Source organism: Elgaria multicarinata, chromosome 5 (genome assembly GCF_023053635.1).
Source record: "Elgaria multicarinata webbii isolate HBS135686 ecotype San Diego chromosome 5, rElgMul1.1.pri, whole genome shotgun sequence".
NCBI lineage: Eukaryota > Metazoa > Chordata > Lepidosauria > Squamata > Anguidae > Elgaria > Elgaria multicarinata.
In genome coordinates, this window is record NC_086175.1 from 44,827,381 (window position 1) to 44,949,079 (window position 121,699).

Consider the following 121,699-nt stretch of genomic DNA (forward strand, 5'->3'; position numbering starts at 1 on the left):
ACTGTAATTAACCCACGATCTGCTGTGCACAAACAGGAGAGGGGGGGTAAAGGCAAGAGGGGGGGAAAGTGGGGGCTAAGAGAGAAAGAGGGGGTGAAGAGGGGCCATGAAAAGAAATATACAGCAAAGGCAGCTGAGAACAGGGACAAGAATTGGATGGGCATTGATCTGTACACTGAGCCATTTTAAACCACTTTCAGAACCATGGCTGCATAAATATTCCACTGAACTGATGGACATCTTATTAGTGTATTTTATGCCATCTTCAGAGTGTGGCTAACTGCATTGCCTCAACATTGTCTGTTATTAATCCTAGACATTTGCACTAAAGAAAACATGATTTTTGATCATAGGTATCTAATAATGACATGGAAGCAACTTTCTTGCAAGATTTAATACTTTTAACATTACCGGGGGTGGGTGGGTTACTATTGAGTTTAATATCATAAATATTCAGGCACTGAGAATCTTTGGTTGTACTCATTCTTTGGAACAACTTCATCAAATACCTTTCAATCTTCCTCAGACAACTGAAACATTATTTCCTTTATCTCTATGTAGATCACTCTTGTTAATGAAACAGCAGAGGTTTCAGCAGTCACAATCTGGTTCAGTGGCATTCCCTTAAAATATCATTAGCCCGCTGGTTAAAACCAAAGCAGATCAACCAGTCAGACCTCTTGAGGAGGTTGCCTGGTAGAAGTGTTTCAATTCTGTACAGCAATGTGAGGTCCGGGGGCCAAGGTTGTATTCAGTATCCATGGTTACTAGAATAGTCCTTACAACTTCTAGAGATGCCTTTCAATCTTAATAAGGTCTTGCTCCAGTCTGCTTGGCCATGTATGTGTAAGCTTTTACACCAATACATTAGATTGCCTGTGAGGGGTGCATTAACATCTGCCATTTTAAAAGTCACCGAAACATCTGCTAGCGATATCAATAAAACATATGGGAGGGAACTGGAAAAGTCAAGGGGGGAAAGAGTGCATATTTTGCCAATTGTGAAACGTGAAAAGACTGCGGAAGAGATCATCGTGGTAAGGCTGCGGGATTTTTGCTAAATGTGGAGAAGCCCCACATGAGAAAGCTTGTAAATAATCTGGAATCAAGCAAGAACATTTCAAATGTGTACACGGACTACAAACAATATTGGAGTTTGTGAAATAATTTCATCATGTCGTAACACTGACCTCTTTTGAAATATGTATCTAGAACATTGAGCTGAATAAATGGTTAGGCTATAACTCATTTTATTATTTTAATTTCCATTATGGATTGAGCAGGAATGAAGGAGGAGAAACTTTACTTTCTTCCCAAAATGGCATCATAGACACTTCTTTTCTTTACTTGAATCTCCTTGAAGCCAGCTGCATTGAAGAGGACATTATACTCTGAGGCGGTCCGTTCTTTTCCTTCTGTATGAAGCATCATCATCATGGAGTACAGGTGAGCCTCTAAAGGCCCGGTTCTGTCTTCATCAAGAACTATTTCCACCACTAAAACTCCACCACCTGTTTGAAAAGGCATTTCTTTAGGGAAGATATAGCTACTTATTTCATCAATATTTTCCTAACAACCAGGAATCAGAAGCACAGAGTAAAGAGCAATGTGGTTTGTGAATGCCCTGACACATCATGAGAAGGGTGTATGGTGCAAGCTGCAGATCTGCATCTCAAGTTCCTAGCTTTCAGACATAGCCCAATAAGTACCCTTTACCAGAGTCTTGGCCCCCATCTATACGATGGGATTGCTCCTCATTAAATATAAACCCGAATTTTTGTTGATTCGAAGCTAGCTAAAGAGCATCACACTGCAGCAGCAACAGCGATTTATTTCCTGAATTTTTTTTATAGTGCAGTTATAAATGCGCACATGTGCATAAACGCATATATGAGGGGCGATGCTATAGAGGAGAGTTGATGGAAGCTATACATTTTATATGCAGAGCCCCAGAGATTCATATACAAACTGGGAGCAGGGGAAGGAATGAGGAAGCAGAATCAGAGAATTCAAGTAAACAAACGAGGCAGCCGATAGGTGGGAAATCAACCAATCACGTTGTCCTACCCTCAAAGCTCTGCCCACATGTCAAAATGTGATTTAACTCCCCCAAAGATACATAACCATAACATGGTGTAAACTTGGACGTGATCTAAAAGTCACAGTAAATCACAAATGCGAATATGCGCATTAACGTGTTAAAAACCCGGCACTACGGCAAATGGACAGCTGCGTCATGTGTCCTGGAATGCAAATATGCACATTTAGGTCAGGGTAAACAAGCCGTATAGACAAGCCCTTGAAGACTGCAAGGCCATTTCCAAATGAGGAAAGAAAAACAGCCTAAAATGTGGGCCTATTTGAGGATATTTGCAAACCTATTTCCCTCTTTTTATTCTAGTATGTGAGTTGTCCAGACCTTGTAAGAACTACACAACTAGTGAGAAAAAACAAAGATCAGGCGAAAGGAGTCTTCCTATGGGACATGATCTCCGCTTCAGAATAGCATGTTTCTTTAACCCCCTACTTGCTCACTAGTCCAACACAGTTTGCAATTGCAGCTTTAGCTATTTCTGCTTTATAAGTACACCTACCAGGTTTGCAGGCCTTGTGCAGTTTGGTTAGGAGCTGCACACACGTCTCATCGTCCCAGTTATGCAGGACCCGAGCCAAAATATATAGGTCAGCTTCAGGAACTGGGTCTTTAAAATAATCCCCTGTAATAAAATAGGTCGAGATCAGTTTAACTAAGCATGTTGTGTAAGGAATAATTAGCTGAACTCTGCTGCGATATCTTCTGCTGGTACTATTAGTGCATGCCAGCCTTGCTTTTTAGGGAAGAGCTTAGGGGCATGTAGGTGAAACAAACACAGAGATGAATGAGGGAGCATTGGGGTGTAGCAACGTAAGGAGGAAACAGCAATTACATATAGAAGGACCATGATGGGCAGAGGATAACAAGTGAGAGACGGCATCTAAGGAAGAATCGAAGTAGAATACAGGGGCTTTCTTTTCAGAGAAATACCCCTTAGCCTAATTTCAAAACACCTCTGCATGTCATCAGTTCAGACCTGTGGCAAGAGCGATCTGTCCCTTCCCTTGCAGCTCACCACATGAGAATGAAGAGGCAGAAAAAGAAAGTGGTGGGACCTACCCACTTTTGGCTCTGGCTTGGCCCCACCCACTGCAAACATGTGGTTTCCCCTGCCGCCGCCCCCCACCCACCCAAGAGAATATGGGCCTCGACCATATTCCTGTTGTAACTTAATGACGGTGACTGCATTGCTAAGTAGTGTGAGGATCTAAAGCCACTCCTCATATTTGGTTGGTTGTGAACTGGTTACATTCTTTCATTTTTGGCAGCAATTTAAAATAAGGTTGCATATCCTAAGCAGATCTTGGCGATACATTGCACTATACTGAATAGGAGTTATTGTACCTACAAATAAACTTAGTGGGTTTGGCCAATTTAATCCTGCATTTTGTCTTCTTGCTGTAAACAACCTTTACTAGTTAGAAGAATTAGATGTTTGGTAGTGTCTGCAAGGAGGAAGTGCTACAGTTTAAAGTAATGTAACGTACAAGAAGTAGATCACGTGCATAATCTTGAAATGCAAAGGGCTAGCATAATTATATAGCAGAAAACACATGCTAGGAAAACATAATCATTGTTAGATATTTTGTGTCCAGCCACTACTTCTTGTTATTCACTTTCTTTCTGGAATTATATGCCGCATATTAGCACTGCAGAACAAACTACATTAAAAACATGGGAAGAACCATGCGGAATCTGACCACGCCCCATCTAATCCAGCATTCTGTTCACACAGTGTCCAACCAGCTGTTTGTGGAAAGCCCACAAACAGGACACGAATGCAATTCTCCCCCCCCCCTTCACATGTTCCCTTGTAACTGGTATAAAGGAGCATACTGCCCCCAATTCTGGAGTTAATGTATAGCCTTTCCTAGTAGCCATTGATTGCCTTTTCTTCCATTACTGTTTAATCCACAGTGCAAAAACTATGTAATATGCTACCAGAAGTTATAGTAATGACCACCAATTTGGATGGCTTTAAAATATTAGACAAATTCCTGGAGAATAAGCTATCAATGGCCACTAATCATGATGGCTATATTCTATCTCCAGCATCTGAGGCACTGCATCTATTATTATTATTATTATTATTATTTCCCACCTTTTGTCCAAAGCTGGGCCTCAAGGCGGCATTACAAAATTTAAAACATATACATTTAAAACCTATAAATAGTAATATACAAAGTTAAAAATATATTAAATATATTCCAATATTAAAACATTTAAACATTCAAAATAACAATTTTAAAAGTCCTTGGCACACACATAGGTCCGATTATTCACCAAAGGCCTGCCAGAAGAAAAAAGTCTTTGCCTGCCTTCTAAAGCATATCAAGGAGGGAGCCAGTCTAGCTTCCCTGGGAAGAGAGTTCCAGAGCACTGGAGCAGCCACCAAGAAGTCCCTCTTCCACATTCCCACCAGGTATGCCTGTGATGGTGGTGGGACTGAGAGAAGGGCTTCCTCTGAAGATCTTTAAAGCACAGGCAGGCTTGTAAGTATGGCAGCTGTTAGGAAACATGAGCGGTACGTCTCTAGTAGTACAACCTTGTACATTTACCTTCATGGAAAGTAATCTGGTGGTCTTCTGAAGATACAAAATGCTTCTTTGCTATGTCCACTACTTTAGGTAGGTCTGAAATTATCACATTAGAATTAGGATACAGAGAAATGCATGTCTTAGCCAAGGCACCACCAGCTCCTTAAAGGGAAAGCAAAAAAAGAAGAAAAATTAAAAGGTAAGTTTCTGTGCCTTTCAAAGCTTTTTCAAAAACACTCCTAACAAAATGACTTCAACTTACCAGTAGAGGAGAAAAACTGAGAATTCTTTTAGTACTTACCCCCCAGATCACAGATAACTGAGAAATTAGAAAGATCAAATGCAGCAATCACATCTGTACCACATAGGTGCCATGTGGAATCCATGAAGTTTAAGAACTTCTTCATGTCCTCCTCCGATCTAGCAATTCGAAATAAAATTGGCAGATAAGAAGGTCTCTGCAGGTAGTCTGATCTGTAAATTAGGCCTGTGTCTTCTTGTGTTGTTGCTGTGACCCATTGAGATTAACAGGATTGTTCCCCTCTGTACCCTCCATCCTCTCAGTGATATGCAAGAAAACAGCCAATTACTTCCCCAACGTGGTGCACTCAGGGGGGAAATGGATGAGGAGCAAATTAAATTAAAAATTAAACTGGGGCAATCATCCTGGGGCAATCAAGTACCACAGGGCATTATGTATACCATTCCATTAGTAACTTTTAATCTGATCAGAAATAACCATGTTTCCTCACAACCAAATAATGAACACACACAAAATGTTACTCTTACCTATAAAGAGCCTCATAGAAATTTTTGGCTGGTTTGCCAAATGCTTTCTCAATTTGGTTTTTTCCTTCCCTGAAACAGAATATTTCTTTTTAATGTTGTAAAAATAAGGCAGGGTAACTAGCAAATGAAATTTCAGAGTCTTTCCCCACCTCCTTACACAGAATGTATTACTCATTTAATTAAATACATGTTTTTTTAAAGTGAATTGTAAATGTCCACAGGCTCTAATTACCCTAGAAGAGTCAAGACAGTCCAATTGAGTGGTATTATAACTTGTATTGGTGGGGAGAGGCATTAAATCTGTAAACTGCCTCCTCCCCTCTCCTGATTTTTCCCTGCATGAGTTTTGATGGATTTGCAGGGAGAAAATCTGGGGTGGGGGATAAACGTTCCATTAAATGGAGGGTGATGCTCTGTGTGTGTGTGTGTGTGTGAGAGAGAGAGAGAGAGAGAGAGGGAGAGGGAGAGGGAGAGGAAGAGAGAGAGAGAGAATAATAGAGAACAAAACCATTAAGTTTTGCCTTCAGTAAGGAATAAGTATCTTTTTTAATGACTCTCTCTGGGGATTGGCTGCGGGAAACTGGATTTGGTTATGAGGGATACACTTTCCACTTCCACCTATGCTCTGCTTGTATATATGTAAATAAGCCAAGATATTACAAAAATGCCATCAGCCTCTAGTGATCTCTTCAGCAAAACAAAATCAAATGTAGGGCATGTCTACACAAAGGGTTAGCCCCGGGCTGGATTCACAGTACTGGCAGGTCATCTACATGATGCAGCCGCCATTGCGAATCCATCCAAGGGCAAAACCTGGAAACTCTGCTCCAAAAAAGTCGGGCACTTACCCTGACTTTTTTGGCAGTGGAGGCTTGTCACAGCCCATGGCGCCCCCTGATTGGATGCCATGGGCTGGGCTGGAAAGCCCACCCCATACCTCTGTAAAAATAAAAAAATAAAAAATGGGGGGAGGAAAGGAATGGGCTGTTCCTCCCCCACTTTTCTTTTTTAAAAAATTATCTGTATCTGCGCAGCAGGGCAGATACAAATAATATTTTTTAAAAGGGGGGAGGAATGGGCAGCCAGAGGGAGGAGAGGCCCAGCATCCCTCTCCTCACGTCCTCCTCTGGCTGCCTTGTTCCTTCCCCCCCTTTTTTAAAAAATATTATCTGTATACGCACAGCTGCACATATACAGTTAATAAAATAAAAATTAGGAGGAACAGCCCCCGTCCTCTCTTTCCAAGCCATTTTTCTTTTTTATTTGTAGAGAGCTGGGAAAGTTCGCATTTGCGTTCCTTCCCAGGAAGGAACAGAAGTGCAGGAGCCAGGCACCTCGCGTTGCCAAAGCACCTCCGTCAAGACGGGGGCCTAGTTTAGTGCAGCTGATGGAACATCTCAACACGTGGAGAAGTAAAAGATGCAATCCAATATATACTGTTGGTCTGAAATAATTTCTTGGCTAATGGTATTGCAAATAAGCACAGCAGCAAATATCAAATAAAAATGAAAGACTGTTCTATGGAGCTGCAGTAAATTTGCTCACAAAAAGATTTAAGCTGCAGATAATCACAACTACAATAAATATAACTTTATAATTTCACGATAGATAATAATTTCCTGCATTATTACATAGACCTCCCTCTTCTTACCTCACAGCTTCCTTCAAGTAACACAAATTCGGAACGGAGATATCAGAGAAGTACATCATGTAACTGTACTGAGACTTTGGACTCGATTCTGCAAGGTAGAGACTGGAAATATCTGTGTTTCCATAAAGAGCTTCTGGAAGGGGGGGAAACACCAGTGTTATTGCAACTCTGTACAAGTTACCCTAAAGGTAACTACATGAACAAAATGTTTGCTGCAACAATAGCAGAATATCAATGACTTGGAATGCAGCGACCTGCAATTCCTTGGGGTTATCTGACAAACAATGGGATCCCCTATACACACACACACACACACACACACACACACACTATCCCCATTCAAATCCACATCCACTCCTCTCCCACTCAATTAAATATTCACACATTTATTCACTCATAACTTTAGCACATCCCTTCTCTCCACCATCACCAAAAAGGGTGTTGGAGGGAAGGTGTAGGATAGGTCTCTGTGATTCCTGCCATGGAAGCCTTGTTCCAAGAGCATCTCTGGAATGTACCATGAAGCAAGAAGGAACCTTCGAGCAAAGCTTCCAAGGCTGATCTAGGAATGAAGTTTCTATGGTAGCAACTAAGGAGCCCATTCCTAAAGTGTTTTCTTTGCCCCCTTTTTTCAATGGCAACAGATGCTGGGCTCTTGTCATTTGCAGACAGGGCTTGGAGGGCTTTACATGGCCTGCAGGCCACACTTTATGCACCCCTGTCATACCTCTGTCATCCTTCCTCTCCATTCTTAGGAGCTTTAACCCCACACAGGCCTCCAACAGCCTCTCCATTCCATTGGGGCTGGTGCCCAGACGTTCCGCAATAGTTGCTGACGTCAAGAGTCCTTCTGACTTCAGCAGCAGGTCAAATACTCCCAATTCACAGGCTGTAAATACAATCTGGAACAAAGGAAGAAAAGCACCAAAAGAAGAATGATCTTACAAATATATACGTATGAGGTTTTATCAACACAGGCAGAATATTTAAGGAAAATGCTTTGGAGACACAAAATACATCTCTTGCTAGTTTTCATCGTACTTCATTATTTTAAATATATGATTCCTGTGGTCTTCAGACTATTGAATGACAGCTTTGCAACTTGAAAGCCATTCTGCACAAACTTTTCAAGGACAAAGGCAATGGGGAAATAGGTGCGTTCCTGCCATTTCCTCTTCAGAGTGGTGCAAGAAGCTTGGTTGGAGGCTGGTACCTGCCATAGCTGTGGGCTGCAATGCGTCCCCTGCTCTGTCTCCACAACCCCAATGTGACTCAATTTGCAAAAGGAACCACCTGATGAATCCAGTATTGCTTCCAGAGTTCCCATGCACAAAACCATGCAGAAACGCTGCTTTGGCCAGCTAGTATTATGCGCCTTACGCAATAATCACACAAAAGGATCTTTGGACTGCTTCAGTGTTTTATATCGGAAGAAGAGTATTAAGACAGATGAAATGCACAGATGCACCAGGTTTCCCAGATATGCACGAGGACTAGCATCTACCAAGATAATCAGTGAAAGTGCAGTGCAACTTGTATTGTATACACTTAAACAGAGCATCGAAAGGAAAAGCAGCATTTCCCAACAAATCCTCAGTGGAGCAGCAACACAGGAAGCCATCTACTAAACTTCAGTGAAGAAAGTTTTTTTTTTCTTTTAGAAAAGACACAGATTTTGATCACAACACACAACAATTAACAAATTAAAAGTCCTTACACATACCTTGGAGATAAGACATCCATGCCGGTACTGAGATAAGAGATTAAAGTTTTCAAGGTCTTCTGCAGAATGCATTGTTCTTATAGGTTCTTGTCAGAGACAGAAACACACACGCTGAAGCAGAGTTCCCTGAAACGCCAGAGGGGGAACTGCCTGTTGCCCTGAGGTTCATTACTTATATAGGCTTCTTATATGTAATAGTGTTCTACCTTATTGCAGGGGACTCCCACTGAATCACAAGGTTCTCTATTGTTCTGGTGTGCCAAATAAGTTTGGTACACACTAGTCTTAGCCTTTGAATATACACATAGCCTGCAGGACTGGTTATGTGACGAGGTAACTTAGCATATACATTCATTCCACAGCATAGATCATATTCTTTAGCTGAGGAAACTAAATTCCCATAACATTTCCCTGCCCCTTTGGATCTATTTAATCAGTTCCACTTATAAACTCTACTCTTCCAGCGCCTGCATCTCTATTTGCATCAACTCTATCACTTCTTCTTTAAAGCTCCGTCACACTGGGAGTTAACACGCTCCCTACCTTTGCTTCTTCGCCCATGTTTTCATTCCTCCATTACTTCCTCTTTCAAAAGAGGAAGTACAGAATGCGTATGAGGCCCATGGCGCTGCTTCTCCTGCACCCAGCAGGAAAGAGCAGCAATTCCAATAAACATCGGACTTAATGAGGGGGGAGGTTGTTGCGGAAGGAAGGCCAGAAGGGGTGGAAGGCGTGCGGGAGGCAGATGACATCATGTGAGGGACCTGAGCAAACTCCGTGAGTGCCCACTAATGAGCGTGCAATAAAACGCTCGTGGGATGGAGCTTTCAGTTGCCTGCTCATCTTTTAACTGTTGGATAACCGTTCGAGTCATTACAGGGGTGTTAAAAGTCTTTACGCAACAGGAAATGCAACACACTATCATCTGAGAAACAACAACCCACCCACCCCAATAGAAGGATTAACCCCATTAATATGTATTTCAAAGCTGCTTACAGCCATCCTCCTACATCAGGCAGACACCACCAGAAATCAGGCTGGGTAACTGTGGCCATGTAAGCTGCTCCTGCTTTGGCAAGCCTAGCAAGTTACACAATGTTTTTAGTACTTGGGCAGGTACCATTAAAATATGTAAAATTAAAATTTTGTGAAACGCCCAGAGAGCTCCGGCTATTGGGTGGTATAGAAATGTAATAAATAAATAAATAAATAAATACAACATTGATCTCCTATAATTGCACAGGCCCCACCTTGATTAGGAAGAATGTAATCTAGTGCTAGTTGGTTCTGTTAATTGACCTTCTGCAGGTGGGAGAGGGCTTTAGTTACCTCTAGGAAAGCAACTCAAGAATCATTTGCCAGGTATTTCCACTACAGCTTGGAGGAGGATCACTGCAGAACCCACTCATGTAACTCCCCACCAAGGGAAAAATCCCGCTCCTATGTGCTGACTTTCAGTGAGTACAACAGATGCTTCTTTCGGTTTCTTACCATACCTGAGGGAGAGTCGTGTAGGTGCGTACTGCAGGTATGACCCAGCCAATGTAGCAATACTCATACCAATTGGTGGGGAGCTGCTTGTGTGCTTTGTCTCCACAAATCCAGTAATGCCCTGCTGGGGCAACCCAATTTATTATTCCCATTAGAGATGCATTTCCTATAACCAGACAGTAATAATAATTTCTTCTGCAGCTGATTTTTACCCTTCTGGGTGGACCAGAATATTGAGTACGCTTTGTGCCATTGGGATAGCACTATCCTATTGATTGGTTCACAAACTGGCATTTCCATATATGATAATCAATCTGTTGACAGGTGAAATTTGGTGAGCTACCATGGGAGAGATTGTACCTGGTATAAACAAAGTGGAACCCACTGCAGAATTGCAAAGAAGTCTGATTATATTGGACTTGCATGCCTGCTTGCAGATGAGTGTATTTACATTGGCTCTCCCCTGTGGGGGTTTGTAAGGTGTTACTTTTATTTCATTTTATACACCATCCATCTGCTGGGAGGGGAACTTCATCCAACCTGGTACTGCATCTATATGACCGCTAAGTGTTGCTACATAGTTTGCATTTTTGTAACTTGCTTCAGGATTACTAGATGCCAATAAAAAGTCTGTATTTTGTGTCAAACTACAGCCCTAAGTTTTTTTGTTTTGTTTTTAAGATGCTGTGATCCTTCAGTTGCACTTTGCTATCCTTGTGTGTCCTTTAAATTATTTAGGCTGCAATCCTATGCCCAGTTACCTGGAAGTAAACTCAATACAGTAAACTCAATTGTGCTTACTTCTGAGTAGGATTATGCTACACAGTCTAGTCACAATTACAAAGTTAACCAGAATTAAGCTGAACTTCACATTGACTATCCATTTAAGATTGCTAGCAATCCAGTATTGCTTCCAGAGTTCCCATACACAAAAGAGAGCTAGTGTGGTGTATTGGCTAGAGTGTCAGACTGAGAGTCAGGAAATCTGGGTTCTAGTCCCCACTCTGCCACAGAGGCTCACTGGGTGACTTTGGGCCAGTCACAGACTCTCAGCCCAGCCTACCTCACAGGGTAGGATAAAATGAGGATAAAACGGAGAGGAGATGGAGGATTATGTATACCACCTTGAGTTCCTTGGAGGAAAAAAGCTGGGATATAAATGTAATAAATAATAAAAAAATGTAAACTCTTGTAGTCAGATGTTTTGATACTGGTATAGTAACAGGGTTTGGTAGAAACTCACTACTGAGGCCCTATGGTGGGTGCTTATCACTAGTTCTCCTAATAGTGTATAGCTAAAAATCTACAAAAGGCTATGCCTGGAGCAAGACCTTTAATAGAAATTGACTTGTGAAGGTCGAGTATAGATTACATCTCAAATGTTACAATATTTTAAATAGGGTGACCATATTTTGGAAACCAAAATGGTCGCCATGTTTAAATTATTTTTAAAAAATAATTTTAAAACCTCAAACTTTAAAAAAAAAACCTCAAACTCAATGGATGGACAGATCTGTTTCAAACTTGGCATAGCTAAAGTCCTTGTTAAGAGCAATCATGGTGTCAACTTTCATCTCTTTATCTTTAAAAATGACAATTTTAAAAATAATAATTTTAAAACCTCAATTTTTAAAAAATTCCTAAAAAATCAATGGATGAACGGATCTGTTTCAAATTTGGTATGACTAAAGCCCTTCCTAAGAGCTACCATTGTGCCAAGTTTCATATCTTTATCTTAAAAAATGATGGAGTTATAAGCATTTTTGTTAATTCCCATTAGAGTTGCTCTTTGGAAAAATCTGGATTTCCCCTTCCCCACCCGGATTTGTCATCAAAAACCCAGACAAATCCGGGCAAATCTGGTCATATGGTCACCCTATTTTAAAGAGAGCTGCTCTTTCTTGCTTAATATTAAATCACACAGAATAGGCCTGAGAAAAGATTGCTACAGTGACTCAATCATTCTTTCTCTCTTCTTTTTCCACTCTTTCAACTCCCTGAATTCTACGCACGATGAAATGTCACATATTTCACACGAGGGTTGCAATCCTATACACAATTCCCTGGGAATAAGTCCTATTACACTCAGTGAGGCTTGCTTCTAGACGTGCATGGGATTTCACTGCATGAGGCTGCACTGGAAAAGAAAAAAATGAATCTGAGTGCTAAAAGTTGAAAGTGTAAGCCAAATTCATTGATAATATTTAGATGTTTTCCCAGTCCTTGTGCTTAGGATTTGCATATAAATCGGTTTAGGGCACAATCCTGTGCATGCTGACTGTGGAATGCTGGGAGCAGTAAGACTTTTTTCTGTCTAAACAGGCATAGGATTGCACCTTTAGCCTCCCTTTCTCATCTTTCTTTACCTAATCATTCTTTACTGCATATTTACCATTTAGTCTAGCACTGGTGTACCCCCTCCTAACCACAGTGTTCTTTAGCTATTTTTTTTTCTAATACGGGACCTGTTTTATTTATAAAAATGGAAAATAATAGTTTTTCTTTTCTATTCATTTTGTATGAGGATAACAAGAAAAACTAGCACAAAGAAATCTATACAGCAACTACAATACATGTTAATTTCAGATATATTGTATTTCTCACTCGTTCTTTATTTCAGTGATTTTAACACAACATATTATGTAGAACAGGTATGTTTTAAACGTGAGCTGAAGAATCAGATATATGACCAAGGCCACACACCCTTGGGGGCTGGTCATGTCAGGATGGCATGCCCTCTTGGGGGTAGGCATGTTGGGGTGGGCACACCTCCTTGAAGGTCGGCCATGTTGTCTTCCTTTTTGGTTTCCAAAATATGGTCACCCTAGTTGCAGAGTTGCCAGAAAATAAACATAAAATGCTTTTGGAGGTTTTCAGTCAATATGTGATGCCCATTACCGCCATGTGACAGTGGCACTGCAAATTTCTCGGCTGGATAGCCTTCGCTCATTCCTGCCATGTAACGCTGCGGGTTTGGGGGGAAATCAGTAGGCAAAGCAGTGCCCTACAGACATCCACCTGGTGAGCAGATTAACACATATACTGTGATTTCTAAAAAAAAATCTTTGTCCTTGTTCAAACCACAGGAAATATAGTTGATAAATTACATTTCAATAATTTCACATCGATATCTGTCTTTGAAGCTCCTTAGTTCAAAGCTCATTGACAAATCATCCTGACAGGTTGTGCTGTTTCCCCACTGGTATTCGAACACTGTCATTTCTGATGTCAGATGTGTGTCCTTTCATTATTTTCGGTACAGACTGACCTGTATGTCCTATGTAGAATGCTGTTGGTTATTGCTGGCTAGTAGAGTTTGAATTCAATTCAACAAGTCGTTCGGCCTGCTGGTTGAACAGTTGTTTTAATTTTTCTTTTAATGGGCAATTGTGTAGTTTTTATATTAGTTACTTTGTTTGTTTTAATGGTGTATACATTATCCTGGAATCCCTTGTGAATGAAGGAGAGTTTATAAAAGTTAGAAATATAAAAAATAAATAATTAAATTGAAGTGAAGGGGCCAACATCAGATTCCATATCCAAAGTTGCTAGAACAGCCCATACTTCTAGAGATGCCTTTCAATCTAACAGGTCTTTCCCCCAGTCTGCTTGGCCATATATGTATCTGCTTTCAGAGTAATAGATATGATAGCCTGAGTGGAATTCGTAATGTGGCTGTTTCATTGGGTACCACTGTTTTCTCTTGAACTAAATAGTCATTTAGAGTAGCTACCAAGTGGTACTTGCAAGAAACTGCTGTGTCTGGAGTGCTCCCTGCTCAGGATCCTAACCATTCCACCTCACCTCCCACATTTTCCTGCTCATCTCTCCGTCCCTGCCAAAAAGACAATTAGTATTCCATGGTCTCTGAGTATGCTCAGTCCACATTGGGCTATCTGGGGTTCCCCCGCCTTAGGTTTTTTCCCCCTAAAGTGTTGTGTTGCTGTTGTTGTTCTTGTTGTTGTTGGTGGTGGTGGTAAATAAGCATTGGAACTCACAACATGAACATTGAAAATGGAGGGAATAATCTGAATCTTTCTGTCCACAGAATAGTCTAGGGGCTTTTCTACATGAGGCTTTTGCTTCCAGTGGAATTAAGATTGGCTCCTTTACACATGTTTCCCCCCCTGGGTTTTTCTTTCTCTACCTTTCTATATATTCCATTATAGAACCACTAGGTGGCAACATGACATAGCTGAATTGTGCAAATGCACCAGGATTTCATGCCGCCAGGCAGGAAAATACCACCCTTTCCTTGTTAGAACACATACACACACCCTATAATGATTACAAAGAACAGGAGAGACTCTGGAGGATAGTAACATCATGTAAAGCACCCACAAACTACTGTAAATTAAGAATCACAAACCCGTAATGAATGCCTTGTGCAGAAAGGCTCAAAATTACAAGACTTATGAAGAATCTGGAATCAAGAAATAACATTTCAAAATAGTAACCAGCAGAGGAGTGAACTGACTACTATTTCTCTCAGACCCCAATTCAGTGTTTTGGAAAATGGCTGAATTTAGCTTGGCTGATTGTTAAGCCATCTGCTACAAATCAGGCATTAAATCCAACTCTAGATTCAGAAATCTAAGGCCGTTGCTAGATGAGCACTTAGCCCGGTGCGAAGCCAGGGCTCCCTGCTGTGCGTGCAGACGACGCACAGGGGATCTTGGGGTCAGGCTGGGCTAAATCCTCCCTTGACCCGGGATAACCAGATCTGCTTGTGGCCTGGCCCGGCTCAGCCCGGAGCTGCGGAAGGTCTAGCTACTTCCATGGCTTTTTCTGGCTGCTCACTTACTCGCGAGTAGCCAGGAGAAGCCGCGCACTGGGCACAGCACTCCATAGGATCGCAGAGTGCTGAGAGTAGGCTCAAAATGACCCCCAGCCACAACTCTCTAAGCACACGAAGTTTCAGAAAGATAGCTTTAAAAACAAAAAAGTTATCTGCTAATCTTTTCTGCAATGCAATCCTATGGGCGAAAAAATCCAAAATGATGGGCGGATTGCTCCGCGAAAAGAGGAGCGCTCCTCTTATGGTCACTTCTCTTCACCATGCTCCTCCAGGCCCCTGACTCGCTTCTCCTCCGCCTCTGGGCAAGGCAGATCAGGCCAATTCGCTGTTGCTTCTCCGGTCCGAGGAGAAGCGGATCACACCCCTAATGAATAGGTGCAGAGGTATCTCAATACACTTTTAGGGTATTCAGAACAGAATGTGTTTATCCTTTATGTTATTTGGGAAGCATTGTTCTGAAAATGACAGACTGCCTAGAGGTGTCCCAAGTGAAAATAAGCAACATTTCCAAAGGATAGGTGCTGTTTATGTTGAAGGGGTGTATTTACATCAGAGCTTAGGGAAGCAAAAGTATACTGTACTAATTTGGGGATAAAGAATGGCTGTGTCTCCAAAGCTCTGGTCATTTTGGAGAGAAGTACCAGAAATGGTTCAAGAGTTGAATTGGATGCACACCCCTAGTTCCTAGGCTGACAAACAATGCCAGAGTTTGTAAAATAATGTCATGCCACATTTTTCTCTTTTGAAACAAATTGGTGTCTAGAACAGTAAGCTGAATAAATTGTTAGGATGGAAGACATTTTATTATTCTAGTTTCCATTAGCAGGAATTGAAGCAAGAGCAATGTTACTTTCTTCCTAAAATTGCACTGTAGACCCTCCCTTTCTTTAGCTGAATTTCTTTGAAACCAGCTGCATTGAGGAGCACGTTATATTCTGATGCAGTTCGTTCTTTTCCTTCGGTATGAAGCAGCATCAGTATGGAGTTTAGGTGGGATACTAAAGGCCCACTTCGGTCCTCATTGAGAACTGTTTCCGCTACTAACACTCCACCACCTGTTTGATTTAGGAAAGATAAGACATAATTTATTTCAGAAGTATTTTGAAGAGTATGGCTTCGAAGAGTATGGATCAGAAGCTTAGGGTAAAGAGCAATGCAATTTAACCTGAGTGGTACTGTCACATAAGGAGGGCAGTCCAAAATGACTTTGAATGATAATTAATAGACCATTTCTTCTTTCCTTTTAATCCAGTGGTCTATCCAGTGGAGAAGTATAACTTGTAAGCCATGAACATGCACAATGCAACAGCAAAAATCCCACAACTTAGATTGTAGACATTTTTGAAGATAAGTGCCTCCACTTCCTAGCTTCCCGACATGGCCCAAGACATGGATGAAGTTGGGGTGGATGAAAAAGGTACATTTTACCAGGGAAGCTGCAAGCCCATTACTAAATAAGGAAAGAAAACAGCCTAAATTGCAGATCCTACTTGAGGATGCTTTTGCAAACTGCTAAAAGATTTTATTATATTCAGCGGTATATACTGTACATGTCACAAATAAATAGAATAAGAACATAAGCTTCTTCCTTTCTTTTTTAGAATACGGGCTGTTCAGATCTTGTACAAATTATAAAAACCAATGAGAAAAAACCAAGACCAGGAGAAGGGAGCCTTCCGATGGGACTTGGGCTAGATCTACACTAGTGCTTTATAGCAGTACTGAAGTGCACTGATAAATGTTAGAGCACAATCTACATTCCATAAAACACTTTCATAGTGTTATTTCTTGCTTTTTATTCCACATTCGTAATGATTTCACACAAGGTGTAGATCTGGCCCATTGCCAGATCTCTAAAGAACTAGACATCTGAGACTTTCTCAGTTTTTCTGTTATTTTATGTGACCAGTGGGGAAACACCACTGAATTGGAGTAGCAGACTGGCAGGAGGAGAGAGGGACAAGCACCAGAATAATCAGGTACTTTTCTCTCCATCAAGGACATTCAAAGCACCTCCCAAAAATAAAATACTACTAAAACCACAACAGTACCCTTATTTTTAACCCCTGCTGCTCACTTACCCCTCTCAGGTTAGGGAAAGCAGTTCTGGCCACTTCTGCTACATAAGTACACCTACCAGGTCTGCAGGCCTTGTGCAGTTTGGTTAGCAGCTGCACACACTTCTCATCATCCCAGTCATGCAGGATCCGAGCCAAAAGATATAGGTCAGCTTCAGGAATTGGATCTTTAAAAAAATCCCCTGAAATAAATTAGGTCAAGATCAGGTTAATTAAGCATATTATGTAAGGAAGTGCTCCCCTTCATAAATCACTGGTTAAAAGACAGATCCTGTCAACTGCTAGTACTATAGTGCAAACTAGCCTTGCTTTTTAAGGCAAAGGCTTAAATACATGTAGGCGAATGAGGGAACATCAGGGTGCAGCAATGTAAAGAGGAAAGAGAAATCATTTTTAAATTTGTAATTTTTGCATTGCTGCTGTTTTTATCTGGTTGAGCTTTTATATTGTATTTTATATTATGGTTTTATACTGTTGTTTTATACTTTGAATGGTTTTAATTTTTGTGAACCGCCCAGAGAGCTCCAGCTATTGGGCGGTATAGAAATGTAATAAATAAATAAATAAATATAGAAGGAATGTGATAAGCAAAGCATAACATAAGAGAGGAAGAATGGAAGTGAAGTCAGTTTGGACAGACTTATGGTGAGAAATACATCCCTCTAATTTAATCTAAATCACTGAAAGCAGTATATGTTATGAAAAGAGACAGAGAGAGAAAAGGTGTGACAGAAAAAGAAAAGGGCGGACCCACCCACTTTTGGCTCTGGCTTTACCCATTGACAGCTTTGGCCCACCTACTGCAAATATGTGATACGCACAGAGGGAATGTGGCCCTCAAGAGCATAAATGTTAATTCAATTCCAATAACTGCAAGCTGTTCCTTGTTGGTTTCTTGGTTGGTTGTGATTTAGTTACAGAAAAACAGGTGTCCCAGACCAAGATATTGCCCTCCTCCTGTGGGAAGCCAAGTCCCCTCTGAGGAGGAGGTGTATTACTGGTTGATGCAGGAGTGTGTTGATGGTCTAAGGCCCTTTCTGCGCCTAAGGGTGTAGAGGGACGCAGGGGAGATGTCTGTGGAGGGATTGTCTGTGCATGCTGCCAGAATCACTTGTGCATCATTTGGACGCACAGGGATGATTCAGCGATGATCCCAGGGGAAAAGGCAGGTGAAGAAAGGCCCCAAGAGAGCAGAGTTAAGGAGTAGTTTGAGATGCTCTCCTAGAACAGGCACCCACCAGTGCCAATGCAGGAGGGACCCATAGCGAGGAACTTAAGCAGCCTTTAGCAGTTTTTCCATTACTGTCTATTGTCAATTTGGTGGCAAAGTCTTGCTAAAGTCTTCCCTAAAGGAGAGGTCAAGGGCAGTCTTTGAGTTTCATTGAGTGGGTATTGTGAAAAAGCTTACTGTTGGGATAATAAAGGCTTATTAGCATGGTGATTGAGTCTCTGTTTTGTTGATTGTGTAGAGGGAAGGGCTCTCCTGACAGCTACAATGTGTAATAATTGCAGTAATGAAATTTCAAATGTGAAGGTTATGTCAGAGTTATTCCATCTGTTCTATGGATCAGAAGAAGCTATGATGTCTAGAAGATGGCAAGGTCCATTATAGATTAAATTTCAAGAAAAATGCAGGAATAGTAGGGAAATGTCAGAAGTTTTGTCAAAGCATTGCATGCCTCTAATAATATATTTGGAAATAAAACCTCAAAGCTGAATCAAGTCAACTTAAATGAAAAAGTGACTTATTTATACATAACAACATCAAAATAAATGTTGGCATTAAGGGTATTATTCCAGACATCACAGCAATTTAAAATAAGGTTGCAAATACTAAGTAGGCTTGTTTGGCAATGGATCCCACTGTGAGGAACAAGAGTTGCTTACATATAAATTCATTTAGGATTGTTTAGGATTAAGCTATTATACCATCTAGTAGGTGAACAGTAGGGTAGTAGATATTTTATGTCTGACCGCTAGTTCTTATTACTAATTTTCTTTCTGATAAGTTATACCATGAATAGTACCTCAGAACAAACTACATTTACCTTCATGGAAAGTAATCCGGTGTTCTTCTGAAGATACAAAATGCTTCTTGACTATTTCCACTACTTTAGGTAAGTCTAAAATTGTCACAGTAGAACTAGGATACAATGAAACACATTTCTTAGCCAAGGCACCACCACCTCCTTAAAGGGAAAACAAAGACAAACTTAAAAAATAAATTTCTGTGCCTCTCAATGTATTTTCCAACCACTCCTATGCAAAATAATTTCAATATACCAGTAAAGGAAAACTACTGAGAATTGTTACTTACCCCCTATATCACAAATCAGTGGGAAATGCGAAAGATCATGTGCAGCAATCACATCTGTATCGTGCAGGCACCAAGCAGAATTCATGGTATTTAGGAACTTTTTCATGCCCTCCTCTGATCTATCAATTCAAGACGACATTGGCAGATAAGCAGAGGGGATACCCACAAATACTGTCTGATTCATAAACTTGACCTTGGTTTAGAATCATGTTGCACTCCGTAGCTATAATTGGGCTTTGGAAAGCCCTGTTGCTCTTTGTCTGTTTGTGTTGCTGCTGTGGTTGGAGGGAGCAATTTCCACAGTCCCTGGAGTGAAGCTTATGGGGCTACATTAAAAAGAGGTATCTTCAAACCCTTTCTAAAATCCAAGAGAGAGAACGCAATTCCTAATTCTTGGGAGAGCACATTCCATTGGGAGCGACATAGGTGAAAGCCCTTTCCCCACATGCCTGACAAATGGATGTCTGCAGGAAATGGAGGAAATGGAGTCCTCAAAGGGGCTGAAGAAACACTCTTCTCCACACTGCATAGTTTCTGGATCACAAGTATGGCTGCTGAGATTCCAAGAGGACTTTCTGTTCAGCAGCCCACACTGCTGCATGGTACAGCACTGGAAGACCAAGGCAAAGCATGGTTGTGAATTGGGCCCATAATGACTATATCTGTGGAAATCTGTATCCTGCACAAAAAATCCTTTGTGCCCCTCTGTTATTTTCTAGATCAACTTTCCCTAGGATGGCTTAAGCATCTTGTTGCAGGGGGGCTGAATTTTCATTTCCTGTAGTGCACCATGCATATGGATGACAAATAATAATAATAATAATAATAATAATAATAATAATAATAATAATAATAATAATAATAATCCACATGCTTCCACTATCCACATGCTTCCACAATTTCCCCCCAACTATTTTTGGCTTAAGATACTCCAACTCTAAAACCCTTTATCAGCATAGGGATTCTAATGCAGGCATCGGCAGAGAGAGACAGCTAGATCTACTAGTACATCTCTCAATGATTTGAAGTATATTGGCAAGGATTTCTGTATTCCAATTGTTTAACAATAGTAGCAAGAACATTACTATATTCCCATCCTAAATTATCTTGCTGAAATTAAGGAAGCTTGGGGTAACCAGGAGTGGGGTTTTGTTGTGAGATAATTTATTCATTGAGTTCTTTATCGCCCCAGGGATTTGAATACAGATGTGGGCACAAGGTAGATTTTAATCTACTGCTAGATCTCTGGATGATTAGGGTGGAAGGACTGTGAGCTTAATTCAGTCCTGGTTCTCAAAACAAATCCTTGGCCTAGAATTCTTTAACCCAAAGCGTTTGTCTTTTGTATGGACTCCAGACCAGTTGGTGGGTCCCCAGGATCTAGTAACAGGGACGGCCAAAGACATATTGGTGCCTGAGGCGAAGGACAAGATGGTGTCCTCTCCCATAGACAAAAGAGGCAGGAAAAGCCCAGAGAGAATGCATATACAATTCATGCATTTTGTACTGTTGTGTTATAAAGCTTTAATTTGATGAAGATGAAATACCCCCTCTCCCCAATGCTACTTTTACCTATAAAGAGCTTCAAAGATATCTTTGGATGGATTGTCCAGTGATTTCTCCAACTGGTTTTTCCCTTCCCTGAAACAAAATATTTGTTTTAGCTTTTTGGCAATTAGGCAGCATAACAACCAAATTAAATTTGGGGGGTCTTTCCCCCACCCCATATACACAATACACTTTCATGCATTGTTTTAAAGTTAACTCTAAAAATCACAGGCTCTAATTATCACAAAAGTGTCAAGCCAAACTTGAGTTCTAATCAATTCACTTGTCAATACTTCCAGTTCAACTGGTTTATGGACTCATAGACTCAGAACATTTAAAATTTAAATGTGTGATACTGTGGGTTTTCACCAGGAAGGAGTGACAAAGCGGCACTGTGAAGACATCCCCAAGATGAACTGCCCCCTACTTTTAGGGCACCCCTCCCTCAAAATTTCAGGCTGTCTAATGGCTTGATCCAAATCAAAGAGAAATTGTGACATAGTTAAAGCAGTGTACAACTATGGATCTGGGTTTAAGTCTCAGCTTAACCATGTGCTTTAGGTTTGTCATGGGGAAGCTGCCTTCTTTCAGGGGCTGTTACAATATTATTTTCCCAGTCACAGCAAATAAGTTGAAACAGCGATGCCTGGAGCTGCAATAAAATAGGATTATGTTTACTATCTGATTACTGTGAATAGAACTATCTCTGTGAGTTTACCTTAAAGCAATACTCAGGGCCAGATTAAGACATGCTGAGGCCCTAAAACATATCATGATTCAGGCCCCATACCATAAAACCAAAGAGAAAAAGGTGTATTAGATTAAAATAGGAAGGGTAATGAAAAGGTATCACCCAGCATTAAGGAGTGCTTGTAGTTAAACAGTGTTAGATAGCCTTCTCTGAAGATGGGGTACTCCCCACATGACATGCCAATAATCAACCATGGTGTGGATTCAGATGAGTGTTGAGTTAACTATTAGTCCACACTGAGTTGACTCATCTCCTGCCCTCCCTCCCTCCCACTAGTATCCCATTAGCCATTGCTGCCAAAGAACTATCCTGCTGGCTGGACTAGAGCTGTCGCTTTGACCACTCTTGCCTTGCAACTCTGTGGGCAATGAAATAACCAACAGTGGACACCACATAATATAAATAAATAAATAAATAAATAAATAAATAAATAAATAAATAAATAATATGATTTATTTATTTATTTATTTTTATTTATTACATTTCTATACCGCCCAATAGCCGGAGCTCTCTGGGCGGTTCACAAAACCAACATGATAACCAACAGTGGATCAAATAGCCAACTCTGCACAGTTTTTTATTTTTTTGCGTAGGTTATTTTGGCCAAATAACCTACCGGTGTGAGAAGAGAGACTGGCTTTGCTGCTGTGCAGGATAATGAATCTTTAATGGTATTGTCAAAGATAAGATTTTTATTTAAAAAGCTCAAAAAGCTCAACGTTTCGGATGCCAAGATCCTTCGTCAGGAGCAAATGTTAACACTTTTTCTGCGGAGCGTCCTCGTCAAAAGCTGTGTTTTCTACCTAGAAAGCTGCTTGTATCTTAAACTACTTGTTAGAGGAATGTGTATTGATACAGAGACCATTCAGGAGTGTTCTGAACAGGAGAAAACAATGAGAGACTGGGGGGAGGTGGCATACCTTCTCCAACCCGTAGGTAACAATGATGCAATTGGTGTGTGGGTGGGTGTGGGTGTTTGTAAAGGAAGAGAAGAGAAACTGTAGTTTGGAGTCTGAGAAAGATGCAGACCAGTGATTTCTCTTTTTGGAAACCTCTCTCTGGGGATCTGTTGTGGGCCATAGATTTCCTGTTGATACAAATGATATGTGGTCTGCCTCTACCTAAGCTGTTTTTATAAATAAGCCCAAATATTACAAAAACACAACAACCTCTTCATCCAAATAAAATCAAACCCATGTAAGTGCTGCCCCTGGAACTTACCACTCCAAGAAATAAATAGTGTGTATTTCCATGGCCAGCAGTATTACGTGTAGTCAAAGCAGCAAACACCAAATAAGCTGCAGTAAAGTTGTTCCCCCAAGGTTTGAGCTGCAGATGATTACAACCACTATAACTGTAGCTTTTTAACTCCATCATTACAATATGTTCAATACATCATCACCGCAGTATTTTAAACTACCAGTGGCCATCTTAATTTTCCTGAAGGCGACGTCCTTCCATAGGCAGTACAACGTTTCACTAGATTATTAATCATATCGCCTTCAGGAAAGTTAAGATGTTGACTTGCCATTTGATGATTTCCGCCTTACTAAATAGACCCCTTTCTTCTCACCTCACAGCATCTGTCAAGTGGTTCAAATTCAAAAGGGTGACGCCAGACCAGTGCATCATGTAATGATACTGAGACTTTGGACTCGATTCAGCAAGGTAGAGATTGGAAATATCTGTGTTTCCATAGTGAGCTTATGGAACGGGAAAAGAGATCAATGTTATTACACCTTTTTTTCTCCTTAATTTTAAATGCATAAACAAAATGTCTGATGCAACAACAGAGGACAGAGCTCGGAGTTTTAAGCCATATTAGGTGAACATGAGGGTACAATCATTTTGACTGCTCCTTCTATCGCAAACAATGAGCCTCGTGTGGCGCAGAGCGGTAAAGCAGCAGTTTCTGCAGCTGAAACTCTCCCCACGGCCTGAGTTCAATCCCAGCGGAAGCTGGTTTCAGGCAGCCGGCTTGGGTCAACTCAGCCTTCCATCCTCCCGAGGTCGGTAAAATGAGTACCCAGTTAGCTGGGGGAAAGGTAATCACGGCCGGGGAAAGCAACAGCAAACCACCCAGCTATAAGGCCTGCCAAGAAAACGTCAGCGAAAGCTGGCGTCCCTCCAAGAGTCAGTAATGACTCAGTGCTTGCACGAGAGGTTCCTTTCCTTCCTTCTATCGCAAACAGTGGCAGATCAAAGTAGTGCAGTAAATTGTGCAAATAACTTCTGACCTAGATCTACTCTTTGTAGACAAGATGGCCAAAGACTTTTATCTCCCACCACCAGTACTTAAATTAACATTTTTGAAAGCACTAATATTGTTTTCTCCGTCTAATAAAGCAGGGATGTACAACGTTTTGGGCCTCAAGGGCTGCATCAGGTATCTGCTGGAGTGATGAGGGCCACGTATTTGCATGCATGCACATATACACATTCACATTCCACTCACACACACAACACTCACTCCGTCACACTGTGCTTATCTTGTACATTCTAATATTTTAATGCCTTCTGTTTAATATAGTGGTGGGCAACTTGTGCTGTATTCCCTTGGGGTTATCTGCCAAGGGATGGGATCCCTCTATGTGCTCTCCCACATAGAGAGAAACTATCCCCACTCATATCTACATCCACATCCATTCACTTCTCCCCCACGTAAATAAACACACACCCACACTCACCCACAGCTTTAACACATCTCTTCCCTCCACCACTATCAAGAAAATGGAGAAAATGGGCTAGGAATGGGCTTCTGTAGTTCCTGCCATAGAGGCATTATTCCTAGAACATCTCTGCAACGTCCCAAGAAGCAGACAGGAACTTTTCAACACAGCCTTTTCATTTATTTATTATACAGCTATTTATTACATTTCTAATCCACCCAATAAGTAATGTTCCCAAGGACAATATGGGAATGAAACTTCTATTGCAGGTATCCCTTTCCTAGAGTGCTTTCTTCTCCCTCTCTCTTTTTTTCTGGGGTGATAGATGTTGAGGAGCTTTGGGGTTGACAGATAGGTTTTTGAGGAACTGGTTGTGGATTGGAGGCCACACTTTTTGCATCCTTGTAATATAGTTACCTATATTGTCTTTCCTTTCCATTCTTAGGAGCTTTAACCCCACACAGGCCTCCAGCACCCTCTCCAACTTGGAGGGACTGGTGCCCAGACACTCAGCAATAGTCGCTGAGGTCAGGGGTCCTGCTGACTTGAGCAGCAGATCAAATATTCCCAACTCACAGGCTGTAAACATAATCTGTAAACAAAGGCAGAAAGGAGGAGGAGGAGGAGGAGAAGAAGAAGAAACAAGGTCAGATAATTTACACTTATAAAGTTTATAAAGAGAGGCAGGATATACAGGGGAAATACTTTGGAGACACAAAGAGTGTCATCAGACGAGCATTTTATCACACGCTCGCTACTGTCCACTTCCAGATATTTGCATGTTGTTTAGATGACATTGTCCACCTCACACATACCTCCCATTCTTTCTGCTCGTTTTTCCATTGCAAAATAGACCCCTTTTGATCCATCTTTTTTTTTAAAAAAAACACAGAATATGCTGCCATTTCCTGCTGTGTGTAGGGAAAGTAGCACAATATAAATGAATGAACCACATGGTCGTTGCTGCTTCCTCTTTCTCTCCCCATGTAAAAAGACCGTCGCTATTGTGGGACAACAGCAGGAGGCCATAGCAATGGTATGGAAACACGAAAATCCACCCATCTGATGACGCTCAAAATATGTCTGTTGTTGTTTTTATCCCACTCCATTATTTCAAGCCACCTTTAACTGCAGAAGGAAAATGGGCAATAAGTGCATTAAATAAACTTTAAATAACTGAATGGCAGTGTGCCATTCAAATCCTGGAAGCTGAAAGGCTCTTCTAAAAATGTAGCGTATGAGGTCGCTGTGTCAGTTCATGGCTGAATGCACACCTGTGCTCTTCAGACCTACTGAATGAAAACCACTGCAAACTGAAGGCCGTTCTACAAAAAGTTTTCAAGGGGAAATAGTTGTATTCCTGGCATTTTCCCTTCAGACTGATGCAAAATGCTTGGATGGAGGACGGTACCTGCTATAGCCATGAGTTGCAATGTGTTCCTCCCCTGCCTTCACCCCATGTAGTAAAAGAAGCCTTACAGAGGATCCAGTATTCCTTCCCCACAGTCCCATGCACAAAATCATTGGGCTTCAATCTGTTGTGTGCGATTTGCCGCCATGGATATGACATGAGGACATACATATCTGTTAAATTCCAAATCAAGGTATTTGGAACTTTTATTGATTGGAAACATTAAACAATCCATAAATGGAGCAGCAAAACATATCTAGCTGAGACCCAAATTTTATGAACGCTTCCAAAAGAAATTACACTAAATGGTGCTATATTTAATGTGCCCGTCTGGAAACAGCATGCCACTCAATCCAAACACTTATTTTAAAGGTAGCAATCTTTTTCTGGCTAAAGATTAAGTTCCACCTGGCTTCACCACTGGTGCTGTCTACTCATGATGATATGGGGAAAGATTCATGCGCAGAAAAGATTAGCCTCTCTGTCTCCAAGCTGGGTTATTCACAAGCACACCTCTTTATGAGGGGGTTTGATGGGGCTAAAGACGAGATCTCCAGGAGATTATTTGACTGCGATCTGCAGTCATCACTGGCTGTTGTTGAAGTGAGCCACTCAAATACAATATATAAAAGTATAATTAGTACCCCGGGAAAGACCCCTTTATATTTAACCTCTCTTACTTCATATGAGCTAAGATGGTTATTCACCCGGTGCAGGTTAAATTCACTCCAGTTGATGGAGGTGAAGGCGCGTTATAGGACCCATCCTAGGGTGAAAGCAGACTGCCCAGCTGGCTGCCCCAAAATTGAGGATATGACACATTTTCTAGTTGAATGCCAATGTATGCAGAATTGAGGAAGCAATATCTTGGGCCTTTAATTCCTAGGTTTAACTATATGCCGGCCAAAAAGGCAACTCAAATACTTCTGTTAGGCTCTGATCATTATATATCCTTTAGGACTGCAAAGTTTGTACATCGGGAGCTGGAGGTGAGGAAACTCCTGACTACCTTATAGGATCAAATTATATCCTGTTGATACCATATGTTGGTTAATATAGTTAACATAAATATGACAACCTGGCCGTCTGCAATGTTATTAATGTTATTAATGATTGTATTACTCTTTCGGCTGCGGTGAGTTGGCGGCTGGGTGTGCAATTATTCTGTTTGTATGCAAATGGCCTACCTGGCTAATATGCAATAAAGTATTTAATAATAATAATATTTAATGCATTGCTGCATCTATTACTGCCATCTCATGTCCTGCTTTTGAAAGAGAAATATTAAAACTAGACCAAATTCTAACAGGGAAAGTCACCAACTATAATCTAAGGCCTTTGCTAGACCTAGCGGAAAGTCCGCAACGGAGGAGGGGAGAGCCTGCAATACAAGTATTGTGGGGTGTTGCCCTAGTCTACACGTCAGGCGTGGTGAGCTCAATGAGAGACCTGTCATGCCCACCATTTCGTTTAGTCTCTTAAAGGGCCGGCTGCGCACGAGCACAGGACTGGAAAGGTAAGCGGGTTTTTGTTTTTTAAACAGATTTCCCCGCTCCCCGCACCCTAGCCCGATGGGTGCAGCTCCCGGCTCCTCACGAGTAATCACATGGAGCCGGGAAAAGCCGCGAAAACGGGCCACACCATGGGAAAAAGCGGGCTTGAAAGAATAGGCTATATCCTGGGGTCAGGGAGGGTTGATCACTCCCTGAGCCCAGGATCCCCTGTGCATCATCTGGATGCACAGGGACGATCCCGGGTATCACCCCAGGATATAGGCTGGTCTAGCAAAGGCCTAACAAAACAAGTTTATCAAGAAAAACCACACTTCTATTTTAACAAGTTAAAAGTCTTTATATATGTTATTATTCGTAGTGTACTACTTATGGATCATACCTTTGAAATGAGAGATCCATACTGATACTCAAATAAGAGATTAATGTTTTCAAGATCTTCTGTAGAATCCATTGTTCCTCCTGACTCTTGTCAGAGACCCTGCAGCCTTCCTCAGCAGTAGAAATAACCTGCTTTTGCTCACAACAAAACACATTAGAATATAAGAGCATAAGAAGAGCCATGTGAGGCCAAACCAAGGATCCATCTAGTCCAGCATTCGGGTCACACAGTGGACAACCAGCTGCCCAAGGAAAACCCATAAACAGGACATGAGTGCAACAACACCCTCCTGCCCATGTTCCTCAGCAACTGGTTTACAGAGGCATACTGCCTCTGATACTGGAGGTAGCACATAGCTATCAGGACTAGTAGCCATTGATAAACTTCTCCTCCAGGAATTTGTCTAACCCCTTTTAAGCTATCCAAATGGGTGGCCATCACTGCATACTGCACTGTGGTACCAAATCCCATAGTTTAACTGTGTGCTATGCGAGGAAGTACTTTTATCTGTCCTGAATCTCCCACCAATCAGCTTCAAGGAATGACCCCAGATCCTAGTATTATGAGGGAGGGAGAAAAATGTCTCCCTATCCACATTCTCCACACTACGCATAATGTTGTACACCTCTATCATGTCTCTCCTTACTCGGCTTTTCCCCCCAAGCTAAACAATACAAGCTGTTGTAATGTTCCTTCACTGGGAAGCTGCTCCAGCCCCTTGATCATTTTAGCTGCCATTTTCTGCATTTCAATCAGGGCCGGTGCCAGACTATATTGCGCCCTAGGCAGGCGCGTTCTGAAGCCGCCCCACCCCACCCCACCCGCTCGCTCGATCGCTCACTCACTCTCTCCCACTCCCAGCTTTGAAGCCAGGACGCTGGGGTTGGGCGGCCCGAGCGTGTCGCGGGCGAGAGCCGGGCCGGGGTGAGGCGAGGTGGCGGTGGCGACGCAGGGTGGGGCCGCCGCAGCCACAGGCCGGCCCACCAACCCCCTCACAGCCGCTGCAGCCACCTCCGGGATGTGAGGAGCCACCGCTGCTGTTGAGGGTCCGCCAAGGCCGCCCCCGCCCTGCTGCCCCTGCTGCCCCCCCCCCCTGTGGGCCGGTCAGCTCCAACCCCAGCATCCTGGCTTCGAAGGATCCAGGACGCTGGGGTTGGGCGGAGGCTGGGGCGGCGGCTTTGGAACAGCACACCTGGAAGCCGCTCTAGGAGAGCAGCTTCCGGGTACGCTGTTCGGCGCCCCCGTTTGGTTGGTGCTCTAGGCGGCCGCCTGAGTTGCCTCTATGGCAGCACCGGGCCTGATTTCAATACCATAAATATGGTTGTAATATTGCTGTATTGTATTCACTGAATGAGTCAATAGATATTTAAGTGAAATCAAAGCAGGCTTGATGGACATTGTAAAATGATAGCCCATCAGAACTGTTTAATAGATTCCTAGGCAGGTTTATTTCTTCCAATATCTATTTCATAGGCATCCATACATTTCTGCCACAGTTACTTCATGCTACATTTGGCTACACACAGAAACTCACAGCAAATAAGAAATGCCCTATTTATTTATTTTTTAAAAAGGGGGAACTTACAAATATGTGTAGATTTCTAGAAGTACATGGAAGATGAAAATCACCCCGTCTAACTGCACTAAAATAATAAAACTGTAATATTTTTGTAGTTACATATAGTAATATATGCTAGCAACCCTGGATAGTTCAGCTCATATATCCACTTTTCTGGACATGGAAGACATTAAGGACAAGAAAGTCTTCAGTAGTGGGTTGCTCTATGTGCTATTTCAATCTCCCTATTGTTTCAATAGAGAGTGATAATTTCAAATCACAGGAAAGATAAACAATTCTTTAAAATGTTTAGCAGCTCCATTAGGGAAAATTTAGAATATGTTCCTACAGAGTCCGACTTAAAAATGTATTCTGCCTGGCAAGTTCAGATCCACCATCTGTGCCAGGGATACAAAGCCATAAAATCCTGGTTGGAATTTGATTAATTTGGACTTCATTATTGTCCCTGCATTTTATCAGCACAATACTAAATGCATTTATGAAACACAGATATCAGTTCTAGTTTCCCCTCCCCTTTCATCATGTACACTGATCAACAACTCAGGCGCTGAGTTATGATGCTGATGTAGCCATAAGAGGGCTACTGAAAAACAACAGCAAGAACATCCACCTATGAGGAATGTTGTACTTGATCAGACATAGGGCTAAATGATCTTTGAGATCCCTTCAAATTCTATGAACTAACATACATAAAGCCTAGTCAGCAATAGGTAAAAAACTGTATATTGTATGCAGTATACATCCCTGCATTTTATCAGCACAATACTACATGCATTTATCCACACAAATATCAGTTCCAGCTTCCTCCTCCCCTTTCATCAAATATACTGATTGTAAACTCAGGTGCTGAATTATAATGCTCATACAGCCAAAACAGGAATAATGAGAAAGAAGAGGAAGGATGGGTACTATTCTGTGAACTCACCCCTATAAAGCCTTGTCAGCAAGAAGTAAAACCTGTCTATTGTACGCAGTATGCCAGCATGTTGCAACCCTTCCTCAGCCCCCTTTCTTATCTTCCCATTGTATCTTACATATCATTACTTTGTTGGTTTGTCCACCCTTCTCTTTACCTGTTCTTGGAGCTCCAAAAATAATGGAAAATGCTTCTTTCTTAGAGGACAAGGCTTTTATAGCATCCAAAGTCAGGGCAAAGTCCAGCTATATATGCAAACTCTGCATTTCACATGAGGCTCTGGTGCATATTTTACATTTTTTAGTGGCTGGGATTGTCCCTTGTTGCAAACCCTATATAAATCGTGTTGCAATACATTTTTTTTAAATGGATACTGTTGTTTTTATACTGTTTTTATGTTTTTTTTAATTTTTGTATACTTTTAATGTTTACTATTTTTAATTGTTGTAAACCACCCAGAGAGCTTCGGCTGTGGGGCGGTATATAAATGTAATTAATTAATTAAATAAATAAATAAAGGAATGGGAGGCAAATGGGGAAGGGGGAATCCTGTCAGTATTTCTATAGGGCATGTCTAGATGGGAGATATCCTGGGGATCGTCCCGGGATCATCCCTGTGCGCCCACATGACGCACAGGGGATCCCAGGAGCAGGGAGGGATGATCCTTCCCTTTCCCCAGGATATGGCCCTACACTTCTATCCAGGTTTGAGCACGAGGCAGAAGGTCAGTCGAGCAGAGGCAACTATACCAAGGCCTATAACAACAAAAAGAGAAGAGTAGTTGTTGTGGGAGACTCCCACCTACGTGGAATTGAAGCCCAAGCATGTCGCAAAGACCCATGGACCCACCAGGTATGCTGTCTCCCTGGAGGACAGATTAGAGGTGACTGAAAGGTTGACGAAATTCATAAAGCCCACTAATACATATCCTTTTCTTCTCATCCATGTGGGAACAAATGATACTGCCAAGCAGAGCTATGAAGAAATCACATCAGACTTTGAAGATTTGGGAAGGGAACTCAAGAACTTTGGGGCTCAGGTAGTTTTCTCATCCATCCTACCAGTTCTTGGAAGAGAAATAGAAAGGGAAAGACCGACTGGCTACGAAAGTGGTGCCGACGTGAAAGATTTGGATTCTGGGACCATGGGCTAATCTACGTGGAAGATGAACTGCTGGCTAGTGATGGACTGCTGGCTATTTAAAAGAATAATATACAATACGAAAAACAAACAAACAGCTGAGGGATGAATAAAACAGACGTAAAATCTTGAATTAGGTCTCTAAAAGGCTTGGCACTAGGTGATCCATTTTGGGGCGTTCATTCCTACTCTGGGGCACCACAACTGAGAAAGCACTTTATCTCACAGCCCCACATCTAGTTTCCTTCAGCAGAAGCACCTGGAGGAGGGCATCCAAAGGTGACCTAAGGATATTTCTTTGCCTAAACCAGTCCTACAACCTGTAGGTGAACCCCAATAGTGGGGATTAGTGGAATCCAATGGCGCTGTCAGGAAAGTCTGTGACCCAACTTCCTGTGTTGCCTCCCAGATTCATCGGCTTCCTTGATCCAACATCATACTTGAAGACAACACAGAGGCCAAACCCTCTGTCTGTATTCACAATATAATTTTATCATTGCCACAGTTTAAATGTTGCTGTCTTTATAATGTGCTTTCAGCATGAAACATTGAGGAAATCTAAATATATTTTTCTGCCATTGTCGTATAAGATGAATCCTGTCTGCTAACTAGAGGAGATCTTTTGCATTGAAATTCAGGGAAGGAATATTGGATTATCATTTATTTTCATCTTTCATATTGGATCACATGAGGGTTGTGAAAGTCAGACATCTGTGGCCTGCCTCCACCCAAACCTCTTGTATAACTCTGCATTTTTCCTTCAAGTGACTCATCTACTGTACAGAGTGGCCTTGAATTTGCACTGGTAGAGTTCATTAGACAGGAAGGTCTAAAGATCACTGGGGTCTATTCAGGCAAGAACTAATTCAGTAATTCATTATGCTGATCTTGCATGAAATTTTAACAAGAGCCCAATGTCAACTGTTAGACTTTCAGTGGGACCCACTAACACATGCGAGACACAACAATGAACTTTATATATCAAATTTATTTATATATTTCTATATTGCCCAATAGCCAAAAAACCCTCAAAGACATCTCCTTTAAACACGCTGTCTCCCTTTATATTGTATGTGTTCCCTTTTGTTCTAATAGTCCTTCCCCAAATTTTAGCCTGCAAAGGAAGAATTACAGGGGGGGGCACACAACAATGAGCAAGAGGCAAAAGCAATTATACCATGGCCAACAACAACAACAACAACAACAACAACAACAACAACCGTCATTGTGGGAGACTCCCTGCTGCAAGGGATTGAAACCCAAGGCCTTAGCTAGACCTAAGGTTTATCCCGGGATCATCCTGGGGTTGTCCCTGCCTGCTCCCGGGATCCCCTGTGTGTCATTTACATGAACAGGGATGACCCCGGGACGATCCCGGGATAAACCTTAGGTCTAGCTAAGGCCCAAGTATGTCGTAAAGACCCATGGATTCACCAGGTATACTGTCTACCTGAACATGTAACTGAAGGGTTACATGTAACTGAAGATGTAACTGAAGGGTTGCCAGTGCTCACAAAGCCCACTGATACGTATCCCATTCTTCTCATCCATGTGGGAACAAATGATACCACCAAGCGGAGCTATGAAGAAATCACATCAAACTTTGAAGCTTTGGAAAGGAAACTCAAGAACTTTGGGGGCCAGATAGTTTTCTCATTCATCCTTCTAGAACTTAGAAGAGGACTAGAAAGGGAAAGAAAAATACTGCAGGTGAATTACTAGCTACAAAGATGGTGCCGATGTGAGAGATTTGGATTCTGGGACCATGAAAGATGGGACTGCTGGCTAGTGACGGCTTGCACTTCACAAGGACTGGGAAGAATGTGTTTGGCCACAGCATGAAAAACTTCATCAAGAGGGATTTAAATTGAATCCTATGAGGGAAGTTAAACTTGGAGGCAACAATGGCCGAAGGCTTAGGTACCTTATCAAAGAGAACAGCTCTAATAGTGCCCCAAAATAGTCTTCACAAGGAAAGAAGCCAGACTATAAAGCAGGTCTTCGATGTCTATATATACTAATGCCCAGAATATAGGAAACAAACAGAATGAACTTGAACATGAAAACAAATATGACTTGATAGGTATAACTGAAACTTTATTCCTCATATCGAGGCAGTAGCTAAATCCTGTCGTTTCTTCCTGTATAATATTGCCAGGATTCGACCATTTTTGTCTGTCTCTTCTGCCAAGACTCTCGTTCACGCACTGGTTATCTCTCGGTTGGACTACTGCAACCTTCTTCTCTCTGGCCTTCCCTCGTCTCACATCAGTCTGCTGGTCTCTGTCCACCACTCTGCCGCTAAGATCATCTTCTTGGCCCGCCACTCTGACCATGTCACTCCACTTCTGAAATCTCTTCATTGGCTTACAATTCACTCCAGAATCCAATATAAACTTCTCCTGCTGACCTTCAAAGCTTTTCACGGTCTAGCTCCTGTCTATCTCTCCTCTCTCATCTCACACTATTGCCCCGCTCGTGCTCTTCGCTCCTCTGATGCCATGCTTCTCGCCTGCCCAAGGACCTCCACTTCCCTTACTCGGCTTCGTCCTTTTTCTTCTGCTGCCCCTTACGCCTGGAACGCTCTTCCAGAACACTTGAGAACTACCAACTCAATCACAGCTTTTAAAACTCAGCTAAAAACTTTTCTTTTCCCTATAGCTTTTAAATGTTGAGTTTGTTCTGACTCTATACTGTTAGCCTCACCCTACCCGGTGCCTGTTTACACTTCCCTGTGCCTGTTTGCATTCTCTTTCCCTCCTTATTGTTTACTACAACTTTATTAGATTGTAAGCCTATGCAGCAGGGTCTTGCTATTTACTGTGTAATCTGTACAGCACCATGTACATTGATGGTGCTATATAAATAAATAAATTAATAATAATAATAATAATAATAATAATAATAATAATAATAATAATGGGATGACTTCCATGACTGGAATATAGCAATTGAAGGGTATAACTTGTTGAAAAAATACAAAAGGAATAGAAAGGGAGTCGGAGTCACAGTATATGTTAAAAAATACTTATCCTTGAACAGAAATACAGGAGGATGAGCCTGGGAGCTCCATTGAGAGCATCTGGATTAAAATAAATGGGGCAAGGAATAAAAGGAATATGATAGTTGGAGTCTACTACCGACTACTCAATCAAGGATGAGGATGAAACTTTTGATAAGCAAATTGCCATTATTTCAAGGAAGTGTGATGTAGTAGTAATGGGGGATTTCAATTACTCCGATATCTGTTGGGAGACAAATTCTGCCAAAAGTCGCCCCTCCAAGAAATTCCTGACATGAGTAGCTGATAACTTTCTCCTACAGAAAGTGGAGGAAGGAAATAGATTCTTGAATTGATACTGACCAGTAGAGATGACTTAGTGGATAAAGTGGCAGTTATGGGAAATCTGAGGGAAAGTGACCACGTCATACTTGAGTTCTTGATTTGAAAATAAGCAAAAGTTCAATGTAGCTATTAGGGATGTGCTCCGCTTCTCCTTGGAGCGGAGAATCAGGAGCGAATTGGCCTGAACCGCCTTGCCCAGAGGCGGAGTAGAAGCAAACCGGGGTCCTGGAGAAGCATGGCGAAGAGAAGCAGCCATACGCAGAGCGCTTCTCTTTTCGCGGAGCAATCCGCCCACCATTTTGAATAATTTCACCCATAGGATTGCATTGTGAAAAAGATTAGGGGATAACTGTGTTGTTTTTAAAGCTATCTTTCTGAAATTTCGTGTGCTTAGAGAGTCGTGGCTGGGGGTCAGTTTGAGCCTACTCTCAGCACTCTGCGTGGTGCAGTTTGCTTGCTATAATTTTTGGAAAAATAGGGTAAAAAAGGGGGGAGAGGTACCTTTTTGAAGTGCTGAGAGGCAGATTCAACTCCAAGTCATGATCACCTGATGAAGCATCCTCCAATCCCAAAGTTGGAGGAGGGGATAGGCAAAACGGGATACTTAGTAACTTGGGATACTGGGAAACTTCTCTTTCTTAGTCTGAACGGACTTTTCCCAGTATTTTTTAAAACAGTAGCCCCACCAAATGCACAAACACAACCTGAAATCATATACTAAGCAAATAAATAACAGATAGGAAACACAGCACTGCTACCCACCCTAACCTTGGTGAACAACTGAATAGATGTGGTGCAAGGGGATAAGGTCCCCTAGGGCATGTGGACGTGCCCAATGCACTCCTTGGAGGATCATCAGAGCCCTCCAAAGAGTAACCAGTGGAGACTAACACCTGTCATGAGTTATTCAGAAACACTGCTGCTTTTAATTCCACCCCTCCTTTGTTTATTTATTTATTTATTTATTCCATTATATATCAAGCTCTCCTGGTTTTTCCTCTTCAGTGAAGTCAGGCAGGCTTTCATTGTGGTTCAACTCATTGTTGAACTCATTGTTGTTGTTGTTGTTGTTGTTGTTCTTATTAATATTAATTAGTACTGCTATTATAAACGTTACTGTTGTTGTTTAATAATGGCTGTGATCACAGTGCAGTTAATCAACTCTGAAGCAAGGATCACAGAGCTTTACTCTTATCCTCCTAGCCTCCTAGTTATGGGATGCAAAAGAAAAGGCATCTCTCTGTGCTGCTCCCACTTCACAGGGATGGTTTGCATTACTGGCTTTGAAACAATCCTTGGCTCACTTTCTTGTGCCCCCAGAAATGTCTGCTGCCTGCCTGCCTTCCCCCCCGGGGTGCTGCTGTGGTGGGGCATCTGCCGGGACTGACTCCCCCATAGATCTATGGCATATCTCTGCCTGCCTCTCTGCCCGCCTGGGAGATGGGCTTTGTGGTTCGTGCCCAGCAGCCTCCGGCATGCTTGCTCCCAGTTGTCCTCCTCTGTGCCCGCCTCAATGCGTTACTGCTGGCTTAGAAAGAAACAAGCCATCCTTGGCTCACTTCCTTGCGCCCACCTCGCAGGGTTGGTTTGCAATGCGTTACTGCTGGCTTAGAAAGAAACAAGCCATCCTTGCCGCACTTCCTTGTTATCTACTCCCCAATTCATGGCATGTTGGGATTTCCTTTGAAATGGCCTCATTGAACTGTCTGCAGCTTTAAATCCCTGAGATACTGGGGTGTCCGATTTTCAAAAATTCCCCAAAAATCAGGGGGGGGGGCTTGGATTGGCTTGAGTCTTGGCATGCATGTGTATACGTGCATGAAGTGTCATGGTGCCTAACTTGAGGTTTCTAATGTGAAAATTGACAGAGATATCGAAAGGGGTGTGAATTGGGGTTAGGGGTGCTGCGTTAGAGGTTAAAGCCCCTCCCAAAAAATCAGGGGATGATGGAATTTGCTTGAAACTTGCCATGAAGGTGGATGTGCCTGCTTCCAAGTTTTTATCTGTCAAAATGTCGAAGAAAAGTCCATGTCTGAAAATGGGGTGTCCGGTTTTCAAAAATTCCCCCCAAATCAGGGGAGGCTTGGATTGGCTTGAATCATGGTGCCGAATTTGAGGTTTCTAGCGTTAACAGAAAAAAAGTTGTAGGCTTTTTTGGATTTCAATGCAAGCCTATGGGGGGAAAAGCGGAGCTCCGATCCGGATCTGGAGCTTCACAGTGAACCGGAGCGGACTATAGGTGGATTGGAGTGGAGCGGACCCGATCCGAAAGTTGCGGATCTGGAAGAGAAGTGGATCGGGGGGTCCGTGCACACCCCTAGTAGCTATACACATACTCTGGATTTTAGGAAAGCTGATTTTAATAAACTCAAACCTATCATGAGTAAGGTCCCATGGCAAGTGACACTAATGAGAAAAGGAGTCCAAGATGTGTGGGAGATTTAAAAAAAGGAAATGTTAAAGGCACAATTACAAACAATTCCAACATGGAAAAAAGATAGAAAGTGCTCAATTCCTACTTTGGCAAAGTCTTCTCCCAAAAGCATGTCTATGACAAAAATTAAGTACAAGCTGAAAGGGCAGGATTGAAGCTTGAGGTGGATAAACAAATGGTCAAGGAACACCTAATTTCTTTGAATAGTTCCAAATGATTTCAAATTTCCAGGGTCAAATGAACTGCATCCTAGAGTAGTAAAGGAGCAGGCAGAAGAAAAAGCAAATGCTGTTTTGGGCTGCATTAATAGAAGTATAGCTTCCAAATTGCTTGAGGTACTGTTTTCCCTCTATTCGGTACTGGTTAGGCCTCATCTTGAGTACTGTGTCCAGTTCTGCACACCACACTTCAAGAAAGATGCAGACAAGCTGGAGGAGGTTCAGAGGAGTGTGATGAGGATGATCAGGGGTCTGGAAACAAAGCCCTATGAGGACAGACTGAAAGAACTAGGCATGTTTAACCTGGAGAAGAGAAGACTGAGGGGAGACATGCTAGCACTCTTCAAATACTTGAAAGGTTGTCACACAGAGGAGGGCCAGGATCTCTTCCTGATCATCCCAGAGTACAGGATACGAAATAATTTCCTCAAGTTCCAGGAAGCCAGATTCCGGCTGGAGATCAGGAAAAACTTCCTGACTGTTAGAGCAGTACAACAATGGAACTAATTACCTATGGAGGTCGTGGGCTCTCCCACACCAGAGGCATTCAAGAGGCAGCTGGACAGCCATCTTCAGGTATGCTCTAAGGTGGATTCCTGCATTGAGCAGGGGGTTGGACTCGATGGCCTTATAGCCCCCTTCCAATTCTACTATTCTATGATTCTATGACCTTTGAGGTCCCTTCCAATTCTATGAACTAACTCCCATAAAGCCTACAACAAGAAGTAAAACCTGTCTATTGTATGCAATATGCCAGCATGTTGCAACCTTTCCTCAGGCACCTTCCATATCTTCGTCTTGTATCTTACGTAGTATCACTTTGCTGGTTTGACCAACCCTTCTCTTTACCTGTTCTTGGGATTCCAAAGAAAAAATGCTTATTACTTGGAGGGCAATGCTTATATAGTCATAGAGCAAAGTTCAGCTTATATAGGTGAACTCTGCATTTTCACAGCAGGCCAGGGAGATTTATATTTGTGTGTGTGTGTGTGTGTGTGTAGCAGCAATAGACCATCCTTTGTTGGAATTTATGGTTTGGGTTGTGCTGTTAAAAAGAGAAAGTAACCAGGGGAGAATGATTGATTCTCCAATGCCCAGCAGCATCTGGTAGTATACCTGATAGTTTCCTCTCAGGTTAATATCCCTGAAAACTTACAGTTTCCCTGTACCACATCAAGGGGATTTATGTACCTTGGTGGCAAATCATAGAGCCGTGTGTGGCAGTTGCCCAAAGCCCACCTGGCAGATCTGATGCAGGCACTGGACTCTGTGACAATACATATCTAAAAAGCAGAACCTCTCAGTATTAGAGTGTCATCAGACAAGCGTTTTATAGCATGCTTGTTACTGGCCACTCACAGGTCCTTTTGATGACACTGTGTTCACCCTGAGGTCTCCCACAGTTCTCCCGCTTCTTCTGCCATTTTTTTCATGGTAAAATAATCCACAAAGAGTGTCATCAGATGGGAGGGAAATCACTTTTCCTTACTGTCATTCCCCCCCCACGTGCTTCTGTCCCATGATACTTATTATTATTATTATTTATTTATATAGCACCATCAATGTACATGGTGCTGTACAGAGTAAAACAGTAAATAGCAAGACCCTGCCGCATAGGCTTACATTCTAATAAAACCATGATAAAACAATAAGGAGGGGAAGAGAATGCAAACAGGCACAGGGTAGGGTAAACAGGCACTGGGTAGGGTAAAACTAACAGTATAAAGTCAGAACAAAATCAAGTTTTAAAAGCTTTAGGAAAAAGAAAAGTTTTTAGCTGAGCTTTAAAAGCTGCGATTGAACTTGTAATTCTCAAATGTTCTGGAAGAGCGTTCCAGGCATAAGGGGCAGCAGAAGAAAATGGACGAAGCCGGGCAAGGGAAGTAGAGACCCTTGGGCAGGCGAGAAACATGGCATCAGAGGAGCGAAGAGCACGAGCGGGGCAATAGTGTGAGATGAGAGAGGAGAGATAGTGAAAAGCTTTGTAGGTCAACAGGAGAAGTTTGTATTGGATTCTGAAGTGAATTGGAAGCCAATGAAGAGATTTCAGAAGTGGAGTTACATGGTCAGAGCGGCGAGCCAAGAAGATGATCTTAGCAGCAGAGTGGTGAACAGAAACCAACGGACTGATGTGAGAAGAAGGAAGGCCAGTGAGAAGAAGGTTGCAGTAGTCCATCTGAGAAATAACCAATGCATGAACAAGAGTCTTGGCAGAAGAGACAGACAAAAATGATCGAATCCTGGCAATATTATACAGGAAAAAATGACAGGATTTAGCTACTGCCTCAATATGAGGAATAAAGGAGAGCGAGGAATCAAATATAAAGCCAAGACTATGAGCTTCCTTGACTGGAGTAAGCGTAACATCATTGACAGTAAGAGAGAATGAGAGATGAGGAGAAGGTTTAGGAGGAAAAGCAAGCAATTCAGTCTTTGCTATATTAAGTTTCAAACGATGATGAAGCAACCAAGCTGAGATATCTGAAAGACATGCCGAGATACGATCGTGAACATCAGGAGAAAGATCCGGAGATGAAAGATATAATTGTGTATCATCGGCATACAGATGATATTGGAGGCCATGAGATTGAATAAGATTACCCAAGGGCAACATGTATAGAGAAAACAACAACGGACCAAGCACCGAGCCTTGCGGAACCCCTACTGAGAGGGGAAAAGAAGAAGACGAGCTGCTATTAGCCAACACGCTGAAAGAGCGACCCGCTAGATAGGAGGCAAACCAGTTATAGACAGAGCCACAAAATCCAAGGTCATGAAGGGAATCTAAAAGAAGATCATGATCAACCGTGTCAAAGGCTGCAGTTAGATCAAGGAGAATAAGAACGGAATAATGGCCTTTAGACTTGGCAGTAAGAAGATCGTTGGTAATCTTAGTAAGGGCTGTTTCAGTGGAATGCAAAGGACGGAATCCAGATTGAAAAGGATCCAGAGCAGAGTTACTAGAAAGAAAATCAAGACAACGAGAGTAGACCACACGCTCCAGGATCTTTGAAACAAACGGCAACAAAGAGACAGGTCGGTAGTTAGACAGAGATAGCCTAACAAGAGTAGGTTCCTCTTTCTTCACACAGGGGAAGAAAGAGGAAGTAAACAATGATCACGTGGCCCATTCAGTGGGCGTTTTTATTGTGCTGCTTACAATACTGAAAGATCAATACTTCCAAGGTCATTGCAGAGGGATTGTTCAGACAGTGGCCAATTGGTTTATAAGTCACCCACAGGCAAGCAACGCATAGGGTTCAATAGCTCCTGCTTTGCTGGGAATTCAGTTCCAAAGATTTTTGCAATATAGACATGAACACAACCCATAGTTGACAATTAATAGTATAATAAATAAATTATAATAAATATAATAATAATCCAATTATTATTTAAACGTAGAGCAAGTTAAAAGCTGCAATTCTATGTATAAGTCCCCTCTTTTGAGGGGACATGCATAGGATTGCACTGATAACCTTGTATCTATCTTGCATATCAGTTTTAAACATATTATACTGATTTAAAAAGTGAAGAATGTACTAATGGGCTATGTACTAATTTACTGATATGTTCTATATGTCCCAATGTGATTTATTGATTTATTTATTACATTTATATACTGCCCCATAGCTGAAGCTCTCTGGGTAGTTTACAAAGGTTATTTACTATGACTTCAATCCAAAGAATTGCGAGTGAAAGGAAAAATGCATTAGTCGGTGCTATTCTATAAATTCTTGTGCTAGTAGTGGAACACTTTTTGTAGTACAGAGCAGTGCCACAATGTATTATAGGTTGCAGTTTAAGAAACAGTGAATAAGGAAAATACAGGCGGTAGTGTATAAGAACATAAGAGGAACCATGCTGAATTAGACCAAACGCCTACCTAGACCAGTATTCCAACAAGATACTTGTGGGAAGCCATAAATTTTAGTAAAGCTGGTAATAAAAAAAAGATCTTGCAAACAGGCTTGTGCAAAGTCTTACACAAGAGGTTTTGTAATCAGAGGAACTCTTCTGGAATTTGAGAGCTACTCCCTGTGCAATGATCTTCCACTAATTCAAAGACAGGTCTTTAAAGATCAGCAGAGCTCCTTCCTATCCAGCCTTAAGTATTTTCATAAGAATTGTTTAAAGAAATGTTCAGTTTTTGTAATTTGAATGTAAAAGCCATGTTAAACTAAAAATACAAATTTTATTTAATGCAGCCTGTCTTCTATTTCTGTTATGCATCCTCCACCACATTCTCAAGTGACTCATTCCAGTATTGCCTGTGAAAATTTACATTTCTAGTCATAATGGTTGACAGTTGAAAACTACATTTCTTTCTCATTCACCATATAATAGTATATCTATAATTTGTTTTTCTTAAGTTGCCAAAACATTTTCAATCATAGGAAGTAAAATGGTTTTGTGTTTTGTTTTTGAAAAAGTTGGATTTGCATTTTGCCCACTCCTGAACAAATAAATTTTCAAATGTATGAGCACAGTGTAAGAGATGGCATAAATTTTCCCATCCAAAGTTCCCACACACTTTGGGCCGCCACTTCAATCAGGATCCACTGCTGTTCTAGCTGTAGTCCTCTCGTGAGCTTGGTATGCACTGAAACCCGCGGACGTCCTTGAACTTTTAAATTTGGATTCGTTTTGCTATTCTCTTCTCATAAGCTGGGTCCTTTCAAGATCACACTAACACCTCCTGTTTACTACTACTATATTATTCATGATAGGGATTAGCAGGCTGCCAATTACAACCTTTCCAAGCCTCATGGAAGTAGGCTCAGATCTAAGGCCATTTCTACACCAGCCCGATAGTCCTGGCTGGTCACAGCTGAATCCCTGTGTGTCCAAATGACACACAGGGCCTCCCAGGGGCAGGAAGGGACGGGCACGGGTTTGCCCAAAGATAAAGGAACTCCGGGAAAACCCAATGCTTCCTGCAGTCTCGAGATCGTCCCAAGACCACGGGAGGTGTGAGTACCTGTCCCACCTGATGCCACGCTTACTTGTGAGTAAGTGCAGCACTAGAAATGGGCACGGAGCAACACGGTGCAGCTCCGTGCCCATCAGGGGACGGGGTGGCAGCAATTTCACCACCCCTGGGATGGCAGGGAAGGGGTTGCAGGGGAGATTTCAGGTTTGTTTGTTTTTTAACTTACAGTTTTGGTGGAGTGGGGCCTTGTGCTGCTTTTAAAAAAATAAGAAAAAGGCACCCACGACGTCCCTGCTTCCTCCCGGAACATCATGTGCCTCATGTGCACGCTGGGGAAGGCTCTTGTGATCAGGATATCGCAAGAGCCTTGCCCTTCCCTCCCGGAATGCCAGGAGGTGTAGAAAGGGCCTAAGTTTAAAAAGCTGCAAAGAGCTTTACTGCAGGAGGCCTTGCCCCACGGGATGAAAACTGCCAAGGACCCTATGGTTCCATAGGTTCTTCTTTCTTGTTCAAATCACGAGCACCAGCCTTGGGAATAGATCCGAGATTTGCCTCCCATTGCCCAGTTTATGGGAATCCCCCCTGTAACACAACTCAACCCATTCAACAGGGTACCCTGGCTCATTGCCATGAGGGCTGCTATGAGGAGGAGGAGGGGGAGGGGGAGGGGGAGGGGAAGGGAAGTCTGTTTCTGCCAGCCCAGTTCCTCAAGCCTAAATTTGGATTCACCCTTCAAAAGTTGACTTCTTTGCAGATAGACATTGAGCTTCTCTACATTAAGGGAAAATCCCACTGCCTTACCAAGGCTTGCTGCTTTTGGATTCCTTGTGGGATTGCGATCAGCTCTATTACACAGGCAGAGACAGGCAACCATGTGGTTTGAATTAAAACCTTCATTTCAATCCCCTCCTATGTTTTCATTAGACAGCATCATCTAGTGGCTGAAATATTATGCCAATTACAAGCATACAATAAATCGCTAGTGTACAGAAGCTCATTAAATCCATGATTTATAAGTGTTACGAGTGTTCCATCTTCTCACAGCATTAACAGAAAAGTATGCTTTGATTCTGTTCAGAACAGTTTTCAAAACTTGAATTTGTAACGAATATGCTCCGAAGCCAAACTAAAAGTTACAGCACAGCCATGTGTAATGTTAGCCTGACAGCTGCTTTACCTTCCTATTGTGCCCTCATCAAGGGGACAACTGCAAAAGGTGCTTAAACCTTCCTACGATCACCCCCCCTCCTTTCAAAGGTCCAAACCCATGTCTCTTGTAATGGGTCTCCACTTTGGGACCTTCTTGTGGGAAGGAGCTCTCAAGGGCACCTTGCAAGGAAAGGACAGCTGCTAGCATGACATTTAGTCAGTGAGTAAGAAGAGGCAAGCTTACACAAGCTTGTGTAAGCCACAAGCAAGGTCCATTTAGCAATGCTTCCACTTACTGATTCAGCTATTGTTGAACAACTCAGAGGTCAGAGGGGATTCCCCCTTCACAAATGATTAAATTAACTCAAATAATTAATGACCTTTGTCCAGCAAACAAGAGCCTCGTGTGGCACAGACTGAGTGGTAAGCGGTAGTTACTGCAGCTGAAACTCTCCCCACGGCCTGAGTTCGATCCCAGCGGAAGCTGGTTCTCAGGCAGCCAGCTCAGGTCAACTCAGCCTTCCATCCTTCCAAGGTCAGTAAAATGAGTACCTAGCTAGCTGGGGGAAAGGTACCTGGGGAAGGCAATGGCAAACCACCCCACTATAAAGTCTGCCAAGAAAACATCAGCGAAAGCAGGCGTCCCTCTAGGAGTCAGTAATGACTCAAGTGCTTGCACGAGAGGTTCCTTTCCTTTCCTTCCAGCAAACAAAATAACTTTGCCAACTCTGGTTGTCAGGTATAACACCTTCCATTTTAAATAACGTTTTTATTATAAACAATTAAACAAGTACAATATGGTTCAGAACATAACCACATATAGGCAGGGAGAAAGTTGTTCTGAGATCAGTTCAAAAATGTCTTCAGAATTTACATTAGGAGGACTTCCCAGTGTCTTTTTTAAAGAGTTATAAGCTCTTTGAGCAGGATTCAATTTAGCAGATTTTATATTAATTGGAAAAACAACCACTGCCAAGTTCTGATTAGCTTCAAGTCAGATTTGTCACTTTGATCTTTGATATCACCAATCATTTATTTCATTTACCGCTGATTTTATTCCGGTGCCAAGTGAAAACATGGCTTTTTAACAAAGCTTTTAATGGTTAAATTCACTAAGATGGCACATTGTTTTAACTGTTTTAATTGTTTTACTGCTTTTAAATTATATATTGTTTTAACTTGGGCCATAGCTAGACCTAAGGTTTATCCCAGGATCAACCCGGGTTCATCCCTTCCTGAGTGCTGGATGCCCTGTGTGGCACTTAGATGAACAGGTTTGACCCCAGGACAATCCTGGGATAAACCTTAGGTCTAGCTAAGGCCTTGGTTTATGGTTTAATTTGTTTTTAGCTGTGTATATTTACTGTTTTATATATGCTTTTATCTGTATGCCGCCCTGAGAGCTTAATGATATAGGGCGGGATATAAATGCTTTAAATAAATAAATGTTGTTCAATGGCAATAATCCCTGCGTGGCTTACAGGGTTTTTCTGCACGAGCCGTTTATTGTGTGCTCGTCATTCCCTTATTCATGGTTGCTTCTGTGCTTAAAGAGCACTTTCACTGAGGTTTGTTTTTAGAGCAAGGAAGTGTGCTACTGAATTTCAAACTGAAAAAAATATACTTGTTTTACTTCTGTATATGACTTATTCCGCTATACCACAGTGCCACCAAGAGGTTGTATAGCAGAAAAGCAGGGAAGAAAAAGCTCTCGTGTAGTGCTTGGATTTCAAGCGGGCAGGACTTCTGCAGCTTAATTGTTGTGATGAAGAGGGAAGTTCACCAGGAGGGGATCTACACTAGTATATGAAATGTTGTTTTTACAGTCATTGAACGTTTTGTTTTTGAACGATTTAAAATGTAGCAGTTTTTAAAATGTTTACTTACTTTTCTCTTTCCGTGGGAATGCATTCCTTTTGGCCACACTAAGAAAAGAAATCCGTTTGTTCTTTTTCCCTGTCTGCCAATTTCCCCTCCCACTTCCTCTTCTCTCCAAGAATCCTCCACCAGCAAACAAACCAGCAAGCAGCCTCCCAAAAGTGAAACTAAAAAATGTCTGCAAAAAAGCGGCTTGAAAGAAAAAAACGGCTCCAACTTTGGGCACGGAAATTACATAAACATGCCCCCAGGAATGTGATTGGCTAATTAAGAACTACTGGAGACCCATTTAATACAATGAAACTGGCCACATCATACCAAATAGAATGACTTATTTCAGAGAAGTTCAAAATAAAAACCGGAGAACAGACAACAATAAAATTTCACAAACTGAACGTCATGTGGCGAAATACTACCAAACGCACACTTAAAAATGGTAATACACGTTCTAACTTGACTAGTATAGATTCCCTCCAGGTGTTGCGTGCATACAAATGACACCTGCTGAAATTCCCTTTTCTATACAACTGTTAAAGATACAGAAGCCCTGTCCTCCTTTCCATACAGTCACCCTAGGCTGCAATAGCTTTCTCTTTTCAATTCAAAATCACATGGATGCTGTTAGCCGCTGACTGAAGGAGCCCATGGTGAACATGAAAAAAGATACCTAGTATGGGTGCCGCCTTCTTCTTCTTCTTCTTCTTCTTCTTCTTCTTCTTCTTCTTCTTCTTCTTCTTCATTTAGAGATGCCCTTTAAGAGCAACATGTAGCATGAGCAAGCTTCTTTACCCCTTTTGCCCCCAAACCATTCTGGGACAGGGCTGGAGTGTCTTAGGCTTAAAACACCACATATACCCCCCTGAATCCAGTTCTACCCACCCAAGGTTGCAGGGAGCTGCCCCTTTGCTGTTGAAAGGATTACAAGGTGGAAATTGGGCTCCAACGACACATTTCCTCTGAGCTCTGCTCCCCTGTCCCTGCCCCTCAAATTTCCCTCATCCCCACTTGTAACCACTTCATCATTTTTGGTGCCACTTATTCCTTTTTCAGCATGCGTGTCTTCAGTGGTCCAGCTAGGGCTGGACCTCAGGGCTAAAGTCCACGGTCCCACAGCCCACGCAGCCCCCAAATGACCACCCAGAGAGTGCCACCTGGTTGGAGCAGTGGCAAACAGGCTCAGCATCAATGCGTGCTTTGGCATGGACATATGAGGGCCCACCAGGGCTGAAGCTTTTTTGCCACGCCAGCCTTCTTTCTTTCTCATTTAAAAATGTTTTATAGTCAGTGGGGCTGCTGGCTGGGCATGTACATGGTTACCAGCTCGATTTATTATTTTTATTTTTAAAATACCCTTTTCTACAAAAAAAATTGTTGCTATTCCCAAATAAATGTGTTTAGCATCAGGGAAGCCAAAGTAAACTCCATTTTACTCCTGTTTTCCTGATGGTACTGGATTTAATGCATTTTTCTGTAAACCCCTTAGAGTCCCTCAGACTTTTTGACATGTGTTGACCATGAAGCAACTTACACGACTTACTATCCTCCATGCTGAATGTAGCCCAACAGTCATGCATGGCAATCCCATAAACCTCCTATTTTTTACTACCTGCCCAGTACTTTAAAAACAAACAAACGACAACAAAAACAAGAGCACCAATGTGCCCACAGACACCTCTCTTGGTGCCCAGCAACTTTCCGGCCCTTCCTGTTTTTATTTCATTTCTTAAGATTTTTTTTTTAAAAAAAATTACAAGCAGCTGGGTATGCTCCCCTCCACTACCATCTTTACTGAGGTTCAAAAGTTACTCAAACCCCATCTCTGCCTTGTACTTCATTTCTTGGGCAAGTTGCTTTCCTTTTAGCCTCACCACTTTACCTTATTGGAAATGAGTATTTTGTGAATGGCCATGGCCACCATGGTAGCATTTTATGAATGGGCAATCCCCGCCCCCCAAGGAAGCCATGTTGTAAGAGTACCCACAAGAGGGCACTGTATGGTAACCTTAATATTGATGTCTCTGCATGGGACAAAATGCATCCCTCATCTAGGGAGCAGAAGCCTGAAGAATGACAGCTTGAGCATGCTAACAAGGCATTTTAATAGGGATTTACCTGCCTAGAAAATAAGGCCTGTCCATGATAAATAAAGACAGTTCAGATGAAACTAGATTTGATGTTATTTGTGTCATTAGCCCTTAAAATAAATAGCAGGCATAGAAGTGGGGGCTAGGTTGGGACAATGGCATGGGGAGGGAGTCTTTAATCTTTTGCCACTGCTATTACCACTGCTATATTTCCAATCTGGATCTGCTATTTATTTTTTAAAAAACCTACCACCATGCAAAGGCTAAATATGTGGATCACATGTCTCATTTGGTTCTCAGAGTCTTAAGACACTAACTTACACTAGACAACAAGCTAACCCACACTCAATGGTTGAGTTGGGTTGTTGTTGAACTGTGGGTTAGCATGTTGTCTGAACCCTCTGGGTGTCTTGTTAATCACCCTGAGCAACCTAACAATAAAGCATGGGTTCTCAAGGTGGCTTGTTAGAAAAATAAGCTATACTGCCTGGTTAATGAACCACCCTGTGGGAAATGTCCTGGGTTCAGATGACATGTTTACCCACGATTCAACAAATTCCATGGTTCAACAACAGCCACACTCAACCACTCTGTGTGGGTTAGTGTGTAGTGTGAACGGCCCCAATCACTGGGTTCTCATGAAATGCCAACCTATTGAGGGTAGTTGTGTGAAAGAACTCACATTGGGTTAGCGTGTCATCTGAACCCAGAGTTTCCCGCGGGAAGGGTTAATTTTTTTGAACAAACTGGCAACAACCATGGCTTGTTCTTGGGGTTGGTTCACCCAAGGTGGGTCCCTTCCAAACCCAGGACACACATTCTATCATGGCTTGAGGGAAGCAGAAAGCAAGTTGCTGGGCAAAAGCGGCAAAATCCCCTGCAACAATCACTCTTTGTAATTGTGGCCAAGCTGTCTCAAGGCTCCCTTAGCAATGATAGTCCCTCTAATGTAACCAAACAAAATTTTGGAGGGGCTTTCACTGGTTCCTCATATTTATTTTTATTTTTATAAAAAAAAATGTTCCAGCTATTTGCACAAATGGGATTTTTCAATTATAATTATTATTTTTGTTGGTCATTTGCAACTATGGAAGAGTGCTCTTTCGCCTGCCTGAGATGTATAGCCCTGTGTCAAAGTCTTAAGTTGCAGCTGTCAAGGAGAGTGGGGATTGATCGTGCGAATTGAGTGTATTCAATTCCCATTCCCCCATTTCCATTCCCAAATAATGGGAATGGGGGGGGCAATATCTCCCAGTTGGCAAGGTGATCCTCAAGTTGTGAACTGTTGCACTAACATGTTGGACTCCCCGCCTTCCATTGGACACTTCCCCAAATCTCTAGCAAGATGTTTTAAGACTTTTCTAGGGACCACCCCTTTTCCGCAGCTCCCATTCAGACTAATTACTGCTATGACCCCAGCAGTAACTGCTTCCTTCACCGATTGTCCTGTTTGTTTGTTTTTTAATTTCTTCATGCCACTCTAGCACAATTTCTCTAAAGCTGCTAAGAATGCCTGTTCCTTATCACTCACACACACCACACACTTTCTACTGCTCTGCCATGAGGTTTCCCGGCTTTTCTCAGTGCGGCCAGTATCCTTGTCAGTGTCATTCTGCGACTGGCATTCAGCTACCCCACCCCCAATGCTGGACGCCTCCCTCTTTCACATGGCACGGCTGTAAATGTGCAAGTCTGTCAAACTGGGAAAAGGAAATAGAAGCCTTCCAGATGATTTGATGCCATTTTGTTCCACTACAGCCAACATGCCAAGCAGGTGGGAACGTATTGGTGCAGAAACAAGGCTGAGAAACTACTCAATCTTGCCCACGAAAAAGTCCGGTGGGGAGGTTGATGGCTAACACCTCCCTTCCAAACCTTGAACATCCCTGCTGAACTCCCCTGTCAAATTCCAGTTTGCTCTCACTAGCTCTGTTCGCTCGCTCTCTGAGAGCTGGCTTCCTTATGTACCTTCTAGACCAGCTGGGGCAGCTTCCTCTTCTTTGCTCTGCTGAGCTAGGAGTCAGGAAACAGAATGAGACTCCCTGCCCACTCAGCTGCGGAGAGCAATCAGGACACTCAGTCACAGCTCTCAGGAGTACATGGCAAGCTCACGGTGACTTTGAGTAGGCAGCCTCCTGGATTTATTCAAGGCCTCCCTCCTCTTTCACTTGGTCTCCTCTTCCACTACACCTCCTCCTGACAAACTCCCTGTTCACTCGTTCTGATCACTCACTTTCTGAGAGCTCACTTTCTTATGTGCCTTCTAGATCTGCTGGAGCAGCTTCCTTTTCTCTGCTCTGCTTAACTCTTTCTTCTTCTTCTTCTTCTTCTTCTTCTTCTTCTTCTTCTTCTTCTTCTTCTTCTTCTTCTTCTTCTTCTTCTTTTGTAGAGTTGTAGTTTCCAGAATTTAGAGGGTTGAGCCAAGACTTATTCATTTCCATTAAAACCCTTTTTGTTCGTTAAGGCAGCAACTATAAAACAGATTGAATCACTTTTTCTTATGACATACTGAAGCAGACACATTCTTGATTCCAAGCATATTTCAAATAATGATATTGTTGTAATTTTCCCTGGAAAAATTTTCTACAAGCTCAGCCTACGTGATCTATATAAAGGCACTAATTAAACCCACAGAGGACAGGAAAACATGTTCTTGGGGGATGTATTGATTGTATCGGGGCGGGGGGGAATGGATGTATTCCCATCCATTTAGTGGTTTTACAGTTTCGGACATTTTTTCCCTGCAACTGTGGTGGCTCTTCACAAAGTATTAGATTATTTATTGCTCCATAACTCTGAAGGGTGTGATCTGTGTGTGCTGAATCTTTCTGCCAATGTTCCCATGCACAGTCAGCTCCTAGGAATCTGAAATATCTTTTCCTACCTCTGCTGACTAACTATTTTTGTGGCTGCAAAAATTTCTCCTGGAGTTAAATTGGAATATTTTCATGTTTACTGTAAAACACAGGTGTACAGAAGGTAAACTGTGATCTACTGGTAGATCTCTGTGTGATTGGCAGCAAACAAGCAAGGATTTCTGAGTGCCAATTGTTTAATAACAGCAAGAATGCTATTACTTTTCATCTATAAAATAGGCTGCTGAAATGAAGAAGGCATGGGGTAACCAAGCATAGGACTTCATGTGAAAGGACTGTGAGTTCAGTTTAGTTCTGGTGTTGAAAACAAATCCCTAGGTCCAGAGACTATTTCCAGAAGGAGCAATCCAAAGGCTTCATGCAGCTGTTCTATCTTGTCTTCCTTAATGGATTTTCAGCCATTAGGGAGGAAAAAAGATGGAAGAAGTGGTGGAAAAACATGGGAAGGTTACAAGATGACATTTGGACCACCTATAAAATTCCCCGAATAAGGCAGGGAAATTGAGTGATAAAATCTGGAAGCACCCAGAATGTGCACAGAAGCACCCTGTATTTTAGTTCCAAGTATGCGTCTTTTGTGCTTGGCTCTGGTTGATGGATCTTGGGGGCGGGGTGGGGGTGTTCTTAACAAATGGAAGGGAAACCAATTTATACATGGAGGCATTTTCACTTGGCAACAGGAAGTACATTACTGGCACCATAGTAACTGGTGCTGATCCTATCGGTGTGTTGCTGATCCTGTTGGTGTGTTTCAACTTTCAGTGGGCACAGAATTGGCACAGTCTTTCCCATTGGCTTGAGGGTGATTTGTTGTGCTGATACAACATGCCCAACACTGACAAACATCTCCATTTGGTATTGACTTGATACTGAAAGGACTTACCGGTGTTCAAGGTTCTCGTGAAAGTGCACTTCAGTTGGAAGTGCAACTCCACATGGCCCATATTTGATTCCAGCAATATAGATCTGATGAACCAGAAGTCTGCACACCCCTGCTATAAAGCAATGGCATTCTTTTCCTAACTGCAGTGCTCATCATGAAAAGCCATTCTGAACCTAGTAGAAATACATGTTCCAGCTCAACCTCATGCCTTGAAAACCCAGCTTCTGAGACCACTCGAACCTTGAGCTGGACGGGCTAAGTTTGCTGCATAGACCCTTTGGGCAGGAAGTAATTGAGGGATTCTAAGCATTTCCGTTACATGTAGTAAAGAAATTTGATAGGTTTTATTGGTGGGTTGTTGTTTTGGGGTGAGATTTCTATATGTGCAGACCTTAATGCTGATGTTTCAACTTCACTTGTCATCATAGTACTGAAAGAAGCAACCCAGAGATACACTGGCTGAGTCCCATAAAACAATCAGACTGTATCTTTGGACCAGTACAGCTGCTCAGTGCTTCCCTGCGTCCTGCAATTGATTTTCAGGAGAATGCTAGACTGGGATTGTGTGGAGGTGCCAGTTATATGTACTGGCACCTCCACATTGAAGTTATACCACAATTTATGTGATTGTAGCAGACCTTTTGTAATAACTGATAATCTGCAAAACACACACACACGAAAATTGCCAAGGGTTAGGCTAACTCCATTTATTTGCTGGCAGGGGTCTACACTTTTACAAACTGCAGAACAGACAGAAATTCAACAGCTATCCATGTACATGGAGCAACCAGCCCCATTTATTTCTGCTTTCTATGCAGCTGTTAACAGTACAAGAAAAAGGCTGAAACCTTCATAAGCTCATGGATGCTGCACATGGACGTTCTATCTGAAAGTTCTTGCACATGCATAAGAACCGCAAAAATAATGCCATGCCACTGTGTATAATATATGCTCTATGATTGGATGAAGCCATTCTTATTTATTTATTTTATTAAATGTATACCAGCTCTTCCTCAATGGAGTCAAAGTGGCTTACAACAAATAATGATAATGATAAAAAAAATTAAAAACAACAATTAAATAAATAAATAAACAGCAGTACTTATCCACTGTGCCACTGTCAGTGAGGGGATATAGAGCAAAACCTCCGATGTTAATTGCAGTGTACAGGATGGGAACATATGAAAGAAGGCAAGTCATGGCTTGGGTCCAGGTTACCTGCGGGGTTGCCTTCTCCCATATCCTCCGTCCCACACACTCAGGTCCTCTGGGGAGAACTTACTTCAGTCAGCCAAAACTAGGCTGACAACTGTTTACCAGAGGACCTTTTCTTCTGTTGCCCCCAGACTGTGGAATAGCCTGCCGGAGAAGATTCGTCAACTTAACTCTCTCTCTCTGAATTTAAGACAGCTTTAAAGACTAGCCTTTTCCGGCAGGCCTACCCAGATGAATGTTAAACCAAGAATTTTTACAGTGTGTTGATTGTGATTTTGATGTTGTATTGATTTTATATACTCTTTTAATTAATTTTATATATCTGATTTATACTGTATTGTTGTACTAATGTTGTTCCCTGCCTCGATCCAAAGGGCAGGGAACAACATTAGTACAACATTAGAACAACAACAAGGGCAGGTAAGAAATTATTGTTAGTAGTAGTAGTAGTAGTAGTAGTATCCTGTGACCAACAAAACGCTTCATTCACACTGTATTTGCTTTCCAAGGATACACAAGACATTATTTTAACAGTGACCGCATTCACATTCTATAGGGCATTTCAACTGTTTGAATTGCTTCTCATATATTATCTCACAAATTTTAAAATCTCCCTGTAAGAAAACCAGTGTCATTATCCCCACAGTATTGCACTATACTTGTGTGCGGTAGTGCGCTGAGTTGTTGTTCCTGGAGTGTGGAGACTCAGGTTCAGTTGCTATCACTACCTCACAGAGCTGTTGTTGTTGTTGTTGTTATTATTATTATGTATCCCGCCTTTTGCCCAATGCTGGGCCTCAAGGCAGCCTTACAAAGTTTAAAACATACATTGAAAAGAAAAAAAGAAAAAACACGTTTAAAATACACAACAAAATTATAAGTCAATTAACATAGATGGAGGGACAGATTATTCTCCAAAGGCCTGCTGGAACAAACAAGTTTTAGCCTGCTTCCAAAAGCCCATCAAGAAGGGCTTCCCCGGGAAGAGAGTTCCAAAGCACTGGAGCAGCCACTGAGAAGGCCCTCCCCCATGTTCCCACCAAGCATGCCCATGAAGATGGTGGGACTAGAAGAAGGGCTTCTCCAGAAGATCTCAAAGCACGGGCAGGCTCATAAGGGAGAATACGGTCTTTCAAATAACCTGGACCCGAGCCATATAGGGCTTTATAGGTCATAACCAGCACTTTGAATTGTGCCCAGAAACAGACTGGAAGCCAGTGGAGCTGTTTTAACAGGGGAGTTGTATGCAAATGGTTGTTGTGCGAATGGTGAGGGTAGAATCGTTCATGTCAACCTGAGCTTTTTGGAGGAAGGGCATGATATAAGTCCCACATAACAACAGTTATTTGCTGAGGGGTAGCCATGGTTGTCTGTTTCAGCAAACAAGTCTTGCAGTGCTTTAAAGACTAACACATTTATTCTGGCATAAACCAGAATTCGTGTATACAGGGGACAGTGTCCACGCTTATGCCAGAATTAACATGCTAGTCTTTAAGGCGACTCTCTGCTCATTGGCTAGGCTTTTCTTTCACGGGCTAGGTGCGGCTTTTCGCCACGGGAGGGCGCTGCGCTCGCAGCCAAGCCTCGGGCTTGTTTGTTTCTCTGCAAAGCTCCGCGTACGGCTCGCATCGGAGGCTTTGCTCCAAAATGCCCGCGTGCTGCTGCCGGCTCCAGCGGAGGGAAAGAGCCACGACCTGCCTCTCCTGGCTTTCCTGGGCCCTCTGGTGCAGCTTGATCGTGGCTCCGGCTTGGGGCTATGTGATCGTGAATTCGGTGTCCTGGTCGGTCACCAACGAGGTGGAAGAAGAGCTGGACAGCTCCTCCAACGAGGAGGTGCTCCCCGCGCTGCTTGAAGACACCACCAGCATCTGGAAGCAAAGCTACCCGGCCTCGGTGTACAAAGAAGAGGAGATGAGGTCCAGGCCGCCGGGGACGGGGCGATCGAAGCAAATCTCTTCTCCTTCCCGGATGTTTTCTTACCGGAGAGAGAGCGGCAAAGGCTCCGACAGCCTTGACCCTCAGGAGCAAGCAGCCAGGACGGCCCGCTTCCTGGCCCATTATAACAGCTGGGGCTTCTTGGCCACCAAATCCACCCAAGAAAAGGTACCCTAAGAGGGATGTATTTGGGGTTTTTTTTGGGGGGGGGGCTTATTAATGTACCCATTAAGAAGCAGCTTACATATTTTCCCCTCTCTTTTTGTAACAACAAACAACCACCTGCTGTTTGAGAACTGTTGCCATCCAGAACTATCTAGATCCAATAGCATTTTGGCGGCGTAAAGATTATTTTTACTCCGTGACAAATCAACCCATACTAGTTGCATAAATGGAGCTGCTGACAATTGATAGAACTCACTCACTCTGGAGAAAAGGGAATTTAGTAGCCCTTGCAAGGTGGCCCTTCTGCAAGTCTGTTTAACTAATGATATAAACCAGAGGAATTTTGGTTTTGTGGGGTGGAACTGGTTGTTTATTTATTTATTTAATGGGAAGAAGTGAAAACTGGGGGCCAAATTACTGAACATTGCACAGGGTTAGTTGACCACAGTGACACCTTGATTTGAAAGGTATTTCCCCTCCCCCCTCCATTAGCTGAAGGACACCAATTTTTCCAAACCGTTGGCTGTTTGTAGACAGCAGCAATGGCCATTTTCTGCACTATCAGTTTGGCTCCCATAAAAAGAAAAAGTTCTCTGTTGGCCATGTTGGGCTGATGCTCATCAACCAAATGTGAAGGTATTAAAGACTGGTCTCTGGTCACTGCTGTCCCAGTAATGCGTTATGTGACTTCCAACATAACATTCTTCCTGTACTTTAGGGGAAGGGGGGGAGTTTCCCCTGAATATGTAAGGACTCGCCATCCTATAAATGTTTTCTCAACGTTTGTTCAATGGTGCTCACTCCCAGCTCAGTTGGGTATAGGAATGCAGTTTAAGTCAAATGCCACCTAATGTCTATTTGTTGGGGCCCACCCTTTAAAAAGACTGGGCAAGTTGGGCCCAGCCTGAATTCCACCCCAGAAGAACAGGGCTTCTGAGGCTTATCTTAGAAACCAGGCAGGTGCATACAGGTTAAGGTCATCCTTCAGATAACCATGTCCCAAACCTTTCAGGGCTTTTAAGGTCATCATCAGTACTATGAACTGGGCTCAGAATTGTATCAGCAAACAGGTCAACACGTGACCACTTGGCCTCTGGTAACATCTGGCCAGCTACATTTTCCTTCAATTTAAGCTTCTGAACCACCTTCAATGGAAGCCCCACATATTTCACATTACAGTAATCTAGCCTGGAGATAAGCTGGACATAATTAACTGCAAGTAGCCTAACAATCCACAGAAAAGGTTCTATTGTTTGTGGGGTTTCTTTTATGACAGGGTCATTTGGTAGTAGCTTCTTGGTGACTCCCCCTTGCCCCCTGGTATGCTCTCAATATCAGCTCTGGAAGGTTCCATCCATGCTTTATGGGATATATTTTAAAATTCTTGCTTATGAATTACATAGGTTTGTATACATTCTTTCATAATTGCCCCTGAAAAATGATTTTTTATATAAAACACGCTGGACTGATTTCAATATACTATTTCCTATCATCTATTGAGGATCCTTTCTCTCTGGACGTTTCTACACTTGCCTTTTTCCCCAGGATCATCCCTGGATCATTCCTGTGCATCCAAATGCCACACAGGGGATCCCAGGAGCAGGCAGGGACGATCCCTCCATTTTCCTGGGATAACTCTTAGGTGTAGAAAGGGCCTCTGTTGTTGTTTTTTCTTTGCTTGGTGGTTCCCCCCTTCCTTTGTTTCTGTGTTCTCCCAGCTAAAATTAACCAGTTTATGTGCAATGGGCTAGCTGATAACAAAAGACATTAATAAAACATTCTCTGCTGTACAATCGAAGTCTGTAATTCCATCTCAGGTCCCCAATTACATTATTGAACTATTAAAGTCTCAGCTGTCATGTATTAGGAGTGGATTGCGATCTGTAGTTACAATGCATAGGTCAAGATCCAAAGAACAGCATAACTAGTTCCATGTGTTCAACTTGTACTTCTGAAAAATGCAGTTCTTGTTTCAGGGCAAGCCGTTTTTGAAATGGAGGACAAGTTCATTGGCAGTTTTTAATATGTAAGGGGGAGGGGGAGGAGATTACTATTCAAAGGGGAGGGAGAAGTCAACGTTTCTACTGGGCACACCTAAAGTAAATGTGTTTACACACTGCAAACTTATATTGATTTTATAGCATTTAGAAATGTTTTTAATTTTGAGGGAGCTGCTGGTGGAAAACTGGATATAAGTCTTCTCATAAATATAATTTAAAAATTGATTGCTGTTACTTTCCCAAGTGAATAATGGGAAATGTAGTTTGTTGAAGTCGTCCAGAATTTCTGGAAGAGATTCCTAGTGCTCCCTCACAGAATTACAATTTCAAAGCTAACACACATCTTTAGAATAGATACATTCAATTACAAAAAAAACACACCACAAGTTCTACAGATTCATGTATAACCATTACATTTATTCAAGAACTTTTTCATTTTTGGCAATACATTACACCTTTTAATTCATTTCTGTAAAGTGTGTGATGAATAAAAATGTCAAGATTGATCTAAAAAGGAGAGAAAGTGCAATATATTTTGAATTAGGAATTTGGGTCAATACATCTAATTTAGAAAGTACAAACTACATGTCACAACCAATGAAATGGACCTCAAGGTAAGTAGATTATATCTACATTTGTGTTTTTTAAATTTCTATAGAACATCTTTGCAGAAAAACATTGCATATTTTTAAATTGCTAATTATTTTGAATTTTTCAGATCCAAGGAACACCATTTGGGAATTGCTTATCTATCAGTGATGGCCCCACAGATAATAGTACTGGAATTCCTTTCTTTTATGTGACTCCAAAGGACAACACAGTAGCTGATCTGATGAAAAATTCCATAGCTTCATTGACATTGCTAGAGGCAGAAGGAGATTTCTGCAGGTACAATGACTACAGGAATATTTGTTTTCTGTATTTTATAGATGGAATAGTAGCCTTCTTCAGATATTCAGACTTTGAATCTGTGGAGGGCAGATAATGATGGGTGCGATCATCCACCCTCCTCCAACCTGACCTCTCTGTGTAGACATGGAAGGTCTGAAGAAGTTTAACTATGTTTAGCTGAATATGGTTGCAATCTCTGATGGTATATCTGAATATGGTTGCAGTCCCTCCCTCTGATACATTATGAGGGAATAGGTTATTTCACATGACGATGCATCTTGATAACATCACACACTAGTATAATATGCCAAGACTATATGTATATGTTTGTCAAGGTCCATGTTCATTCTGGAATCCCATCAACCTTTGAATTAGATCTGAAGTTTTGGAAGAATCCAGATCAGGAAATCTAGTTAGGCTGGATTTCTATAAGAAAAATGGATCAAGGCCTTCAGTTTAGCAGCTGGATTTTCCACAACAGAATCAAATACCTCCAGCAATTTTTTTAACAAACCCTGTTCTAACAATAATCTGTGACACAGAAGATCTCCAATCCACTCTCTTGTTGTCCAAGTTAATAGGCATTTGTGAAAGCTTGTATATTTGTTTGGAATCAGTTCTGTAGATACTTCTTTTGTCTCCAGGGAGAACTACATGTTTGGCCAGCACAAGCATATATGTGATTTTTTAAACACACACACACACACACACACAGCAAGAGAGAGAGAGAGCACTCTGTTTGGGTGCATTCGTCTGTGCAGGTTGGGTCCATGCACCTACCCCCAAACTGTCTGGGTTTGTGAACTGGAGACAAAGCGAACTCTGAGCAATTAGAGGAGTATGCAGACAAACTGGTGAACAACCAAGCACATTCTAAGAACATTTTGATCTTGGCAAATTGCTCCATCTGGGCTTTATAGAATGAGATGGAACCCAATTGGCCCATTGTGTCAGCTGACCACTGCGGCTCTGGTAGTTGCAAATATGACTTTAGACTGGCCCACAGCACAAGTGTCACCAGAGCACAGCAGGGACTAAGCCAACATCTCCCTGCTGGCATAGAGCCCGTATGTGTGAATGCACAGATGACCACAAAGAACTACGCTTACAGTTAAGCTACCTGCCTTTATTTGATTTATTATTGTTGCCTTTTTACTGCCAGGATAAACAAATTTACACTAGTGCATGATCTCAAGATGTACCATTTTGACTGTAGCAAAGCACCTGTGGGATTTCTGACTCAGGTGACGACTGTCCTTGGGTACTGTGCACCAGCAGAGGCTGGTGGTTCCAATTTTGGTGAGGCTGTGAATCTGTTCTGTGTTTCATGCTGCAGCCTTCATGGGGATAAGTTTTAGCATCCTGGATAGCTCTTTTAGGGTTCTGACTGAAACCCAGAAAAGATTTACAGCCCCACCGAAATCAGAGCCAACAGCCGCCATTGCTATGCAGCTTTAGTTGGGGTGGGGTGGGCAGGGTGGGCCAGTGGAAGCAGCATTTACTGCTCTGCCTCAGACAGGCAAAATGTCTTGTGCCTGCTCTGGGCCTAACTGCACCAATACATGAATATGTGTGGAATTAAGCCCCAAGGACTGCTTTGGGGAAAGAAAAGCAGCTCTAACAGCATGTGACCCTGAGTGGAAAAGTTATAGGCAGGCAGGGTGGGGGGTGGGGTGCTTAACCCTTTCTCCACAAGCACTTTTTGTACTGTGCAAGGATGAGTGACTTGCGGCCCTCCAAGTGCTTTGGCCCACATCTCCCATGATCCATCACCATTAGCTATGGTGGCTAGGGCTGATGGGAGTTGTATGTCAAAACATCTGGAGGGCTACATATTGTCCACCCCACCATGGCCCTCCAACTAGACACCTGTGGAAGCAGGGATGAAAAGCAGCTTGGTGTGTGATACTGAGTGATACGAGAGCTGGTGGGAAAATAATTAAGCATCTCTTTCTCCAACGCTTCTCTGTTCAAAATCAGCTCTTCCCAAAGCTGCATTCCTGGCCAGGTTACATATAGCTTCCCCACAAGGTGCCTGGATCTTCTTGCTACAGTGCTTAGCTTTAAAAAAATGACACTGGCTAGGGAATGCTGGGAATTGTAGTCCAACACATCTAGAGGGCACCAGATTGAGCAAGGCTGTGATATACAAGCAGATGGACACTCCAGTCATTCTTTGAAAGCCCTGACGGGGGCATGGAAAAAACTAAATCCAGACTCCCCTTCCTCCCCCAACAGGTGATCAGTGCTGTCAAACAGCACTCATCCAAACCTGGCATGTAGCAACGAGCAATCAATGCATTAGGAGCACAGTACTTCAGAAGAAGCTTAGCTCTTGAATATGAGCCATGAGTCAAGACTCGTACAATCTGTGAAAGAATCCCTTCTGCACAATGTGGGTAGATGCAAACTAAATCAGAAAGGGTGTTTCAATCAAATACAGGAATCATATTTCTAGAAGCTATTGATATTTCAACACAGTTTTGAAGTATGTGTGGGGTGGGGGAAGAAGACAGAGAAAGCTCTTTATGAGCTCCACCAGATGAGCATTTTATTGCACGCTCATTACTGCGCACTCACGGATTTTCGTGGGTCTCTCTCACAACGACGTCAGCCTCCCGCGTGCCTCCCACCCCTTCCAGCCTTTGTGCCACAAAAAAAAAACCCAGTAAGTCCAACTTATTTTTAAAGACAGAAGTTGCCGCTATCTCCTGCTGTGTGTAGGAGAAGCAGCAGGATCAAAATGGCCCATTGAATGGGCAACGTGCACGTTGCTTACTTCCTCTTTCAAAAGTGGAAGTAATGAGAAACAAAAGCACAGGCGGAGAAGTGTGGTAAGCAAACAACAAGGTGATTAACAATGCCCTAAAGCATCAAGCCAAAGATCAGGAGATTTGCAGCTTATGAATTTTGCTTTCAACAGAGATTTAGTTTGCCTGTTGTACCACAGAATAGTAATGCTAATACATGCTTACTGGTTCATTTCCCTTAGATGTGCATTATGGTTTATGAGCCACAAAGGAGGCGCATAAGACAAGTAAGATCATGCCTTTGAAAATGTAAGATCAAAACGATGTGGCTTCTGATAAATTAGCTGCAATTTTCATCAGCTGATATAACCTCGCTTTCTGTACTGTGGTGGTGGTGGTGAGATACAAAATTCTTAGGTGCATGGATTGAATCAGGTTGAATTACCTTTGAAGACCCAGAATAATACTCATCAATTTTCATTTGCACATGTTGAGCTCTTTCAACATAGTGATTGCTAAACACTGAGTCAGAACCAAGAAGACATTAAAGAGGAGGAAATAGAATGACAGACTGGTTGATAATCTGCTAGTTGTCGGTCCTAGGACCATAAATTTTGTTTTCGTGTTTCACAAAGCTCAACCAATGGCACTGTTCTCTGTGCCACCAGACCTACAGGTTGGAGAAGGGGAATGCAGGTAATTTGAACTGGGACAATTAGCTCACACCCTATTCTGCAATCCTGCTGGCTTGAGGAGTCAAATGACATCAATTTTACATCATGCTTTATAATTGTTTGATATCACACACCCAGGTCTGCCCGCTTCCCTCTGCCTGGGCAATTTATTATTGGCCATGTTCAGAAGACACCTTAAACCATGACTTTAACCACGGTGAATAAGGCTTTTTGCCTTAGTCAACGTGCTTAAAGCTGTGGTTTAAGGTGTCTTCTGAACACAGCCATTGAGAGAGGCCATCATGTTGTCCCTATCATACCAAGCAGGATATAATGCTTTGAAAACAGTTTGAAAATGGTGTATGTAGTGTGTCCTGGGCCCAAACAATTGTCACTACTCTTATAAACTGTTATAAAACAGTAGTGTAGATCCTGCCCAGGTCTTTGGCTTGCCTGAGGCCTGCCCATCTGTCTGCTCTTAGGCATTGAGATGCAAATATTGAAACTGAATAGTCACGGCTTTTGCCAAACAGCCCTGGGAATTGTAGCTTTAAGAGGTTACTGAGAATTCTTCATCAAAGATCCTTAGCCCCTTTGCAGAATTTGAGCTCCCATTGTGCCTTGACACAGAAACATAACAGTTAAGTTGAAACAGACTAAAATTTGTCCTTTGATTTAAGATTAGAGGAAGAGATTCCTGGACCACTTTTGTTGGTGTCGCCCCCACACATAAATCTGTACTACACCAACATAAGTAGTATTTATTTATTTATTTATTTATTTTTGCATCAATGGATGGTGAGATACAGGGCAGATAAAATGTTCAGTGAAATTCCAGTAGGCGCTTGGAGATCTTGTAGGCCATACTATTCCTGTGTAGACAGACTTTAATAATGAGGTTGCAACAAGATTTCTGAGTCATTCTGAAACAGAGAACTGATACGAATGAAAGAATAGGAAGGAGTAGGTGGGAAAGACAAATCTTTATCACTACATGCTCGGCCTGGAATTGCACAAGTGTGTTTGTGTGTGTGTGTGTGTGTGTGTGTGTGTGTGTGTGTGTGTGTTTTCATAATCTGAAATCCATTATGCAAAGTATTTGAGAGAATTGAATATGCACTGCTTAAAATAACAAAAACGATAGTGTTTCATAACACCTATCAGTCTAACAAATTTAGTTATTAAAATAAATTTTCATGGCCACTGGCCACTTCATCAGATGCATGAAAGTCAACCTCAAATGGGCCAATCTATATAAACATGTTTGGGGTGGTGTTGATATAAACAGTTGTCAGAGGGAACTGAAATGCAGAAAAGTACAGACAGTGATTATTACCTTCACAAAACATTCTTAAGTGATAACACAGAAATCATTAACATATATAGCAAGGTTTTTTTAAAAACAACAACAACACCTGTGTCTTTATTTAAACCACAGGAAATAGAGTTGAATTTCTTAATGAATTGTATTTCAGTAATTTCACGTTGATATCCATCTTTGAAATTCCTTTGTTCACGAATACTTGAACATTTGAGGTTGACACTTCATGCATTTGATGTAGTGGACAGTGTTCATGAAAGGTTATACCAGGAGCCCATCTACACTTGTCTAGATGAAACGCAACAAGTTGGCAGAGATGAAGTCAGCAGTCAGGTGATGCTGTTGTTGTTACCTTTCTTCTGACTTTTAAAACCGTTCCACTTTCTGTTAAAATCGTTTTAAAACTAACAATGTGCCCCAACCTTTCATTGTATTCAATGCCGTCTTTCAAAGTCATGTCTCGTGACCATGGTCTTTGCTTCCTAATTAGGACGTGAGGGCTTTTCTAGGGGAGGGAGAGCTGGCACAACGAGGGGGAGGGGGAGGGGGAGGGAGGGCGGTGAAAGAGGGGACAGAGGCTTAATTTTTTAAAAAAACCGCTTATCTTTCGGGGCGCACGTGGCCCCTTTAAGACGCTGCAGGGCTTCCCTCGTCCCTACGCGTCGCCCCGCCTCCCTCCCGGCTTATCCCAGCAGGTCTAGCTCAGAGTCACCGGAAGAAGGAGGTTTACTTCAGAGCCGGTATGAGCATAATGAAGAACGTTCTAAAGAAGAGTGTGCCGGGGTAAAACGATAGAAGAAAAGGTATTTCGATTGACTGGGCTCAAGTTGCATTTTGTAACGTAGCAAGGGAGGACGCAACAATGCACTTAAACAACGGTGTAATGAATAGTGTAGATCCTGCCCAGGATAAATAAACGTGCTAGTCTTTATGGTGGCACAAAACTCTTCATTGTTTTTGTTGCAACAGACTAACACAGCTACCACTCTGGAAATAAATAACGAGTCTCTCTTTTCAGTACTCGCACAAAATTGGAATTGCATTACAGCTCTATTAATTTCAACATCATGTTGCATGTGTGTGTATCTCCCTCTCAAAGTACTAGAACCTGAGGTCATCCCATGAAGCTGATTGGTAAGAGACTCGGGACAGATAAAACGAAGTACTTCTTCACACAGAGCATAAACTATGAAATTTGCTTGCACCCACTTGGATGGCTTCACATTCCTGGAGAAGAAAGCTATTAAAGGCTACTAGTCTGAGAGCTATATGCTACCTCCAGTATCAGAGGCAGTATTCCAATATATATCAGTTGTTGAGGAACATGGGCGGAAGGGTGCTGTTGCACTCATGTCCGACTTGTAGGTTTCCTGTGGGCCATTGTGCGAACAGGATGCTGAACTAGATGGACCCCTGGTCTGATTCAGCATGGCTCTTATGTATTCCTGGGTTCCTCTTGAGAGAGATGAAAATGACTGAGGCTCACCAGACACAAAATGGTAGTGCAGGGTGGAGCAGATGGAGGTGGAGTCTTCCATGTTCACTTTGCAATTACTGATATCTCTTATCTTGCTATCCAATTCTTCTTTGGAAATTGCTAAATTATTTGCCACAGCTATTTCCTTGTAGCAAGGTGTTCCATAGTCCAGTTTTCCTCAAGTGAAGTACAAACCTGGGCTCTGAAGGTACCATGACTCACCCTCCCTTTTTCAGGCAGAATTTGCTGATCCGGAAGCTCTAAACAGAGAAGACTTTTCATTTTATATTGTTTTCCTACTTCCCCCACACGCTTCTCGAAGTATTATTACTCGTTTCTTGTCACTTCTTTCACACTGAACTTGTACCGTATCCTCAACTGCAAGTTTCTCCTGCCTGTTGCTTTTACATTTACTTCCTTCATCCTAAAACAGCTTCCCTCTCTTATCCCATTCCTATTTATTCCCAGGTTTTAAAAAATATTATTAAAAATATTAGCCTTGCTCTCTAACCAACTCTCGCCGCCACACCTGCCGTGGGCATGGCGTGGCCATGGTGCAGGACAATCAATTGAAGTTCCCCTAGGCAGCCCACAGCACTGAGATCTGACTGAAAGTGAGCTGAGAGACCCACAGTTTGAGTAATACATATATAGTGCGATAGCTGACAGCCAACATTGATGGGAACTCGGGGAAAGTTAGGTAGTTCAAATTTGGTGGGAGAAAGGAGCTTTACAGCAGGCTGCCAAGAAGCAGCATGGCTCTGGAAATGGCTGGAATGATATCTCCTCACACACCTGAGTCAGCATATGCCATTTTTATTTGGCCAAACTGCATTGAGTGATGAGAAATCAGCAAACAACATCAAACCATGGGTTATATCGGGTTGTTTCACCCTCAGCAACCCAGAATTCTGTGTTAGCATGACATGCCAAACAACCGAATTCAGCCCTCTTCATTAGCCCCTTATATAATATTGCCTGCAACACCCATATCTGGCATATGAAACATCTGCCCTTCATGATAAAATAGTAAGTTCTGATCCATGTTTTAGAAATTGCTGGTATTCAAGTTATATGTCTATACCTTTGTGTGTGTGTGAATGTACAAGTTCTGATATGCAGTAACATAACAGAAACACTCTTCTTCGCTTATAGAAAAACAATAGTTGATCCTGATGATCCACGGTGTGCCAGAGTTACTCTTACAGGACAGATGGCTACAGTGCCCCCAGAAGAAATGGAATTTGCCAAGCAAGCATTGTTTTCTAGGTCTGTATGAATTGACTGTTACTGTGCTAAGGAGGAAGCAGTTGGTAGTGGCAACGAGCAGGAGGAGAATTTAAAATAAGCCATTTGGACCAGAAACTGAAGGAGCAATAGGAATACATAAGCACTGTCTTCCCTGAGACCTGAATGTCTCTAAAAGGGTCTGCTTGTAAGGGTTAAATGTTAATTGAAAACAAGGGCTCCTTCTAGCCAGTGTTAAGCAGCTTTAATGCTTAAGTCTCCTATTGAAATCAATAGGGTTTAAAGAGGCTTTATCATTGATTTGATAATGTCCAAGTTAGTATGAGGGAATAGGAGGCAGTACACTAGAAGACATAAACTTTATGTCTACTCAGGGGTAAGCCCCACTGAGTTCAAAGGAACTTATTTAAAGGTACTTTTTCATAGGATTGCAGCCTAAGGCAGTATTCTTTATTTCCCTTACTCTAGAGTAATCTCACAGTTTTCAGTTTGTCACAAATTAAACTGTGTGGAAAAAGCCTTCTAGGCATGCATTAGTATAAACGTGTTTGGTTACCTTTGTTCTTCTAGGCACCCAGTAATGAGAAAATGGCCTCGCAATTATGAATGGTTCTTTATGAAAATGAACATTGAACATGTCTGGCTTCAAAACTGGTATGGAGGAATTGCAACCATTGCACTGGAGGAATATTTCAAAGCTCCCAGTAAAACTTGATTGAACTTTCAAATATGGGAATTCATTGTTTTCATATTTACTTTTGAAAGAAAAGGTTTTATATACAATGTTATCGGGTATTTATTTAACAGTATTTTGTGCAAAATGTTTAAAATGGCTTCATCTTTCTTAATTGGAGCAGAATGACAGTATGAATATTTCAAGTGAAAATGAAATCCTAAACTACAATTGACAATCTTGTCATTTAAGGCTGAGATGGATCATACTAAACTCTTTAAGGTGTTTTGAGTATTTTTGAATTTTTTTAAAAAAATAAACATGTATCCCACAGGATAATGACAATATATGCTAATTATAATTTCTGAAAATAGATAAGAATTGCAACTCAAGATGAAATGGATGGTATGTATGGTGAATGTATTACTGCACCTAGTTGTTGTTCATCTGAAACTCTAAAGGGAAGTTTTATGTACGTATAGCATTTTAATTAACGTTATAGATCTCAACTTTCCTTAGGCACATATTTGTCTTTTAGTTATCACACAAAATGTAATGGTTTAGTACCCTAACATTCTTTTCTTTTTTTTTGTGAGAGAACACAAGTCAAGGCATTTAAATTTGCTTTAACCACTCAGATAATGGCTGCACCAAATGTTAAACTATCAGTGCAAGAGTACTGGGATTGTGTATTTCCCTGCTTTCCTTCTCCTCCTGCAATATGGCCATGTGTAGACAACTGAGTTTTGTTTCCATTTTCAACTAACCATTTTGTTTGCTGTCTCTGAATCTGGGCAAGCTGTGTTTAGTGATTGAAACAAGCCAACTTCAAATCATGGTTAATTATTCTGGTTTGTTTCAATAAACCATAGTTAATAGTCATCATAATACCTAGTTTGGATATAATGAGAAACTGTGGCTAGTTCAAACTAGAAATAAACATTTGATGACTTCTCCCTTGCAGACATGCTAGAGAAATGAGAGGAGGTGCAGGGCAGCACAAGAGCTCGAGGTTCATGCACATAATGTTAAACTATGGTTTAGCATTATATGTAAATCATACCCCTTATTTCCTCTATTGATCTTTGAATGGTCTCCAGAACCATCCTTTTAAAATGCTAATTTTTGTGAACCGCCCAGAGAGCTTCGGCTATTGGGCGGTATAAAAATGTAATAAATAAATAAATAAAATAAATAAGAGATAACTGATATTACTTTGAGACCAAGGAATAAAGTAAAAGTAAACCAGACATAAGAAATGAATGTAAATCGATTCTTCTACCAACCCTTGGAATATTATCTGAAAGCAGGGATTGTAACACTTGTGCGGGACAGGTCTAGAGCCACAGCAATATCAGATATATCTATTTTTTTTTCCTTATGCAAGCATCAGTATTAGGGTGGATGAGATTTTTTAAAAGGTTTACATCATATCATATTGTTAGGAAATCAATAAATAATTTTTCTAAATTTAAAAGCTGTGATTTGACACCATTTCTAAAAGCCAAGAGAATGCGGGCCAGTCATAGTTCTTCAGGGAGAAAGCCCTTCCACAGGTGCCTGCTAAACGGGTCTCTGAGGGCAATGGTGCCTTCAAGAGGGCCTCTCCTGCAGATCTTAAAAACTGGACAAATTCATTACAAGATAGGAAGGTCTTGAGCCATTTAGGACTTTAAATATTAAAACCAATATTTTGAACTGAGCTCGGAAAGCAACTAGCATCTGGGGCAAGTCTTCAAGACAGGTATAAAACGGTCCCAATGCTATGCACCAGTTAGCAGCATAGTTGCAGTCATTTGCACCAATTCAATCTTCCAGTTCAAGCTGTTCATTGTTCATAGGACACATAGTGTAGTCTAAACATGATATAACCAAGTCATGGATACCTGATGCCAAGTTAGACTGACTCAAGGTCACAGCTGGCGCACTAAGCATAATTGTGCAAACACACTCCTTGCCATTCCTGCCACCTGATGATACAGGGACAGCATAGGACAAGGAGCACTCCCAAGCTATGTAACTGATCCTTCATAGGGAACACAACTGCTTCCAGAATAGCTTGGATCACAATCCCCGAATCAGGCTTTCTACTGACTAACAACATCACTATCTTGTTTCAGTTTAATCCAGGGCTGGCCTTCCATGAAGCCACCTGATGCAGGCACATGAGGCAGCCAAATTTGGAAAGAGTGGTTGGAGTGGTGCCAGCAGTGCCCGCAGACACACTCAACGCTTCTTGGTCCTGTTGGCCACCTGCAAGCAACCAGCAGGACCAAGAAGCAGCTGCTCATGCAGGCCTCACAGGTGGCTACCACCCACCTGGACTGCTTGTTTGGGAAAGATGCAAGCGGTGCCCACCACCCCTTAGACCAAGAACAGCCGGCAGGCACACCCCGCTGGCTGCCCAAGCAAACAGCCCGGGCAGCCTGGTTGTGCCTGAGCGAACAGCCACTTCTTGGTCCTGCCACCCACCCACACGCCTCCCACTCACCCGCCTGCCCACCTGGGCAGCCAACGGTGCACTTACCTTTGCCTGGCTGCCTCCCATTATGGCCGCTTGCTAGAACAGGAGGCAGCAGGATGTAGGAGGAGGCAGCTGGCCACTCACTGGCATCCTGCCTCTCCCAGAAGTCTCAAGTCTCATGAGACTTCCAGGATGATACGTTTGAAGTTTCATGAGATGTCAAACACGTTGTCCTGGAAGTTTCGCAAGACTAGACACTTCTGGGAGAGGGGGATGCCAGCTGGCTGGCTGGCCAGTCAGGGGCAGTGGTGGCATGCAGGGTAGGTAGGTGGGGTGGGCGGGCGGAGGCAGTGGCGCACGTCAGGGGTGGGCCTGCTTTAACCTGAGCTTGTTTACATTCATACTGCCCATTTTCAAATGCAAGCAACATTTAATTGTTTTTACTGCTTCTTTGGAGTTAGGTAATAAAGAACAGAGCTAGGTGTCATTAGCATACTGGTGGTACATTACTCCAAAGTTCTAAGTGACCTTTCCCACAGCAGTTTTACTTCGAGCAAAAATGACGATTACTATTCCATAACTCCGTCTTTTGGTCTATCTCAGCCCTTGGTGCTCCCTCACCTTCACCGGCTGACTCTGGGCAGATACACCTGTTGCCATACTATTGCCCTTCTTGTTGACTTCAGTGAAATTAGGAGTGCAGCTTGAAGAAAACAAATCTTAATAGATGCTTCTTTTTTCTTACTATGCCATTCGTTTCATTGTTGTGAACAAGACAGCATTTAGTTACAGAACCAGTTATGATTGTTCCTATATCTAGAAATGTTCTTAAAATATACTTTTTGCAGTTTAATTTTGAGTATATCGAAGAGCAGATCTTTTAGCCTTGTTCTAAATCCTCTATTTCTCCCCCACGCCCCATGAAATCCTGAAATGGCACCCTACTGTTGAAATGTTCACATCTTACATTGTACATTTTTTTTTATTCACTAATAATCAAATGAGCCAGGTTCTCCTTGTCATGTGGTACTGAAATGGATCATGGTATTGTTTTATTCTTATTTATGAATGAGAATAACATATTATAAAGTATATGCATTTTATTCTATTTCACCTATTGCACTAATAAATGTAAAGGGCAAGTAGGTTTGTGTTATAATTCCCTAGCAATCCCAGGTTACAGAGTATGTAATGATGCATTTTCTCTTCTACATCTTTTACATTTGGTTGGATCCAGATTTAGGTGTGTGTAACTGGGACTGGTAAAGTGGAGTTTTCTACCCCTTCTCCCCATGGCAGCCTACTGGAAATGCTACGAAGAAGGTCAGGGGACCCTATTAAATGGCATGAGCTATGATGTGGGAGGGAAGATCCTTGAAAATGGAGTAAAGGCACCTTCCATCAAAAGAAGGCAGACTCTGGATCCAACCCATTGTATGTCGAAGTCCTTCATAATGATGACCCATAAATAAGTGTTCAGTGAGGAACTCTAGCATCAAATTCCAGTGTATCTTCTGAAAAGATCGGTTGCTCAAATCACTGAATTTCAGTAAAAGTCTTGGCACATCCAGAAGAAATGAGAAAGACCATTCACTTGGGAGGACACCATCAATCCTTTAAGATGACAAAATAAAGTTCAGTTTGTCATTGGTTAGAAAAACTGTAACCTAGATTTTCAATATAGTGCTAATAGTACAATTTTTAAAAGCAAAGGAAGGTTTTCCTTCTCAAAATGAAATTTAATCAAAACAGTTTAGGTATCTTGACATTTTGTCAAGTCAAAAATGGCATGGAACCTCAGGCAAGCCTAGCTTTTGGCTTTGCAGCTCACCTGAGTCATGGTTGTTCAGAAAGTGGTGCTGCCAGGACAAAAGCAACGCATGTGTCACCACATCAACACACTGCTTCCAAACTGCCAGGCATCTTTTCAAACATAAAATGAAAGGATTCTCGTGCCACCAATGTAGCCCTTCACCTGAAAAAGTTTGCCCAGTCCTTCCCCCTCAGGATTCTGTGATGATACAGAAGTGTCTGGGGCATCCTCTAATATTGCACTTAGGATGGGGCATTTTTCAGGTTTTTTAGCTGGATGTTCCACAGTTTGGGGTTGAAATCATTGCCAAGGGAGTTCTAGCTTGGCCTGAAAAAGCTTAAGGTTGCAATCCTATGCATGTTTACACAAAACAAGTCTTGCAACAAGTCCATGCTGGCCGGGGAATGCTGAGAGTTGTAAGACTTGTTCTGTCTAAACCTGCATAAAATTGTGCCCTTAGAAGGGTGTATCTCACTGAATTATATACTGGAGATGAAATTTCCTGTGGAGACAAAATAAGGAAATTTCCTCTTGGTGGAAATTTCCTGTGGAGATGAAATGAGGGTAAGAACTGTTGATACAAGTAGGTCAGGCAGTTGCCCATTCGCATCATCACAGGGTTGTTAAGCCACAATGGCTTGTTAACCATCCTGCATGTGCTGGACACATGCCAGATGTGTTAGAAGCCCTGATGTTGCCAAAAGAATTGGCTAATTTGTCTACAAACAAGCTGCCATAATTGGAGCTAGCCCATTTCTCAGTATTTGTCGTGCTTAAGGGCTGTTTGGATCTCGTCCTTGGGTGAAAGAACATTGATCTAACAGATGATTTGCATAATTATCCTCGCTGGGTGCGGCTTCTCATATCTTCTGAACTCGGTGAGGGTGGCTTTTTGCAATAGTTAACAAACTACCCAGAAACCATGGCATTTTGTAGGGTGCTTGCTGAACCTCAACAAGCCATCCCAGCTGAGTTTAGATGGCATGAGAAGCAATGGTGGTAGGGTCTTGGACTGGCAAACTGACACCCATGGGTGATGCAACCCACCATGGCTAATAACCTACGGTGGGCTGCAGTGATCGTGTGAACCAGGTTAGTGCCTCCATTCATAAAAAGAAAACTCTTAATCGGGATTTGAACCTTAGCACATGAAGTTTAATGAATGTGTATGTGTATATATGTGAGATTAACTTTGAAAAGGACTGATACTGCATTAGCAAAGGGGAAAGGGCCCTCTTTTTTCAGAATGGCTGTGTAATAATTAAAGATTAATTTTGTTTATGCCTGTTGTATATTTGCTGGAAAAAATACAAAGTATTATTTTTAAAAAATGAATTACAATGGACAGTGACACATTGTATAATATGATGTTGGGAGAAGAATTAAGCTTAGCTGTTTTTACCTGCTGCTGAGATTTAACCAAAGAATGTTCAGTTTCGAAGATAATTTTCCTCACTGGATAAAAATTAAATTGTCCACATTGTATTCCCACTCTGCATTGCAACTTGCGGTGTGAACTGACCAATGAACAATCTGATTATTATAGCAAAGTGATTGTTGAACATTACATGTAAATAAAATAAGGTGTTGATAAGAAATTGCCATCAGAATATTTTGTTGAATGGTTTTAACTAGAATACATAAAATGACTACAGTGTTTTCATGTTCTAAATTAGAAAAAAAATGAAAGAGAAGAAAAAATAGGGCACAAAAACTATTGATTATGTCCTCACTACTCTGAAGTCTCTGATCTTGGAGCTTTCTTAAGTTTCCTATGCCCTGAAGCTGGCAAGGCGGGAGGATCATTGGAGGTGATCTTTGCCTCCTCATCCTCTGTCTTTCTTGAGTTTTGCTAGATGGGCTTTTCAGCCTGTCTAGCCCGAGCACTTTGGATGGGAAGGGAAAGAGGATGAAGGAGGCTCAAGATAACTCATGACCTGGCTTCTCTAGTCTCTTCCCCTTTCCGAACACTCCCTTTCGTCCTCCTTGGTTGCTTTTCCAACTTCAGAAAAGCAGCCAGCATGGTTCTCTCTGCGCTGGATGTGAGGGGGAGGGATCTGGGTCATATCTCTTACTCTCCCTTCTGAGATCAGGGAACTGTCTCAGTGGGGTTTTCTGAGCTGTCTTATGCTTCCTGGGACATTCGCTCAGGGACCATAGGATTACTTTCTAAATAGCTAAATAAGTGAGCTTCAAAGAAATGCAAGTATAACAAAGAAAAAATAGTGAACAAAGTAAGAGCTACAAAATTTTAGAATGTTTTTAGGATGTTTTAATCATGTATGCTATGTTTTAATCAGTTTTTAATGTGTTTCATATTAGTTGTTTAGATAATGGAACAACCTGCATACAGATTGTAAAACTAGATTGATAACTCCCAAAGTCCTGTTTTCAAAACCAAATTTTAAGAAAATCTTTTAGAATTAGAAGAGAGAACATTAATAGACTTAACCATTTCTGTCTAGCCTCTTTATTTTGGAATTTTGCATTATGTCACAACCTTTAGAATTCTTCTATTGAGCATTCTTCAAAGTGTCACCTTAGCCCAACATTCATCTTAAATCTCAAATATCCCTGTTTGGCTATTAATTTAACGATATATATAATAATTTGGTGTTTCTTCTTAAAGTAGAGGATTGTAGCTAGGATAGGATTAGAGATACAACCCCTGAGATCAAGTTAGATGGGATTCAATAGACGTGGAAGAAAAATAGTTTCTGCTTTGACTGTGACAGAATTCACAGCACTTTTGTATTTGACAGGGACCAGGCAACGCCTCTCCCACTTCCATATTGCTTGACAGAGCGGGATCTTCAAAATGGCTTAAGGGTCACCCACGTGTAGGAGAGAGAAAGCCAAAATGTGAGTTTTGGAGAATTCTACCTGTTACTTTTGTCCCAAAGCTTAGGGGGGAGGTGATTGCTTTTAAAGTTTGGTTAGGGTGCTGCCAAAATATCTAGGCAAGCAGAACCCTGTTAGTGACTATCAACAGAACCTTCTGCAACAGATTTCTCCTTTAGTTTTCCTGCATCAAAGTTTGCAGCCAGGGTGAAGAAGCACCCAAAGTCTTTGCTGCTTGCTGTTCACACTTAGAAAGAGTGGGGTTAATAATCCCTTTATGCCACAGGAGAATGACTGAGGTGCATTAGGACTATCATGCCAGATGGGAAGATCCCAAGAGCTAGCTCAACCCCCCTTTACTCCAGGTTGGACCACTAATTATTATTTATTATTTATTTATATAGCACCATCAATGTACATTGTCTCTTGTATATCAACAGACAAAATAAATGTTAAAACAGCAAAGAGTTTTGTAACACCTTAAAGACAAACAAGTTTATGCTGCCATAAACCTTCTTGGACTATAGCCCATTTCATGCACGTAAATGTATGTCAGAATAAATGAATTTATCTTTAAGGTGCCACAAAACTCTCTTGTCATTTTTGCTGCAAAAGGCTAGAACGGTTACTCTCAGGAAACAATAAATATTAATAGTTGAAGTGCAGCATAACAAGTTTTGGGCCTTGGCTATTATTGCTGCCACAGACTCAGGTTGCAATCCCATACACACTTACTTGGGGGTAAGTTCCCTTGAGCAAAATAGGATTTAGTTCTGTGCAGACGTATTTATCATTGCATTTATACCCCGCCTTTTTCCCTCCAAGAAACCCAAGGCGGCGTACATCGCCCTCCTCCTCTCCATTTTATCCTCATAACAATAACAACCCTGTGAGGTAGGCTGGGCCGAGAGACTGTGAGAACTGCACTGAAATTCAGCTACTCCTTTCTCTGGAAGGGACAAAAGTGATGCAGGAGGCGCCCTTTCTTTTATTTTCCTTCGGTAGACAGAAGCAAAGGGGCGGACTCCAAGCAAATGTAAGCCGTGAAGGAAAAACAGAGCGCGACCTACAGCACTCGGCTCGGGGGCGGAGGAAATCGTCTTGAGTTCAGGAAGCAGGAACAACCTGAGCTCTGCCCGCGGAGTCCCCGCCTCTTTGTTCCACGCTCGGCGGTAGCTGCGCAGCCGTTTGCCCGCCAGCCTGCGAGTGGGGCCGCCCCCAGGAGAGGGGCGGGAACCCGGAGGTGATTGCATGTGCCGCCGCGGCCGCGTTTGAGGATGGCGGGCGGTTTCCTCGGCTCAGTCGGTCCGTGGTGTCGCGGGGGAGCCAACTACTAGCCCGCCTGCCTCGCCCGGGAGAGCCATGGTCCTGCCGCGCCGCGTGGCGCTGCCGGTGTTGTTCGCGCTGGCGGCTGTGGGGTGCCCGCGGGTCGCCTGGTCGCTGGTGTGGTACTCGGCTTGGGTGAGCACGGTGTACACGGAGCCCGGCACCAACCGCACGGTGCGGAGCAGCTCCGAGAGCGGCCACTACGGAGACGGCTCGCCCAAGGCGAGCGCGCAAGGCCTAGTGGGCATCCCTCGGGGCGTGACCGACCGTCACATGGAAGGCTGCGACCCGGACGCCGGGTATGACATCCCCAGGCCGCCGGGGCCCGCGGGAGAAAGAGCGGCGGGGGTGCCGGCGCCGCCACCTCCGTCCTGGATTGCCTTGGTAGCCCACGGGGGCTGCAACGTGAAGGACAAAATCACCAACGCGGCGAGGAAGAGGGCGGCTGCCGTCGTGGTCTATAACGAGCCCCGGTTCGGCAACTCCACCCTCACGATGTCGTACCTCGGTCAGTGGTGTGGAGAGGACAGGCTCTTTGAGGGCGGCGGGGGCAAAGACTTGGGGGGAGACCTTTTGCAGCGGTGGGTGGGCGGAGGGCTAAATCAGGGTTGGTTGTACTGAGAAGGCCGGCGTGGGGGGGCGGGGGGAGGCTACGTACCCCAGGCTGGATGGGAAGTGGCGGGGTGTGGCGGGGACGGGGGAGAGATGCGGGCAAATCATTCTTCCGTGAGGCAGTGAAGAAAACAAGAGTCTGGAGAGCGGGTAGGATGTACGTCCATACCTAAAATGAAAGCTCCTGGATAATAAGGCTGCAGTGCTCTGTGAACACTTAACCTGAGAGTAAGTCCTAGTGAAACCTGCGTGCTTTACGTACAGTAAAACAGCCTTTTCTATCCTGGTGCCCTTCAGAGCTGTGGGAATACAACTCCCATCAACCCTAGAGCCATGCTGGCCAACACCTCTGGTGGGCATCAGGATGGGACAGCTGTAGTGAAATGAGGTGGTTACTTCAAACTCCAGGTGATGGATACAGTCTTTGAATGTAAAAGACACAGGTACATACCCAGGGAGAAAAGCCTAGCCCAGTTTTCTCCCTGCTGTTCTGGTTTTCTATTTGCAGGGATGATGTTGTTGTTGATGATGGAAGTGTTCAAAAGCAGTATCCCCTACATGTAGTCTGGAATGGTACAGTCCATTTCACCATCTCAGATTGTTACCACCTTCTGTGCTGTATGTGTAAACAAGGCTACGCATGTAGAGTAGTTGCAGGTGTTAAGTACAAAAGAAGCTACCTGTTGGATCAAACCAAGAGCCCATTTGCTCCAGCATCTTGGGGTTTTTTTTGTTTCACTTATATCCCGTCTTTCCTCCAAGGAGCTAATGGTGGTGTAGATTGCCCTCCTCCCCCACCATTTTGTCCTCATAACAACACTGTTAGGTTGAGAGAGTGTGTGACTGGCCCAAGGTCACCAAGTGAACTTCACTGGGTGGAAATGTGTACCTTGCTGTCCCCAAACTTACTCTGACACTGTAAGTCAGCCTTCCCCAACATAATGTCTTCCAGATGTTTTGGTCAAACTCCCATCAGCTCCATTCAGTATCGCCAGTGGTCAGGACTGCTGGAAGTTGTCCCAAAACATCTGGAGGGTACCAAATTGGAGACGGCTGCTCTACGTATACACCACACTGTTGCTAACAGTAGCCAAACAGATGCTTCCAAGAAGCCCTCAAGCAGGACAAGGCTGCACATGTAGGCAACAGCTTCCTTCAGCTAGTCCCAATATCTGATATTCAGTGTACTGCCTTTAAATGTGGAAGTCCTGTATAGCCATTAAGGCTTACAGCCATTGTCAGATCTATCCTCCAGGAATTTGTCTAGTCTTTAAAAGCTTTAAAAGCTATCTAAGTTGTAGGCCATTGGTACATCTTGTGGTAGTGAATTCCATAAATTAATTATGTATTGCATGCAGAAGCACTTATTCTTGCCTGTCTTGAATTTTATCCATTTAATGCTGTTAGATGACCTAAGTTCTATTATGACAAACGTTTTTCTCTTTCTTTTTTCACACCATGCATACTTTTAAAAGCCTCTATTGTATCCCACCTTAATTGTTTAGAGGGGTTTAAAAAAACTGATTAAAAAACTCCAAACTAGAAAGTACCTTATTTCTGGGCTACATAAGCAAGACTACATTCCAACCTGAAGGCAAACTCCTCACTCAGAACTAATTTGGGCAGACTTTGAAAATAGGAGTGGTGCTGGGCGCAGTAGCAGCAGGCTTGTTTGGAGGTGTGATTGTATTTAGCAGCTGTGTGGCGCAGAAACAAGAGGAGCAAGATAATGAAACTGGATGAGAGGCCTATAAAGTCCTACTCCCTCTTACAAATGGATGATGCTGAACTTTTAAATAGTCAAGAGGAAAAATAAGTGGCTTGTGCACTTGCTACGTAATGGTGTTCCTGTATGAAACACTGAATAAATAGACTAACAACTTGCTTGGACCAAGTTGATTTAAAATGGCTCCTTGGAAGCATATCCTTCATCCAGGTACTTGCACTTACAGGAACCTGTAATATTTTTTAGATTTGCATTAGCAATCACATCTGAACCAGCGAAGGAAAGAAGCCATAGCTAGCAAATAATGTGTTGTTATGTCTCTATAGGACTAAGCAGCAGTAAGTATTCAGAAATAATATTGTCCTAAAAACTGACATAAAACACCGAGTATGATTTTGTAGTAGTGTGATAAAGCCTTCTGTTAGAACACATAAAACATCTTGGCTACATTATGGTACAGCAGAATTGAAGGCATGATATGAAGTGTCCAAAGTAGATACAATCATCCTTAAGGAAATCTAGAAAGCCTTATAGAGGCTAGTTCATTACAACAAGAATATTTCAAGTTTTCTAAAACTACAAGCCTGGTTGAAAGTGTGTGGATGGAACAGATGGTCACAACAACCAGGGCATAATATTTACAAGGATCCTGATTGGGGGAGCAGGCAATACATTGTGTAAAGCAGAAGTGTGTTGCTTTCTAGATGTAGTGGATTTACCAGAGGGTGGATGAGGATATAAGGAACCAAACTTGAGTGCCATTGTTCTGTGAGAGTGGAGGTACTGTAGCTGCTACTTTTCAAAAGCATGTGAAAGAGTGTTTTTCTTAAACTGTTTAAAGGCTCTGAAATCCTTTTTAAGCCAATATGATGCACCATATTGTGCCAGTTTTAATTTAGTAGAATGATGTTTATGAATGAATGTTTGTGTTAACTGCTCTCCATTGCCTTTTTGTGAGGGGCTTCATCTTCTGAGACAAATGGATAACACTATCCCTTTAAGCCTGCATTGAGGCTTAAAGGGATAGTGTTTAAAGGAATCCCTTTAAGCTTAAAGGGATTCCTGCATTGAGCAGGGGGTTGGACTCGATGGCCTTGTAGGCCCCTTCCAACTCTGCTATTCTATGATTCTATGAAACCTATTCTGGATTAGTCTCTATATTCTTGTATTCTTCCTGTTGCTTTTCATTCTGTTCTTTAGTTCTGTTGTGTTTACTGTGTCTTGAGACTCACTGTTCTGCCTCAAAATGGCTACATGTATTCTGGAACAGCATGCTTTCAGGAGAGGACTCATAGTCTGGGTTTAAATGATTGCTGGGGGACGAGCTGCAGTACCTGCAGGTGCCATCCTGATAATTCAAGCCACAGCTTATCTGAACCAGGTGGGGGTGGGTTGTGTGAGGTTTAAACAACCCTCACGTAACCCTAAAACAGACCATGTATATTAAAAATGGCCACTGGCATGCACTGCAGCCTACTGTGGCTTAAATAAATTTGATCGTGTGAACTGACAATGTGTTACTGCCATCTTGGCCCTGTGGGGAAGAAGAAGGACCGAGGGGACAGGAGCAGGCAGAAGTAACATCGGGGCCTGCTCCTGCTGGACTCTTCCCCCCCCCCACAGGGCAAACTGCCATCTTGGCCCTGTGGGGAAAAAGAAGGACCGAGGGGACAGGAGCAGGCAGAAGTAACATCAGGGCCTGCTCCTGCTGGACTCTTCCCCCACCCCACAGGGCAAACTGCCATCTTGGCCCTGTGGGGAAGAAGAAGGACCGAGGGGACAGGAGCAGGCAGAAGTAACATTGGGGCCTGCTCCTGCTGGACTCTTCCCTCCCCCCGACAGGGCAAACTGCCATCTTGGCCCTGTGGGGAAGAAGAAGGACCGAGGGGACAGGAGCAGGCAGAAGTAACATCGGGGCCTGCTCCTGCTGGACTCTCCCCCCCCCCCACAGGGCAAACTGCCATCTTGGCCCTGTGGGGAAGAAGAAGGACCGAGGGGACAGGAGCAGGCAGAAGTAACATCGGGGCCTGCTCCTGCTGGACTCTCTCTCTCTCTCTCTCTTTCTTTCTCTCTCCTCCCTCCCTCCCTCCTTGACTCCTTTTCCTTGTGTGTCATGTCTTTATTAGATTGTAAGCCTGAGGGCAGGGACTGTCTTTTTTGCTAAGTGTAAGCCGCTCTGAGAGCCTTTTTTGGCTGAGGAGCGGGGTATAAGTATGATAAATAAATAAATAATAAATAAATAAATTACAGTGAAGATTTTGAGACTCCTGTTAGCTTTACCGTTGATTTTTAGTGCTTGGATGAATACATGCAAGTTCTTCAGTATTTGCATGAACACATAGAATGTTATTAAGGGCATGCAGATATAACAGTAGGAGAAATTGCATGTAGTTGATTCCTAGCTATAGTCCTGAGGCCAAATTTTTCATGAACAGAGTATTAATTTCTTCTTCGTCATGGTCTCTGTGCATCACACATATGGGCTTTGCGCCTGCGCGGAGCCTGACTCGGAAAAAACTTCCATAGCTAAGAATCTTGGCGGGAACCCCTCCCCCACGGCGTAGTGCGCATGTCCTGAGGGGTTCCCGCCCAATCCCTCAGTTCTTCTTCGACCGCCATTGCGGCTGCATCGTCGGAAACCACTTCGTGTATCTGAAAGAAAGAAAGAAAGAAAATAGCTAGGATTAATTGAACTTCTAAATCTCAAAAAAAAAAAGAAGAAGAAGAAGAAGAAAGGAGGAAGAGATCTTTCATTCTTGGACTCGCGATCTTTGATCGCCGCCGTAGAGCGCATGGCCCTCCGGGCCCCATTCAAAAAGTGCACGCGTTGTGGAAGTAAACTCCCACCCTCCGACGGCCACAATTTGTGCCTCCTCTGCCTGGGAGAAGGGCACAAAGTTGAAGCGTGCATAGCTTGCCAAGCATTCTCCAGACAAACTAGAAAGCATCGAGTGGACAAGCTACGAGCAAAACTCTGGAACAGAGCGTTAAGGGCAGTAGATAGCCCAGTCATGGCAATGCCAACCGCTCTCACAGCACAGGAGGCATTACAAGCCCCTACTCCCTTTTCACCCACGAGGTCAGGGATAGAAGAAAATACCCCGCTGACCCCAGGGAGAGTGCTGGCAGCATCTTTGGCAAAGAAATTGTCAAAAAAGGCTAGACAGCCAAAGACAACTGAATCAAAAAAGAGGAAAAGAAAGCGCTCAGGACAAAGGAACGTCTAGCAAAAAACAAGAAAACACAACCAAGGGCTACGCCCCCAAATACTCCACCATCCACGTTGGCGGCACCACCTCCATTGTCGGTACCGATATCAACACCGAGAGTCGATCCCGTAGCCCGGGCCTTGACCTCAGAGGGTGAGATTTGTCACTCCCCGCCTACACAGGGAGGAAATCTCAGTCCACAAGCAAACACGTCAAACAGACGCTCACCCGGGATTTCTAGATTGCAATCACAAGAGGACAGGAGGGGGACATGCAGCCCACCAGAGTCGGTACGCTCCACTGGAAGTCGGTACCGTCCAGAGGAGGAACGTCACCATCCCTATCCACAATACCGACCCCGCTCCCCACATTATGAATGGGACAGGCGGTTTCGACACTATATGCCTCCAAGACCACCCCAATATTGGGATGACTGGCAAGACAACCAATATCACTATGACTATCATATGTATAACAGACCAACAGCGACCCCTACTGCTCGCCCGGCGCAAGAGCATACATTTATACCACCAGCTCCACCACCGATATCGAGAGCGCTGTCGGCATTGAGACACGTGCCGGAACAGCCTCTACAACCGGAGACCGTCGCCTCTCGACCACCAATTTGGAATCCGATACCAGCTCCAAGTCAGCAACAGGACACCGACAACCAAGATCCACCACAACTGCCAACATCGCTAGGCTCTGTCATGGACAGCTATTGCTCTGATACGACCTCCTTCTCGTCAGTAGCACCATCAATAGCCTCACCAGACGCAATTGTGGGACCCAGCGAACCTATTTCCCCTTCCGAAGACCTAGGGCATTTCACTGACCAGATACAAAGAATGGCATAATCTCTAGGCATGGAAACACACCAGCCAATCCAAAGACTAACAGACCCAGTATTTGATGTGATCCACACGGAAGCTATGGCACCAGTGGCAAATCCTTTCCCCCCAACACTACTGCAAACAGTACAACAGTCATGGAAAAACCCAGCGTCTATGGCCTAGACAATATGTACAGGATTTTGGAAAAGGATGTGGAATTTCTTTTCACACACACACACCCTCCAAACTCAATCATTGTAGAAGCGACTCAGAGTCGCATGCAGAGAATACATTCAGTGCCAGTAGATAAAGAAGGACGAAAGCTAGACCTCATGGGACGCAGAGCCTACTCCTCAGCAGCACTTAGTTTAAAAGTTTCAAACTACGAAGCGACCATGGGGCGCTACCAGCTTTTCCTTTGGGAAAAGATGGGAACACTCTGCGACCATCTTCCAGAGGACTATAGAGAGCTCGCGCATGTATTCCAAGCAGAAGCTACAAAATTGGCAAGACAAGAAATACATACAGCTCAACACCAAGCGGACTGCGGCACCAAGACGATGGTCGGAGCCATCACCTTAAGGAGGCATGCGTGGTTAAGATCCGCAGGCTTATCACAAGAATCTAGATCTCGCATCGAAGATCTCCCCTTTGACGGGATAGGGCTGTTCAACGCTAAGACCGACGACGCGATGGACACAGTCCAAAAAGCGAAGACGACAGCAAAGAAAATGGGCATCGGTCCAACATAACAACCCAAACCCAGACGCTGGTATCGCCAACAGACCTTTGACCATAATAGATATCAGCAAAACTGAACAACCTTCAGGCCGCAACAACAACAGCAACACCAACAACAGAACAGACGTCAATTCACAGGGTCAGCAAAACCTCGTTACCAATGTAGGAAATTCGACAGCGACAAACGGCGCCTTTGACTTCACCATAACCAGCCCACCACACCACGTCAAGCCCATCACCACTCCGTTTGGAGGCAGACTCACTACAGCAATGCAGGCATGGAATCGAATAACCACAGACAAGTGGGTATTAAACATCATAGAAAATGGCTATTGCCTTCAATTCGATTCCATGCCGCCATCAGGAATAGTGAGAATAACCCCTCCTTCCCATACCCTGAAGACAGAAGTCGCCTCTTTACTTCAAAAAGGAGCAATACAACCAGTCTCACGCAGGCAAAGAAATCAAGGTTTCTTTTCGCGCTACTTCACCATCCCGAAAAAGGACGGAGGACTCCGTCCTAATTTAGACCTTCGAGACGTAAATTCATTCATAACAACCAAGAAGTTCAGAATGATATCCCTAACCACTATCCTCCCCCTGCTAACCAAAAATGCATGGTTTGCCTCCATAGACTTAAAAGATGCGTATTTTCATATAGATATACACAAGCACAGCCAGCAGTTTCTCCGATTCGCAATCGGAAAGAAAGCATTTCAATTCACCGCCCTTCCCTTTGGACTGTCAACAGCGCCATGTGTTTTTACAAAATGCATGGCAGTGGTGTGCGTGCATCTAAGAAAACAGGGCAGCCATGTGCACCCGTACCTGGACGACTGGTTATTGGTGGACCATTCGCAGAAGAGTTTGCTCCAAGACATAGACCAAGTAATACATTTGCTACACGACTTGGGGCTCATAATAAATGAAGAAAAATCCAGATTAAGTCCAACGAGATCCATCCTCTTCATTGGAGCGATACTACACACCCCATCTGGCCAAGTGTTCCTTCCAAAAGAAAAGGCACAAACCATCATCACGTTAGCACTCAAGATAGTACACCAAATAAATACCTGCGCCCACGACATTCAAAGGCTATTAGGATTCATGGCGTCAATGGTCTTAATCATACCCTTTGCGCGCCTCAAAATGAGACGCCTACAACTATGGTTTACAAGGATCCTAAAACCATGGCACGACGCAAGGTCCCTCAAACTAAAGGTACCACCGGGAGTCAAAAGATCACTTCAGTGGTGGACCTTGCAAAGAAACCTCTCAAAAGGAATTCCCTTCGGGATTTCCACGCCTTCAAAAACAATAACCACAGATGCGCCCAACTCCGGATGGGGAGGACACTGCGGACTCCTCAGGGTGCACGGCACATGGACACCCAAAGAAAGAAGAGCACATATCAATTTACTAGTGCTTCGGGCAGTTCAGAAAACACTGAAGGCATTCGAGGTGTGTCTTTGGGGACACCATGTGCAGGTCACCTCGGACAATACAGCCATGATATATTATATCAACAAACAAAGAGGAACAAAATCCCTCCCACTAACAAGACTAACTCTAATTATATGGGAATGGTGTATACACCGCAGGATATCCTTAACAGCTATACATATCCCCGGTCAAAACAATCATCTAGCAGACCTCCTGAGCAGGCGAACGACCACGACCCACGAGTGTCAGATCCACCCAACAGTCCTTGCAGACATTGTGGCGAGGTGGGGACAACCCAAAATTGACCTGTTTGCCACACAGGACAACAGAATCTGCAAACAGTTTTGCAGCAAAAGAGGAATTGGATGGGAATCGATGGGGGACACATTCATGAACACGTGGTCCAACCACCTATGCTTCATATTCCCCCCATTCCCGCTGATCACCAGAGTCTTAGCAAAGATAGCAATGGACAACACAGATTGCATTCTCCTAACACCCTGGTGGCTCAGACAGGGCTGGTTCACAACATTCCTACACAGATCGCATCACAACTTTTATCGACTGCCGACCGGGAGAGACCTGCTCAGCCAGAACCAGGGTCAGATTCAACACCCAGACCTCGAGACTCTCCACCTCACAGCATGGAGAATACTTCCCCAGTAAATGAGGCCACTTTAAAAAGGATTCAAGATATCATGGAGGCGTCCAGAAAACCCTCAACAAGGGCATCATATAAGAGGAAGTGGAAATGTTTTGTCCAGTTTTTGAGAGAAGAAGGGTTCACTCCAACAAACTGCACAGTTCAGCAACTCCTGTCCTTTTTAATACGGTTAGTTGACAAGGGATTGCAAGTTTCGCCAGTTAAGGTTTACCTAGCCGCAATATCGGCATTTCACGAGCAGGTGGAAGGACACACTCTCTTCTCGCACCCAAAAGTAAAACAATTTCTAAAAGGACTGCAAAATCTTATCCCCCCCCCCCCCCCAATTTGGACACTATGCCCCTCATGGAGCCTTTCAGTACTATTGCATCAATTAACTCAAAGGCCTTTTGAGCCGCTGGCTACAACTGATCTGCAGCTGCTGACATGGAAGGTGGCTTTCTTAGTCGCAATCACGTCAGCCAGGAGAGCTAGTGAACTATGCGCTCTTCGAATAGATGAGCCATACCTCATCTTCCACAGAGACAAGGTTGTACTCAGACCGGATATACACTTCCTACCAAAGGTAGTATCTACATTTCACCTAAACCAGGACATAGTTTTGCCCGCATTCTTTCCGTCCCCAGGGACACATCTAGAAACGATACTACATATGCTCGACGTCAGACGTGCACTAGCCTTTTACAAGGCAAGAACGGAACAATTCCGTCGTAGCAACCACCTCTTTGTCTGTTATGGACAAGGCAAAAAGGGCCTACCTGTATCGGCACAGAGACTATCCTCGTGCTTAGTGCAAACAATTCAGTTAGCTTATAAGTTGGCAAAGCTGGAACCCCCGAAAACAGTAAAAGGTCACTCAACTAGAGCGATGGCCACTTCCTCTGCTTTCCAGAGAGGAGTATCAGTTCCAGAAATATGCAGCATGGCTACATGGTCCAGGCCAACTACATTTGTAAGGCACTACAAACTGGATGTGAGAGCTCGTGCAGACTGCATTTTCGGCAGAGCTGTACTGTCATCGATCTGCAACTAGCAGGGACACCTACCCACCACCGGTAAGTCAGCTCGCTAATCGCCCATATGTGTGATGCACAGAGACCACGACGAAGAAGGACAGGTTGCTTACCTGTAACAGTGGTTCTTCGAGTGGTCATCTGTGCAGTCACACAACCCGCACACCTACCCCTCTAGGTGGAAACACATCAATTTTCACGGCACAGACGTGAAACCAGTATCCCTCGGTACCGAGGCCGCAATGGGTCTCATTCGAACTGAGGGATTGGGCGGGAACCCCTCAGGACATGCGCACTACGCCATGGGGGAGGGGTTCCCACCAAGATTCTTAGCTATGGAAGTTTTTTCCTAGTCAGGCCCCGCGCAGGCGCAAAGCCCATATGTGTGACTGCACAGATGACCCCGCGAAGAACCACAGTTACAGGTCAGCAACCTGTCCTTTCCTTTCCATTCCTCATCCCCCTTCTTTTTACTCTCCAAGTAATAAGAAGACTCTTATACTTCTATTTTGTACTCCTGGATTTGGAAAAATAAAGCATACCATGAAGTATAAGGCTGTCAAGTCAAAAGCCAGAGAAGTTGCATATATGGAAATAGGAAGGAATGAGAGGAAGGGTGATGGATTGAGGGACGAACTAAGCAGTAGAATTTGTATTTGAATCATGGGGGGGGTGTCTATATGAGGTTGCATTGGTGCCTCGAACCCCCACTATCCCGCACTTGCGCTTCTGTCGGTTCTCCCCACATCAAGGAGTGAATGCAGAGTTTACCTCTGAAGGAGCCACTCCTGTGCCTGTACACCACTGTGCAACTACATGTCAATGCGTGGGTGCTGCAGGGCGTCCCCCACAGGTTTTTAAAAAAACTTTCTTTTACCTTTTTTTTTTAACCTTTACACGCTTCTCCAGTGTGGGCATCCTTCTGCCCATGCCAGAGAACCACGGAGGTGTTCCAGTGGCCATTTGGCTCGCTAGCCTGCCACTTCTGCCCCGTCTGGCCGTGGCGACCAATCAGGGGTCGCTGTTGGCTGGGACACACCTCCAACAGTGGAGCTCGCTGAAAGAGGAAAAAGTCAGGATAAGTCGCTGCCTTTTTAAATTCCGAGCATCAGGAAAAAGCCGTGGGATGGCTCCAGGAATGGCTGTTCGGTCAATTAAATGACTTAGCACCACTGCGGAGACACCCTGGGGTTTTCCCCTCATCAAGACAACTGCATGATCAACTTCCTCTTCTCTTATAAAGAGACATATATTGCAGTCTTACTGCAGTTTAATCGTTGATTGACGTACTGGTAATTCAGATACCAAAATAAAAAACTATTTCCTGACTAAGTCATTGGAATTTTGACTTCTTGATGTTTACATATTTTATATTCTTGGTCCTCAGGCATTTTCCCCCAAACTAAAATGTCTGTGTCTTACTTGAACTCTGGCATCTGTAGTATACAAACTGCTTGTGTGAAACATTTTGTAAACCAAAGTTTCAAACATTATCAACTAGGCACTTAATATAGAACATAGCTTTCTTATTATTTCAATTATAACAGCAGGACTGTACTGTAAGATCTAATCTCTTTTCACCCATATTGTTAAGCATGTCATTGCAGTGTAAGAAATTCAAGGAAAAACTAGATCCATGTGCTGATGAGTATAAGGTTTGGGATAAGTTGTGGCAGAATAAATATAGATATTGAACATCAATTAATATATTATATTTTCAAAATGAATCTTAAGTTCAAACTAAATTCTCACATAATAATTATTGTGATTATTTTCATACACCTGCTTGAACTGCTAAGAGTGGCAATCTCAATATGCCAGTAGTCCAAAACAACTGTAGACAGCACAACAAAGATTTAGTAGAGGGGGAAAATGCTAGTGAAAATAGCAGGATACTTATTATCCAGAAATCTCATATCACACAAGTCCAGTGTGTGAGGTGTCCTTATAATCCTCAAGCAGGAGATGGACCTGTGAAATGATCATGCAATTTTTTTCTGTCATCCTGTGATGAGGAGGCAAAGTCTGAGACACTTTAAAATTTCATGACTGTCTAGAGCGCAGAGATTTGGGGATTCTAAAAATTTTAATTATCTACATTCAAGTGCAGGAGTGTTACAATTCTAGGAGGTATGCATGTATTTGCTTCCTCCCAGTTATTTCCTAACCACATGATTGGGACCAAGAGATCTTGGAGGGAAATTCTTGGCAAGAGCAGCTCTTGTTTATTTAACTTTATGTAAGGTGGTCAGGATTTTGTCAGGAAATAAAACTAGGGTGACCATATGAAAAGGAGGACAGGGCTCCTGTATCTTTAACAGTTGTATTGAAAAGGGAATTTCAGCAGTTGTCATTCGTATATATTAAGAACCTGGTGAAATTCCCTCTTCGTGACCACAATTAAAGCTGCAGGAGCTATACTAGAGTGACCAGATTTAAAAGAGGGCAGGGCACCTGCAGCTTTAACTGTTGTGATGAAGAGGAAATTTCACCAGGTTCTTCATATATACAGATGTTTCATATGGTCACCCTAATAAATTTCACAACAGCCCACTTGATTCTTGGTTTGCTTTCCCTTCAACAGGTACTGGCAATACAGTTGTCATTATGGTTGGGTATCCAAAAGGAATGGAAATCTTGGAGCCGGTGCGAAGAGGGATTCCAGTGAAAATGACTATTGGTTTTGGTAAACAATATGTACAAGAATATATCAAAGGACAGTCAGTTGTGTTTGTAGCGATTGCATTTATCACCATGATGATTATATCTTTAGCATGGCTTATATTTTTTTATATACAACGTTTTCTCTATACTGGATCACAGTTTAGAAACCAGGTAATTACCAGTGGTGATTCTTTTATCTTTTCTGTCTCTTGTGAAAAATGTTTGCCTACTGATCAGCAAGCATTAATTGAACACTGAACTGAAATGTTGTCTAGCAACCTTTATATCTTTCTTCCTCATCTATGAATGCTACTTAGCCTGAATAGGTTTCTTAATATCAATACATAAGCTGTCTATTAGTATCTGTTGTAACTTGTTTTCAGAACTAGACATACCTGAATTGTACTTCTGCTATTCGAATTAGTGTTTTGAACTAGAACTGGGCAACAGTTGCCTTCAGATGATGAAATTAATTGTTCTGATTTTGTATTCATGTCTTGTAGAGACATAGCGAAGCTTAAATGCCTCTTCAGTTCTGCAGTGATAGTATACTAGAAGCCTACAGAAAAACAATTAACAGGCTAGTTCAAATCAGTTTATGAAATTCAGGCCTCATCACTTCATCCACTGGTTCTCTTCCTTAAGGTTCCTTCCTGTAACAGTAGCCTGATACAAATGAAGCTTTTTTTCCAGCAAGGAGATAGGGTGAAAAAGCTTCACCTGTTTAATTGTCTTCTAAACTACCCTTTCCCTCAGGTTCCTGCTCCACAGTATGCTGCTTATTCCACCCTCCTTTCTTCAGTTGCCCTGTCTCTACTGTTCCACATCTTCCTTCCTTATTTATTTATTTATTTATTTTATTTATTTATTGCATTTTTATACCGCCCAATAGCCGAAGCTCTCTGGGCGGTTCACAAAAATTAAAACCACAATTAAACAACCAACAGGTTAAAAGCACAATTACAAAATACAGTATAAAAAGCCGTATTTCTTCGATTGTAAGACACCATCGATTGTAAGACACACACTAATTTCAGTACCACCAAAGCTTTGATTCTAAGAATAATAATTGCACCCGCGATTCTAAGATGCACCCCGTTTTTAGAGATGTTTATATGGGAAAAAAGTGTGTCTTAGAATCAAAGAAATACGGTAGGCCCTTTCTACACCTAAGGATTATCCCAGAAAATGTAGGGATCGTCCCTGCCTGCTCCCGGGATCCCCTGTGTGTCATTTGCATGCACAGGGATGATCCCGGGGGAAAAGGCAGGTGTAGAAATGACCCTAGTCTCTTCCTGTTCTTAGGATTTGTGGGAGATTTCAATTCCAGCCAAAATGGCAACTTTCTCTTGACTCACCAGTGTGTATATTCTGCTGAAAATTTCCCTGAGAGACTGAAATGATCCATGATATCACACAGACCTGTGTCAGAGGTTTCACTGCCACATGCACAATACAGTTTAAGTATAGAATATACAGTATAAGGCTGATCAGTTAACAATTATAGTTTAAACCCATTTGGAGGGTTGTTTTCAAATAACTGCCTCGTTCTGAAAATGAAACTTCGATTTGCCTACCTTTTTCTTAGTAGTCATGATAGAACAGCTAGTAGGAGGCACCATTATGACTATTATATACCTTGGAAATCTATGCATGTAAGGGATCCTCCAATACTGGAGGTTAGCCTGGCCTTTTCTGAATGGTTTTGTAGTCCTTAGAAGGTATCTTACCAAAGCCTTTGAGTATCAACTATGTTTATGTTAATTGTGTATGTTTTGTCAATTTACATGAAACATTTGAAAGGATTTTAACTTTTTTAAAGGCATTATGTGAGGTTGTTACAGAATTGATGATATTTTCTAAATCATGACTGCTTATAAACTTTAAATGTTAAACTACCTAGAAGCACTTTGTTTAGTAATGCATGTATTTACTAGCTGCCTTGTGAAAGTGTCATGTGAGAAAGAAAGGAAGATAATTGGTGCCTTATCATTCCTAATTTTGTTTCAGTAATAGTATTAAGCGGTGGGAAATATTTTTAAAAGATTGCAGTGTAGTCAACAAAAGTGGGAATGAACTGAGTCATTTGGACAAATTTTGTGGACATCAAAAGTTTTTTTTATAGAGAAAGTCCTAGTTGTAACTACTTTATTCAGTATTGGGAAACGTACTGCAGGAATGATTACCATCATTATCTGAATGTTACCTTTACATGCATCTGCATGTAAAGGTAACATCTGCACTCTGGCCACTTATACTAGTAACATTGGTATAAAATTCCTTTTGTACCCTTCAGTGAAGAAATGCAAAATCTTTGATTATTCAGTATCTCAGATGCTTCCTCATAAAATGTCTACTAATGTGAATTTTTTTTAAGGGCCACAGAGAAGAAACCATGAAAGCAATTAGCCAGTTGCCAGTGCATATTGTAAAGTATGAAGATAAGGTAATTTTGATTAGACAATTGTCCAGTGAAAAATCTTGCATTAGGAGCTTCATTAAAATGAAATGTCTCAAACATCCTGTATCTGGTTATGTACTTAAGCTGCTGGCTCCATTCATCCAAAGGAACCTTGGGCTTGTTTTATGAATGGCAGCCACCAATGGCATATGACAAACCTCTTTTGTAATTGAGGGGCTTTAAAATACTTGGTGGGATGGGTGTCTCCTGTTAAAAATAAATAAATCCCAGTGGACATTCCCAAACTTTTGAACATACCTGAGTTAACATTTTAGGACCCTGCCTTATTTTTCAGTCTTTTATACTGAGTTGTGTAATGATTTTTAAAAATGCTAATTCTGAGATAGGCTGGCTTATATTTTATTTGCTCTAAAACCCTAGGTTTTGAGTCTTGGTAATTTGTTCAGTGGGTTATGTTGTGCAAGAAGACACACAACTCTCAAATGAGATCCTAAAAGGTTTCTCATTTATGGTAGCTGCTTTTAATTTGTGGTGATCTAATAGTTGAGTTTTCCAATTAGTACCTTTGTGAGGATAAACTAATGCTAATTGCTCTGTGAGGTAGAGAAGAAACAGTAGACAGTGGGGCAAACTACCATCCCTTCTTCCCTCATAGAAGCTTTTGGAAGTATCTTCCTGATGAGAACGAAGAGCAGGACCTTCTGCTCTGCAAGTGGTGATGTTAGCTAGGTCCCTTGAGTCTTACCTGATAAGTTATGTGATGCTGACAGATTCTAGCAATCCTGTAAGGTCAACAACTTTTGGCTGCTTTAGAGTCAATTCTAGGCTATTTCTTGGAGGCCCACGAAGGGCTGTTGTTGAACTGTAAGCTTATTTCCACCCCAACTGACCACTTGAACATTAAGAATTTGTGCCTGCTTGTTTTCTTTTTCTCTCCCCATCCCTTTTTCTTTTCAGTTCTAAGTGTATGGGTTTTGCACCACACTCTGCTTGGTGAGTCAACATAGGCCCTGCATCCTGAAGTCTGATCAGCCCTGTTCTACAATCTTATATAACCTTTCTTTTTATTTTATTTTGCAACTTTTTCCTCTGGTATTTGAATGACAAGTTTTGTTGCTTATTCTTAAAGAACTACTGCAGGAAATTCAGATACCTATACTACCTGAATTTTGCTAAGTTACACCTGGGCTTATCTTCCATTGAAAATAGTTCTGTTGTTTAAACAAAGCTTTTTTTCTTCTGTTTTTAAAAAAGGGTTTGGATGTCGATGCAGAGAATTGTGCTATTTGCATTGAAAACTATAAACCAAAAGATACGGTTCGAATCCTGCCTTGCAAGTAAGCTTATTAAAATTGTAGAATTTATTTTGCTTCAAGTGGTGTCTTTACTTGGAAATATTTAATGAAAATATTGAGTGTATTTAGAATGGGAAACCATAATGCACTGAAACTGTTCTCTGATTTGTGGTTCATTCAAGCATATAGAATTAATGTCCTTGTTTTGAATGATGCTGGCTAGGATGACATTCTTGCTCAGTTCTTCCAACTCTGAACTTCTGTGCTTTAAAAATAACTAGTTGTAAAACTGTTTTATGCAGTGGAAATAACTGGATTGGAGGCAAAACTGTTATAAATAGTATATGAAAACGCAAAGTGTATTTCTATTAGTAGAGTTAGAATAAGTTGTTAGTTCTTCTCTAATCTCTCGATGTTTGAGATGCAAGTAGTCAGCTTCTCATTAACTGGGCTTGTGTTGAGGGAAGAGAACATTTAACAATACTTTATATCACAATTAAAGTAACTGCAGTGTTATTTACATTCTATCTTGAGTTGCAATGTGTGATAAATGAGGATTACGAGGCAAGCAGAATCAGCTTGTTTCCATGGGTGCCATTCTCGCCACCTCATTGTGTACTTGCATGTTTTCCCCCTCAAGACTGTTTCAAGGTATTTTGGCACCCTAGGTGAGGTGCAATTCCCCCCTGCCCCAGTACTATTCCTGAAATGGGTTCAGTGTTGGGGGGACGGGACAGGACGGGACATGAGCTTCCTAGGATATTGATATCTTCTGTTTTCAGCAATTATCAATGTCACTGTACTATAAGGTGCTTTAAATATTTTTTTGGTACATAGTATATGCATACTTTAAACCAGTGGTCTTCAAGCTATCCAGACCTGGGACCCACTTCCAATTCTAGACTTGTTACATAGGATCCACTTTCACATCTTCACATTTTGTATATGGGGTTGCACACACATACACACTCACACACTTCTTTGGACATACATTCTTCTGTTCCACAAATAACTCCCATTACACAGAGAATCAACTGACCTTAAGATAATGAGTGCAGAGCGGGGTGGGTGGGTGGGAATCCAGAGGCACAAAAGATTATGATGATGATAATAGAACACTATCTTATGGCTGCTGCTTTAGCTTTACTATACGAAAAATGGAAGGCTGTGGTTTGGAAACAACAGTATAATGAGAGTGATAACACTCAAACCACAAAGATAGCAAAATAGCTTTCATAAATGAATATTTCAGAAATTTTTACAAATATACAAAATACAGGCACAACAACAATATTTCACAAAGCCTGCAATATCAACATACAATCTACATAGGTGAATTATTCACATGAAGCGTCTTTTATATAAACAGAAGTCCGGTACTATTATGCTGTTTCGAGGGTTCTTCTTCAGTATAACGCTGAAAAGTAATTCAAAAACATCATACTCAGCATTTATAAGCAATAGCATATTGTTCTGGAAAGCAAACAAAGCAGAAATTATTGGCCTCACCCACTCAGTTTACAGAAGGAGCCACGGCTACAGTAGAAAGAAACCCATCAGGGTTTATCTAAAGAAAAAATAATGAAAATTTATCATTATAAACAATTCACAATCTCAGTAAATGATGCACAGCCATGCTGTAAAAACTATCTACGCTTACCACCATATCATTCTCGTTTCCTTTAGCCGACAGTAACGCTCTCAGTCCTTTAGAGGGTTTTCAACCCTTTAGAGGGTTATCACTCTCATTATACTGCTTTAGCTTTACTGCCAGCTTTGTAGGGAGGGCAGCGGCACTGGGCAAGATGACCTTACCTCCCTGTCCTGGCTGCTTTGCCGCACTGACATTTTATGCCCCCCTCTCCTGGTTAGTTGCCTTCCCCCACTCATGGCAGCAGAAAAGGAACAAATGGTTCTCTCCCCCCCCCCTTTTTTTTTTTTTACAGAGGTCATTGGAGCAAAGGTCCAATGCACACAAAAAACTCTGTACAAAATTTTTGAGGGGGGGACATTAGGGAAAGGAACGGTTTGCTCCTTCCCCCCTCCTCAGTCTTCTGCTTCCTTATCAGCAGCGGAAGCAGGTGTCGGTGGCCATGGTGGTGAGTCCCCCAGGCAGGCAGCAATACTGGCTAGGCAAAGCTTGACATAGTATAGGAAAGCACTGCATCAGCGAGTCTAGGCTGCAGCCGTGTGCCATTTTGAATCCTAGTATTTCCCCTGGTGTGAGTGTGGCAGTGAGCTGAACCAATCAGATATTGCTTTATAGAAACACAGCCATTAAGGGCCCTGAAACAGCAAGAGGACAGGCCTCTAACCACTCCATTGCCCTCATTGACTGTGCACCCACGAGTTAGTGAGCTGATTGGTTCAGCTCGCTACCTCTCACTAGGGGAAATATTTAAATATTGATTTAAAATGACTCAGAGTTGCAGCTTGGACTGGCCAGTGTTCCACTTTCAATGACTTGTGTGCCAAGCCTTGCTCTGCCACTATTGCTGCTGCCTGCCTGGGAGTCATTTGGCATGCTGGATCTTTTGGCACCTTCAGCAACTGCCCACTTTGCCTTATCCTAGAAACAGCCCTGTTGGCTCCGCCCAGTGCACGAACCCTGACAATTTTCCTCCAATGGAATGCTGCTTTCTGAGGCAAAAAGATTTCCCACCATTCCTACTTAACTGGGTGGGATCCAGAAAACTGCGAGTTCAGATACGGGCATCTGGGTTTTCCTGTTTTTTCTGCTGCAACCACTTGCGCCCTCTCTAAAAGATCGCTCCCCAAAGTCTGTGGACCATCTGTGGTATGGAGGGTTGGTGGTGCTGCAACATGATGGAGAGTTGGTGAACGTTGGAGCACTCCTCCTGCCTCTGGGGCCTACAAGATGGTGGACTTTCTGCAAAAGACTCTGGATTCTGTCTACTGCTGTTAATGCAGACTTCATTTCTGTAGGAATTTGATCCAACAATAGCATGTTGGATCTTGTAATGATAGTGATTATTTTTAGCCTATTCAGCATATTGGCAAGTATTGTATTCATAGTATATGCTGCCTTGTTAGTATTACTGAGTTTTGTTTTAGATAGCCTTCCTACTATCTCTAAACTTTTCATTATTTTAATTTGTGGCTTGCTTCATTTTACTACTTAAAAGTGAGTCCAGTTTTAGAAGTGTTCCTGTGCTTGATTTTGACGGTATTGTCTCTTTGTCTTCAGACATGTCTTCCATAGGCATTGCGTTGATCCGTGGCTGCTGGAACACAGAACATGTCCAATGTGTAAACTAGATGTCATCAAAGCTCTGGGATATTGGGTGTGTTGCAAACTTGTGACTATATATCTCTGAGGAACCCCTGGGAATATGGGCATCTTGTTTGGGGCTAAGTATTATGTGCTCCTCCAAGCCTACTAACTTTTGTGGGAGAGCCTGCACTTAATGGTAGAGTACATGTTTTGCCTGGATGACCACCTGGAGTGGTGGATGGGCAGTTATGCTGGATTCAAATCAGTCAAACATTACAAAGTCAGAAATCTGGCTTCTTCTTCCTCAGTGAAATTTATATATACTTATTTACAAAAAAACACGATAACCAAGCCAAACACAAGACTGTATATAGCTGGCCATAGAGCACCTACTTGCCCCTGTTCTTCCAGTCTGTCAGACTTCCCTCATGGATAGGAATGAAACTTTTTAAGGCTTTTTCAAATTAGTTACATTAAAGCAAGTGTTGTCACTCTTATAGATGTAAACAAAACATTTTTACGTGTTCAAGCAGAAACCATAACATGTGAAGCTGTCCTTAGAATAGATGTGTACATTCAGAAAAATCACACGGTTATAGCTCTCCTGGGAATGTGCCACTTTAGAATGCAGGAAGAGAATATTTTATATGGGACAGTATTCAGATATGTAACAATTCTCTGCTCATGAAAAGTTGGCATTAGGGGCTAGATCCCTTTTCCTTGGCATGCTAACTTTCCATCTGCTGGAACTTTTTGATGAGGGGAACCAGTCAAGCCATCTCAGGAAGGGCTATACTATGTGATGGGGATGTTTTAGGACCTGCGGGTCAGCTTTTTGTTTCTCATATTAATCATGCTGTTGGTGCCTATTCACCTCTATATTGGAAGTCAATACAATATATAATGAAATCCTTTTGTCAGAAGGCACCCATGCATTGTATTGTGCACCTTTGTTTTAATGAGGCTCAGGAGACAGGTTTGCCTCCTGCTGTAATAAGGATACCAAATTTTCTTCCCTTATTTTTGCCACTGCTGAGATGGGAATAATCCTGCCCCTATTAAGTGTATTGGAGACAGCAAGCTTTGCCCCACCTAGATAATCCTGTTGATTGAAGAATTTAGTGGGAATAATTTACACTCTAGCCTGCTATTAATCTGTGTGGTGCCCATATCCAGAATTCTGATTTAGCATTAAAGAGTGTGTAATTATCTTAATCTCTTTTCCTCTTCAGCCACCTTTTCCAATATCAATTTTGTTTTTAATGCTAATTTTCATCAACTTTAAAGGGAGAACCTAAAGATGTACTTGAAGTTGCAGTGCCTGAATCAATAAGTGGTAGCATGTCGGCTGGGAGTTGGAGCATTACTGTACAAGAAGATGACAGAAATGAAACAAGTGACTTATCAGCATCTTCTACTAATGAATCTGCATTAAATAGTAACAGTTTAAAACAGGATGCAGGTGAAACAACAGCCTTGCTTGGTATGTAGCCTTGCTGAATGGTTTTTTAGGAACTGAAATTTGGGGAACAAAACTTCATGTTGAAACTCTTGACTTAATGGCGGATACACTTAAAACCTTGCTTATCTCATTCTAACATAAAATATCTGAGGAAATTGAATGAGCATAGAGCACTTAATGAGCATAGAGCACTTCAATATTTTTAGTTTTGTTTGCCTATGTATGATAATTAATGGTGTGATTATCTTTAGAAACCTGTCCTCCCCCTTCCCCTACGTCAGCAATATGAATGTATATCTTCTTCTCCCGCAAAATGAACAGTTGTAAACACAGGGGTATAGCAATGGTACTTGACGTCTGGAGGATAGGGACTCAAGCTGAATTGGGTGGGAGAAAGAATGAGGATAGTTGGCTGTATTTTGTTCTAAAAAAACATACTTATAATCCTGAATAGTTTTTACTTACCATTAGGCTAAACGATTTGGGAATGCAACATTCATTTGCTTTAAAGCGGTTTCTTATGCTATCATCAATACTGGTCACAAGCCAAATCGGAACGCTTTTGTTAGTACACATTGTATCTAGCTTAGAGCTAGCGCAAATGGATTTCCAGTTAAACGATTTGATGAAATGCATATAGTAAACATGTATTACTGTAATATAAACAGTTGAGCTCAAAAGTGTTACAAGTTCCATATTTATTTTTCAGAAATTGATGGCAGAGATAGTCGACATGAAGAATGCCTGCCTAGTGGAAACACTTAATAAAAACCTGACAGATTTGAACTGAGAGCTCAAGATCCATTTTATTTAAGTGGTATGGACTTGTGTCTAGCCTAAGAAATGTATTACTTTTCTAACATGTTTCAAAAGGGCTAATAACTGAGAATTTTGTAATACTCTTATCCTATATAAATACAGTAACTGTGTTTTTTGTCAAGGAATGAGAGCTGCACAAATTCACAGGAAAAAGACCCCAAAGGAAAATATCCATAGGTGCTGTAGAAAGCTGACTTATTTTGTTAAGTTTACCTGGCACATCATTTTCCAGCCGGCTGTTCCTTCCCCAAAACCTGTTTTGCCAGACCCTTAGTTGTGGGGACAAAAAACCAAGTGAAGGAAAGGAACCTGTTTTCAAAGAAAAATCTCTACAGAAAAACGAACAAGTCTGAAACGTATTTGCCAGATTGCTGTTACATAGGTCAATCCTGAGAGAAGTACGAAAAACAGGTGAACAAATAAATGTCAGTTATATTACATGTAGCATGTATGTAACACCGATTTTTATTCTTTTAAAATATGGTGTATTGAGTGCATAGCATAGACCTGAAGAACATCAGAGTATTCCTGCGGTTCTGAAAGCTTTTGCCACACACTTGCTGGGGGTTGGGGGAGGACTTTTAACTTGCCTTTTTTTAAAAAAGTCAGTAACTTATGTTGTGCTACACAATTGTGTTTCGTGGTTGAAATTAGCAAGCAAAGTACTACTGTCCAGGACAGTGCAAAAGAGCAAATTTCAACTATGAAAAGCAATAGCAATTGTTATGTATGTTGTGCATGTAATTTTCTGTTAACTTAGATTATTTCTCTGAATTTTTCTCTATCCTAATTTATTACTGGGATGCTTGTAAAGTCAAACATTCTTTACTGTTTCTCTTATACAAAAGATTGTTAGATGTTCCCTGTTAGAAGTTTTGTCTGCGATAGTCATTAATTTATTACTGTGCTAAATTAGCAGTATTGTGCCTTTATAGAATAGTTAAAAAGCACTAAGCCTGAAGTGTTTGATACTAAATAGATACCACTGCACTGTTTAAAATGAGATGAACTGTGTATTAATAGTTTTACTAAATGCTGAAATAACTTTTTAGGAGTCTACTACTGTTATAAACAAATGCTTGGATTGCTGTCTCCCAATTTGTAAGTAAAATTTTACACCTTGCTTAAGACTAGATATTTGATAAGGTACTTTCTGGAATGTCTGAGAAAATATGCAATCTGCTGCTTAAATTGAGAAAGTATTTAACATATGTATGTTCCTAGACAAGGTATTTTTTTAATTTATTTTTTGGTAATATGGAGTGGTTGAATTCTGGGGATGAGTGGGGAAAAGTTTGTTATGAAGACCTTGCCTTCTCTAAGGAGAGCAGCTGAGCTGCCCTGTTGTACATTAACAGTCAATGTTGGCTTCTACAAGGCCTGCATCTTAATGGAATGGACCATGTCATGACTACTACCTGTCTTCAAATAATATTGATGCTAGTTTTTAAAAAGGAGCTACCTTTGAACTGTTTATTAGCTGGACTTACCCTACATCCTTTGCACAAAGTGGAATGTTGCTTATCGGTTGTTTTAGAACATCACAACTCTGGCTTAATACCAAGGAGCTGGGAGGATGCTGATGTCTTGAATATCTTCAGATCCTTTCTGAAATTCATAATGTAGCACTTGCCTTGGAAGAAAGTAGTATGGTGAGTACTAACCATTTCATTTTGTAAGAGTTGAATTTTTAGATGCTCTATGCTTAAAATAGCATTCCTTTCTGGATTTATTTCTTAAAGTATTGGGAAAGCAGAACATACAAATCTGATAGAACGTGTGAATCAGATTTTTTGTATGTTTCTTCATAGGGTCCACATCTAGCTAATAGGACCTATTAGCAAGAAATGGACTCTACATCAAGACATGTGCAGAAATTCTGGTTCGCATGTTCTATTACATTGTATCTGTCCCTTTCTGAATCTAAGTTTTTTATTTGGACAAATCTAATATACTTGGTATATAGAGAGATGTGTAAAAACATGGTTGCTGGATTATAGTAAAAAGGCTGAGAAGCAATAGTAAAAAGGCTGAGAAGAAAAAGGTTTCCAGTGAAGTAAAGTAGGAGGATCTCAGTACTGTTTGGTTTCTCCCACATCACACCTTTTCTGTGCCCCTCAACTGCGGTCTGCAAGCCATCTTGCTCCGTGTCCTGACCTCCTAAAATACAAATCCTTTTGCATGGGAGCAGAACATGCATTATGGAAGCAGAATAAATTATGCAAACTTTAAATTTATTTTTAATAGAATACATCCCTTATTTTGGGCTCTTAAAGCTGTTAGTTGACTGTGTAAACGTGTTTGCTGCTGAGGAATGATGACAATGAAAGGCCGAATTGCAGTGCCTATTAACAGTTTTCTCTCTAAAGGCATGATGACAAAAACTCCTGAAGCGTCTCTTTCTTCTGACCTCAGCATCATCACATGAAGTACAGCTACAGGACTTCAAAAATTAGCCTTTGAGTCACTAAATTATCATACTGAACGCACTTGCTGCATTCAGATGTATTGGACGTGTAGCCTTCTATTTGCATGTTCTCTTTTTCTTCCCCATGCGCAGTGGGAGATTAAGTGTCCAAACCCTGCAAATTAGGATCAAGCCATGGGTTGGAGATCCTAGTTTGTGGGCAAACTAATAGAAACATCTGGTCTTCTTGCATGGGGGAGAAGTGGGTATCACAAGCACAAATCTTGTGCCTGCTGTTTTTGTCATTGCAAATCATGGCTTGCTGTTATATCTACATAGAGCTTTTGTCATAGTACTGTTAAAAAAGACAACTAACTTTAATTCAAACCATGCGTCAGTTTTTTTTACTATCCTATTAAATACTGTGTCTGGCCATTAGTTTTAGACTCTCCAAAGATCACTTCCTGTTCATGAAGAAGTTTGCTTTAGGTCAGGAGTGAGCAGCATGTGGCTCCCTGGCCTCTGCCAAAATTCAGTGGTGGTGAAAGGATTGCAGTGAGAAAAAGGTCGAATTTAGCTTGAAAAGAAGCAAACTGCCAATATGCTGTTCTGTGAACCCTTATCTAGTCAAGGCTCATATTTACCAAAGGGAAGAAGCAAATTTTAACAATTACCCTTTTTACCCATGGTGCTCAATAAGGAACCCAACCTTCATGAGAAGACTATTTCCATGTACATTGATGGTGCTATATAACTAAATAATATTATTTCAGGAGAAAGGAGGAATCTGTGAATTGTGTGTTGTTGTGTCCCCCCCCCCCTTTTGATGGGTGCTAGGAGCAGCCTTTATGTGATTGGAATGTAGTTCACTGAGTGTTAGGATCCAACCTTCTGTCTTGAGTGATTGCTTAACAAAATTAACATTTCTACTGCCTTTATGATAAGTTGTGATTTTCACCCCTCATTCAGGTGTTCTTCCACAAACTGTGCTGGGACTTGGTCATAGAAGTGCAATTTAGGCTTGAATGCATAAATTCAGGATACTGATCTATATAAGATGCATCTTCCTGGAATTAAGTCAAAATGATTGACATTTCCTGTATGCTCCAAAAAAGAATGAATTACCTGGAAACCTTTGTCTCCAACTAGAAAAAGATATGGATATATTTTCATACAAGTCAAGATCACAAACACAAGGACCAAGTTTAATATAAAATGTGTGAAAATGCACCCTTAAAGGTTTTTTTTAAAAAAGATTTAAGGAATCTAAAGTAGTTCAAACAAGAAGTTGAGTGTGAATCTGCTTTTTTGAACATCATTTTCTGAAGACAATTGGCTACAAAACTGAAAAGAGAATGTTTCTGAATGTGGCCCCAGCTTTGTCCTGATGAGAGCTGAAAAGCCCTTAAATATTCATCTACATTCCAATAAAATGGAACTACCATAAATCTCAAGTTTGATGTATTGTTTTACAAAACTAAGGCTTTCTTGCTATATAGCTTTAGTCTAATTAGCCCATGATAGGTTAATAGGCTAGGCACAGTAGCTTATTAAGCTACGGTTTGTAATTTGACTCCATTAGGAACTTATGCTGTGGGGAAAATGTACATTTTTCACTGTTTTCTTACATTGCTTATTTTCCAAAGGTTTGTTTATGCCACCCCCCTATTGGGTACACTTGGGATTTTCCCTCCCATGCATGAAAATGCACAGGATTTTGAAAGTGGATCAGGTACCTTATAAAGGGTGTTCCAATCCAGTAAACTATGAAGAGTTTATAGAGCATCTAAAGTTATACCCTTTGCTACAGGACTCTGTAGACCAACAAATTAATCCATGGGTTATTGGAGTGGATTATTTTGGGCAAATCATGGGTTGTTGTTGTCCAAACCCAGTCAAAGTTCAGTTTCTAGGACTCCAGATCTTTTATTTATACACTGCTTAAGAATTGAGTTTAATTGTAGACCTTCTTAAAGCAATTATTTTGAATAAACTTCCTAAACCTATTGGTGTATATGGTGTCATTTGTTTAGAATATTTGTTACAGCAGGTTGCTGTTAGGGACCAGAATTTGTCCTGAAGCTCTCCAGTACTGTTAGTCATTTACGGCACTATAAATTCACTTTTGCCAACTACATTCCATAGAACTGCCTTCCAGATGTTTTTGACTACAACTCCCATAATCCCTAGCCAATGGCACCAGGCTGAGAAAGGCTGCCACAGGGTGATGTTAATCCCCACCAATACTGCTAACCTAATTGTTTAACTGCTTGTGCTTAATCATTACTTGTAAAAGACAAAACAGGAACATACTGTAGTCTAAGCCTGCTATTTATTGCAGGGATGGATAACTTGCAGGGGGCTGTGCTCCTGCCCCAGTCAAAGTTTAGTGACATATCAGCCAAAAAGGCCTAGTTGAGCTTTAAAACAAAGCACGCTACCACCAGGGGTCACATGTGCTTGTGGGTCATCGACCCCTGTCATACTGCTTACCAGTAAAACTCTAGTCTACAGACAGACCTTTTCTTCTATTTTGGATTAAATGTAGGCTTTTCAAAAAACAAAACTACTCCTCTATCATACTTACTGAGATAAGCTCTTTATAGAAGTGGGTGGATGTAAAATTAGTTGGACAAAATCAGTGTGTTTGAGGAAGGGTAACTCCCATTAACATTCTAGAATAAAGGAGACTGTTCAATAAACCAGAAATGCCTCTGTCACTAGGAACAACATCAGTGTCTAAATATGCACAGTTGTACCTGTTTTTAACTTCGTTTGGATACGTAAGACAAGGATAGTAGTTTCTATCCTTTACTTCTTATGAGGGATAGCTTGTATAATCATGCCAAGCTCCTACAAGCAGCTAAGAAAAGATCCAAACCTATCTTAACCCTTGAATTCAAGTACCTCAACAGTCAAACTGTGTAATAATCTAGCTACCCACAGTTGGTGTTAACTCCATTTCAAATGCTAATATAGTGAAAGGGTAGGCTAGATCCTGAAGCTGCTCAGTCACAAACAGAAGTTCATGTAGGTGTGTCATGATTCAAACTTCAACAGAAAAAGCAATATTTAATACAGCACAAATAGCATCTTAATTGCAAGCAATATAGTCAACTATACAGAAATCTTACAGCATCCTAATCCAATAAAAAGCATTCTTCTAAACCAAGTCTTATTTTGAGGTCTTTGTCTCTGAAGGATTTTCACCAGTGTCAAGTGTCTTCAGCAATCGAAAAAGGCCAGCTGCTTCTCTTATCCGACTGAATTCAATACAAAATGCTTGTACTTCTATAAATAAGTCCTGTACATTAATTATTTTGTTCCGAATCAAGGATTGTAGAAAGACACAAACGAGACGTACCAGCCGGTTCTGAAACAAAAACATAACTGTATGACTTGACTCCTAAAGGAGAAGGTAAAGAATTGACATGCTCTCATTAACTAATTGGTGGAGGGTCTTTGTAGGAAGAGCAAAGGTTTTTACTTCACAACCCAAGACAACAAAGCTTGCAGGACTCTTTTCAACTCTGCAATAACCTGAGATGTTGCATGACTGCTGGAAGACATCCATCTTCCAAGTGAAATCTAAAGGATTTCCTGGACCTTACAACCACAATCCAGGACAGCATGCCAAAGTAGTGTCTTAAACACACTTAACAAGAATAATTCTAAACTGTAAACTGCATCTTTAGGATTATGACTGAGTGCAAGGCAAAAAATTACTCTGGACCCAACAGGCTTGAAACACACTTAAAAATGGAGGAGGAAGTATAAGATGCTGAAGTACTGTGCTCTATCCAGTGGGGTCAAAAGGCAGCATTTGACATGGACAAAAGACTGCAGTGACTTTTCTATTATGCTACCAAATACCTACCTGCATATACTTGTCCTTAATTTGTTCACAAGTAGAAATACAATTGGAGATATAAAGGTGAATAAATTCTGGAGGAAGATCAACTGCAGTAGTAAGCCTGTTAAAATATTAAAGGTGTTTATCTTTAACTATTGTGCAGTTACCCCAATTTAAACAAACTGTCCAAGCTTTGGGGAAGAGCTGAATGTGTCTCTACCATCCCATTAATGGCTTTAACTTGGCTGGAATGAACTTTCACAAATATATGCATGAACAACTTTTTGCATTGATAGTTAATATCAACATATGCTATGTAGAATCCAAGGATGTAACAGCACACAGGAAAGGAAGTGGTAGATAATTTATCCTTACTAATTTAGGATAGAGGGTTAATTAGGGCTTCTTCAAGCAGAGGTCTCTTTTATTTCTGCTTAAAGGTTGAACTTTTTCCTATTTCATTTCAATCCCTCTTTTCTATAATTACATATACTCTGCATTTCACCTTCCCACCAATATGTGGTCTCTGAAGCTATGTGGTCCCTGGCTCTGAAACTATGTGGTCCCCCATTTCTAGGATTAGGGTTTATTCCCCTTCTTCCTGACTGTGTTCCGGTTGCATCCCATTTACTTTGCCCCAGAGAACTGAGTGAGAGCTACTGAACAACCCCTCCATCTGTTCCTTAGTGGGACCACAGTATGACAGAATTCTGCAAACTGGTTTTCTATATACTAAAAACAAAGCCTATTTAATTAAATTCCACCAACAAAAACATCCTAAAGTAGACAAATACGTACCGATTTACAACTTCCATTGAATGTAGAGACATGTCCATGTTGACCAAGACTGAAAAATACTCAGTTATCTGACTTGACTGCATTAGTTTAAGCAGCATTTCTATAGCAACCAACGGATTATTTTCCACCAAGTCAGGTAATTTGGCAGGAGTGAGGCCAATATGGTAAACAAGCTTAGGGTCCTTCTCCAATTCTCCAAGCAGCTACATTTAAAAAGGAGAAAAAATACATAAAATATTAACAAGGTACAACAAAATACAGGCTAGAATATTACGCTATTTCAAGTTCAGAAGTTACTTTAACGTCAGAAAATACACATAATAGAATTAGATTAACAGCTGACCGCTCTACATACCTGTGTTTGCTGTTGTGATGACAAAGGACTTTTGAATGCCTTGGCCATGATTCGTTTGATTTCCACTCCAGCACTGTTTTTCACACACATTGACTTGTCCCACTGAATGGTATGATCTGGTTCTATGGGGTTTAACCAAGCTAGCTCATCCTCACAAATATGGAGTGGAGGTGGTGGCCGAATAAATTCTGGCCGAAAATGACCTGGAAAAATATTGACATTTTCATTTACGCTAACAAAAGCTATTTTTAAAAGAATTATTAACTCCACAAACTGCATCATGTTTTCTAAATGCTCTGACCATTTGAAAGTGCCTGGTACAGGAAGCCTACAGACAATTATGCACACACCTCTCCACCTACTAAATTCGGAACACACAATGAAATCCTGTGTTTAATCAGCCAAGAAAAACTTCTTTAAAATCTCCAGTGCACAAGACAGTAAATAAACAGTCACCATGAAAATCAGTGGGCATTCTATCAAATTAGGACAGCTGATCTAATACAAATTCTATAAAACTACAGAGAGCACGAGGAAGCAAAACATATTATCAAATTTCATAAATTTGATAAAACACCAGCATGTTTTGACTTTACTGCCATTAAATAAGCCTTAGGAGAGGCATTTCAATCTTTTAGAATGGGTAAAAAGCATGCAAAGTCAGGAAAACACCCAATGATCAGTGCTTAAGAGAAATGGGATAAAGCCAGTGATGGGGCAAGATAGACACTCCAGGAGAGCTGGATTTGGCCCCTGGGCCTAAAATTCTGCACCCCTGCCCCTCTCCACATGAAAAGCCAAGAATGAAACATTGATTGCAAACACTGGTAACCCCCTTCAATGAAGTAGGCTGCACTTTATGAACAGTCTTGACATAATACATTAGTTCCTAAGACATCACTTGGATCATTCTTTGCTTCGAACCAAAGACCATAGCTATTATTATTATTATTTATTTATTTATATAGCACCATCAGTGTACATGGCGCTGTACAGAGTAAAACAGTAAATAGCAAGACCCTGCCGCATAGGCTTACAATCTAATAAAATCATAGTAAAACAATAAGGAGGGGAAGAGAATGCAAACAGGTACAGGGTAGGGTAAGCAGGCACAGTGGGGATGCACTTACTCTTTCATAGCTAGAATAATGGCAATAAGTACAGCCAACATTACAGTTCTAAGCACCATTGCATGGAAATAAATTCTACAGTAAACCTGTTAGGATCTGGTTGTGTCTGAACCGTTGGGAAAGCAGCTGACTGACTTAAAAGTACTATGAGACAGAACAGCTTTCCCCAACCTGGTACCCTCCCAGTGAGTTAGACTACCAGATGCCATTAGCCAAGGTGGCTGGGGATGCTAGAAGTTGTTGTCCAAAACATTTGAGGACAAAGTTGGAGAAGGCTGAATTACAGTATATCTATGCTTTGAGATACATTCAGCCTGGAAAGTGTCTAAAGCTCCAACACTGGACACAACGTACAGATATGTATATCATGGTTTGCATCCAGTTGTATCATTCAGGCACTAGCAGACGCTGAATTCCAAATTATGTGCAAGGCAAGAATCCAACTAAAGTTCCGCTTGTGCAGTTGCTTGTATATCTTGAATTTACAAAGTGGTCCGCCAGCATTTGCATTACGGGAAAAGGCAGAAAACTTTAACTAGTACAGCCATTTTTTCCACTATGCTGGATTTAGGCTGAAATTGTATTTTCAATTAGGATGTGTTTACTTTCTGTTAGACTAACACTCCAAAAATAAAAGTGTTATACCAACTCAACTATTTTAGTAACTTGGATGATTTGAAGCCCACATTGGGCTCTACATGAAAGACATTGACATAAACAATTTCTTGGCAAATCCAATCACTGATCTGGAGGAAGCTAACTCTTGGGAGTTTTATTAGGTTACTTGTTTTAAGACTAGCTGCAATCAATACAATACAATCACAAAAGAAATAAAAACGGAGGGGAATACAACTGATCACTTGACTATTATGTTGTAACTGGATGAAAGATTACAAAAAGCAATGCATACTTTCAATAGGTGGTTTTGGTCCACTCACTAGAGCTTCAGTAATCTGGGAGGCAACAGAGCTGTCAAAACCAGAATTTGAAGAATCCGGATCAGGGTCACTGAGAATGCTTGGGAAACTAGCTTTACTCTGTGTTGGCAGCTCAGACTGACGTTCTAGAAAGAAAAATGGTTTAACACAATTTCAGTGCACACAATCTTGAGAAAATGTTGAGTCATACAAACAGGATTAAATTTATTTACCAATCTATACCATTGACTGCAGGGAGTAAACGATGAAAGGAAATTGGGACATCCCCTGAAAACAGAACCAACTCGTTCTTTCCTCTTAAGTCACAGTAATCAGATAGCTGAAGAGGAGAAATTCTGGCTCCACATGTTACAGACAGGAAGAATAGTCTACGGCTAAACCATGCTGCTTAACCACAAAATGGTTAACGGAATGCAATGCATTCCATTAACCATTTTGTGGTTAAGTAGCGTAGTTTAGCGTGTTGTCTGAACCAGGCCACTATCTTTTCTCTAAGCATGTAAGGAGGACTGAGGTTCTCTGATTTTGCAGTGTTTTCCATGTGTCTTCAGTAAGTTCATTCCATCCTGTTTCCACATCAGAATGATTTTTTAAAAGTTTGCATGAATTGTGCGCATTACTCAAAATATTTCCATTTTTGTATGCACTTTTTCTAAGTCAAACATTTTTGCAGATAATTACCCCCTTATATTAAGCATTCTTGTGTACATTTCCCCCCCATATTTGTATTTTTGTGCACACTTTCCCTTCCTGTATTTATTTTTGTACATACTTAATTTGCAAATTATATTCCAAAAGATGGAAAATTACAAATATTGATGCATAACTGTATTATGGTTCAATGTTTTGTTTTGGGAAGTGTTGTTTTGCTAAGTTTGCACTGAAATGCGAACCAAACAAATTTTCACCCAACCCTAATGAGGAGTGTGAAGTTATGGGACCCATTTCATAATTTTAAAAAGCTTAAAAAGTGCACAGAGTCTATGAACCACACAAAGAGAGACAGTTTCCTTTGAAGTTTTGCCACGGCAGCCCTAATGGGAGTCCACCCTACAGCTTCTTCTACTGTGGTATAGATATATACCACAGTAGAAGAAGAATGCCTGAAAGTATTTCGATAAACGGTAAAACTTGACCTTGTAAACATCTTCAAGTTAGGAGGAGAAGGCACTCCACACTATTAAAAAAGAAGACAACTGGAGACATATTTTAGTGCAATATTTTCCCTGTGTTCTTCAATTCCAGGAAGTCTCTCTTAATTTAAAAGGGAGGGTTCTGGAAAAATATACTGATTTAATTACAGGTCATACTGATACTTAATCAAGAGTTCCTTCTATCAAATAAACAATTTATACTTAATGTAAGATTTTCCCATAATACTTTTTCCTTTTACCACAAGTAAGGTCACATAATTGGCAAGTGACAAAAACAAGCTAACTACAAAAAGCACAAAATGAGATTTTTTTTAAAAAAAAAATTATACAAGTAGAGTGAAAAATACTCTAAACTATGGAGCAAAAGGAGCAATTTTATTTCATCAAGAGATACCACTATCTCAACTTCCCTTTTTCAAGATGCCAAAAGTAAGGAAATAGTCCGCTTTAAAATGAAATAGCAGAACTGTCCAGTTGCAAATCTGTACACTTCAAATAATTCCTGTTCCTGTCTGCTTCATAATAGAGATGTAATGAATGTGCTATTTCCACAATTCATAAACTAGCCTCTTATATGGTCACATATACATGGCCCTCCATGTTTTTTGGGCTACAGCTCCCATCAGCCAGCACAGCCAATGGTGAGGGAAGATGTGAGTTCCTGGCAAAAACATCTGACGGGCCACACACTGCCCAACCCTGATGTATACGCAAGCCTTTTTGCACCTATTGGGTTCACAAGTTCCAACAAGTAACACAGGTGCCCATGATTGGAAATCCTCCTTCCATCCCTCATCTTGTCCCATGATTCAACAGAGAGAGGGCTGGCACGGCTGCAGCTTCTCTTACCAGCATCTCAAACAGAAAAAAAGCAAAATACATAACTACTGTCTGGAAAGGATCATTGTTATATTTTCCAGCATACCAACTGTTTCCTAAAAGCCACACCTGACATCCCAGAAGTCAGTATCTTCAAATTCAGACACATCATGTAAACATGTACTTAAAAAATGTACTTTAAAATATCTAAGTTAACTAGGAGTCAAGGAAAAAAAAACAATTCTCTTCTTATACACACATACACAGCACAAGAACAAGGGTAACGCAAATAAATCTCACATAACATTCTGAAGTAGCCAGATCTCAGTAACAACAGTTTTTCTTACCTGCCAAAGCCAGCTGAAGACCACTTATATCTACAGATTGGCCCATATTTCCTACATCCATTGATGCAATCTGTCGTGGAGTCTTTTTGAAGAGTTCTCTAGGTGGGGCCAACATGAGCTGGGAAAGAAAGAATCTCTCTGGTGGGGTTATGGGAGGCAAAAAACCTGGGAAAAGCAAGATATTTTTATACAGTTTCATCATGTCTCATACTAGAAAAACTGATTTACATGCACTAAAATACATTTTTTCCTTGGATCTGGACACTCCTATGGACAGAAGGGGAGGAAAGTTCATTTTCAACTATTGCTCCTCTCCCGTTCAGCCCCTATGCTCCCAAAAGTCTACTCTGGGGCGTTGGGGGACCTTTCATAATAGTGTGAGAGGTGGCCTGGGAGCTGAAAGGGGAAATCACCTCTCTTCCTTCCAACTACAGTTAGTAGAATGGGAGCCTCCACTACATCCAAATCACCTACATGAATGGAAGGAGACTTCTTACAACTCTGCAAAGTAGATTATCCCCATTTTACAGAAAGAGAACTGAATCAAGACACTTCAACTACCCCAAGGCCACCCAATCTTAGGACCAGTTCACACTAGTAGTTGCTTTCATGTGTAAGAAATAACATGTGTAAGAAATATCACATCATCTTTGGGACTCCTTTGCACTTGCCAATTGCTTGAAAGCCTTAGGGCAGGGATAGGGAATTGATTGATTGATTACATTTATATAACCGCCCCATAGTGAAGCTCTCTGGGCAGTTTACAAAAGTTAAAAACAGTGAACATTAAAAAGTATACAAAATTTAAAACCATCAAAAACATGAACAGTATGAAAATGACGATATCAATTTAAAAACAACAGTTCTGGGGTCCGTTAAAAAACAAACAAACTTAGAGTTGTCAAATGCTGTTAAATGCCTGGGGAAAAGAGAAAAGTCTTGACCTGGCGCCAAAAAGATAACAATGGCAACCCAGAGGTGTATTTCATGCAGTAACCATTTCATGAGATCAATAGGCACACATCCTCACATTTTGTAACTTAAGTTGCTGCTACAAGCATGATTCCATCTTTAGTCAGACATACAAACTAGCAGCTTGTCACACATTTAACCAAGTCTTTAGCAATTATCATGACATGTTTTACTCATCAACAAGCATGTGCAGGGTGAAGAACAGCATCAACTAACAAACGATGGAAGAGACTAATGCAAGGTCAAACATAATTAAAACCTTGACTAAAATTAAATGCTTAAAGGCACAATCATACGCATGTAGGACTTTTTTCCGTTTAAACTTGCATAGGATTGGACTCTACCTGTTCAGACAACACGCTTAGCCAAGATAGGCCACTAACCCTTTTGCAGCAAATAGTCAGCATGTTTAAACCGTGGTTATGTAACCCACTATTGTTAGGAATGGTTCAAATGTCATGTTATGATGTTTAGTTCAAAATGCTTAACCACTGTAGCTTAGTGTTTTGTCTGAACAGGGTCTGTGTTTTAAAAAGGTTTTTTTAATTATTATTTTATGTTGTAACCTATCCAGAGACCAATGATACTGGGCAACTTTATACAAACCTAGTTAGCAAATGAAATAAATCTATTTTGAAGGATTTGAATTTAGCAAGAGTGATTGGCTATAGTAACACATGAACTATAGTACACCTTTCCCATTACAAAGCAATAATATCAATGTAGATAAATTTAAAACTTATATGAAATGTGTGTTGGATTTTTACCAGGCAAGTGGCCAACTTGCAAATGGGGCAGCTATTGCTCGGCTACTGCATGTTCAAGATCACATCACTTTAAAGCCCTTCCCAACTCACATCCAGAGTTCATCAATGTATTCTTTGGGGCTCTAATACATTAGCGATTGTCTGAGTAGAGAAGCGGACTAACATATTTGAGAATAATCAATGTATCGTACAAGGGGACATAATATAGGATTGCACTACTATTATATATTAACATGAAATTGTTACTGAGGCGGGAGGAAAGAGCAAGTTTTTTTTTACAAGGTCTTAAAAAATTATACCTGATGGACAGTACCACGGTTGTCGAGGACGGCTGTGCAGGAATATTTATATATTTTATTTAAATAGCAAAATTCAGGCTCTCGGGAAGACACTTAACAGGAGCTGGGTATTTATTATTCTCTACTTCCGAATAGCTTATTCGGGAAGGCACAACCCGAGACCATCTGGCGGTGGTGGGATACCTGAGAGCGGGGGCCTCTCGCTGTCGTCGCCGCTGCCGCCGGCCGAGCCCGGCCCAGAGCCAGAGCGCTCCGGAGGCGCCGGGTTGAGGAGGTGGGCGAAGATGGCGGCGAAAGGGTTGGCGGCGAGGGGCTCGGTGCGGTACATCTCCCATAGCAGGTAGAGGGCGGTGAGGCGCTGCGGTGGGGTAGGCAAGAGGTCGGGCTGCTGGAGGAGCAGCACCAGGACGGAGCCCACGCGGAAGTGCTCGGCCTTGCCGAAGTAGTGGTGGAAGGCGGTGGAGAGGCCCTCGAAGGTGCCGCCTCCGGCCTCCTCCGACACGATGCTCAGCAGGCTCGACAGCTCTTTCGGGGAAAGGCTCATCTTCCCTGGCGGCGGCGGCAGCAACACTACCTCGGTACTGGTGTTACCACTGTTACTGGTGATAGCAAAACCGGCGGCAACACCGCCGGGAATCGAACCCGCAGCGCAGCCGGGCTCAGGACTACTACTGGCCCCACCCCCTGGCATTCAGCTCCACCCTTCCCGCTTTTTGGTCTCGCTTACGCACGCACGCGCTCATCTACCGAGCTGCGCCTACTCTCCTCATGACTTTTTCCTTCCCCAGGAGCGCGCGGCCCTCACGCGCGCCTGCCCACCCGCCCACGCTGTATTCGCCTAGCTATTGCCGTAAAGTTAGTCACCGCCGGGTTTCATTTTGTACGGCGATATGGTTTTCTTTTTCTCTCCAGCACTGTCGCAAAGGCAGAGGAAGAGCGGGAAACTGGCCCCAAGGAGGAAGAGAGGGGAAACGAGGAGTCTCTATGGAGAGAATTGAGCTTCGTGATTTCTTCGCAAAAGGATTGGTCCTTCCCATCACCGATATTGGAGGGTGGAACTGGATTGGCTATTTAAAATCCTAACCCCAAAAGGTAGAAAGGGATTGGCTGTTTCCTCCTCTAGGTGGAGCGGTTTGTCAGAACTACTGAAACCCTGGAAGTAATTTGTTGCTCGGAGGTTTGCCGTTTATTTTCCAAGCGGGAGGTTAGGTTGAAAGAAGGTAACGCAACCAATCCCATCCTAACGTTCAGAGTAGGGCTTTTCTAGACATGCAGCGCCATTCGAAATCTGAGTTTAGGCGCGCCCGCTCTACATAGGATGGTGTCGTAAGGGCTCGATCAGGTGTATGCTAACTTGGGAGTAAGTCCCACTGTGTACGATGGGGCTTACTTTAAGATTGCAGCCTCAAGTCTGTAACTAATCTGAAACATCTAATTTTGAATACATAAGACTGATAACGATTTTCAAAACTGAACATGCCACCTACACATTCGATTTTTTATTTAATACAAACTGCGTTAAACCACATGCAAGCAAATAGGGTAAGGATGGTTCAAATCCCCTTAGGAAAGCGAACTCCAGAATTTTAAAAAATGTTATTTTACATATTATGAAAAATGCATACATTTACATATCAACTTCATTCTTTTATCCAAAATGCACTTGCTTAGATATTTGTCATATTTTAAAGATCGTATTATTAGTGCTGTAAATTACCAGAGCTAACCTAGTTGTGTTTACTCAGAAGTAATTCCTGCTGAGTTCTATAGGACTTAAGAACAATGCAATCCTAACTGAAAAATCCACCTTCTGAAAGTGGTTAGGGTGTGGTGGAGGACCAGCTCCAATATTCTAGACCCTATGGCAAGAAATAATCAATGAGTCTACTTTCTCATTGTCACCAGCTGCTTTGGTCATCTTTTTTTCTTTTTTGCCATTGCTACCACTTTGGTGCTTGACAGGCAGGCAGTCGGTGAGCAAGTAGGCAGTGACATTTACTGCTTTTCACCACTGTTGTTTGGGCCAGAGCAAGAGGCAGATGGACATACAGGTTGCAAGAGTGAAGAGGAGGAGCAACTTCATGGGGCTTTTGTCAGTTGGCTCCAACTGGGGTGTGGGCTTGCCCAACATACCTGCTCTTGATGCTGATCCTGCCATTGATAGAAAGTGTTCTTCATCAGGCTAAGGCTAGCTCACCCTCCAGCACCCAGAGGTCAGGTGGGGAAGATCTGTTGGCAGAGGGGCTAAAAGGGGCAGGACATGGGTGGAGAATATTTACACTGCATCTAATTCTATGGCACACTTGCTTCAAAGATTTTTAGTTATACCAAGCTGGTGTAACTAAATTCACACTTACAGCGTTTGGGGGGGGGGAATAATGGAAAACTATGGAGAAAAGACATTTTGCACAACACAGGGAAACACCTCACAATCATTATCCAGATTTTGCAACAACAAAAACTGAAGAACAAACCACTTTTCACCACATAAGTGGGTGTTTGTCCACTCTAGCAAACGCCTTTCTGTTCAAAACAACTACAGCTTGGCCAATGCTGTCCACATGGAATAGGATTCTCCATCCTAGGGCCAAGCTGTGAGACCTGAACCTTCACAATCCTGGACATCTCAACTTGGCATTCTCTCAGGTGTGTGTATGCTATGGCTACCTTCTCTGCTTGGCCTCATGCCCACCCCAGTCCCATACATAATATGGTGCACATGTATGCTTGGCACAATAAGGGTGATAACACTCAACCACAAAAAATCACTTAGAAATGTAAAATAGACGCAATATATTAGAGATAAGTGATATATACAACATATATACAGTTTGTAATCAATCTACAGAACAACTTCTCATAGCTGGTACATATTCTTAAATCCCTTTAAAACAAATCCACCAGTGCAAAACCTCTAAAATAACAATTAATAAAGAAAAACAGAAACAGAAAAAATGTCCAATGTTACCAGCACTGAAGTTCACAGTATGAAATTTATTATGAAATTATTTATTAGACGCCTTATTATGAAATTATTGGATGTCTTATCATGAATGTTTAATAGATGCCCTATTTATTAGATGCTTCATTACGAATGTTCGATAGACACCTTATGAATGTCATCTATATGCCTGTCTTTGTGCATGAGTGATATACTTCTGAACTATTTATTTTAAAAAAATTGCTCTTAGGCAGTTTTGTAAAAATGTAAAATGCTACTGTGAACTTCAGTGCTAGTAACATTGGACATTTTTTCTGTTTCTGTTTTTCTTTATTAATTATTATGGAGGTTTTGCACTGGTGGATTTGTTTTAAAGGGATTTAAGAATATGTACCAGCTATGAGAAGTTGTTCTGTAGATTGATTACAAACTGTATGTATGTTGTATATATCACTTATATCTCTAATATATTGCGTCTATTTTACATTTCTAAGTGAATTTTTGTGGAGTGTTATCATCCTTATTGTGCCTTGTTATTTTCAACCACAGCCTTCTACGCACATGTATGCTTGACATGTGCAGAAGAGCCACATGAATTCAGCTTCCTAAAAGTCTTCATTTTCATTCTTTTAAGGCAAATTTCTAGTCCTTACAGTTGCAAGGATATGCTTGAAATTGTGTGGCCAATATTTGAAGAAAACTCAAAAGCAAGAGATGTTGCTGAATAAGAATTTCTTGCTTCCCCATTAATAGCAAAAGCAAAATGAATTATGGAAAATAGCAAAGAAAAATAATTACGCAAAATAGTGAAAATTGGATTTGCACTATTGCATAACACACACAACTAAGTTTTTCTTGCAGCATAATTCTTTTATTTGTTTTTTAAAGGCTGCAGCCCCACACATGCTAATTTGGGAATAAGTCTCATTGAACTCAGTGGGCTTTGTATGCATAAGATTAAAAAAGGTCCTTCCAAAAATAAATGGGACATTATGATCAAGTACTAATTAAATGAGTCCTCCTTTAGTCCTGTTTGCTGATTGACCTTAGTATTTGCTCTTGGCTGCCTGATGACTCATTCAAAATGTTTCACAACCCCACGTAAGGTATGTTGAGATGATGATTTGAAGGTAGCATTGGCAACAGTATCATATTGAATAAATAGCACCTGATAATAGTTAACATTTGGATAGCATATTTCAAGAGTTCAAAGTGCTTCACATACATTAGCTCTGTCAGTAACAGTTGATCCCTCCAAAAGCTGGAGCGGGGGTGTCACTCTGCCATCCCATGCTAAATTTCCTGGGTGGAGATTCAGAAAAGATTAATAGTTCTAAGACAGCCTTCCCCAAATGTCGTAGACTACAAATCCAATCATCCTCAGCCAGCAGGCCAATTATATGTTGGCTGGGTATGCTGGGAGTTGTAGTCCAACACGTTTGGGGGCACCACATTGGCCTACAGTGTAGCACTATTTCATGTGCTTTAAAGACCCCTGCCACCAAGCAATACCATTTACACCTGATAAAAAGCCACCACAGATCAACCTATCACAATCCAAATTATAACTGCCACCATCTGATAACCCAAATAATTAACATGCAGAGAAAATATCACAGCTAGAAAAAGTGAGGCAAGCCACAGATGGCAGGTCAAGATACATGTAATATGTATTATACAGTATATAAAAAATAAGCATGAAGATATTTTATAAAGCCTTTATTCATATTTTAGAGATGGGGAATATGACACCAACATCTGAGATATGATCTCTCTCTCTCTCTCTCTCTCTCTCTCTCTCTCACACACACACACACACACACACACACTCTTTTTTTTTCTGGCACCATTCAGTAGACACCTTAAGCCATGGCTTCAACCACAGTGAATAAGGCAAAATTCCTTATTCGCTGTGGTTAAAGCTGTGGTTTAAGATGTCTTCTGAACACAGCCTGGCTTTCTGGCTTAACCATCATGGTTAAAGCCATGGTTTAAGGTGTCTTCTGAATGGAGCCACAGAATATCATATGCTAGAGACAAACAAGGAACTATTGCTCTTATTCTCTGCTTGCTGTATGCTTTCAGGGTTAATTGGCTGGCCACTTTCCCAAACAGCGTGCTGGACTAGATGGAGACCAGTAGCTTGCCCAAAGTCACAGATAAATGCAAGGCCCAAAATACCAAACCATTCCTTTGACACCCACATTTGCTTCTGTAACACAACACTTATTTCACAGAAGGCAAAGCAGTTAAGTACTCACCCAGATCACCTGTCATATCAAATTCCCTTCCATTAGTTCACTCCAGTGCACTATCCTTACAGTTCCCCTCAATTCATTTTCAATGAATTCCCAAAGCACTGAATTCCCCTCTCCCTTTTTTAATGTTGTATCATACTTAGCCAATGCAGTCTGAGCCTCTCCTCTCCCTGCCTCCATCTTAAAGAAGTGGGACTCAGCAAAGAAAGGGATACACGTGAAGGGTGACTGCTGCTTTCTTATCAACAGTCACACACAACTGTCCTGCTTGGATTGTGTCAACCACCAAATTCGCATAGTGTAGGTACCCATTTGGTACTTTGAGGACTTCTATAGGGGCAGGCACAAGGAGAGAAACTTGCGAACACTTTCTTCTTCTTCTACAGCAGAATACTAGTACAAGTGCTGACTCCCACTCAGAATGGGGCTTCAAAGCAATGTTTGTAAAGGGGCTTTCAAAGAGACTCTTCAGTTATAAGGTGTGTGCTTTTTTCCCCTTTTCAAAACTGGCGGGTGTTGATGGGTTGTGCAACCTGAATGATAAGCTATAAGGAATCTCAGTCATTTTTAAAATAACTGTCAAAACTAGGTCAATCCCTGTATAACAGATGGGAGCTAACACTGAAAATTCTTGAAAAGGAGGATGTGATTTTACTCAAAATAGGACAAGTCAAACCCAAAGAATTTTGTTTCATTGAAGACTACTTTTGTAAAGTTGTGAGTCACATAGTGATTATGACCGCACACAAGTAAAAGAATGTTATCGTGCCAACTTTATGGTGGTGAGGGTGGCGAAGTAACTTTACCTCTCTGCTTCCATTGCATCCTCAGCCATCTGTTGAAGGGTTATTACATCTGGACCTTTGGAAGATTATGTTGGAACCTACAAAGGCCTGCTATGACACATTTGCTGGGCACTTTGAAGATTACGTTGCTCATATTCACTCGATGCTATTATTGACCCAATGAAGATGTACAGAGCTCTGTCTGTCCTGGTTTATGTTATCAGTTTCAACTGATGTGGGTCTGATTAAGGATGTGGACAAAGTGTGTCGAGACTTTCATTCAGCCACCTGTATTCCCAAATCTGAGTTATTTTAGCTAGTTATATTAAGTCAAAGGGGATTTGTTACATGGGTTCAGGAGGCTATTCATTCCTTGTTGAGTGAGGGAGCGGTCTCAGCTGCCTTGAAAAAGGTGGTTGTGAGACCACTTCCTAAGAATCCCTAATTGGACCCTGAGAATTTTAAAACCCAACCACAAATATCCTCCTTTTTGGGTAAGGTATTCAAGAATATGATGGTCACCTCCAAGCCTTGTTACGGGATAACTGCATTATCTAGACCTGCGGTCTTCAGCATTGCATCCACGGGCACCAATGTGCCTACAGATACCTCTCTTGCTGCCCACCAGGCACCCAGTCCCTCCTGTTCTTGTTGTTTTGTTAAGATTTTACTTAATTAAAAAACATGAACTGGGAGGCTGGCATGCTGCAAAGTAAATTGTTGCCCTTCAGCGCCATCTTTATTTGTGTCCAAAAGAATGGTATTATCACTCCAGTACTTCAGGCAATAACAGCCAATACAGACAATACAAAATGTTGGAGAAACTGTAATCAGCAAGGTTTATATATTTGTATGTGGTGGGCATATCCTCAGCCTATGGAAAAGAGACTAAATATCTGTTATGGTGAAGAATTATAAAGAAAACTTCCAAGCAGCGTATGGATTCCACTTATATCTTGGTTTATAAGATAAAGGAAAAATATGTTAAATGTAATGCCTTCTGTCAATAATTAGATTTAAATCCAATGTGTTTTTTAAAAATATTTTTATTCATTCATTCATTCATTTATTTTTACTGTTGGTTTAACTTTGTTTTGAAAAATTAATAAGATCTTAAAAGAATGTTTTTGTGTTTTGGAGTGCAGACGCTGTCTCTTCCTTGTACTTAGGTTTTTGGGCAATTTACTTTTCATTTATTTTCACCAGTTTGCCTTCTGGGAAATGAGTGTTTTGCAACCGGTCATGCCCACCATAGCAACCATTTCAATGGGCAAGCCGTGGCCCATGGCATCCATTTTGTGAGAGTAACTATAACACATTCTTAATATTCCAAAAGTGCCCACTGGTCCAAAAAGGTTGGGAATCCTGGCTGAGGATGCATTTCAATCTGGTTTTAGGCTAGCGTTTGGCATGGAGACTTCCTTATTTCCCTGATAGATTATCTTTGTGAGGAGAGAGACAGGGGAAGTGGAACTCTGTTAATTCTCCTTGATCTCTCAGCGGCTCTTGATACCATCAGTCAAGGTAAGCTTCTTAGATTGACTTTGCAGATGGGGGATGGGGCCACAGTAGTACAGATATTCCATTCATACTAGAGGGTCAGTTGTAGAAAGTAGCATTGAGGATTTTTTATTATTTATTGATTGCATTTTTATACCGCCCAATAGCCGAAGCTCCCTGGGTGGTTCACATTTGAGCTATGGAATCCCACAATGTTCCACATTATCCTCCATGCTCCTTAATATCTATGTGAAGATATTATGTGAAGCTACTGAGTGAGGTCATTTGAGGATTTGGACTGATCTATTTCTTTGTGTCATCTGAATCAGGTAAGGGTGTAGAGATACTGAACCACTTCCTGGACTCAGTAATAGGATGGATGAGGACCAGTAAACTGAAACTGAATACTGACAAGATGGAGGCACTGTGAGTAGGTGGTTCCTGGGCCTGAGAAGATGTGTTCAACCTGTACTTGAAGAAGATCCACTCATCATAAAAGAGCAGATGTGCAGCTTGGGAGTGCTTCTTGATCCAGTATTGTTACTAGAGACACAAGTGGCCTAATGGCTTGGAGCACCTTTTGTCATAGTTGTTCACCAACTGCGGCCCTTTTTGGCAGAGTAACCCTTTCTGGCTATGGTAATGGGTGTGTTCTATCTGGGGCTGTCCATGGTTTGGAAATGGCTGCTACTGCAGAATTCTTCTGCTATTGTTCTGACTGGTTTATCTAGCTGCTGCTAGGAATTCCTAGCTGCTGCAGGCTACCTTCAGCAATTTGCAGTTGCAAATCACCATTTTTGTTTTTATTTACAACATTTTTATACCACCCAATAGCCTAAGCTGTCTGTGTGATTCACAATTTCTTCTTGGAGGACACTCTAGGAATGGGATTTCTATGGCAGAAACCACAGAGCCCTATGAGAATGATTTCCAGAGCAGCTTTTTAAAAAGTAAGAAAACAACAGAGCAGTGTGTGGTGAGAAAGTGTGTGTTTATTGCCTCTGGCTCTGCCTCCAGCACTGAATGTGGCCATCTGGTGGAAAAGGCTGTGTACCCTTGGTCTCAGTAGAGTCATATTACACCTATCTAGAATCAATTACATTGATTTCCTGTTCGTTTCTGAACCCAACTAAAAGACAGGTGATGGTGCTTACCTTTAAATCCTTAAATGGATTTTGACTCAAATATATCCAATAGAGTATCACATTGTGTCTTATATCACCTGCCCATGCATTAAGATCATTAAGGCTGAGTTCGGACGACACACTAATCAATGGGGCGGGGTCAGTAATAAGAACAGAATGGGAAATAACCATTGATTAGCATGTTGTCCAAACTTAGCTAATGTGAAGCTCGGCTCCAAGTTCCATCTAGGTACATTATGCACCTGCAAAGGTGAGGGCATTTTTGGTGGTGGTACCCTGACTTTGGAGTACCCTCCTAAAGGAAATAAGATTGACACTGACATTGTATTCTTTTCCGTGCCTGTTCAAAATATTTGTATTTACCCAGGCATTTGTATTTCACCGCCTATACCAAGACCAGCTGCCTTTTGAGCCTCCCTCAAATGCCTTGTTGTAGCAGCCATTCCATCAGCCTACCTGATTATAAGCTTGAGGGTCTGAACTGTCTTTGTAAGCTCTGAAAGCCATGTTGGCTAAAGAGCAGGGTAAAAATGCTTAAAATAACTGATTAAACTTTTTTTGTTTATTCCCTCTGAAATTGTATTTTTGGTGGTTATTTTAATACCGTATTAATATTTGGATTTTTTATGTGTACCACCCGGCAATCCTTGTCTGGATGAATGGTTTAGAAATGTTAAAAATAAAGGCGCTAATAGGTATATATCATTCTGAGTAACTTTATAAGTATTAGCTTTTTATTAAGCCCATGCAGTGCAAACCTAAGTATATTTACTCAGAAATAAGTGGGTGTAATATTGCTACCTAAGAATGCAATCCTATGTAATCATTCTTGGGGTAAGCCCCATTTAATCTAATGCAATTTACTTCTGAGCAAACATACATAGAATTGGTCTACTAGGGGATTCAATTGCATATGTACCTGATGGTAAGTCCCATTGTACTCAGTAGGGCTTACTTTTGTTCAGAGTAATGCCTGAGTAAATACACACATTTTGAACATGCACAGGATTGCATCTCATCTTTCCCTACCTTTTTTCATATTTTCAAAATATATTTTTGTCTAAAAAAATTCAAATGTTTATTTTTTATATATATAAAAAAGTTATAAAAGTTGGCTTCTGCAAATATTTTGAAAAAGCTGTTGAAAGAAAGAGCACACTTTGAAACAGATGGATCCTTTCGGAATCAACAACTTTCAAACAGTTAGTTTCTTTTGCAAGAAGGGAAAAAGGAAGTGAAGAAATAGTAGAAGTTGCCACTGGCTCATCATTCTATTAGAATGTAAGCCTATGCGGCAGGGTTTTGCTATTTTATTGTTTTACCCTGTACAGCACCATGTACACTGATGGTGCTATATAAATAAATAAATAATAATAACCACTGAACCACACTAGCAAGTGGTTGAGACATAGGGTTTACGTGGTCCAATTTCTATTATTGGATGCTAAATTGGTGAAATCTCAGTTCTTCATGCAGCCTGCATCTCTGAGTTTGTAAGTAATTAAGAACTGAAAATCTGTTTTTATGAGCAAAAGTCACTCACTTAAATAGGGACTTATTGGTTCTTATGTGTTGTAAGATCTATGAGTTGCAGAAGTAAACTGGGCCTCCATATAGATGACATCTGGGGCTTTGCAGGTTAGAGCAGAAAGAGAAATAGGAGTCACACATGCTTCTGTTCTCCCTGCTTCCCATAATATCTTTACGAGTTCGTACTTCTAAGTAAAAACATGTAGGCTTGAGATACCAGTGTGATAATTTTCTGCAACAAAGTAAAGCATTTACAAATTTACATACATTATTATTTCACTGCATTTCTTTGAAAATGGTTTACTTTGTTTTCTTCATTGTTTGGCTTACCTCCACAGACATGTTTCTGCTCGTTGATAATACTTTCCAAATGCTTAGTATACCTTTCTAGATCATCTTTTCTAATTGTGCACATCGTTCCACATTTGAGTCTTTAGCTCTTTTAAAATATGAGGTATCTCTTCAGCATTTCTGGGTTTTTTCCCATCTTACCTTAATGGTGAATGCTATTTGTTCAAAGTACTGTTGCAGTACAAAAACATTTAATAGGGAATTATTGATTTTCTTCAGCGGCCCTGATATATGTGCACTGCAGTGTTCGTATTTAGAACAGAACAAAAGTTAGTACAAAGTATTTTTTACTTTGGGGTGGAAAATTAAATGAGCCATTAAAAAGTGTAAGTTTTGGTATCTTGATAATTGTGACATATACCATTACTACTACAAATAGTCGATCTAGTTGTGCCCACAACTGAATGTGCTCAAGTAGTGCTGGGTCCAGGTTTTTGAGAGCCCTTGGACCAACCTGGTATTCAGCAGAAGTATCATCAGACCCGAGGGTAAGCTGATAAGGCTGCCAGGTCAGGGGAAGAACCAGAAGAGGGCAGAGCCATAAGGTGTCTGACACCTCTTCTCAGGGGGCCTGTTAATTTCCCAATGTCATACCTCCCCTTATGGTGTCATACCTTCGCCCCCACCCCCATTATCCAATATATATCCCAAGCACATATTAAAAATATAAAAATAACAATGATATAAACCAGATGAATTCTGACATTGTTCTGATTTTAAAGACTGCCTTGAAACTTGATGTGTACTCTTATTGTGTGAGTGCTGTTTAGAGTCTATATGCTGCACAGCTGCCAAAATGGCAGCCATAATGAGATATAATGGAAAGTAAAGGAGTGATTGTGAGGGTTCATGAGCACAAAATGATGTGTATGCCTATTGTTTCTAAAATAGCAAAACAAAAAAATGACACATACAGAGAGAAAATTTTATTATAACATATAATAAAACTAGAATTATGAAGTAAAAGCACACTAAGGATATTGTAGAACATTATCACATAGTTGTGTGGGGAGACGTTTAATACCAGCTAACATCAATTTAACCTCTGACACATTCTTAATATCTTTTCTTTTTAATTTCAAAATACTATTGACTAATCTTGGCTATATAAAGGACATGTTGAAAGATAATCACATAGAAATAATAATACAAAGCCTTAGGAGAAAAAAAAATAAGGCTGCAGTCCTATAGACACTTAACCTGGGAGTAAGTCCCACTGAACTTAATGGAACTT

At 41.7% G+C, this 121,699-nt stretch overlaps 5 protein-coding genes and 1 non-coding gene across 6 annotated transcripts; 3 read left to right on the forward strand and 3 right to left on the reverse strand.

The window, feature by feature from the left end:
* Positions 1 to 1,302: 1,302 nt before the first annotated feature.
* Positions 1,303 to 8,867, reverse strand: LOC134398760 (acetylserotonin O-methyltransferase-like). The gene is made up of 8 exons (XM_063126249.1): positions 8,796 to 8,867; positions 7,800 to 7,974; positions 7,073 to 7,202; positions 5,422 to 5,490; positions 4,934 to 5,052; positions 4,654 to 4,794; positions 2,595 to 2,717; positions 1,303 to 1,511 (listed from the first exon to the last, which is right to left on the reverse strand). Exons 1-8 carry the CDS (start codon positions 8,865 to 8,867, stop codon positions 1,303 to 1,305), a joined length of 1,038 nt encoding a protein of 345 aa, XP_062982319.1.
* A 6,872-nt stretch (positions 8,868 to 15,739) lies between these two features.
* Positions 15,740 to 28,497, reverse strand: LOC134398757 (acetylserotonin O-methyltransferase-like). The gene is made up of 8 exons (XM_063126243.1): positions 27,752 to 28,497; positions 24,865 to 25,039; positions 23,352 to 23,481; positions 21,052 to 21,120; positions 19,480 to 19,598; positions 19,211 to 19,351; positions 17,222 to 17,344; positions 15,740 to 16,139 (listed from the first exon to the last, which is right to left on the reverse strand). The coding sequence occupies exons 1-8, from the start codon at positions 27,821 to 27,823 to the stop codon at positions 15,931 to 15,933; spliced, it is 1,038 nt and encodes a 345-aa protein (XP_062982313.1). The 5' UTR covers positions 27,824 to 28,497; the 3' UTR covers positions 15,740 to 15,930.
* Positions 28,498 to 54,028: 25,531 nt separating this feature from the next.
* Positions 54,029 to 71,509, forward strand: CREG2 (cellular repressor of E1A stimulated genes 2). Its single transcript, XM_063126240.1, has 4 exons — positions 54,029 to 54,503; positions 57,219 to 57,388; positions 64,769 to 64,882; positions 65,432 to 71,509. Exons 1-4 carry the CDS (start codon positions 54,048 to 54,050, stop codon positions 65,574 to 65,576), a joined length of 885 nt encoding a protein of 294 aa, XP_062982310.1. The 5' UTR covers positions 54,029 to 54,047; the 3' UTR covers positions 65,577 to 71,509.
* A 2,476-nt stretch (positions 71,510 to 73,985) lies between these two features.
* On the forward strand, positions 73,986 to 97,238 carry RNF149 (ring finger protein 149). The gene is made up of 7 exons (XM_063126242.1): positions 73,986 to 74,486; positions 86,804 to 87,054; positions 89,261 to 89,329; positions 90,560 to 90,642; positions 93,809 to 93,905; positions 95,123 to 95,318; positions 96,007 to 97,238. Exons 1-7 carry the CDS (start codon positions 74,015 to 74,017, stop codon positions 96,060 to 96,062), a joined length of 1,224 nt encoding a protein of 407 aa, XP_062982312.1. The 5' UTR covers positions 73,986 to 74,014; the 3' UTR covers positions 96,063 to 97,238.
* Positions 97,239 to 98,422: 1,184 nt separating this feature from the next.
* On the forward strand, positions 98,423 to 98,532 carry LOC134399811 (small nucleolar RNA SNORD89). The gene has a single exon (XR_010025522.1). It is a non-coding gene; the product is annotated as a small nucleolar RNA SNORD89 (small nucleolar RNA).
* Positions 98,533 to 101,575: 3,043 nt separating this feature from the next.
* CNOT11 (CCR4-NOT transcription complex subunit 11) lies at positions 101,576 to 110,616 on the reverse strand. The gene is made up of 7 exons (XM_063126253.1): positions 110,139 to 110,616; positions 107,918 to 108,082; positions 105,570 to 105,722; positions 103,530 to 103,732; positions 103,175 to 103,377; positions 102,401 to 102,497; positions 101,576 to 101,896 (listed from the first exon to the last, which is right to left on the reverse strand). The coding sequence occupies exons 1-7, from the start codon at positions 110,497 to 110,499 to the stop codon at positions 101,699 to 101,701; spliced, it is 1,380 nt and encodes a 459-aa protein (XP_062982323.1). The 5' UTR covers positions 110,500 to 110,616; the 3' UTR covers positions 101,576 to 101,698.
* Between the last annotated feature and the right edge of the window lie 11,083 nt (positions 110,617 to 121,699).

Excerpts from the sequence above, each read along its gene's own strand:
- RNF149 (XM_063126242.1), top strand. The coding sequence starts at position 74,015 with ATGGTCCTGCCGCGCCGCGTGGCGCTGCCGGTGTTGTTCGCGCTGGCG. Across the intron at positions 90,643-93,808 it reads GTTCGAATCCTGCCTTGCAA|ACATGTCTTCCATAGGCATT; the intron begins GTAAGCTTATTA and ends CTTTGTCTTCAG. Across the intron at positions 95,319-96,006 it reads TGAAACAACAGCCTTGCTTG|AAATTGATGGCAGAGATAGT; the intron begins GTATGTAGCCTT and ends TTTATTTTTCAG.
- CREG2 (XM_063126240.1), top strand. The coding sequence starts at position 54,048 with ATGCCCGCGTGCTGCTGCCGGCTCCAGCGGAGGGAAAGAGCCACGACC. Across the intron at positions 54,504-57,218 it reads CCAAATCCACCCAAGAAAAG|ATCCAAGGAACACCATTTGG; the intron begins GTACCCTAAGAG and ends TGAATTTTTCAG. Across the intron at positions 57,389-64,768 it reads GCAGAAGGAGATTTCTGCAG|AAAAACAATAGTTGATCCTG; the intron begins GTACAATGACTA and ends CTTCGCTTATAG.
- CNOT11 (XM_063126253.1), bottom strand. The coding sequence starts at position 110,499 with ATGAGCCTTTCCCCGAAAGAGCTGTCGAGCCTGCTGAGCATCGTGTCG. Across the intron at positions 103,733-105,569 it reads ACCAAAACCACCTATTGAAA|GTCATTTTCGGCCAGAATTT; the intron begins GTATGCATTGCT and ends ATATTTTTCCAG. Across the intron at positions 103,378-103,529 it reads CATCACAACAGCAAACACAG|CTGCTTGGAGAATTGGAGAA; the intron begins GTATGTAGAGCG and ends TTTTAAATGTAG.
- LOC134398757 (XM_063126243.1), bottom strand. The coding sequence starts at position 27,823 with ATGGATTCTACAGAAGATCTTGAAAACATTAATCTCTTATTTGAGTAT. Across the intron at positions 19,352-19,479 it reads ACTGATTTGTGATATAGGGG|GAGGTGGTGGTGCCTTGGCT; the intron begins GTAAGTAACAAT and ends TTTCCCTTTAAG. Across the intron at positions 17,345-19,210 it reads CCGGATTACTTTCCATGAAG|GGGATTTTTTTAAAGATCCA; the intron begins GTAAATGTAGTT and ends AATTTATTTCAG.
- LOC134398760 (XM_063126249.1), bottom strand. The coding sequence starts at position 8,867 with ATGCATTCTGCAGAAGACCTTGAAAACTTTAATCTCTTATCTCAGTAC. Across the intron at positions 7,203-7,799 it reads GGAGAGGAAGGATGACAGAG|CTCTTTATGGAAACACAGAT; the intron begins GTATGACAGGGG and ends CCCTTCCAGAAG. Across the intron at positions 5,491-7,072 it reads TACTTGAAGGAAGCTGTGAG|GGAAGGAAAAAACCAAATTG; the intron begins GTAAGAAGAGGG and ends ATTCTGTTTCAG.